The sequence below is a fragment of the Talpa europaea genome (assembly GCF_964194135.1).
Source record: "Talpa europaea genome assembly, chromosome: 3".
NCBI lineage: Eukaryota > Metazoa > Chordata > Mammalia > Eulipotyphla > Talpidae > Talpa > Talpa europaea.
Window position 1 is genome coordinate 98,360,244 of NC_140069.1, and position 144,179 is coordinate 98,504,422.

Genomic DNA, 144,179 nt, shown 5'->3' on the forward strand with positions numbered 1-144,179 from the left:
TCCTATCCTTTGGAAAATTAGTGTTAAAGCTTCTTTTTTTAACTCACACATTAACATTCAACTTTCATTTTTATTAAATAGTTTACATATATAAAAAGAAACATCAAGATGTTCTACATTCATATAAACAAGTGTGATAACAACTTAAATTGTAAAGAAATCTACTGAAGACTATAGTTAAATACTGACAACATTCAGCTAAGCACAATTTATCATTCTAAAGACTCTCTTTTAAATGTATAGACAAGTTCGTGACTTCAGAAAGCAAATGCAGAAATACAAGGATGGATCATTCTTCTTTCCTTTTCACCACAAGACAGGATGGTCCAGTTTAGAAAAACCAAGATCTTTCCTAAGTTCCAAATAAGTCCCATTGCTCACCCAAGAGTCATCAATGGATTTCCTGTGAAAGATGAAAGAACTTGTTGAAGGCTTTTGAAAATATTCCCCCACCCTCTTTCTCTCCTGCCCTCCTCCATCTCTCCCCCAGTCTATCATTCTCACATGCACGCAATGTTCCTGATAGGCCAGTAGTGGCACTAGAAGGGACTGGAAGCCTGACAGCCATTTAATTACTTCTAGTTTTGTACCCTCACATGTAGAGGCTGTGACAAAGAGTGAGGGAAGAGTCTGTCTTATATAAAACAAACTCTGGGCTGGACTGTTAGTGTACGACTATGCAAATGCTACAAATCAACCATGGTGTTCATATAAAGTGACAACTTTTTAAAAATAGGAGTTAAAAGCCCTAACAATCTGAAAAGAATAGCCTTGGTTCACTGTGCTTTAAATAATGAATATATTACATAGATTAAAATTCAAGAGGTACAGAAGGGCCGATAGTGGGTAGAGCTACTCCCTACTTCTCTCTCCTAGCCTCTCAGTTCTTTTTTTAAATGCCTACAAGAACTGGGGTACAGGCCAGAGGAGGGTGGGGTGAGAGGATTCACCACAGAGTGGGGAGCAGAATAAGCAGATCAACTGAAATACACTGCTGAGGGGTGCAGTGGGTGAGAAAGGAGAGGTCTACTGTGCCTTGTGGGTAGCTCCCTGGCCAGGGATCAAACTCGTGCTACAGTGGCTGTGGATAGCTTCATACTGCTGAGACTTAACCCCTTGTGCCAACAGGGATTAGCCTCTCAGTTCTTTATCAGCTTCATTCTTTCAGAGAATATCCATGCATGTGTGAGTGTACACACACACACACACACACACACACACACACTCTATCCCTCCAATTCTTTACACAGTGGTAGTTTTACATAGTGTTCTATCCCTGAGCTTTTGACACAATACTAATAATACATATACACACGTATACATATGTAGAGGTGATCACTTCCCATTAGCACAATAAGGTCAGCAAACTATAGCTCAAGGGCCAAATCCAACCTTCTGTCAATCTTCATAATCCTATTTTATTGGACAAAACCCCGCCTATTCATTTGAGTACTTTTATGTAGCTGCTTTCATGTTGCACACGGGAGTTGAGTAATCACCACTGAGGCCTTATGGCTGACAATGTTAATAATATTTACCATTCATTGCCCTTTACTGATATCCCTTTGTATGGACCACAATGTATCTAACAGTCACCTACTAGTAGACATACAGGAGGCTGTTTTCAGTCTCTAGCTGTTATGAACCAAGCATATGTTATTTTGTATGTGCATGAGTATAGTATCATTTAAAAATCCCTGTAAATTGAACTACTGAGTTGAAGAGTATGTGTATTTATACTTTGGACTCACACTATTGTAGGTTTTAGAAACAAAAGTAGAGAGCTTGTTTTTCCACACTCTCAGGAACACAGATTTGGATCATATTTGTTTCTCTTTTTCTGATACAGGGATGTATCTAAAATGAGCTAATTTGCATGCCAGATACTTTACTATGAAACAAACAGGTCTGATTCTGCCCAAGCTGTAGTTTTCAGTTGGAATTCCTGGTGCTGTTTTCCTTATTCCTTGGTGAGTTTTAATGAAAATATCCAAGAGGCCACATTCCTCTCTGTTTTCTCTTTGCCAGGACCCCTATAGCTGAACAACTGTCATCTTCTCTTCACTTTTTTATTTGCCACATTAAATACTTTGAAAATTTTACAATTAAAAGAAAAAAAAGCTGGGTTTCCCCAGCTGCAGGTGCCTTCAGCCCTTTCTATTCCCATCATAATTTTTTTTTTCCATTCAGTTATTTTTTATTTTTTTTTTTTATAAATTTTATTGTTATATTCCCCATACAATTGCAGCCCCCCATTCTGGCCCCAATCCCTCCCCTCCCGCCCCCGCCCCCCTAAAAGTGTCTCTGGTTCATAGTTTTTTGTTGATTTTGATTTTCACTTTCTTATAGTTATTCATTTTCCTGGTCCCTTATTTAAGTTCTCTAGATTCCTGCTATGAGTGAGACCATCCGGTATTTTTCTTTTTCTTTTTGGCTTATTTCGCTGAGCATGATCCCTTCCAGCGCCATCCATGTTGCAGCAAATTGCATGTGTTTATCTTTTTTGAATGCTGAGTAATATTCCATGGTATATATGTACCACATCTTCTTGATCCAGTCATCTATTTTTGGGCATTTGGGTTGTTTCCAAAGCTTAGCTATTGTAAACAGTGCTGCTATAAACATAGGGGTGCAGGTGTTCTTTGGAATTTCCCATCATAATTCTTAATGATTGCAGTGACAGCCTAGATGACACTGTATATTTTGCATTTAAATTTTAATTCATTTCCCATAGAGCTCCACCGACTTTTTGACATCACTTTTGATGCTTTCAAGTGTAGATTTTTTTTTTCTGCAGGAACTTCTCAATTTTTTTAAAGTTTTTTTTTAAAGATTTATTTATTTTTATACAAGAGCTGGGGTACAGGCCAGAGGGAGGTGTGGGAGGCTGAGAGGATTCACCAGAGATAGAGCAGGGAGCAGAACAGGCAGAATGACCAAAATACACTGCTGACGGGAGCAGCAGGCGAGACAGGAGAGGTCTGCCATGCCATGTGGGAATGTCCCTGGCAGGCTGGGATCAAACCCGCACTGCAGAGGCTGCGGACAGTTTAACAGCGCGGTGCTGAACCTGCTGTGCCACCAGGGAGGCCCTCAAATGTAGATTTTTATAAGTATAGATTTTCCTTGTTTAAAAATAAACCAGGTGATTTATGGAAAAAAAAACCAACCTACTTAAGATTATATTTTGTATCTATGAATTGATCAGTAAATCAACTGATTAATCTGTTAATCTATCCATTTATCTATCCCTGTCCTTCAGCAAAAAGTAATTTAAGATGTCTGTTATTTAAAATGCTCAAAAAAACATGAATATTTCAGGATGAAGTTCTGGCCACTTGCTCTTCAAAGGTTTACATCTTGAGTTTGTAAAAATGGTCAGCAGGGATCCGGCAAAATCCACATCAACTCTAGGGGAAAGCGCATTATAACTGGGGGATAAACTATAATTTGTTGCTATTTTGGAATTTATCTTTTATTGCTAGATTAGTAGCTAAATCTTCTTAAAAGCGTTTTCTGTTGCTCATTAAAAAACAATGATAATCAAAAACCACCCCTATAAGAAAAAAAACCAGTGGCCACTCTGAAAGCATGCTGGGTTGGACAGGACAGGCCAGGAGCTTGCCGTTTTCTTACCTGTGCCTGTTTTAATGTTGATTTTTTAAAAAATGCACAAACAAAAACTGAAACTGTATGGCGCTCTGGCCTGAGGTCAAGAGAGTGAAGGGTGGCCACGAGCATTCCACTGGGTCCTTCCGAAGATCACCTATGTTTTCTGGGCCTGAAGTTGTTTTCAATTAAAATAAAAGGAGAGGTGAAGGTTGATGAGCTCTGATGCCACTTCTACATCTTTGTTTATTTTTAGTGATACATTTTTCATTCTTAGCAAGTTATTTTGAAAATAATAGTAGATGTTTCTGATCCAAGCCCAGGTAACACACATTGTGGGGTGTGGTTTTTTTTTTTTTCAAAACCAGCCGCTCCTTCAACAAAAAATTATGACTCACTGAAAGCTCAGGTGAAGGTTAATATTTTCAGCAATAAAGTATTTTTTGACTAGATCAGGCATGTTCAGGGTGGTAGGCCATAGAGAATAAAGTATTTTTCAATAAAGGTATGTGCATTTTTTAATACATAATGCAATTGCATAGTTAGTAGACTACAGTATAGCTTAAAAATAAATGCACTGGGAAATAAAAAAAAATTCACATGACTAGCTTTATGTTGATACTTTATTGTGCTGGTTTGCAACCAAACCTGCCCTATTTCTAAATATTAGAACTTCTGTAATTCAAGAATTAGACTACTTGGACGTCCATTTTGGTAACCAGTGGGCTGATTGTTACTTTTTCCTGTCATTTTATATAAAACATACCTGTGTGGCCAAGGTAAGCAACCTTTGCCATGGAATTATTAAGCTGGTCTGGTACTAGGAGCCTGGTTCATGAGGTCACCCTTGCTTCTCCCGCAAGCACTGACTGAACACCTCCTTAATTTACCAGCGAGGTGCAGAGAGGCAGCTGACAAAGAGTAAAAGATGCAAGAAAGAAGACAACTCGCCTACTCAAGACAGCAGGTGGGGCAGCCTGGAGGAATGTGTCATACAAAGCACAGAGAGCTTTCACCACTCTGAAGCTGGAAAGATAATGAGAATACTCTCGTTTGGGGAGGGGACACCTCGGTTCACTCTCTTTACCCCAGAAGCCAAGGTACCCAGTGACCAAAGACACACACAATCCATGCCATTCACAGACCTGAAAAACCGTGGCTTGTGTTCCACATTATTTTCTTCTAAGATCCGCCGCCTTTCTCTCTGTAGCTCTTCAATCCTCTGTTTCTGTATTTCAGCTTCTTCTAAGTTCCCTTCTTCTAGAAACCTGAAGTATCAAGGGAAAGTAAAGGAATATAAATTCCAAGAAATTATAACAATCATTGCTACAAGACTTGCACATGTTCAAGACTGGATATTTAAAATACTTTTTTATACATTGTCTTTCCTCCAACCCTTAAAACAATATTTTGACCTAGTCAGGAAAATTATTATTTTTTGAATTGGTTATATTTATATGGTTCAAAAAAGTTTAACTTCAAGAAGGAATCTGGAGTAAAGTTTCTCTCTCATCCCTATGTCTAATTCCCCGTTCCTCCCAGCCAGCCCACCCTTACTCTCCCACCACAGGTAACTCCTATTACTAGTTTCTTGTCTAGCCTTCCAGAGATTCGTTATACAATTTTTTTTAAGATTTATTTATTTATGCATACAAGAGCTGGGGTACAGGCCAGAGATGCGGAGGGTGAGAGGATTCACCAGAGACAGAGTGCGGAACAGAACAGGCAGACTGAGTGAAATACACTGCTGAGGGAAGCAGCGGGTGAATCAGGAGAGGTCTGCTGCACCATGTGGGTTGCTCCTGGCTGGCCGGGGATCGAACTTGTGCTGCAGAGGCTGCGGATTGCTTCATAGTGCAGAGCTAAACTCCTTGCTCCACCACGGAGGCCCCGTTATACAATTTTTTTATTTAAGAATTCATTATATAAAGAATATTAATATATATTCTTACCCTCCCTCCCTTTTAAAAACATAAGTGGTAGCATGTTACACAAAGTAGCTACAAGTTGGTTTTGTTTTCTTTTACCTTTTACTTAATAATATATCTTGGAGATCTTTCTTGGTAGTAAACATTCATCTTCAAGTTTTAATAGCTGCATAATATTCAATTGTGTAGATAAACCTTAATTTATTTAAACAATTCTCTATTGACAGACATTTGGGCTGTTCCCTAATTTTTAATGTTATAATCAATTCTGTGACAAATGATTGTGTATATTTATTATGTTGCATATAGGCAAGCAGAAGAAGTTTCTAGAAGTAGAATTGTAGGGCTAAGCTAAAGGGTGGATTTATATTACCAAACTTCCCTTTGTGGTGACTATAGACATTTTCATTCCCTTCAGCAATGTTATGTGAGTGCCTCCATAGCTTCAGAGTGTATCAAACTTTTGAATCTTTGCCAATCAAGGTTAAGAAATAGCAAGTCAAGGTGGTTTTAAAAATTTGCATTTCTTTCATGAGTGAGGATGAGCATCTTTTCATTCAAGAGACACATGCATTTCTATTTTGTAAACTGTTTGTTTTCCTATGTCATTTTTTTTCCCAAATGGGTTGATATATTACTTGGTTTTTAGAACCAATTCATAAAATGAGTCACAAATATAGATGTCTTGGCTTGTCAGTAATCTTTTGACTTTAGGCATACATTTTATTTACCTTGCTATGAAGAGGATTTTTAAAAAATAAAATCAAATGCCTTTTTTTTTTCCTTCTGGGTTTTGAGTCTGAATTAGAAAGGCCTTAAGAGAGAAATTATTATTTCCATTGTACAGAATAGGAAATGAATTTAAGAACTATCATATGTCACACAGCAGCAAACCCAGGATCAGAAGTTTTACTTTACTGCATGAAAATTAGTTATTATTTATCTTTTCCACAACCCCCCTATGCTCCCTGAACCTCTTCTCCATTCTCCCCCCCCTCCCTCTTAACCTCAGAAGCCTCACTTCCTTTATTAGTATCCGCTCGTTTTGATAAGTATTTTGCTTTGTTGAATCATCTGTTTTATAAATACCCAGTATTTTTCTTTGACATTCTGATTTGTTTTACTACATATAATTCATTTGAACTCTTCTATTTTGCTGTGATGGCAGCATTTCATCTTTCCTTATAGCTCAATAATATTCCATTATTAAGATTAATATCCATTAAGAAGATACACCACATCTTCTTAATCCAGTTCTCTATCTGTGGGCAGTTAGGTTGTTTCCATAGCCTAGCAATTGTAAATAATGCTTTATTGTAAAGGATATAATTTTCTGAGTTGGTGGTTTCATGTTCTTTGGATAGATGCTCAAGAGCGAGACTGCTGGGTCACACAGTATTTCCATTTTTAGTTTTTGAAGATAAATCCAGATCATTTTCCAAACAGTGGAAAGTGATCCCACCAACAGTGTCAGGAAGGGAAGGGGAGTCTTCTTTTTCTGCATCCTCTCCAGCACTTTTTGTTGGGGATCTTTTTTAAAATGTCATTCTCACGTTTATTAAATGAGATTGCATTGTGGTTTTAACCTTCAATGTCCATGATTAAAAGTGATGATAAACATTTTTCCATGTTTATCCATTTTTCCATTTTTCCATGTCCATGTTGGACTTCTGGATATCCTCTTTGGTAAACTGTTCAGAACTACTGCCCATTAACTAACTGGGTTGTCTGGAGTTTTTTTGTTGTTGTTGCTAAATAGAATAAATTTTTGTATGTTTTGGTTGTTAACCCCTTATTGGTTGTGTAATGTATAAATATTTTCTCCCATTAAGTAGATATCTTTTCAATCTACTACTATTTTCTTTTGGTATGCAAAAACTTTTAATTTGAGGCAATCTAAGCTGTTTACTTTTGCTTTATTTTTCTTTCAAGTGGGGTGTTGAGTCTCCAAAAACATCTTTATCACCGATGTCATGATATTTATCACCCATGTTTTCTTCACCAAGATAATTTCAATTTGAGGAATGGGGGAATTGGATGCTTTTTACTCTTTCAAAACCTTGATGTATACATTACTGTATACAGTAAGGCTATTAAAAAATAAATGCTTTGGGCCTCCCCTGGTGGCGCAGCAGTTGAGCGCTGGGTTGCAAAGCTGCCTGCAGCCTCTGCAGCGCCGGTTCGATCCCTGGCCGCCAGGCGAGGGTCCCACATGGCGCACAGACCTCTCCTGCGGCCCGCTGCTCCCCTCAGCAGTGTACTTCATCAGTCTGCCTATTCTGCTCCCTGCTCTGGCTCTGGTGAATTCTCTCACCCTCCCATGCTTCCGACTGTACCCAGTGCTTGTATAAATAAATAAAATAAATCTTTAAAAAAAAATGCTTTTTGGGGGGTATTGCAAATGAAACAGGGCTCTACTCATGAACAAGCTCATTCCACACAGAGATCTGTGCTGGGCTCTGTCTTCTCCATGACATGATTCCCAAACCCCTGAAACTTCTCTACTCTTAGTGACATTATCTCACTAAGTTCCACTATTTACCTGGGATTTATTAATAAGATTTTTATGAGAGTTTTATATCTTTGGAGAGAAAGATCTTAAAACAATCCTCACCTTTGGTCTGGCCGAAATCGAGTGTCAGTAGGTGGTAATAAAGATTTTGACAGCGGATCCATTTCATTTAGTTCAAGTGCAAACTGTGTGAAGCCATAATATTGTTCACAGCCTTTTGGCATGGGGTCTGAAAGAAAAATCATTCATCACTTACATGTCATTTATGTTGCATTTTAACTCTTTTACCACTCTCATTTCAATTCTTTCACCTCTCTCATTTCAGAATAGCCTGCAATTTTTCTCTATCAGTTCTAAACATTTCCAATTCTATTAAAATATTTGGCTAACAAATAGATGCTGAATATATGACTCTATGAATTTTCTCCTTAATAAATTTTCTTCTACCTACAAGGATAAGGCCTTCCTTGTGTACAGCAAATTTATACAATGTTGTGTAGTTGCTATATTGTTTAAGCTAGAAAATTAATCTATTACACAAATAAACATGTTTTAAAAATTCTGGGTCCATGTTTCCTGGCTAAAAATATTCTCACTTTGGAGAATTCATTTTTCATTTAAGAGCTGGATGCTCCTGAAACTGTGTTGTGCCCAGAATAGTGTTGAACCCAAAGCATGTGAACAATTAATGTTATTCTCTTTGCTCTTTCATCAACTCTTGCCCCTGCCTCCCCCCAAGTTTAACCTATTTAAATTTAAAACAAGCATAGCAAAAGCTAGGACAGATGTGGAGTGTATCAGCAGAAATATGTCAGCTGGAATTTTAAAGGGGATGGATAGTAGGGGGCAGAATAAAGAAAAAACTGTGGGACTATTGGTGTTTTACAGGGTGAGGCCACACAAGTTATCCAGCAACAAACAAGTGCCATATCCTTCAAGAAAAGGGAAGGAAGCCTGAAGGTGATTCTGAGATCATCAGGCTGCCACTCCCATCACAGGCCCAGACTACACAGGCCCGGAGGACAGGACTGCCTCCACCTCTCACAGGGTGGTGCCACTTCTCTGGTTTCAACTTGCCAGGCTGTCACCACCCAGAACCTTGGGGCTGTGGGGTCAGGGTCACTGCCCCAGTGGGTTCAGAAGGCAGGGCATTAAGTGAAAGGATTATCTGCTGCCTTAAGAGGTCATGGCATTTGCCTTGCTAACTTTGGGACTTGTTTGGGAGCTGTCACCCCTACTTTTTTCTCCCTTTTAAAATGGGAATATCTATCCTATCTCTACCCCATAATTATTTTTTGGAAGCACATTTTGGTTTTATAGGCTCATAGCTGGAGAGATGAATCACACTTTGAGTTTTACCCATACCTGATTTAGATGGTATTTAGATGCAACTTTCGACTTTGCAGATGATGCTGGGATGAGTTAAAACTTGTGGGGATGTTGAGGTGGTGTGAATGTATTCTGCATGTGAAAAGGACATGATCTGGGTATGTGGGGGATCCAGTGCAGAAGGTTAGGGACTAAATGTTTGTGTCCTCCCAAAATTGACAAGCTGCAGTCTTACCCCCAGTATGGTTATATTTGGAGATGGGCGAGTCCTCAGAGAAAGAACTTAGGTGAAACGAGATCGGAAGGGTTGGCCGCTGTCTGCAAGCCGGGAAGTGGGCCTTCACAGGAACCTGAATTTGCCAGCATCTTGATCTTTCATTTCCTAGCCTCCAGAACTGCAGCAAAATTAATTTCTGTTGCTTACAGCCATCCAGGCTGTGGTATTTTGTTTTAGCAACCATGGAAGACTAATGCAAGTGTATTGCCCAGACTTGAATTCCAGCTAAAAACCAAGCTAAAAATACTCAACTTTGCATATTGGCTGGATCAAATGCAGACTAACAAAATCCACTCATAGTCATAACTCTAGGGGTTCAGATACATACATACAAATACTTTCCATGAACTTTTCTGCACACCCATTGGATGAAACTTCAGAAGTCCACTTTGTCTAACTCTACTTCTAATTACCTAAAATTAGAAGCATGAAAACAGTAGCAAAGCTTCCTATTATGTCTTAAAAATCCTCCCCAGTTTCCCAACCACCAGAGTGAAGACAGGGATTCTTGAATATGGGCCAAGGATGCTCACGGCCAAGGTGGCACCATAATGTCCATGATAACTGCAGGCAACTTCCTGTGTTCTTTCATCAGGGTATTGGTTCAACATCCAGAGAAATGGCCATTCTCCTTCATGATATGCACTCAATGTGCCTCAAGCTCTGCCGCAAGGAAGGAGACCACTGGTGCCAATTCACTCTAGCTTCATGGTGACCTCTGCATCAGGGGGATATGGCTGCTCCCCGTGGAAAGAGTCATTGCTGCTGCCTCTGTGCAGTCACCCTCTGTTCTTTCTTCCTGTTGGGAAACTGACCTGCTCAGGTGGCATGTGCCTTCCCTAGGGGGTGACCCTATGCCCATGTGAATCTCTCCTGCCCACGATTGTGGAATCCCCCAGGTACCTCTTGTTCAGTAAGTCTGTTTGCTCTGTCCTCCACTAGAATGACTTCTTCCTTCCCTCCTACTGCTATTCCAGTACAGGCACAGGAACGAAGTGTGTTGCCTCTGAGAGCAACCAGGGAGTAGTAAAAGCTTTGTTCTAGGATGAGAATCCAGAAGCCCGCAGCCCAGCCCAGATACTGTTCATAAGAATGGGGATGAGGCTGAGATAAGATATGGAGAATCAGAGAAGGCCCAGTACGTGCATTATAGCTGAAAGCTGAGAGGGGGAGAGACATGGACTGGACACTGAGCTCAGCCCGCCCTCCCCACCCCTCCCTGACGATGAACCCCGCGTACTCGCTCTCCAGACGCAAGCGGAGGACGAGGAGCCGCCGCAGTAGATGCTTTCATGCCATTTCCCGAAGAGCCGGTGCACGGCTTTCCCGCTCTTGTCAAACACCGTGCCTTCAATCTCACGGGCGTTAGTGCTCCAGTATTTTGCCTAGGAGTCAAGTGACAGTTGTCTGTTTAGTGTTTTGGGGTCCCTTATTACAGATATTTAGGGGAAAGAAAAAGGAAAGCAAAAAAGAACCACGAGTGATTCTATAGGGAGAAGAGTTTGCCAGTTCTGAGTGCCGGGTTTTCCTTTTTGTAATGAGAATTTTAATTACTTAATAAAAATTGATTGTTAACCTTCTATTTATAGTTTGTAACCCAACAACTTTGTGGAAGACATTCTCCCCCACTTTTGCTATATGCAATGTAGGAGGGAAAGGCTCAGGTCTCACACTTGGGCCATTTAGTGTGGTTGCCCATAAGCCCCATCCTCTGGACCAGTTTTTCCCCAGCTGTCACTGTGGCTTTGACTATTGCAATTTAAAAGAAATGTAACTCAGATCATTTTTTCCCCTTTAAGGAACTAGAGTCCTTTGTAAAGCAACCAAGGAAGTTGTTTTGTAAACCGATCAACTTTCAGTGTCTTTTTTTTTTTTTTTTTGACTGGCTGATTTAGTTTTTTTACGTTTTACTAATTTTATTTTTCACATCATTGTTCATTTTTAAACAATATTTGCTCCCCCCCACCCCCTCAGGTGTAGTCCCCATAGAGTTTCCTTCCCCAATGCACCCGTGCACCATCACCTCAGTCCCCTGTGCTCCTCCCTCCCTCCCTCTGATCCCTCTCCCTCCTCCTCCCCTGCAGGATGTCTCTGATTTATAATTGTCTGTTTTTGCTTTTGTGTTTTGTACTGTTATTATTTTTTTACACTGATGTCTTATTCGGTTCCCCTATAGTCCAACCACTATGGAAGGCTGTCTGGAGGTTCCTCAGTCAATTTTCAGTGTCTTTTATATATTTTTTTCACAAACCAGATCTGCTCATTTAACCCACAGGAACCTTATGCAGCCCATGCTCACACCACAGAAGGGCCTGCTCTGAGGCCCCTCATTCCCTGAGCCTTGTGGGTTTTATACAATACTACGCTTCAGCCAGCAGAGGGCACGCCAATCCCCTAGAGTTAACTTGATTCAAATCTCCCAATTACCTGGTTGCCCTAAAAAAATCTCTGTGAAAGAACAGAAGGCATTACCCGATAAATCAAAAAGTCTAGTACTATTTTCAGTGGGAAAAGAATGCATATATGGAAACCAATAAAGATGAGTGGCATTTTCAGGCCATATTCTGGTGGTTTAATGTCCCTATTCCAAGTCTGTGGTAAAAATGAGAGGAAGGGTAGAGTGCACCTCAGGGCTGAGCAAGAAATTTAACACTGAGTCAGCTAGTCGTGCACAAAATGGGAAAAGGAAAAGCACTGCCGAGACTCTTAACTTTATTCTGAAGCAGAAGTCTGGTTTTCTCTTTGCCAACAAATCCAGCGTGGTAACATGATAGGCAGCCAGAGGGAAGGCCGTGCTCCACAGACAACAGCTGTGTCTGCTTTCAGATTCTCTCTCTACCCTGGAGGCACGTCCCGACTTCTACCTCTTTTTTCATGTCATAGCTCCAAAGATCTATACTCTGGCTTTAACTGAGTGAGGATGGTGGGTGTTAGAAATGGGAGTTGAGCACAATTCATTGAGACCTACGTAGCTCTCCCCTGGATCAGGGTAGGTATTTCCCTGCTCCAGGCTGCCATCTGCTGCTCTTTGTATAGAGCTTAGACAAAGCTTTCAAGGTAAGGTCATTTTTATTTTACCCGAATCACTACTAGCATTATGTCTGCCTATAGCCTCGCTTGGCTGACAGAATAGAATGAAGACCTCAGTCCACATCTTCATGAGTGTCCCCCCACCCCAGCTATAACCGGAGAGACACACACATGCCTCATCTCTCAGCTTACAATTTTGTTCTTCATTAAATGCAAATATTCCTCGAGAAGGGTAACGCTTGAAGCCCATTTTAAGCACATGAGGTTTTTCAGGGCAAGAGGTAATGGAATCTAAGAAGGAAGAGAAGAGCTCAAACCAAAAAGGTGAGAAGCTAGCCCACGCTTTTTACATCAGTTCAGTGTGTTCACGTGTCCTGTGATGCTCGTGAGGTTCTCTGTGCTGGTGCCACTTCCAGGGATGAGGCCACAGCAGTGAGTGGATCAGACCAGGTCTTTACTTTCCTGGAGTCAGAGGTGGCCAGGAGAGTGTGGTCTTCAGAAAATGAGCATATCAGCCAGTAGCAAGCAGGCTAATCACAGATGGGAATAAAAACCCTGAAGGAAATGGGTCATGACAGAAAGTGGCCTACAGGAAGAGAATGGTGAGAGGGAGATGGAAAGAGAGGGGCCAAGCAGAACAAAAAGTAAAAGGAGGGAGAGGACAGGCTTGGGAAAGGAAGGAGGCCAGTGCGGTGAGAGTGGGCAGCGAGGAAGGAAGGAAACAAGCAAGACTGGAAGAATGGAGAGAGACAGACTCAGGGATGGGGGTGTGGACTTCAGACTGTGAAGGACTTTCTGGGTTGTTGGGAAGCTGTAGGCTTTACCTCTGGGGAAGATGGAAGTTGTTGGAATATTTTTGTCAAATATGGTTTATTTATTTATTTATTTATTTATTTATTTATTTATACAAGAACCGGGGTACAGGCCAAATGTGTGGGAGGATTCACCAGAGACAGAGTGGGGAGCAGAACAGGCAGACTGACTGAAATACACTGCTGAGAGGAGCAGCGGGCGAGACAGGAGAGGTCTGCTGTGCCATGTGGGTTTCTCGCCGGCCGTCCAGGATTGAACCCGTGCTATAGAGCCTGTGGACAGCTTCACAGTGCAGCGCTCAACCACCTGCACCACCAGGGAGGCCCTATTTTTGTCAAATATGGGATGACTTTTTAAATTGTGGTAAATACACATAGTTTTTTACTACTTTAAATAGACATAGTTTTTTTGTTTTTTTTTTTTACTACTTTTACTACTACTTTCATGTGGATGATTCACTGGCATCAAGCACAGGCACCATGTGTGCAGCCATCATTTCATATACTTCCAAAACTTTCTCATCTCCCCAAAATGAAATTCTTTACCCATTAAACAATTAGTCCCCATCCCCCTCCCCCAGCCCCTTGCAGCCACCACTCTACTTTCTGTCACCATGAATTTGCCTACTCTGGGTACCTCATATAATGCAGTCACACAATATTAGTCCTTTTGTGTCTGCTTATTTCACTTAGCATGATGTCGCCAAGGTTCATCTGTGTTACAACATAATGGTTTCTGCTTTAAAAGGGTTCCTCAGCTGCTGCCCTGAGGAAAGACCATGGGGAGTGAGGGTAGGAGGGGCGCAGGAGGGGCCATGGCCCTAGTCAGGAGAGTGGGGCTGTCTACTCACCCTAAGGCACAAAATTCCTCCAGACACCCTTTGCCCAGAGGCCCCAGCTCTGCCTTTCCAGGGTCAGTGCACAGGGTCACCAGTTACCTTGATAAAATTCACTTTGCAGTGGCAGGAATCATCACTCAGGTTCTTGATGACAATCTCTCCGTAGTGCTCAATCCACCTCTGTCCGCTTAAGATGTTATGGATGCAAGAGGTCACTTTGTTCCACTCAAAATGATCTCCAAAACTGAAAAGCAGGAAAAAGCAAAGTAGTGACTCTCAAAAGATCCAGGAACACATGCACGTGAGCACGGCCTTTTTAGAGTTATAAAATGAGTTTATTAAGCAATGTTTTTAGGAGGGTAACAGTGTTTGCTCTGTCACAGAAGAGATTTTTTTCTCCATGTCGTATAATAAAGGTAAGTTAGAACCTATAGAGCTACAGAGTTTGAAATTTCTTCCAACAGGAACTTTTTGATAGCATAGCCCAGAGAAGTCATTTCTGAATGCTAAAATACATTTTAAAAAGTCTGTTCTATGTTCTCCCCAAAATGAGGGGTAATCACAGAAGGCAGCATAAACAGCTATGGTTTCGTTTCGTTCTGTAGCATCAGAGCCACTATTTTACCCTCACAGGCAACCATACCCACTTTAACAAGTTCTACTGCCTCTCTGAATTCAACTTCTTCCAATACAAAGTCCACACGTTGCTGCAGAAGCTGTACATTTTTATTTTTTTTTAAGATTTATTTATTTATGTATATAAGCACTGGGTACAGTCAGAAGCGCGGGAGGGTGAGAGAATTCACCAGTCAGAGGTCAGAGTGGAGAGCAGAGCAGGCACACTGATGAAGTACACTGCTGAGGGGAGCAGCGGGAGGCAGGAGAGGTTTGTAGAGCCATATGGCGCTGCAGAGGCTGTGGGCAGCTTCGCTACCCAGCCCTCAACTGCTGCTCCACTGGGGAGGCCCTGCACATTTTTAAAGGGCCTCTGCGCTTGATGCGGTTCCTCACCCTCTGAGCCAATGTTGAATTTAGTCTTATCGAACAAGTTGAACTTGAAGGGTAAGGTGAGGGGTGATGTGCTGAGATTGTCAGAGCTCATTGAGGCTCTTCTGAAGACTGTTTCCCAAAGTGGTATTTCTGTAGGACTGATACACCATGACTTAGGGAGAAGAAAATGTTTTTCTTATTCAGACTTGCACTCATGCCTGCAAAAAGGTACTTCTCTCCACAGTTTCCAGAAGCCCCTGGTGGCCAGAAGTCTGGCAGGAGGTGCCCGCTTCCCCTCCACGAGCACTGCTATTTTAAACCTAAGTCATGTGTGCAACACATTACTCCCTTCTCCACTTACAGAGTTGACTGAGTGTGTAAGCCCTGCTGGGTCTTCCATAAGCTTTCCCCTTCCAGGAGCCAGGCCACCACAAAGGGCGAGAGCGGTATTTTGGAAGCTGTTGGAGGCTTCACTAGAAGCTGGGATCTCCTGGAGCACCACACTCCTCCTTTGACAGAGGAGAAAACTGAGAGCCAGGTGACTTGTCTGAGTCACCAAACTAAGAAAGGGAAGTGGCAATGGGGAAGGTATGGGTTTACTTTCACAATTTGCTCTCCTGTGCACATGGATCCTTGTGTACACACACGTCTGTATACATACATGTGCACATATACATCATATATCTTATTGTAAATATTAGGATTCATATATCTTAAGTCTTTTATAATGAGAATGTATTCTGGAATTATAGAATTAAATAATAACTTTATAGTCATAAGATCAAACACATGGTACAATACCATGTGCCATGTACTATTTTAAGTTTTTACATATTATATCTGCTTAACATTTACAACAGCACTATGAACGAGGTTTATTATCCCTGTTTTATAGATGAGAGAACTGGTGATTAGAAAGCTTATGTAATCCGCTCAAAAATTTGCAATTAGTAAGTGGTAGAGTAAGCACACGGGTCCTGACAGCCCAGTTCCAGAGGCCACTCTCATAAATGCTTTGCTTTATAAATAAGTATTGATACTCCTTGAAAGATCTTTCTTTAAAAGGAGCTTTGACAGTGAGAAAAGGCAATGCTTAAGTAAAACTAGCATTCTTAACTTTGTTAGGAACTGAAAATGAGGTTTAAAAAAGCTTCTATTCAGGGAACTTTGGTGTCCAGGAAGCATTTTCATTTGAGCAAAAGAAAATGTGAGGTTGTCAAAATGAGGGACATTTAACCCACTGTCAAACAGAATAAAAGAAAAAAATGTATATTCACAGCCACATGGGAGTGAGCAGCCTGTTCCTAGATTCTGCCTTGGCCCTAAATTCTACAAAATTACACCAGAGAAGAGACACTTACGCTGGCAGAGTCACGTGGGTTGTGCCAATGGGAACAATTTCCATGGATTTGCCCCAGAACTTGTTTTTCCATCTCACATCTGAAATGAAATAGCAAATGTTACATATTTAGCACGAGAGCTAGGTAGATCAAAGAGTTTGTAGGCTGTAGGAATGATCAATCACTACATAGAACAATTTCTTAATGGTAAAATTCATTATTGTATAGGATAATGTTTCATTTAATACAAGTACAGATTGAGTACCTGGAAGTGAATCTTGGAAACTATAAAGTCATAATTATATAAAATTTTAAAGTAAAATAAATCCTCTCTCTTGGGGAAGCTCACAGTACGAAAAGCAGACAGAAGTGAAAACAAGTAATGCCACACAAGGAGGCATGGGTGACAACTAGCTATGTTACAGGGTGAAGTGAAACCAGGGAAGGTATGAATGACCGACATGTTTGAGGATGGCAATAGAATCAGAGGCAGCTTGTTGCTCTGAAGAATTAGGAGTTCCCCAGGTGGAGAAAGGCAATTTAAAGCAGAACACATAGTTTGTTTAAGGGGCACAAGTATAAGAGAACATGGTGTGGTCTGTCCTTTAGGTATCAGGCTGTCCAGAGAAAAGAGAAGAAAGACAGATTGAGTACAAAAATCAGTATACAGTGAGCTCTCCAAGTCTGGCTAAGAAGTCTGGCTTGAGTGCACTGGGGGGAAATAAGATGTTTGTTTAGACAGAGAACTGATGTGATTAGAGATAGACCTTGCAGAGATGATTGGGCACAAGATGGAGAACAGTGCAGGAGCAGGAAAAATGAGAAGCAATGCAACAAATGGTTAAATGCTTTGACCAGCAATGAACCAACTGTAGCTGGTCAAAAGAGAAATAAGCATAAAATGAATCAAGATAGCAGTAGAGGGATTATGTGGAAGAGAATGGTCCCAGAGGCACTAAAGAAGTAAAAACAGAACTAGATGAAAATGTAGACAGGATTGTGAAGGACAGGGAGAATTTGTGCGTGGTTTCAGATTTTTCCAATTTGCATGAATGGTGGTACCAACACACAAGATAGGGGATAGAAAAAGGATGGAGATGACCCCTCTGGCTGCTGCAGAGACAATACACAGACCACAGGAGTAAAGGTAAAAGCAAGGAGCCCAGTAAGGACCATGGCTCTGCTCCAGGAGAGAGGTAGAGCCAGGACTGGGGAGACCCTGGCCATATCCCATATAATTCCATTTATATGAAACATCCAGAATGGGCAAATCTACAGGAAGAGAAAGTAGATTAATAGTTGCCTAAGGACAGAAGAGGTTAAGGGAAATTGCAGGGAGAGGGAAGAGAGAATAGCTAAAGGAGTTTCCTTTGGGGTGATAAAAATGTTTTAAAATTGATTGTAAGGATGATTGCTCAACTTAGCGACTACATTAAACCATGGAATTACCTTTTAATTACGTGATGTGTATGGTACATAAATTACATATCGATCATGTTGCTAACAAAAAAGATAATTGGCTACTTTCAGAAAAAAATAGTAACAATATACTTAGCTTAGGGTTTATAACATATAAGGTAAAATGTATGCTCCCCAAAGCATAAAGATTGGGAGAAAGAAATGGAAGTTTACTTTTGTAAGTTTCTCACCAAAAAACAAAAAGTGCCACAATATTACTTGAAGATAGACAGTAATACCTTAAAGATATATAATATAAATCCTAAAGTAACAATTAATGAATGAAACGAAGTACAGCCAATGAAGCCAAGAAGTAGGTGAAACGGAATCACGGGAACTATCTTCCAAAAGAAGGCAGAAAAAGCGGAAAAGGAGAACAACAAACAGAAAACAAGTAACAAGAGACCAGATTTAAATACTACATCAACAATCACAATAAATGTAAATGATGTAAACAATCTAATTAAAAGGCAGAGAAATGTCAGGTTGGATTTAAAAAGCAAGATTTGGGAGTCATGAGTCTATGGGAATAGGTGAGATTGCCCAGAAAAAGGCTGATGAAGAAAAAGCAAAGAGAGCTAAGGAGAAATCTCTGAGCAAAGTAAGGGACATGTAGGAACTATTTTGAGAAAACCCTTCCCATAATACATAATTTAAAAAATGTAATAAATAAAAAATGTAATAAATGTAATAAAATGTCATTACAGGGTTAATGACACTTAGCAATTAAAAAGTTAGAAACTTCATGAGAATTATTTCCAGAAGGTTTCAGTGAAAATTAAAGATATTTCTAATTAAGCCATAATTTTAAATTTTAGTTGGAACGATTCAGAAAGAAAACGACAGTAGTTGTAAATTTAAATTAGTAATATTGATGGCTTTCAAAAGAGGAACTGGGTAAGAGAAGGAGATTTTTTTATGATATATTCTTTCATGTCTTTCAAATTTTGCATGTGTGCTTTTTAAAGACAATAGAGTAAATCAGGTGATATCACTGTTAGAGAAAATTTAAAAGTGACATGTGCTAACTATTTGAAATCTTAAGATGCTCAAATTTTCATTTTATTGTGCACTTAGCTTTTGAATAAAATAAGTTAGCAAAGTTAATCAATTTAGGAAATATTTATAGCCTTATTTAGTTCTTCAGAACAATGCATCTCTTGCCAAATTCAATGAATTTAGGAACAACAAACTGAAAAAAAGTCACAAGACAAAATGTGATTTCAGAAATGAAATTTAAGTTTTGTTTTTTTTCCAAAAGAAACCTCCCCTTTGCTGTCCAGATTCTGATAAATAACTTTAAATATTTGGTGATTCTTGGAAATACAGGAGACATTCCAAGTGGCTGTGGAATAAAATAGAGAAAAGGTTACAGGATAAAATGGTGTTCCATATGAAGAATGAGGTTTTTTTTTAAGGGGAACAATTAAATTATCTTCCTGAATTCCTCATTATGAAGTAGAAATATACCAGTTATTGTTCAGGGATGAAAGGCAAGAGCACCAAATGGTGCAGATTCTTCCAACAAGGCCCAAGTGCAGGGCCAGCTTTTGAATTTAATAAGCATTTAAAATAGTTCATTTATAAAATAAATCTATAACATTATTAAAAATGATGGGCACCAAATATATTAGCACATTACCTTGCCAGAACACAAAATTTCCAGACTCAGCATGACATGCAGAGATAGGTGGGTGGTGGCTGACCTGATGGAAACAAAGGCCAAAAATACAAAAAGCTAATTAACTTTTCTGTCTCAAGAAATCCATCCCTTCTACCTTGCAAGAGATACAGACATAATGCAATGTCTAATTGAAAGAAATTGTCTTTAATGTCCTTCAACAAGTCTTTCCTCTAGAGGGTGCTCCTGACATAGCCAGCTCTGATATGTTCAAGCTTATCAGGGGTGAGAAGAAATTGGGTGGATGGAAGCCTCTGGAAGCCTGGGGGATTTGGCCAAGTGGGGAGTTATGAGGATACAGTCTCTTTTGACAGATGTGAAAATACAACAGGGCTGTCTACTTATAAACCAGACAATCTGACACAATCTGACACAGGCTACCAGAATGTCAAACTTTATTAGCAGTTCTGACAGTACCTGCCAATGTTTTAATTAGGATGTCGAACAGAAAATATTTTTAAATGCTACTTTTTGGTTCAGCAGATTTGACTCTTCTGAAAACTCTGTGTCATATAGTCCAGCTTTTCAAATCACCTATAGGAAGGCCAATCCGAGCTAATTTTTAAAAAGAGTGATGTTTCTATTAAAAAGAACTAGCAAACAATTATTGAAGAAATATTAGTGAACTGAAAAAAAAATCATTTTTTTTTTCAGGATAAAAATATCTTGAGTAAACATACAAACTGTGTTCTAGAAAAGTGATCTCCGGTAACAGGGGGCTTTCTTTTGCCTTTGGACACTGGGTTTTATTCACTGATGAGGAAGCTAAAAAGAAAATGGCTCCTTAGATTCCCTCATTATCTCAGTGAGCAGTATGTTTTGTTATTATAATTCAGTAGTAGTGAAACCAGAGTAATGCTGGTGGTGGTGTTTCCAGAAATTTCTCTGACTTAGCTGGTTCCTAGCAAAGGTAACTTATATTTAGAGCACCTAGCCCAAAACTTAACGTATTACAAATGAGGAGAGTGAAACCAGAAAGATTAAGTAACATTTACCAAACACACTGAAAGTGAAGATTTAGAGGTAGCTTTTGGTTTACATCAATGGTTTTCAAAGTTCAGAAATTTGTTTGAGGCAGCTGCACCCTGTTTTCAGATATATATTACCAAGAACTCAATATAGAGCACTGCATGAGGTGAACAAGCATGTTGGGAGGGGAGCAGTGGGAGACAAATCCTCAACCACTTGTCTTGCCTGGACCCTCTGCCTTAGTGGGGAACATGTATTGAAAACAGCCTGGGTGTGTCTCCTCTAGACTCAAGCTACATACACATTTAACCCATGGGGTTTCAACTGTACCACCCTGGTAGTAGAGACAAAGATTTAAATAGTGAGAGTAGCTCTCAGCTCTCAAAGAGCATAAACCCCAATCCATTATGAGGTGTGAAAGGTAAATTTGCATCCCTTGGGTATGTGCCTCTTAAGGATATAGCCTCTCCCAGTGTCTAAGGGATTTTTCAAGGGAAATTTGCACCTCAAGCACTGATTTAGAAACTGAACTTTTAAAAATGCAATTCTGCTTTCTTTTTAAAATCCAACCCCTTGAAGATGGTTTATATCACAAAATGCTACATTTTCTACACATCCACTTAAACTCCACCAGCTCACAATGAGAACCCAGGAGTTGACTTTCAAACCTTTGGGTCATATACCACTAAGCCAAATCAAGAGGGTATCACCTGCCCCACCCTGCCAGTCCCACAGAAGACTGGGGAGGGGAGCTCCGGGGTGGCCCATCCCCACAATGTTGGTATATTTTAAAGTGGATTATTGGAAATTAGATCTTATCCATCTGCAACCAAACAAAGTAGGAATCATAGGTTTGAATTAATTTAGCATTTTTTATAGGCGTGGCCAACTGTAAACGTCAAAACAAAATATGGTATTATAGAACTACAAACCTCTTCTGTAATAATTTTAAGTTCCATAAACAGGATAAATATGCTGCCCATATGATCACAAGAGAAGCCCTATTATGCCATAAAATATATCTCCTATAAAAATGCTGCTTTGACTTTTTAAGACTATTGTGTCAGATTAATGAATCATTGCTTAGCAGAGTGCCTTAGATGGACTCAAAGGATGTTTTGTGAACGAATAAATCTCAACACTCAAATATTAATGATTTTGCTTTTTTTCTGACTTAAAGAGGCTTTTGGGAATGATTCATTTGGTCCATGTTGCTTTTAAATTTATAAAGCTTCCCAGGGAAATTATATTGATGCCTTATAAATAAAAGTTGATGACTGGTTTTCCTTACAATGTTGTTTTCCTTTCACGAAACATTTCTAAAGGTGCTAATGTGTTTTTCAAGTGTCACAGAATAATGGAGAGCTTTTGGAATCCCACAGATCTAGGCCCTTACCTTGCAATGTCAACTACTGGCTTTATGATCTTGAGCAAGTTGTTTAAGTGTGAAATGAATTTTAATAGGATAATATGCACAGAGAGAGAGAGAGAGAAAAGATGAAGGAATAATAGTTTCCCAATAAAAAAAAAAAATCACCTGAGTTACCATCCCCTTATGGGTAAATATCCAGCCAAACAGGGTTGACCCGAAGCCGCTGAGGCCCAAAAGCTTGCCACAGGTCTAAGGTACCTTCGGTGGGGAACCATGGGACTGGGGTAGCGGGGGCCAGGTAAGTCTGGGATGAAATGCACAAATTCAAAGTACAAATCAAGATAATGGTCACCCTTGGCAGCCTCTGCAAGGTCTCTCACCCATGTCTGTCTACATGTCTCTCCTCCACTTGATTCCTCCAATCTCCCAAATCCCTGGTGCAAATCTAAAGCCAAGAAGCAAGTAAGCCTTTCTGCTCCATGTGTTTCCCCCTTTAGCAAGTCTTTAAACCCTCTGGACTTCTGTTATTTCATCTTTAGAGTAAGATTAAGACCACTAATTTGCAAACTAAAACAAAGATGATACATGTACAGTGAGAGGAATCATATGCTAGCATGAAGTAAGTAGGCCAGGGCTAAAGTTTAGCTTTTTTCATGAGTGGTATTTCTGCCCAGTTCTCATGGTAACCATGTGTCTTCATAGTCCTTATTTTATATATTAGGTAATGGTTTCTATCCCGCAAAGAACCTGTTCAATACTACGAAGTTAATTAGTGACAGGGCAGTATTTAAACACAAGGTTTTCTGATTTTGAATCCTATGCTCTTTTCTACATTTCCCTGCAGCCTCTCTGTGGCTACTCTAGAATTGGGTTCTTCTCCCTCCCTAAAGCTTGACTCATCATTAAGGTCCCATCTGCTGGATATTTAGAGAAGGAATCTTTGAGTTTGGCTTTTCTACCTCTCTGGTTCTGATTTATTTCTTTGTAAAATGAGGTCGAAGATCCGTCTGGCTTTGAAATGCTCTCATTCTAACATCTGTTCTCGAAGTTTTTAAATCTCAGCATCAGAGGTGGCAGTGGACATCAGCTTACTAGAAACAATTATTCTAAGACTTTGATGAATTCCAATGCCTGTGGAAAGGGGTAATTCATGTTAATCATATAATATATGTTGATGCCATCTCTTTAAAATCTACCAGAATTTTTAATACAAAGCACAATCTTAGAGGATAGCGAGCAGATAGGGGTCCTGTTCAAAGCAATCACTCTGGTTCCTGGGTGAGGAACTGGCTATGGAAATGAGGTGGATTAAGGCATCTTTGTCAGTGTGGGATTTCCCTAAGTTTCTCATTGTGCTACATCCTACCCCAAACAGAAAAAAGACATTTTGAGTTTCAGCTTTACCTGACCCCTTTTTTATATTTTGTAAGTTTTTGTTTGGATTTAGAAAACAGTCCTTTGATATATCACTTGTGCAGCGGTCCAGAAACATCACCTTATAGTCCCCCTAGTTCCTGATTTGCCTCCAACCTTGTCAGGCAGCTTGTGAAAAAGAAACGGGTACCAAGTGAAAAATCACTCAGGGAGGGGCCCACATGGCCATTCTTGCCATGGCATTTATTAAACAATTACTGATTGCCTATGATGTGTCCTAGTCACTGGGTATGCAGTAAGAAACAAAAGAAACAAAACTCTTTACCCTCATGGAGCTTATATTTTAGTGCTGAAGTGGGTGACACAGACAATGGACAAGTATGTAATTCAGCAGCAGTAACACATATTAAGGAAAATAAAGCAAGGAGTGAGGACGAGGGAATGGTGAGTTGTAGTGTTATTCCAGACAGGACAGGAGGGGCTTGATTCTATAATGGAAACTTCTGAGTTTGAGAGAAATAAGCCAGCTTAACCATGCAGGTATCTGGGCCACATATATCCCAGGCAGATAATACAGTCATTTCCCAGGGCTGGCAAATGCTCAGTATGTTTTAGGAGAAATAAAATCAGTAGTTTCTTGGAAGGCCTTGTGCACCATGACCAGGATTTAGGATTTTATTTCAAGTCCCATGAGGCATCTTAGAGGGTAGAGAGCAGATAGGGGTCCTGTTCAAAGCAATCACTCTGGTTCCTGGGTGAAGAATTAGCTATGGAAATGGGATGGATTAAGGAGTCTGTTGCAACAATCCCAGTCAATGATTTTGTGGCTTGGGTTTGGTGGCCAGCAACAATCAGGGAGATAGTGAAAACAGAGAGCTTTGGAAGGAAGGCTTCTGAAGGCAGATCCCAAAATTTGCTGATGGACAGGATGTAGAGAGAAAGAACTATTCAGGAGGATGCCAAGGATACTGGCCTGATTTTGGGGAGAAGACAACTGTAAATTAACTTCTTTCCCCCATGTTCGGACTTATACTGATTTGATAAATACATGGCTTCTTGCAAAAAAAAAAAATTACAACTAAAACACATTAAATGATGACTTAACCTAGAAATGGAGAAGCAATGGCTTCTACTGATTTAGTTGAACAGCTTGGATTTTCCCCTCTGATAATGTCTTTAAATAAGATGCCACTCTAACCAGTAGTAAACAAGTCTGTCTACTAGCAGATAAAAGAACTATTCAGAGAGGTGACATGAGTATGCAAACAGAGAAGTGATATGATAGGTGTGGTATTTACAAGTCTGCTCAGGAATGCATGTTCAGAGTTCTCCAGATGAGTAACAGAACAGCAAGAAGGGTAAGTCAGTAAAGTAAAGGAAAATGGCATCATCTGCATCGTGTACATTTTAGTGACTTCAATAACTCCATTCAGGCTTTCTGATACAAACTCAACAGAATGAGGCTGGGCAGGTAAATGTTAAAATGACTAGAACAGTGTTCTGATCACGGACATTTCAGGTAATAATGAAAAGCCATTTTTAAGTAATAGCTTAATTGCATTTTAGACAGCAAATCTTTAGACACCAAGTCTTTCCCAGAGGAAAGGGAAAGCAAATCTAACTGAAATGAATCTTCTGACCCATGTGGTCCCTGATGAAGCTCCACCCCAGCGGTCAGTGATGTGCTGTGCAGCAGGAGGAGTTGAAAAGAAAGAGCCTGCCAGCAGGATACTCAGTCCCTCAGGAGAGAGAGGAAGTCCTTTCTTTCTGAATTCCCCCCTTTCTGGGCTTATGTGGAAAGCCAAGACTGAATCAGATTTCTTGGCATAAAGGAAACTCCTCCCCTGAGGAGGTGGCACAAACAGGGGACTGGAACACATGACAGCAGCATGGCAGGAATGTTTATGATTTGCTCCTGAAGGCTCCTCGTTCACAAAGGCCACTCCGCAGCCCACAGCAGGTGTTCAGAACAAAGTCCTACACACATGTGCAGGATGAAAGGTTTAGGTGACAACAGGCAAAGTCCCATCGACACATCACATGGGCAGTCAAAGGCTCCTGCAGCTCTGAGCACAATCACTAAATCCACACAAGAGACCCCCTAAATAAAGGTGAGGGAGAGGGGCTGCTAGCATGGAAAGAGAGGGTGCTAGATGAGGGGTGCTGGAAACCCCAATGCACTAGGTCTCAGTTTCCTCCCCAGTAATTGATCCTCACCTCCCCTGCCACACAAGGGGGCATTTTAAAGCTCAAATATGAACCTGCACAATTTTGAAAGCAAAAACCTAACACTTGATTGTTATGAGGAAAATTTGAACAGCAAATGCTCTCTCTGGGTTCTGACCTCTAGTTTGATAATGAATTTTGTGGTCTTTTCAATGAGACACACTATGAAGAGGTAAGTTGGGAGGTAGCTAACTCTGTGGTGTAGCAACTACCTTAACCTTCTGTGCTGCTCACCACCTTGAACTTGTACATACCCATCAATCCAACAGCAACAAAACCCAGGGGCTTGGAGGAAAGGGACAGACTGCTTTTAAAATCATTCAATTTCTGCTGTCTAGAAAACCCAGCAGAAAAGCCAAGTGACCCTTGTTTCTTTTCAGGAGCTTTTGCTTAGAGATAGGATTTCCACCAATGCCCTCCTTAGAATAAATTTCCACCCCAAAAATGTTCATTGGAGGGCACAGCGTGTGAAGGAGCCACTGAAGTCTGAAAGCTAAAGTACATCACCTACACATAATGGACAAAGAGTCATACTGTTTTTATAAAGGCAGACAGTCGCCCTGTACCACCCACTCCTGGCCAAAACAGAAAGAGCAGTACCAGCAGGTACCAGCAGGAAATGGAACAAATGCTCTGGCACTCCCTTCAAATGTGCTAGATTAGAAGGATTTGGTGCACAATAAGTCAGCTGGTCACATAAACAAAGGCCACAGAGCATGGGGGAGGCTGATTTAATATGTCGCTTGCTAGCTAGCAAAAAGGGACCTGGCCAAAACCCTTTCTATTCCTGCATCAGGGCGCAGCCTGACACAGCTAATTAAGCAGTCACCTCTCCTTCTCATTCTAGACTCACCTGATGATTATAATTTGGCTTTCCAAGTAATTGTCTATGGGGAAGCACGCCCGGTCCTGCTGTCCAATTTCCTGCAGCAGGTCTCCTTTTCACAGTAAATGCATGATTGCTTTCTAGTTTGCACATCGATCTCTTATAAGCTTAGCTAGTGTGAATCTATCCCAGAGTGTCACCTATTCTGGAGTATCTTAAAAGAACAAACTGAGGTCATAACACTAAATTCCAGAGAGATAGATGAAGCAGCTCCATCATGATTAGGACTGCTGATATTATCAAGGTAAAGCCAGTTATGAGGAATCCTGATTGACTGACAACTGACTTTTCTATTACTAGCTGATTGCCCCTGCAAAACATTTGAATGAGTAGTGTAGAGAGCGTCTATCTTATTTGCACACTCCTCTTACTTTTTGTAACTGTCGATATTAAAAAACATTTTAAAAGTTGCCTCTAAATGTAACAGCAAAAACTATGCGCTGAAATTTTACTATGCTTGGTACAGATATTTTATATATCAGTGTATTAGCTCACTTAAACCTTACTATAATCTAGAAGCTAAGTATCATCATACCTATTTTACAGATAAAGAATCAATGGGGCTTAGAAAGCCTAAATAGTTTATATAAGGCCACACAAAGATGAGATGGGTTAGGATTTGAAAGCAGGCCTACATTACACCCAGCATACTGTGCTACAAACAATGACCATACCCCTTTCTTGCTTCTTTCCTTGGGATTCATTTCATGGAACTAAAGACTAAGTTATGTAATGTTCTTTCCATCTCTGTGCGCACGTGCCCAGGAGCTCTGTTTTCTCTTTTTCCTATAACTATAGAAGAGACACAACAGATCTTGAATTTGGTCCTGCCCACAGAGGCTCATGGGATCAAAATTTAGCTTTACACGAGCTCACCTTACTACTCTTTTCTTGTCCAGATTCATTCTGTCCCAATTGTCTGCTGTAGTTTGGGGCTATTTTGGGCCTTAATCTTTTCACATGAGTGCATATAATACCATGGTAACCAAATTATATTTTCATTTATTCTCTATCCATTTTAGGTTTATGGTTTAAATAATCCAGTTGACTTTGAATCAGATTACCTTATTCCTTTTGGGTTTAAAGGCTCCCCCCTACCTTCTCCCATATTAGTGTTTAATTTTCATTTTCAGTTTCTAATTGAAAAGCTACTGGAAATGGGCTTTGGGATTATTGTGTATTCATTTTCCTTTGAATTTCAGAGAACACTTGTAATTTACAGTTAAGATAAGCACCACCTTCATAAATCTTAGCCACACCCTTCCTTTCTGGCCTCCACACAAATCCATTGATAATGAAGGAAGCAAGGTAACAGGAAGGAAAATACTATATTAGCAACTCATTCCTCTTTCCCTCGGTCTTCTAACAATTGAGAGGAGAGGAAAGCTTGGAAGCAATCACGTATAAAGTTCCCAGGCTGACATTTAGGGAGATGCAGATACGTAGAGGAGAGATATGTTCAGTCACTGCCTTAACCAGGTAGGGGAGGACTGGTTTTTTATGTTCAGTATTTATACACCTTACTCAATTAAATAATTCCTTATTGACAGATATTTTGGATGTAACCAACATTCCACCATTGCAAACTATGCTGCCATATGCTGATAGTGACAGTAAACACTCATGTAACACTTCACACCACATCATAGACACTGCTCTGCGCTCTGTAGCCCCTATTTTATTTAATTGTCACAAAGCCACCTAAGGTCTGTACCTTATCATTTCTGATTTAAAGAGGGAAATGAAGCCCAGAAGGGTTAAGTAACTTGCTTCCAAATCTACTGAGGGTTAAGAGCTGAGACACGAAGCTAGGCTCTCTGGCTCCAGAGACTGTTCTCAACTATTATTCTCTGCTCATTCTTAGGTGGGAAGATTGTCACAGAAGCTCAGGGAATGCAGGTTGCATGAGGACAAGGTATGTGGGTTCATTAGGTGAGGACAGGCTTTCCTGTCTGCCCAGAACCCCCACCACACTGCAGCACCCATGCACCTGGAACAATGTCAGGCACCTGGCACATGCTAGGGAAATATTTATGGATTGAATGAACAAATACATGAATGGACAATTCATTAAATCAAAATGAAAAATAATGCATTGATTTTGTGCTGCACATTCTGATGGGGGTCATGTGAGCAAGTATGATTATGTCAACAAGCCCGGGTTCACACTGTAAACCCCTAAATCGCAGTCTGGGAAGCTGCTTCATGCTTTGAAAATTCCTCTCCTTCTGACTTTAAAGAGAATTCTGTCAACACATATAGCTTCGCTGGAGCTCAGTTCATACCTTTTTACCCATGGGGGTGGTGGCTAAGTTTCAGAGGGAATGGATCCCTCTCCCTTCATGTGTAAAAGCACTGTAATTTATCTCAGTTGCTTTGAAGCCCAAGAAAGGTGGAAAATAAATATTTCAGAAGCACTTTTAATGAGAGGCATTAGCAATCTCTCCCAACAAACAAAAAGAATTATATCCACCTGTTCTGAAAAATACCGGAAGCCCTTGTCCTCACGGATACACTCATATGTTTCTCCAAGAACCGGATTGAAGGGTTTGCTCCCTGCTCGGAAGTAGCTAGAAGCATATGCAGACACGGCAAAGGCTGCCACATACACCTAGGAGAGGGAGGAAAGAAATTGTTATTCTCTGTCACCAACACATTTATTTTTACAAACAAAGACATGAACAAAACAAAGCCTGACGTCTCTCTTTTTGGTTTATTTCTGAGAGCCAAAGATGTGTCTCTGGGCTTAAAAACAACCAAACCAACTTCAGTTTAAAGTTGCAGCTTTAAATAAAGTTCACTTTGGCCTAGAGACAAAGGAACCAGACATTTTCAAACTGTCTACTTGTTTTGCTGCCCTAGCTGGTAGAGGCTTTCAAGATGGTGAGCTAAACTGTTTCAGAGCTGGAGTCTGAGTTTGGGATCTTGAAACTAGACAGTATCTGAGAATCCTGATGTCATGCTAAGGCTTTTGATAAAAGGCGAAAGATTTATATAACCTGAAAAGAAACCAGAGAATGCTAAGACTTTTGGGAAAGAGGAGGAGGAAGAACATTAAAAATATGAAACTTCCCACAAGATTCAGGAACAAGCATATGTAGTTTAACCATCCACAATTTCCTCCTGTACCAACCTAAAAACTCATTTTGAACAAAGAAAAATCTGAGTCATTTCCTGAGCCACAGGACAGAATGCAGTGCCTTTAAAAAAGTTCTGCTTTTCTGGAGAAGAATGAAAAATCAAAAAGACAAAGGAAGGAAAACTATATGGGAACATGAAATATTCCCTTCACTGTGAGGCTCTCTGCATTTTTATCACTTCCCCTTTGGGGAACCCAAAAGACCCCTTATTATTTTTACCTTTTTATTTGGTGGGCAGGGGGGCAAAAATTAAACCTAAGTATGATAACAAATTTTTCTTCTAATGCCGAGTAGTAGTCTGAATGGTTTTTCTTCCTAACACATATTGTGACATTTCTTATATAGAAAAAAAAGTTGAGGGCTTTTTCACAAATGTTCACAAGTCACCTTTCTTAGCAAAAGAAAGTCACCTGCCTTCTCACACTTGAGTATACTGGAGAGCAGTAGATAGCTTATAAGAATCAATTTGCCCTGCTCAGCCCAGTCTTTGTTCTTGAAACCTGAGGGCAGCTGTTCCTTCAACAGCAAGGTCACACCACCCAGACACAATGTTGAATAAACTCTAAATAGCCTTCACATTTAAAATATAATGAAATTTGGGGCCTCCCTGGTGGTGCAAAGGGGTTAAGCACAGCACTATGAAGCTATCCACAGCCTCTGCAGCACGAGTTCGATCCCCGGCCAGCTGGGGAGAGACCCACATGGTGATGCAGACCTCTCCTGTCTCGCCCGCTGCTCCCCTCAGCAGTGTGTTTCAGTCAGTCTGCCTCTGGTGAATCTTCTCACCACCCCAAGGCTCTGGGCTGTGCCCCAGTTCTTGTATGCATAAATAAATAAATCTTTTTTAAAAATTAAATTTATAGAAGGAACTGGTGTCATTCAAAATGCTGGGAAGAAGAGGGGGAAGGGCATGGGAAAATGAAGCATCTCCTTTTGGGTTGGCAACAGATAGAAGAGCCAGGCAGGTGCATAAGCAGAACCACAGGAGCCGTGAACACAACCCACAGGACTAGGCTCCCTCCATTCTCCCTGCACTTTCTCTCCCTGAGGTATTGTGCTGGGCTGCGAAACCTTTCCTCAAACTTCATCTCAAGGTCAATTATACCAATCAATCAGCTGACATCCTAGGGGTCTCTAAATTGCCCTAAGAATGAAATACCTTTAAGTATACTTTCAACCTCAAAGTCAGTTGTTCCCCTTAAAGAAAAGAGTAGTCCAAAAATGTAGACTTCACACTTGCCTTAGAAGCTATAATATTTGTTTCCTTTCATTCAGCAGAAATTCTCTAGGGAAAAGTAACAAAGAAGATTAAAAAAATGGCTTGATTTTCTCTGCTACTCTTATCACCATTAGTTTCAAGACAGTCTCTTCGGTGGGAAAAGTCTCTGGAGATGGTGAGGAATGACTATGGATGTCTCTTTCAGTCACTATTAAGCTTTTCCTTTAAGCTTCACATCTCTAAAGTAATGAAGTTTTAATGAGGCTAAAATGCAGACTGCTTAGGATTTGGAAACACTTGAGTCCTCCATCAGTCACAGGATAACATGGTTAGGTCCATAATGCTGAAGGGCCATGACAACTCCAATTCAATCAGTCAGCAAAGGCCCAGGATCGAGACTGCATTTGGGGAAGGTCACTGCTGTCTCAGGACCCCATAAAAACATGCACCTCCTTGTTGAGCAGGTAATATAATGAGGAAACAAAAAGAGGAAGAGACACTCTATTTTGAAGAACAAAGTCAGCTGTGACCTCAGACAGGGCTGTCTGGTCACAGTCTGTCCAGGTTATCCCCTATCCCCAGCCCTGAAAGACAATGGAAGCTTTGTCACCGGATTAGACATGATACTGAGTAGAGAACAGAGGCGAATTTTTCTAGCATGAGTTTGTGGAAAAGGATTTTTGTGATGTAGTCTATAAAATAAGGGAGGGCAAGAAGAAAATTACTGATACGGAAATCTCTTCTGTGAATGATATTTGCTGAAAATCTAGGAGTTTATGGGACAATTCCAAAAATAAACAAAACATTCTCAAGGGAAATTTACCCTGGATGAGAAAAACAGCTAGCTTGAGAAATTAAATTCTGCCTATCCGGGGTAGTAAAAATAAAAATGCAGACAACCCTCAAGATATGTTTCCCAGTCAGGCATATCAGAATAATTCCATGGAGATTCTGAAGAAAGAGGAACCACAAAACCCAGAGCAGAACTACTCCCAGCCACCAGTTGCCACAGAGGACTACCCCCGCCTCCACTCTCTAACTCCTCAAAAATCCAACAGGCTACTGAAAACAGCCAAAAGGGAACCAGACATCATTGTAAAATGATGCTGTCTAAAAAATGATTGACATGCAACCACTGGGTCGGGCCTCCCTGGTAGTGCAACGAGTTAAGACGGAATCTATGAAGTTATTAGCAGCCACTCAAGTTTGATCCCCAGCCAGGGAGCTACCCACATGGCACAGCAGACTTCTCCTGACTCGCCCGCTGCTCTGCTCAGCAGTGTATTTCAGTCAGTCTGCCTGTTCTGTTCCCCACTCTGTCTCTCTGGTGAATCCTCTCACCCCCCCATACCTCTCGCCTGTACCCCAGTTCTTTTTCTTTTTTTTTTATAGAGGCATGTTTTATTTATTTATTTGTTTGTTTGTTTTGTTTATACATGCACTGGGTACAGTCAGAAGCACGGGAGGGTGAGAGAATTCACCAGAGCCAGAGCGGGGAGCAGAGCAGGCAGAAGGACCGAAGGACACTGCTGAGGGGAGCAGCGGGCGGCAGGAGAGGTCTGTGCGCCATGTGGGACCCTCCTCCGGTGGCCTGGGAGCAGCCGGGGATCGAACCGGCGCCGCAGAGGCCGCGGGCAGCTTCGCAACCCAGTGCTCAACCGCTGCGCCACCAGGGAGGCCCTGTACCCCAGTTCTTGTATGCATAAATAAATAAATCTTAAAAAAAAAAAGATTTAAGAAATACAACCACTGGGGACAAGACAAGAGCTCCAGCTCCGCAGATCTCAGCTCTGCCACCCCAATGGCCTGGCAGCTCAGGGGTACCACAGCAGGGTGGCTGATCCTCACCATCCTTTCCAGGGCGTCGGGAATCTGTGCGGCCTTGTCCAGAAGCTCACTGTACTCCAGCTCCTCACAGAGTCTCTGCAGCGTGTTCAGGGGTTCATTCAGCTCCACAGGCATGGCCACCTTAGACAGGTCCTTCCCGATGTTATTTCTTAGGATGTTCCAGAGGCTGATGTTGCTGGTGTTGGGGCCCGGGGCCGGCAAGCAGGTTCTCCTTCTGGATTTGGACTCCACGCCACTTTCAAGAATGGGCCCTAAGAGGGAAATAAGTCCAATGTCTGGAGGGTTTTTTAATTTTATTATTTAAAAAAAATCCACGAACAAAAACTTCCTAGCAAGTGCTCAATTTGGCTTTTAAACTCAGTTATCTAAAATATGGGAGGAGGGGAGCCTCCCTGGTGGCGCAAGGGGTTAAACACAGCACTGTGAAGCTATCGCAGCCTCTGCAGCCCAAGTTCGATCCCTGGCCAGGCAGGGAACAACCCACATGGCACAGCAGACCTCTCCTCTCTCACCCCCTGCTCCCCTCAGCAGTATATTTCAGTCAGTCTGCCTGTTCTGTTCCCCACTCTGTCTCTGGTGAATCCTCTCACCCTCCACATCTCTGGCCTGTACTCTAGTTCTTGTATACATAAATAAATAAATCTTTAAAAAAATAAATAAAACATGAGGGGAAGCAGAAGAAAACAAATGAACTCTAAACAGCTAAATTAACTACCAGAAATTACATGCATTAACTCTCATGGACTTTATTCATAGGGACTCCTTAAGTTTCCTACTCAAAAGCTAATGCATGTAAGACAAAACCAGAAATTAGATGTCTATGTATATAGCAGGTTTATACTTTCAAACTCTTTTTAAGTAAGCACTTTAAATTCTGTTAAAAACTCTTAAATTCTTTTTAAAAATCACTTCAAATTCTGATAAAGCCAATTGTGTTTATTACAGGGAATTTATAAGGAAATAGAAGTCATCTATTATCTCACTACCCAGAAATAGCAGTCATTTATATTTTGGAGAGCTTTCAGTTAGTGTTTTCTCCAACTATATCCAGTTCATACTGCATGCATTGTTTTATGTTCTGCTTATTTAGTTAACATTAAATATTTTCTATGCTATTAAAAATTCTACTGAAACATCATTTTAATGAATAAGAAAGTCTATGCTCTGGATATGCTATAATTTGCTTACTTATTTATCTACTGTTGGCTTAGAAGTTTTAAAAAACTTCCTAGAAAGTACTCAATTTTATTTTTAAAGTCAATTATCTAACATTTGAGGGAAAGTAGGCAGAATTTTTAGATTTGTTCACTGTCTTGCTGTGTAACAAAAACAGGGAATATTCGTATTCTTAGATATTTGACTACTCTATATAACCTTATTTTAGGTTATATAGAGGTGGGATTTCTAAGTCTTCTTGGCTTTTGATTCATAGAATCAGATGTTTCTTCAAAAAGGCTGTATCAGATTCCCACTTCTCAGCAGCATACATGAGTGTTCATCTCTGAGGTGTTTCCTCATTTTGAATTTCTGGTAAATTAGGTAGACAGTTCTATCTTCTTGTTCTGACTTACATTAAAAAAAATCCTACTGTAGTCTGGAATGCTTTCAGGGACATTTCTTCTTTTCCATATTGTCTGCTTTCTTACTTGTATATTAAGACTATACTCTTCTGATTTTATTTTTGTTTCACAGTTTAATCATTATTTGGCATTTACCTTTAAATGTGTTGTATGAGGTTTTGTGATGAATGAAACATCTATATTTATGGAGTTTAACCCTATCAATTTTTCCTTTGTGACCATTTCCATTCCTCATGCTCTGAAATTCCTTTCCCATCCTTACTAAGTCTATTTTTCAAATTAAATCTTTGTACTACACCAACATGGGAGTAAGTGGTGTTTTGTTTGGCTATATTTATTAAATTTAAATACTTAACATTTACTCTGAATAAAGAGATCATACTTTGTAGTCTCATATTAATCTAGCAGCCAATTAATTTTTGAATTTCTTAATTTTACTCAATATGGAAAGTATATGACTTACACAAGTAAATAGCTACAAATGATAGTAGGTTTTAAAAACAATGTTTTATGTAGTCACAAAGTATTTTTATTACACTAATCTAAATCTTGAAAAAAATTACTACTACTACTACTAATGGTTCATATATAACCAACTTTTACTCTATGGCAGACAGTTTCCTAAGCCTTTTATTTATAATATCTTACCTATTCTTCATAACAACCTCTTGAGATAAACAGTATTACTAGAAGAAATTCATAGGAACCACTCTAAATACCTGGTATTTACTAGGATCTCAGAGAAATTCCAGTGTAATCATTTGTCAAAACCTGACTCAACCCTATTTCCTTCTGTAGGCAAAACTGTGTCATAAGATACAAAGGTTATTTTTACATCTATTCAGCAGAGTAGTAATGTTTAGAAATCTAATCTTCCATAAAGACAGTTAAAGGCAAGACACATGTTTTTGCTTTCAAATACTGCCAAAGAAGAAAACTGTGGGTGGGGCCCACAGTTTGTTCAAGCTAAAGCAATGTTGGTCAACATTCTAATATAAATGGCTATGGAATAAGAGAGAAGCAGTTTTAATCTCATATGCTTTTTCTGGTTGGTGTTACATTCTGGGACAAGTTATCTGCTTCCATCTTAACCTTTGACCCCTTTACTCCTGAGTGCCCTGGACTTCCTCCCTAAGAAGGAGGATTTGCATGTTTGTGAGTCTTCCTCACCTACAGTGGGAGTTTTTATAGTGTGCACTGTTTGCCAAGGAAATAAGTGGTATTTCTTCAAATTTTCTTCCAATTTACCTCCTTGTTTTTCTAGAAAAGCAGGTAGCACATAGACTTACTCCTGCATCATTGGTCTTCTCTTTTGAACTATTAGTTCTCAGACTTTACCACCAAAAAATTCATGTCTCCAGAATCATTTCAAATAAGATATGGGACACAACGAGCTGCTGACTTCCAGCAGGGGTGATGCTACAAGGATGTTCTTGCAGAGGGCAGTAAAATTACCTGCCCTGTGGTAAGTAAAATTGTGTGGTCCCCAAAGTCGGCTGGCAGCATTCAGATAACAACCCATCATATTTTACATATGCTTACTGAGCTGAGAAGCACAGAAATACCTAAAAGAACTGTCATGGTGCTTGGCCTCTGTGTAGACAGGAAAACAGGTGGTGCTCTGGGATCTGATGCATGGTACAGACAAACCAGAGAACCCAAGGCTCTAAATTCCAGGGCTGGGGGTACTTCATGCTCCAGAACCCATGCAGAGAAAATGGGTAGAATTTTCTAAAGAGCACCTACCCAGACAGACTTCAGGCTGCCCAACTAAATCAGAGCTATCTGGGGATAGCCAGAAACTCCAGGCACCCCATGGTTCACACGAACACTTCCTGGGTATCATTTTTACTCCTGGGATCAACCATCAATAAAGGGACATCTTAGGCTACTTTAAGCCCCACCCCTCCCTTGATAGAAGCTAGCAGTGTGCTGATTTCCAATGTGTTCTCTTGAAGAACCTGAAGTTAAATTACCACTTAAAGCAAATCTTTTATTAGAGATAAGCCCTAAAGAATTTCTAAATGAAAGCCACTAATTACTTAAAGGCAAAAAGCTATATTCTAATACTTTTGCAGAATATTTGCCCATTTAAGGAATATTTGTTTCATTAATTGTTGACTTTTATATGATAATTGGTATACCTTCATTTTATAAAAATAGAAATTTGTACCAGCAGAAAAATCTATTGCAATGACGACAGTTTTCACACGTGTGTTCTCTCTCCTCTCCTAGATTACAAATCATTGAGGCTAGGAACCATGACTTAATTTTCTTATAAGTACTTGTTACAGTCTCTGTATTCTCTGTATAGATGCATATTTGTAATCTGTGATGATCTAAACATTCAGAGATCCAGTAACTTAAATCTTACCCAAAGTCTGTCTCTCATTATCTAAATCATTACTAAGGTTGTCTAAGGAAAGGTTATCACTTATGTCGCTGACATATGAATCGTCTTCTGAAATCTATAGGAAAGAAGAAAAAAGAGTTACAAGAATAAATAAGTCAGATTTTCCCAAAATCTTTACTCCAAACGATCAAACATTTTGAATCTCACATTACAAAATATGGACATAATTTTGGATGCTGTTTTTATAGCAGTGCACACACCATTCTGCCTAGGTGTTCACAGCAAACACCTGTTAGTGAAGTTCTTATACTTTCTTGACTTGTTCTCACAAGGAAAACAAAGTAAACTCAAGATTGTAGTTCTCACAAAAATCCATAATAACACAGACTGCCTTTTCAGAATTTGTGAGTGCTTTCATAGAATATGCTAAAATTTGTCTTTTAGCTAATTGTGAAAAAAGAACCTTCTATAGAAATTACTAGACAAACAGGATTATCAGTAAGAGTACTTCTGTATCAAAAGGGTCAAATCATGAACACACAAACAGCAATGCCAACTATGATACTTGCTTATTAAGGAAAGCATGATTTTTATGCATCTATTTAAAATATTACTACAATATGTTATAAATTAATTTTTGTAATACCGGTCATATTTCAATAGTTATATGTTGTAAATTTACACAGGCCAAATGCAATGACTAAACAAATACACAAGATGCTAATTCCTAGTCCTGTAGTAGAAATATTTCATTAACGTCAAAATTATTAACCTGTAATTGAAAAAGGTAGAACAAATCAAGTTAGCAGGAAAAAAGGAAACAGCACTTTCTACTTTTGCAGCCCTTTCCCCAATGAAATCATGCATCCTTTCTTCTTCTGGGGGTATGAATCATAGGAAGATCCTCACAATGTAGTGGTAGAAAGGAGTCATTGAGTTTCGTCTTTCTAAATATAGGTATTTACAAAATGGGTAAAGCAACAAAAGATATTTTGGGGCATCTAACTGAAAACAGTGTTCAGACCTCATTTTCTGAAGAGCTTGGCGATAACAGAACTTCCTGTGCATCAAAGAACTCCGACAGGGAATCAGTAATGGACAGTCTACTTTCATTGGAAAGCTGATGGACCAGAGCTCGATTGTCCTCTCCGGAGTTTTCCTATTTGAAACACAAAAGCAAAAAATGCATATAATTAGAAACAATCTCAAAAGAAGCAAAATAAACAACTGATTTCATTGCACGATGCATAAGGTCACAAGCCCATGCAAACAAGCAGCTTAAAGCAGCAGTCAGCTCCAAAGTTGATGAGAAGCAAGGCTCACACAAAACACAATGAAAAATGTAGGTATCCCCCGTGCAGGCACCTCACTTACAGGCACTACCATTGCTTAATAAGCACATCAACAAATCTCAAAGGAAAAAACGCTGTTCGGGTCAGTCTTGGTTCCATTAAGAGGGGATAATCCAACACTCTGAATTCTATGCTCATCCTCTGCTGCAGGATGATTCTTTCATCCTAAAATTTCCTTTGCATTTTACTAAATGCATAACCTTGCTGGTTCAAAGAAACATAGCTTTCATTTGCACTTATGCTCACAAAGTCCAGTAGATTGCTTTTGATGCATCTTTGAAAAATGCCTAAACAGTGTACTTTGGTTCAGAAGTGCCCCTGGTGGCAGATTATTCATTACTCATGGATGAATGAGATAAACCAGCTCTTTGCCCATCTCTCTTCTCTCACAGTGACTCTGTTGAGGGAAGGAAATCCCCCAATCCCTTTTATAAGCCTCTATACAAATAACATAATAGAATATCATGATTTTCTCATTTGGAATGGCCGCTATTTCCCACTTCAACAGGTCTCAAGTTTTCCTCTGGGAAGGACCTAAATACCTGGGAATGTGCTTTCTATTCAATTTGCAAGTGAAAATTCAAGTCAACTCAACAAATTAAGCAACTGCTTCATGTTGGTGTTGGAGGGATATAACAATGAACAAGTAAGGTTTCTGGCCTGAATAAGTGGTGCGGGGAATGCACCCAACACACGAGACCGAGAGCATGTAAGTGATGGAATGCTCTAGAAGCAGAGAGGAAGGAGAGATTGATTCTGTTAGGGGGGTCTGGCTTAGGAGGTCTTCACAGAAGAGGTGACATCTGAACTTGGGGAATGATGACGGAATAAGAATAGCCCCCATTTCTCAGGGGGCTGATAAGAGAGCTACTCCTAGATGTCATTTTCCCAGGCTGTGGAAAGTTCTTTACAGTAAATGAGTCCCAGAATAATTTGGGGAAACCAAAGTGAAAGCAGATTATGTCTCTTCTAGAAGTTTTACAAGTATAACACAGAACTCCTCAGTCTCATAAACAAATTATACCATGGTGGGGGTGCTATACAGGAAGGCCACAGTGGATTTCCATAGTTAGTAAAGGGCAAGCAGTCCCTTTATGAAATGTTTCCTTCAGGAACATATTTAAATGTGTATCCCTTCCTCTTGGGTTCTTCCCAAGTAAGACAGGGGACCACAGCATTCAGTGAAAGATCCTGCCCATTTTGATATTCAAGCAGCCTTCAGAAAAGCAGCCTTCCTCTCCACTTTAGAATCTATAAAAAAATTATCTTAGCTGTCTCCTTCAAGGGAAGAGTATCTCTCCTCCAAAGTGGAGATGGTGTCATAAATAACCAAGCTCCTTTAGTCCTCACTGGAACAATGGACTGGTCCTGTGTCTTAGGAGCACCAGCCACTGTGACTCTAATGATTTATTTACTTGTTCTAATCATTAATTTATTACCAGTCACTCCTGCTCGCTATCTTCTCGTACTACACTGATGGATTAGAAGGACTTCTTGGCTGATCAGCACTGAAAATAATACCTGTCCCCCTGCTTTTTCTGGGGTTTCACTCCCTCAGTTACTTCCAGTTAGTACCTGCTGAAACTCAGCAGGGCTTCAGGGACCCAAGCAGAGTGTGTGCACGATATAGGATGCATGTACTGGACACACTAACCTGCCCAGTTCAAATCGATGATTCCCCTCAAGTTAGTAAGGCATGAGAAGTTGGTAGTTTACTTTTTGCATTACAAAAAAGATAAATAAACATAGAAAAGGGAGAGTAAGGAATACTCAAAATCCTATTACACTATCACAACCACTCTAAGCATTTTGATACATTTCTCTCCAATCCTTTTTATGCATATAGCTCTGTTTTGTTTGAAATAACTGTATAAATGACTATATATAACATATAAAATTTCATGACTTCCCCCAAACAACATTGCACCGTTACCATTTTTTTTCAAAATTAACATTTGTTCTGATGATAAAAGGAATGTGTTCAAAATAGAAAATATAAAAACATGTAAATAAAAAATATCACTTAGTCTCATTACTCAGATATGACCTTTATTAACCCATTAGTATATACTTTTCATATGAAAATATTTGTGTGTGTGTGTGTGTGTGTGTGTATATATTTGATAAATTTGAAAAGCTGGGATCACACTGTACTTAGTTTATATCTAGTCTGCTACAATCACTTAACATTATCTTGTGAACATTTCCCCAGACTGTTAAAAGTTCTTTGAGACAAATAATTTTGTGTCACAGAGTAACCATCACAGCTATTATTGCAAATTAAGAGTGTTTCCAAATTCATGATGTTGGTAAACAAGTTTGCAAACATTTTTTTGCTTTATATCATTATTTCTTAGAATCAGTTCTTAGAAGTAGAATTATTAAAAATATTTAAGGAAAAATATCTCTTAATTACAAGGAAAAGAATCTGTTTTCTTGTATCCTTAATGGCACTGCATACTATAATTTAGAAATTTTTGCACTAATCTAATTGTTTCAATTTGCATTTTTAAGGTAGGAGTTAGGTTGAAGAATTTTTCCTGTTAAGAAAACTAGGTGTAGAGAAATTAATATTAGGAAGCAAGATAAAAGGACATGGGTTCTCCCTCTGCATTTCTTTGTGAATTTTTAATTATTACAAATAAAAGTTAAAAAATCTGATTTGGGGTTTTTTAATGATTTTTTTTGTATTTATTTGTTGAAATAAGTTTCTTGATATTACTTATGATTTATGTATATATTAAAGACATTATCATTATCCTCATCTGCCACCTGCATTGCAAATATTTTTCCTAGTCTAATATCTGCCTTCTTATTTTACACACACACCATTTTTTTCCTAAAAAAAAATGAATAGTCACATCTAGTAAAAATTTCTTTTGTAATTTTTTCTCTTGCGTCCAAATTTAGGACATCCTCCTGACTCAGTTGTTCAGTAACTATTTAAATCAACATGTTTCAATTTGAATTTTTAAATTGAATTCACTAACAATCCATGTTAATGTGCAATAACTGCTTTCCAAATTGCTTTTGAGGTGTGCTACCCTAATTTATTGATTAATCCATTTTTCCCTATTCAGTTTTGGGCCTCTATTATTATTTATCTACTTCTTTTATATATAAAATTGCACTTATGCCTGATACAGTTATTCTGTACCATTTTTACACAACCATCACTGTATTTTCATTACTGGAGTTATACCATGGGTTTTATTTTCTGGCCAGACATATCTCCCCTCACTCTATAGCAGTGTGATTTTGTTGAGAAAATAACTGCTTTGGATTCATTAGATGTGGACGTAAATCTCAGGTCTACCTCTTACTAGCTGTGTGGCCTGAGGGAAGTTATTTAACCCCCTGGGCTTTGGTTTCCTTGTCTATAAAATGAAACTGCTATCACCTATCTTAATAGTAGTGTTTAGGATTTGTGAGACAATGCATTCAAATGCATATGGAATATTGCAAACAGGTAGGCAATTAAAAGAATCTTTAAGTTTCCTTCTCCTTCAGACTTTTCTTTAGAAGATTTCACCCATTTGGTCTTTTCAATGGACTTTAGATTCAGTAGGATGTTATCCCCAAAGTCATTAGCCTTTCATTTGGAACCTAAAATAATGTCAAATAATCGAAGAATTTATAACCTGATAATATTAAATGCTCACATTCAGGCATATAAAAGGAGGATAGGATGTGGGAGTGATTTCTCATAGGAGAGGCGGGACTTTGGAATCTAAGTCATTGGGTGCAGTTCCAATCTGTGTGGCAGAACATGAACCACATGAGAAGTCCCAAGACAGAACCCCTGGGCTGGCCCCACTGTGGGCATGCCTCTGCTGACAGTGAGGTGCCTGTGCGCTACCTAAAATACACTGGAGTAGAGTTTTCAGGCTCTGGGTCAGCCATTTCCACTTATTCTCTTATTTCCTGAATGCAACAATAGCTTTCCCCAATCTGTCAAAGTTAGCTCGAGTCACTCAGGGACATGACATGTGGGTTAAAGACAAAGAAAACGCTGAATGGGGAAATAGATAAATAAGACAATGGCTCCATCAATTCAAGACTCCAAAGACTGTTTTGGAAGGTGTGAGCTTGAGGGATGTCATCACTCCTGCTCAAGGACAATTTATAGCGCCTAAGCAGCCAGGTATACAGTTTGTGAGATCAATTTAAAAACATGGTTTTTGAAAGACTTGTGATTTTGGTTTCTTTTTCAAAACTCAAACAGTATCAAGTAATCACACTAAGCATAAATTCATAAATGCATAAATGAAGAGTCAACCATTCATTTCTCTATTTACCAACGAAATTGTTAAATAGATGTAGTTAGGAGAAAATACTATTTGAAAGGCAAGTATTGTCTAGAAATAGACACGATACCCCATACAATGCCGGGGCATTTGGCAGCAAACAACCCTCAGGCCTGTCACAGTGACTGGGCCCTGCTTTAACAACTGTGCAAATTCAACACAGAGCTGGAAGCCTGCCAGAGAGCACATTTCTGGGCCCTAGGCAAAAATGAAGGCATCACAAAGTTTAGGTGTTTAATCCTTAGGTGACCAGTTTAAAGTCTGGGATAAACTGACTAACAAACTCTCCTTGGGATGGTGAACGTGTAGAGGAATATTATCATCAACCTCTGACATATTTCTCAGATGTAATAAGAAATCCAGGAGCCTCTACAGAGCAGGGATAATGCCCCATCCAAAGAGAGGGTTCCTGCAGCATTGGCATGGACTGCGCATCAAATGGAGGTAATGCCAGGCCTCAAGGTGTGTGTGCTGACTGGAGACCGAGGCAGACAAGACAGCTTCCTGGGAGTGAAGCTACTGTGTGAGGGTTTTGTTTCTTTGAGAACAGGAAAAGGAGGAAGATGGATTAAGATTACACTTTAGAAACCCCTTTAAAAAATTTACACCCCCACACACATATCTTGTATATCACCGTGGTTATTTTTTATCTTACATGAACTCAACACAATATAGTCATTAATGAAGGTTTCGGCATGTCTGAGGCAAAGAATTAAATATAAGAGGTAGCTAAAAACCATTTTTAACCATTATGCTTTTCATCTATTTTTTTAAGTAGTCACTTGCATGCTGCTAAAATTTCTCACAGAATATTTTGGATAAACCTCCTAAGTCTTGGCTAAAAAAACATTTTAATTCACCTAGATACTTCAATTGTAATAAATTTTCTATGTCCATAAAACATCGGTGTTGCAAACCAACGTTACCTCAATGAAAGCAATACAATTAAAAAAATAAAATAATGATTTAAAAAAAGAATTAGGGCCAAAAAAATTTGCATCCTGGGGTGGGGAGCAGAGGGAGGAGGTGGCACAATGGACTGTGGTGTCTTGATGGTGGGTGTGGAATGGCAGCATACATCTCCACCTCTATATCACATACAGAGGTGTAAACCAATGTTACCTCAATAAAAATAATATAATTTAAAACAAACCAAAGAAAAAATCATAGGAAAAGAGAAAGGAGCAGCTCTGGTTGGGGGTGGTGGGGAATGGGGTAGTGGTTCGATAAAGTTACGGGAGAAAATGTGTTTCTCTCCACAGTTCCTATTTCATAAAACCTAATGAAAAGGGGGATACTTAGGAGAGTAATAGGGGCAAAGAACTACAAAGGGAAGAGTTTTGGGGGAGTATAAAGGGGAAAGCAGTTTAAAATGCAATTAGCAGCACATGCTCAAGAAAGCCTGGGGAACCAGGATGCCTGTGCCTGCAGCAGCCCTGGGAGGCAGGTGGAGAGGTGAGCACCACTCATGAGGGGGAGGTGGGAGACAGAGAGCATCACGCAGGGGTGGCGGTCGCAGAGACATTACCAGACAAGAAGCCTTACCCACCTCTGCCAGACTGTCACCCGAATTGGCAGCAGCGGGGGGGTCGAGGAGCAGAGACTCAGCATGGATTCTGCGTAAGCGTTCTTTAAGATCTGTGTTTTGTGCTAAGGCCTGGAACATGTTAAAAATAGTGGGGCTACGTTAATAAAAGGATGTTTCAGAAAAGCACAGCAGAGGGCCCAAGGTGATAGAGTCCAGATGGGGCACTTCCTGGACCTTTTCCTTGAATGCTATCCAGGAGGCCAGCTCTGAGATGTCTGGGAGATAAAAAATATTAAACCTAGAAACAGTGACCTTTCTCTAATCTCATTTCCAGAGATGGAAGGAGGGGTTGGTAGGGCTTTCCTTTTGGTGGAGGAGGAAATCACAAGCACCTTCAGTTCTTATAATGACTATGTTTCAGGGCATCTTCCTGCCCAGCTGTCTTAGTCTCTTCGGCCAGCCAGCCCCCTAAGCTCCCCCCAGCTTCTCTCATATTTAAAAAAGAGGCTGCTCCTGCCCCTCATGATTGGACATATTTTATTGTCATTTAATTACCACTCCAGTTGCACTGGATCTTGGGAAGTGTGCTGGGAAGTAGGATTTTGTGAAAAATGTTTTATTATTTTCCAATATGGTGTTGATTTTTTTTTCATTCTTTATTCATTTATTCTTCTCCATTCAATGAGATATCATTAAAAACAATCTCACTTACCTGGAAAAGGGCTAAGGACCATGGCCCTGGGAATGGGTGAGATGGGAGCATGTGTGAACCCATCCCTGACCTCCTTCATGTCTCCGTAGGGAAGTCTGATTCCCTATGCCAGTTGCCCCACCAGGAGGGAACTAGCTCGAGGCTAAAGGAAGTTCCTTCCTTTAGGCTGACATCCAGTGAGCTTCCTGACCTGTCTTTGGAAAGTGACAAGTTCATCTGATTGTGCTCCCCCCACCTCCCCGCCACTCACCCACAATCAGCTCCCCAGATGCTTGCACATACATCTGTCTGTCTGTCTTCCCGACTCCCTTCCAAGAAGCTCAGAACCTTTCCCATCCACCAGGCCCACAGGGTCTACCTATGAGAGCACAGAAGGGTACTCGCACTGTATGACCACTGCCTCAAAACAAAACAAGGATTTTGGCTTTATTCTTCACTACTTGTGGATGGATTCAATTATCTGGAAATTATTGTGGATCATATATGAAACAGAAAAGTAGTGTTTTTTTCATACAGCTGCATTTAACAATCTCTATGGGTACTTTATTCTAGCCAATATGTCGCTGGCCTTTCATCTAAGTGGGTGGGATCTTAGTATGGTCTAAAATATGTGTCACTTTGATAGCTTCTCTTTTAAGCCACAACAGAAGAAAGAAAAATACCAAGATTGCACACAGACCACAAAAATATCCAATCTCATTGCTCAGAGATGACTCTAACATTTCATTGAAGAAAAAAAAAAAAAAACAAGTCTTGAATCTAATCAAGAATGCAAGCCATAAAGGAACATTCAGTTTCATCTTAAGTTCCCAAAATCCTGAACAATATTAGCTCCTGAAGGGGAACAACTTCAGGTGCCACAACAAAATAGGTCTCATTGGTCTCCAGGAAAGAGATTGGTAAGTAGAGACCACACCCATGGGAGGCAGCTAGAGGAAAGAAAAACCATAGTTACAGGGACTTGGGCAGCCTATCAGAGGCTCCTTCTAAATGCACTAAAAGTCAACCTGTTGGGAACAATAAGCAAGCTTTACATCACTAAAAAATAAACTTAAAAAAAAAAAAACACCTTGGGTCTCTTAAACCATAGTAGCAGCACCCATCCAGGTGACAGCTATTCATGAGGGTCCCAAAGGGAGAGCTAATATCTCTAAAAGAGCAAGAAGCTAAGAGCTCTGCCCAGAGCTCCTCCAGGAAGATGACATTAAAACCTTTATACATGGAAAAAGTAGACATTATTTTCTTCTTTCAAAGACAGCATCCTGGAATGCTCAACTGAGAGAATGTTCTTCAAGAAATTTACAACAATGATATGTGCTACCGGTAATGTATTTACCATAAATATTACACAAAGAACATTACTTTGCTTCTCTCAGTCAATGACAATGAATGGAAAATATGAATGTATTTTCTTGATTTCTCAATGCCTGCCTTGGCTTCTGAAAACATGTTCCTAAAATTCTTCTCCTTTCCTGACCCTGAACAGAAAGTTCAGTATTGATTCAGATGATAATTTAAAAAGGGAACACATTCCCTCTCTCTTTTGTACAGTAGGAATTTCAAAGTAAAGCAGTACACTTATACACAGTAGGGACAAATAAGCATATTCAGTGTTCATTACCCACAAGCTCCACATCCACAGATTCAAACAACCATGCACGGAAAATGCATACCATGTACCTTGACCTACAATATTTGCTTGAGTCTATCTGAAACATGCACAGATTTTTTCCTTGTAATTATTCCCTGAACAATACCATATAATAATATTTACATATCATTTACATTATATGAGGCATGATTAATCTAAAGATGATTTAATGTACACAGGAGGATATGCAAAGTTACATGCAAATATTTTGTCATTTTATAGAAGACACTAGAGCATCCATGGATTTCGGAATCCCTGCTGATGGTAGTGGCGGGGGGTGGGGGGTTTAAACTAGTTAGTCCCCTTCAGATTCCAAAGGGTGACAGTAAGTTACTTCAAATATTCTCTGGCTTTCCAATAGGTAACATGGTGAAAAACTGACAATGTCAGTTCAAAGTAGAGTTCTATGACAATGCACTTCAACAAAGTACAAGTCTTCTGAGGAATAAATTGGAATTAATGAAAAAGAGGATCGAAAGCAACTGACAGGATGGCTTACTGGGTAACATCTGACACTAAGAAGTGATTCTTCTGTTGTTATGAAGGCACAATGATTACCTGACATTCTGTATGATATCTCTTTGTGTTCATGGAGGAGGAAGAAAGCTAAATGGTTTTTGTACTATCAAATCAAATCAAATAACATTCTTGTTGTTGAGAGTGGTAAATAGGACTGGTATTGTACAGAGAAGAGAAGAGTATGATTTAGAAATTTTACTCTACTACCTGCCATTTGAAAAGTCAATCTAAGCTTGAAGAGTCTCAGGAACAGAAATCTCCTAACTGTCATATTTTGTAAGCATTAACAAATAAATGCAAGACACACAAACACACAACAAAAGCTTTACAGAAATGGAAAAATCAAGATAAGTAGTAGAAAACCAAACTTAAAGTAACACTTAATAAAGTCCTAGCTACTAAGATTTGGAGCAGGCTTGGTATTGGAGTTGACATTAAGTAGATGTGATGAAAGGTTACAATATAATTTGGATAATGTGTTTGGTTTTCTCATGCATTTTCAATACAACCATAAGAATCATGAATTTTCAACACAACCAGGAAGGTGGAAAATATAAAAAATGTATGAACCTGGACACACTGCCGGGTATTTCAGTGACACAGACATGTTAACTTACAGATGACAGGGCATGCTTCAGACCGATGACCTGGGCAGAAGGGGAGGAGGAGACATCCTGTTCCATCAGCTGCTTCAGTTTTTCTCTCTCCGTTGATATGGTATTAAAAGCTGACCTTAAAGTTAAGTAAACTATAAAGATATAATCATTACAAAAAAAGGAATAAAGAAAGAGTCATAATTAAAAAGATACAGAGAGATTTTCTGATACAAGAACTTAGAAAATTAACAGTCTTGAATATTTTGAGTATAGCAAATATAGACTCCAAAATAGCTTTCAAAGCACATGTAAGTGAACAACACCAAGAGTAAACTTTGATGGAAACTCTGGATTCTGGGTGACAATGTGTTGATGGAGGGTCACTGATAACAGATATCCCACTCTAGTGGGATGCTGATAGTGGGGGGTGCTGAGTGTGTGTATTTGGGTGGGGAGGGAGGTAAATGGTAACTGTATTTTTTCTATTCAGTTTTGCTATGAAGCTAAAACTGTTCTAAAATACAGTCTATTAAAAATTTTAAAAATCACATTCATCTGACAATGCTAAGGTCCTTATCAAGCACTATAAAATCCCATGATTTTATGTCTTATTAAAAAGATACGTTGACACTTGAAAAAACTGCACTTCTGGATTCTCAAGGATCAACATTTAGACTTTTTAAATCAGGCTCTTAAATATAATGTTCATTGATACAAAAATTTAACAATGGTACTCAATTTCTATGTAAGGAATTTTGGAATATCTATCTCAAATAAAACGCCATATATTCTTTGACCCACCAATTATACTTCTAGAAAATTACTCTACAGAACAACTTAAGCATATGTACTATGAAACATGTGTATGAAAATATTCAGAGAACCCTGTAATGGCAAAAGATTAGAACTATATAAATATCTGTGAGCACATTAGAAGAATTCTAAGGCCCACCAAGAGGAGAGATAAGCAACACACACACACACACACACACATACACACACACACTCATCCATGCTAGTCATGGAGCATCTCTAGAAAAAGCAGCAATAAATTGGCCTTTGGAGAAGGTAACTGTATGGCTGAGAAATGGGAATATGATGGAGACTTAATGCTTTTTTTTCACTGAATGCTCCTTTAGGATCTTTTGAGTTTTGTGTTATGTGCAACTATTACCTTTCAAAAATTACTTAATTGAAACATTTTTGTATTGAAACATTGTCAGCATTTCAAAGGGATTTTGAGCACATAAATCAAGGTCTATTTGGCAGTTATTGTCTATTGAGATTATTCATCTATAAAGAAGGAAGAAAAGAAAGGCTGGCACAGAAAAAAATGGAACAAATAGCACTAAATATCACTATTTGGCTTTGTTCATATCCCCAAAGACTGGCACTGTTTGAAATCAAAGCACACTGGTTGACAGGAGACATGGTAATGATGCAGCAGAGACTGGACAGCACTTCAACCAGGTGACAAAATGAATCACCTGTGAGAGACAGGGCTGTGTGTGCCTCTGGGTGGAACACCCTGAAAAGCACACACCTTTGTTTCCCCAGGAAACATCAGACAAACCCAAATGAGGAACATTCTCTCTTCATAAACTGGCTTATATCCTTCAAAAGTATCAATTTCATCAGAGAAAATCTGAAGAACAGTTCCCAGTGAAAGAAAACTAAGGCGGCATGACAATTAAATGCATGAATTAGATCCCATATTGCATTAAAGGACATTTGGATATGGAAGGTAGATTAGACAAAAGTGCTGCTTCAAAACTAAATTTCCTAAATTTCTTCACTAAACTATGGCGAAGCAATAGAACATCCCTATTGTTAGGACATAAGCGCTACAGTGTAGAAAAAGACGTGGTGTTTGAGTCCTCTCTTAATTGGGTCAGAAAAATAAATACACATGCATGTGTGTAGAAAGAAAGAAAAATAAATGCCACAAAAAAGGATAAAATTTGGTAAAGATATATAGGGCTTCTTTGTATTATTCTTGCAACTCATCTGTAAGTTTGAAATTATTTCAAAATAAGGCGTTACCCATGCCTCTGCCTAAAGCAGAATTTCCTGCCTGTGACCTTGGCATTCAATCCCATTGTTCCCTGTAGTAAGCAGTCAGGTACAATGAGTGCTTCACACCCTCAGGCACGAAAACATATGACCTGAAGTTTTAAAAACCACTAACACAAATGGCAAAAAAATTATCTGGTTTTGATCACATAATGTACAAGGTAACTCCTAGGGATGAGGAAACTGTCATCTAGATTATTGGCTGGATTTGCTAATCCTAAGGGGCCTGTTTGGCCACCATTTTTGTTACCTATGGTTCTGTATTCCTATACAAGGTCAAAACTACCCAGTCAATCAGTTATAGGAGCCCACCCCTGCAAGGTGCCTTTCAAATCAATCAAGAGCAGAAAGCTTGTTCATCCTGGGAAGGGTCTGCATCGTGAAGTATGGCCGGAAACACCTGAGGGGCCACTGACTGATGTATGACATGGGACCCCAGAAGCTCATCGGTGGAACACCTTGTTGATAAGATTGAAACCATGTGGAGGGGGGATCTAGGGCTTGATTTCAATTACAATAACGATTCATCAAGCAGATGAGAAGTGCCTGGGGGCAGACTCACAACCCCTGTATAGATGACAGAGCACATTTTCTAATTTCATCCCTCCCTTTTCTCTTTGTCCTCCTGCCCCTTACAACTGATGCTAGATAATTCTATGAATAAATAAGGCCAGGATCTTGCTCATCAAGCAGCATCCAGCATTATACAGCTTGCGCCACAACTCCCTTTTGTCAGTGCATTGTTGTCAATGCAACAATTGACCATGGATATCACATCTGGATATTATCTTTCCAATCTCTTTTATTATATTTTGTTTTAGAAGCACAGGAAGAAGGAAGAGACTGAGGTATACTTTTCAAATTCCATGGGATTATAATTTAGAGGTATGTTTATTCAAGAGCGGCCAATTTATTATCACAGAAACGAAATCCGAATTACTGACTTCCCTCATTTCACAGCTATGAGGATAACTGAACCTCTCTAGATGTTGTCACTTTACCTGTCTGAGGTTTTGTGTTTAGAGACAGACTTAGAGTATCTTCACAGACATGGTACAAAAAAAAAATTTGTTTATAGACTCACACATAAATTATGGTGCATCTGTCAATAGAAGACAGGGGTTATGGGCCAACAGGTATTAAAATTTCTAATAATGTTTATGGGACATGCTTAATGCTTCACTTTAAACATTCAGCTGAGCAATATAATTAGTCACAGAGTTACCAATAATTTGGGCTCCAACAGAGCCTGGATTCTTCTCAGCTCCATCATTCATTCACTACATGACCTCCGACAAATATATGATGTGCCTCAACTCCAGTGTCCTCATTTGTAAAAAGGGGTAATAATAAAAGTTGCTTTATAAGATCATTGTGGAGATTAAATAAGATAATGCAGGTAAAGCACTTCATCTAATGCATAGCATAGAATAAATAATAAATGTTTCTGCTATTATATAGTGGTGGTGATAAAAGATGCTTTAGTCTCTTGCCAGAACAATGCTTGCAAAGAACTGCATGCAGGGTAGAGGTTCTATGAACCAGGGATAGACCGGAATCTATTGAGCAGCAGGACAGCAGCCTCAGCTGGAGAGCAACAGCCAAGAAATTAATTCACGGCATCTTATGTCTGATGAGATGCCCCTCAGCAGCACAGGACACTCAGCCACTGAGTGGGTCCCAGGGGAAACAGCGCTTCGCTGTCATGTTTTTGCTTGAAATTAAATAAATGTGGCACTCAGCTGGCTGCCACTTTACTAAATCAATGCCTCTGGCTTTCAGATGGCTTGCAGTAAAGTAAGGCATTCAGAAACCAAACTAGATAACTTCTATTACAAATTTTAAAATCAGCAGAATAGACAGTACTTGATTCAAAATGTATAGCTGACAAGAGGCATTAAAAAAAGGCAGAAAGAAACTCAAAACAGTCACTCTCTCATTTTAAGGTGTCAAGAGCTTTCTAAGTCACCCAACAAAGGGGCTCAGAAGAACAGATCTCTAGACACTAAATTTTTTTAAGTGAGTGCTGAGGCTCACTGAGTGGACATTAAAGAGTTCACAGCCACATAATGATTCAGCACATGCAGATCAATGATTAGAGGCTACCAATGGGAGACCATATATATATATATTAATCATTAAAGACACAAGATCCCAAAGGTCAGGAATATTCTCTGTGACAGGAATTCTTTCTTACTAATGTCTCACATGATTCTATAGAAAAATAAAAAAAATTCAGAGAAACAGAAAGAGCCAAATTAATGTATCACAGCAATAGAAATCTGATAATAAACAAAATCACATGGAAAGTCTTAGATGCTCATGTAACAGGGTAGTCCCCAGGAAAAGGGGAGCTTCCAGGTTCCCTGCCCTACCCAAGGGAGGGTGGATCTGAGCAGGGAGAAGTAGCTGGAGAGGAGACTGGAGAAGGAAGGAAGCAGGATGGAGAGCAAGAAAGAGACCTGGAGGAGACACTAGGAGGAGAGAGACTATATGAAGAAGCAGCTCTTGCTTTTTGTCCTGGACTTGTTGGAACAGATGTGGGTGAGAGACCCGTGGGGCAGTAAACATGGCAGCTTTTATCTTGACTTTGATTTTTCTCTTTTCCTCCCAGACTCATCTGACTGTTTTTGATTCTCTTCCATGGGTTCCCGCCATAAGGTGCTTTAGACTTGAGACAGGCTTTAGGGACTTGCTTTGTGCCAATCCTTTTGGCTGGACATTTACCCATGAGGGGATGGGTAAATGTGGGTGCTTGATTTGGAAACTATATTCTCTGTCTTTTCTGTATTCTTTGTCTTTTCTGTATTGCACACTAATTGTATTAAAGTTCCTTCCATTGAAAGTCTTAGATGTTTTGTCTTGAAGAGGCAGATGGTAGAACCTATTCAGAGCGGACAGGTTTGGGGGTCCTGGGGTGCCCCTCTCCCTGCCCTGTAACACTCAGAGCATCCAGAGAGACCAAGTCCTCTCCATCTCCAACTTCCCTGCCAAGTGGTCCTTGGGCCCGTGCTTCTCTGAACAGTCACTGTTTCCTAAAGCAGTCCACTGTCTTTAAGTCTTCTAGGGGTCCTTCCTGTTCCTAAGTCAACATTTGTCTCTGTGTCTCCTCATCACCAAACAGGACTACTTCTCCTGCCATGGAGTGTTCAAATATTAGAAGGTATTTATGGCATTGTTGATTACTCATCTCTTTCCCAGACTGTCTTTGACCATTTTTTAGACCTCCTATTTAGAGAGTGACACACAGGTTGAAATGCCCTAAGCATCATACAGTTGACTTTTTAAAACTGAAGGGACACTGCATTGTTACATTATTTAAGTTTCAGGTGTGCATCATCTAAACTCAAGATCCTACAGTTGACCCTTGGCAATCCCTACCTTTGCCGTTTCTAAAGGTGTCCACGCCACTCCTTCACTGAGTTAGGTGGTGACAGCACAGCTAGCATGTTTAGAGGGTGAAAGCTGGCCCTGAAGGATGCCTATGCTTTTAATTTACCTGGGCTCTGCTTTTTAATATGTGCCTTCTCTAGCAGTTTTTTAGCATCAGAAAGAATACAATCTTGAGGAAGATAATAATGAATATCGGAGACACAGGCTCTACAGAAGCAACGTGGTAGAAGGGAAAGAACTTTTGTTTTAAAGCAATGTGAGCCAATATCCTACCTTTAGCACTTAAAGCTGCCATTTAGATCTTGGACAAATTCTTAGTTTCCACATCTGCATGTGTGAATAATGCCCATATCTCAAGAGTGCTTTAAGGAAACAGTGAGAAAACATGCTATTGAATAGCACCTAACCCACAGCAGGATTTCTTTTTCTTTTTCTCTTTTTAGTGAAAACCACATTTTGTGAATTTTCTTTAAAATGTTAACATACTTAAAATATCTAGGATGATCTGATCCTCTGTAATTTGCTTTCTCTAATTTTCAAAACTCACAGGATGAAGTTCTAAAATACTTCCAACCCATCGTCTATCCAAATGTCTCTTTTATTTAGTTACATTAGATAATTTGTACTAGGTAATTCACTTAAATTGTTCTACTGATGTATTGATAATCTGCGTAAGTACAATGGCTCAGCAGATATTATGCTGAATTCTAAATTATGTTTGAGAAATAATGTTCTGGCTTTTCAAAAGTCATATATACCATTTAGCTTTTAAGTGATGTCATCGTGACATACTTTGCTTTTTATTCAGTGCTGCCATCAGCTCAAAACAGTTCAGAACATGACCACTCAACAATTAAAGCCCAACACAGGAAAAGAATTCAGGAACAAAAGAATACTAAATAATGAAATATTGTTAAATGTTGTTTTACTCCTAACTTTCACATTTCTAAATGTGAATTTCTCTCGCCAAAAATACCTTCTGGAGATCAGGAGAAGTATCCATAAAACCTCATTTATTTCCATCCATGTTAGAACATAAATATCCATTTCCATTTAGAGACCCTGATTTTGATCCTGTGCTGTCAAAGCACATCAAAGCTCCCCACCATATTCAGTCATTTTTATATCTGCTACCAACAGAACATCCTCTCATAGGGCCTTCTTTTAACAATCTCAACAATGTAAATTATTCTTTCAGTCCAATATAAATTATTTCTTTCATGAGAGAACTACATCTTTCATGAAAGATAATTACAGAATTTGTGGGCGAAGGGAGTCAGAACTACTTTAGGAAACTTCACAGATGAGGCAACTGAGCCCAAAGAGGTTAGCCATGAGATCACAACTCCACAGTCAGTAACGGGTGCCTAGAACTTCTGGCTTGGCTTCTGCTAAGTCTTCTGCTGTCAATGTTTTCTAAAGTATATTTTTCAAGAACTTTAATTCCAGGGTGTTAACAGCTGTTAGAGAAGAAGGGGGAGCAAGTTTCCCAAACAGCATGAACATCAAGGAGTTAAACAAACCTAACGATTCCTGGCTGCAGGACTTTTTAGGGCCTTTGATATTTACTGTTTTTTCCCACGTAAATCCAAAGAGGGCCACAGTAAGCAGCGTTTCCGAACATTTTTTATCATGAAATTATTTTCATTTTTTAAAGCATTTTATGAGTAGTGTGTTCCATGATATACATTTTGGGAAATGTAAAAGCTAATATATACAATGAAAATTACTTACAACTTTCATGTTTCAGTACATTTCTTTTTAGCTTATATGTGTGTCAATATACAAACAAGTTCAGACACATAAACAAGTTTGAGAATGAGTCCAATAATACATCAAAAAGTGAACTTTACAGTCTATAGTCAAATGCTCTACCCCTGAGCTATACCCCCTTACAGTCTATAATATATAACAAGGACGTTAAATTTAGGACAGGTATTTATTGGTTGCCTGCCATTTGATCTAAGTTCTATAAAACAGAAAGCATTGAGATGCATTTAACAAGTTGAAGAAAAAGTAGGTAGTATAGACTAAGTTACAGCATCAGTGGAATTCTGCCTATGGTCAGTTGCTCTGGAATCACAGTCACTAGATTAGTGAGTAATGCTGTGAAGAAAGTACACTGGCAACTGCAGGTGACTGAATCAGGCTTACACAGGAAGAAATGTCAAGATTCTGAATGATCTTGACCTTGAAGTAAGGAAGCACGCAAAGTCACACGACCTAGGGCAAACGTGAGAACTCTCTCTTCTATGAGGCGTTTGAATTACAGCCCATGTACAGGGGCTCCTTTCAACAGGAAGAGGGATATGTTTCCGTCTCTGCAAGTGTATTTTAAAAGCACAGGACTGAAACGCAGCTTGTTAAGAATCGTGGTGAATTTGCCATCTACAAGCTGCAGGGCACAGGCTGGTGCATCTGGACGTTTCTTGCAGCACAAACCTTAACATAATCTAGGTAAGGTGGCAGCTCTACAGCCAGCTGTTTTTCACAAAGCCCAAAATATAGATCAGCTGGCTGAGGCCCATTATAGATTTTTTGACAAGGCTAAGCCCTGTGCGGGACGACTGAATCGACTGGATCGACTCAATATGGCAAATTCTGTCCAGTTTCTCCAATACAGGCAAAATTCAGGATGCTCCCCTTCCACAGGGAGATACTACCTCCTCCTTTTAGAAAAGACTGTTCATCTTATTAAAAAGTTAAGATGTTCCATAGGAATTTCATTCTACAAAACCTAAAATGCAATGCCCTAGTTACAATTGACTTTGCAATGCTAGAGAACACACAAGGAGGTGTTTGAAGAGCTTTTTAGGAGCAGGGCAGGTAATTTCTCCCATTTTACAGATGGGTCATACAACAGCATTGTGAAACTCTGATAAAGTCTTAATGGTAGCCAGGACAAGAGTTTGAGGTGAAAATTTAAAAAGCATGAAATTGTTTCCTCAAAACTAACCTCATAATCAACATGTCTAAGATTTGTAGGATAAGGGAAATGAGAGCTCAAGGAATCAACTAAGAGAAGGGGGAAAATTAACCCATTTTCTCCTTCAAAAAAGATAAACATATAACATTTAAAAATAGCAGAAAGAAGAGAATAAGTATTTATAACTCCAGCCTCCATCACTAGATTGCTGGAGTGTATCCTTCCTGACTTTTCAGTATGCTTACATATGCCCGACAGACAAATAATATCTTTTTCCAAAAAACAGATTCATACTTGTATGCAATTTTGTGGCCTGATATCTGTATTCACTGATATGTTGTCACCATCTTTCTAAAATATCTCTGGTCACCCCATCTGCAAGGGCAGAGAGACACCAGGTGAGAAGCACAGACTCCAGGGTTAGACAGGTGAGGACTCAAGTCTCAGGTTGGTCACTTTCTACCACATGACCCTCAGGGAACTCTTCTGCTTCTCTATGTCTCAGGTTTCTTATCTGTTCAATGGAGATAACAATAACAACTACTCTGTGGGCTGCTGCTAGAATTAAATGAAACAATGCATGGAAGTACTTAGCAAATACCTGATGTGACAGCTATGTGCTTACATAAGGTGACCATTATTATTACTGTGGCTTCTGAGTATTCTATATGTGGGTATTTCAAAAAAATACCCAAACCTCTATTGTTGGGCATTTAGGTTATTTCTAATTTTTAAAGCCCTTTTTTTCTGAAATTGTTAGAGATGCACAGGAAGTTGCAAAAATAGTACAGAAAAGTCCTGGGTACCTATATCCAGTTTCCTGCAGTATAACATCATTCTTAACTATGGAACAATATCAAAACCATGAAAATGATGCTGGTATAATCTCCAGTTCTCATTCAGACTTCACCAGTTTTGCATGCTCTCACTTGAGTATATAAGTAAATCAGTGCAATTTTATCACTTGTGTTTCCTGATCCTATCACTTGTGTAAACTCAAGGAACTGCCACCAGGATCAGCAAACAGAACTTTTCATCACTACCAAGATCACTCTTGCTATCCCCCTATAATGATACCATACTTTTTCTCTTTCCTTCTTGCCTGTCCCTAACTCCTGACAACTATTATTAATGTCTATCATTTTATCTCTTTGAAAGTGCTACTTAAGTGGAACCATGTACCAGACAGTCTCCTAAGATTGCCTGTTTGTACTCAACATAATGTCCTTGAGACCCATCATGTTGTTGTGATTGCAAACAGACTGTTTCTTTTTATTGTTGAGTAGTATTCTATTTTTGGATGACCCACAGTGTTTAACTATTCATCTGTGAAGGTCACTGGGGTTGTTCCAGTCTTTAGCTAATACAAAAACAAAATATGCTCTCAAGATTTTGTGTACACTCTTTCATGTGCACTTAAGTTTTTATTTCTCTGTAATGAATATCCAGGAATGTGAATGCTGAGTTGTATGGTAAGTACCTATTTAGTTTTATATGAAACTGCCAGGCTATTTTCCAGAATGGCTAAATTATCTGGCATTGCCATCCACAGTGTATGAGAGAGTCAGTTTCTCCATATCCTCAACAGTATTTGGTATTATCTATTTTTTGGGCTATTTTAATAGGTGCATAGTAATATTTCATTGTGGCTTCAATTTGCATTTTCTTTTTTTGAAGATTTATTTATGCATACAAGAACTGGGGTACAGACCAGAGATGCAAGGGGTGAGAGGATTCACCAGAGACAGAGTGGGAAACAGAACAGGCAGACTGACTGAAATACACTGCTGAGGGAAGCAGTCAGCAAGACAGGAGAGGTCTGCTGCGCCATGTGGGTAGCTCCCTGGCCGGGGATCGAACTTGTGCGGCAGAGGCTGTGGATAGCTTCATAGTGCTGTGCTTAACCCCTTGCACCACCATGGAGGCCCACAATTTACATTTTCTTAATGGTGAATGATGCCTGAACATATATTTCTAATTTTTGGTATGAGAATGCTATAATGGATATCTTCATTTGGATACAATGTAAAGTAATGCCTACAAATTCCTCAAATTAGAATTGCTGGATAAGGAGATTTAAAATATAGTTGAAACATAATACTATTTACCCTTGAAAAATACCAATTTACACCCCCATCAGCAGCATATGAGCCACTCAGCTTTTAAAGTATGCCTAATGCTCTCACTCTCTTCCCCAAGGGCTTAAAGGGAACTTCTTGCCAACACACTCCTTACTATCAGGGCCATAAAACAAAAAATTATGTTGTCCAAAATCTTAATAAAGCAGAAAATGAACTAAGATTCCTTATCCAAGAACATTCTATACTCAGACATGCATTTCATAATTTCACCAAACACATTAGGAAGAAAGAAAACTCATTTACCTTTATGGGCAATAAGACACAGATCTTCTTGCATTTTAGAAAACTCTGATGAGGTTTCAGAACCATCAGAATAATTTTTCTCTTCTCCAAAATCAAGTGTTGACAAATTAGGATTGGAGGAATGCAGTCTTACGGGGCCAGAAAAAGGCTTAGGGACCTGAAGTGACATTAAAAGAAGATATTCCTCTTCAGGTACAAATTGTGTATCATTCTTTACTTGGTTCTAAGTTTAAAAAGTAGTAAGAGAAAAACATTTTATAGGTAAGTCTTCTCATTGAGCAATAACTTAAGACAAAAATATAGTGAAAATTCAGGAAAACACTTTCCAAAGCAACTTACATTGGCTTCTTGCAAAATAAAAATGGGTGAGAAATCACAAGTTCTTGCAGAAATGATAGAAGCGTTCAAGCTATAGGTTGAACATGACAATGAATGCTGCCAGATTTTTCCTCCTTTATACCCAATTCCTACTTCCTGGCAATAATCATTCAGTCTATAGGTTGTTAATAGTGGACAGGTTTAAAAAAATCTTCTTTTTTTTTAAAAGATTTATTTATTTACACATACAAGAACTGGGGTACAGGACAGAGGTGCGAGGGGTGAAAGGATTCACCAGAGACAGAGTGGGGAACAGAACAGACAGACTGACAGAAATACACTGCTGAGGGGAGCAGCGGGCAAGCCAGGAGAGGTCTGCAGCACCATGTGGGTACCTCCCTGGCTGGCTGGGGGTTCAAACTTGTGCTGCAGTGGCTGTAGACAGCTTCTTAGGTTGCTCTTAACCCCTTGCGCCACCAGGGAGGCCCTAAAAATATTTTCGTTATTTGTACCTGGTGCTTCTTCAAAGCAGACTCCTCGCATGTACGAACACAAATCACTATTTTGAAAGTATTTAAGTTCAACTCATAAAATGTTTTGAACCAAAGAGGACAGCAGATGATTTATCTGTAAGTTTCTGATTTATTTGACTCAAATGTCATCACAATTTAATATACAATGATCCAGCTGCCTATTCTGACCCCTGGCTCAGCTGTGCACTGAGGAAGTCAGCGGCAGGGGGACACAGTGAGTGACTCCCTGATGGGGACCGGGAGGTTGGAGAGAGGAGACAGAGGAGTGTTGCATGATGACCTAACCTCAGAGCCTCTGACCAGTGGGCTCTGAGAGATGATGGATCCACCGAACCCCAGCAGAAGAGGTGAGTCAGAACACACAACAACCACAGCCACAAAACAAGGCACACACCCCAGCAGGGAAGAGGCAGGCAGCAGGCTAAGCACTACAGAAGGGGAAATCAACATTCTAGAAATGGCTGCAGTCATTTTCCCCTCCCCAGTATCTGTTACATGCTTATTCTACTACCCAAAATATCTAAGTGATAGCCTCTCTGTACCTGAGGGTAAGAGAATAACTACAGAATATTTGTCTATTCTCTTATTTGAATCCAACGAGCACCCGCATTTGATGTGCAGAGCAGGGCCAATGAAGAAACCAACCCGTTGGGGAAAGCAACGGTTACCTGCAGGGTTCCTTTAGCATCTTTGCCAATAGCTCTGGACCGCCACCTCCTGTGTGATCTTTTTTCCTTTTTGGGACTCTCAAAAGCTCCACCCTTTGTTTCAAAATAGGAAAGAGAGCACAGACAGTAAGGTCCACCAAACCAGTAGGGATAAATGCACAGCGAAGTGACCACCTCCATCCCTTGCAAATGGCTCAAGCAACCAACTAGATAACATCCTAGTGTTAGTAAAAGGCTGGGGAAAAGAAAGGAGAGCAGAAGAGTGACAGAATGTAAGCAGAAGAAGGACCTGGCTAACCTGAATGGCATTGATAGCTGGAGCTGAGTATGTCCGATGCAGGACATCCATACTTTGGAGGAGCTGGCTCATTTCCACCAGGTAGGCATGACAGTGGGCCAGGTCTGCAGAAGAAAATCAAAGGATTCATAAGCATTTATCTTGCATTCAAGCTTCCTATGCAAGAACCAACTATTTTCCTTTTCTATCTATTTGATTTCACCTGTAAGGAAAGGAAGTTTTACTTTCTTTTTTTTATAGGAAATTCAGACGTAGACTGTCATGGATCTGGAGAACCAGGCTGCCTCTGATCAAATGCACTTAACGTACTAGGGTAAATTACAGAGCTTGACTGTGCCTCAGTTTCCTCCTCTGGAAATGGGCATAATCACATACCTAACTTACAGGATAGTCACAAGTTAAATGGGTTGGTATATGCAGAGTGCTTCTGGAATGCCAATCACACCATCAGCGCTAAATAAATCAGTTATCATCATCATTACCATTTCTAATCTTGCAATAATGGGCTGTCACTATCTACTATAAGAATCCAGTGCAATTTAAATGAATAGGACTAAAATGGAGGTTACACTAGTTTCTAAGGATAACTTTATTGGTCATGGACCTGCATGAAGGCCACAATGATCCTCTGCAGTGCCCTGAGGGAACCTAAAAGAACTGTCAGACCAGTTCCTAACTCAAAAGATAGCCCTCATTTGCTGTTTACTGCTGACAGTGGCAGTTTCTGCCTTAGAATCAAGACCTAAATGCCTCAAGATAAAGTAGTTTTCAAGCTTTGGTAACATCACCTAGAGAACTTGCTACAAACCACAGATTACTGGAACCCACCCTTTCTTATTCAGACCATCTGGGTTGAAACTGAAAATTTACATTTCCAGTAAGTACCCAGGCTGGGCGCACGCTGCCAGTGCAGAGACAACACTTCAAGGATTACTGTCTCAAAATGTTACTCAGGAAATTTATGAATGAAATTTATCAGGAAGGCAAAAGCTATATAAACCCAGGGGTATAAAATCTGCAATCAACAGAAGAAAATCTTCAAAGGTACCAACCTGGCATCTTCTACCAATAGTGGCTATAGTACAGTCATGGCTATGCTTTCAAATCAAGTGGGGGAATTTAAAAAATTATGTATGTCCCTATCCCATCCCAGAAAATTAAATCAGAACAGCCCCAGTCCCACTAGTGATTTCTTTTGCTTTCAGTTCTCTGGGTGATCTTAGGTAGTTAAGGTTGAGAATGCTGAGTTTCCTTATGGCAAAATTTCTCAATCCTGGCTCACTATCAGAATCCCCTGGGGAACTCCATAAATTTATTTATGTCAGGGATCCACTCCAGACCAATTTAAAAAATATTTTTGGGACAGGGGCCAGCATGGGTATTCTTGCATTTTAAAAGCTCTCTTGGTGATTCTAATGCATAGCCAAGGTAAAGAACATCTATTTTGTGGGGATCTCCATTTGCTTCACCCACTCACCTCTAGAGCAGTAGTTCTGAATCTTGGGTGTACATCAGAATCACTTTTGATACTTAAAAAAATTGAGAGTTAAAAAAAAAATTGAATTGTTGAGCAGACCCCACCCCGGGAGATTGTGATTTAGCAGCCCTATGTGGAAATCAGGCATCAGAACTTCAACAACAAAAAAGCAAACATGTCTGCCTGAACATCCAGGTGAAGGTGTGAAGGTTTGCAAGGAGTATCTTTGTTAATCACAAGTGCAAACTTAATAAACAAGAATGAACAGGAGTGTGTACCAGTGAAGGAGAAAGGTGCAAATTCATCTGAGGTATAAACACCAAACCAGTGTAATTTATGAGCCGTGACAGAAAGAAGCAGAGATTTCAAGTCACTCTACCTTTTGAGCATTTTTCCATGTCCTCTGAAGACTGTAACCATAATGGAATTCGAGACTCACCACCACAAGAAAATGACAAATTGCTTCCAGTTTGAAACGAATTCTGCTTTGATATGCTGCTGCGCTGTTTCACAGATGACAAAAGTACATTATAAACGCAAACAGAGCCCAGTAGGAACACTTTAGGGTAAAGGGTAACAAAATGGGCTAGTGGCTAATGGAAGCCATCTGCCTATAATGAGGAAGAAGTTTCTAGCAAAGCATTTCCACTGGAGACCCCAAGGCCTCTGGCTGTCACTGCAGCTTACCTGTACCATGCTGTGAGGCCTGGTACTGCAGCCCTTAATTTCTATTTACGTCAAATGATAATAATGGCAGAATAACAATATAAATGTTGGGAAATATTTTGCAATCATGCATTGCTATAAACATACCTACTACATTTTACACCCACATAAGAAAACCAAGTCTTACTGGCCAAGAGAAAGCTGGAATTGTCAGGAATATTACATTCCACCTTACACGCTATTCTTCCAGTTACAGTCCAATGTTAATACATGCTCCTCTGGCCCTGGTTCTGACTGACTGGGCAAAGACACTAAATAGCAACTAAAACTTACCTTGTTCCTTTCCATAAGCCTTCCCTTTCTCAGACACAGCCTCCCAGGAGGCCTCCCACAACACAAAGCCATCACTTTCTTTTAGGTTCATTATTGACAAATTGTTACCTTCCTACTTGAAATGGAGTCCAGGACCCCAGATGCACCATCTGTGACTGTGGTTCCTGGGAAAAAGTGATTAACTTCATGTGGAAACATGGCGATTTCATTCTGACGGTACATTCTGTGGTGGCGGAGTCTGGATACCCATTCATCAAAGACGTCTTCTGACTTGACCTGAGTTGTGTTAAATTGAAAGAAGGAAACAAGAGCATCATTCACTGAAAGGAATAATTATTCATTAAATTTTGGTTATCCCTGACAGCCCCCTCGCTTCACACTGGCATATGTAGAAATATTTTATTGGCTTAATTTACATACATGTGGTCTCTAGGAACAAGTTTGAGGAGGAGGTGGAGAGTAAAAATTGTCTTCATAAGCTATTATTTAGGTTTCTATGAAAGCAAGGGTCCAACTGCTATGCTGTTTCTAAGGAAGCCAACAACAAACTAAAATTTATATTTATCTGTCTCTTAAAGCATTTCAAACTTTCTCTTGTCCCCATTTCTTCTATCTTTTTAAAAATACTGGCACAATTTTCTTTTTAAACTCTTTCATAATTCAGATTCTTCAGCTCAATATTCTCTGAACTGGAATGAATTAGTAAATTCTTCCTAAAATATTTAACCTTGTTAATCTTCTCGACAAAGATTACATATAGCTGAGGAATATATGTTAATGAATGTTAAGGTTATTTAAAAGAATATTTCTGATAAAATATTATTGGTGATTTCCAGGAATTTTAAACACACACACACACACACACACAGAGAGAGAGAGAGAACCATTCTCTCCATCAATGAATGACTACAAAGCTCTGATTTCCATGAATAATAATGTTTAACTAGTAACTTTTATTATAAAATATTGCAAATGTTCATAAAAGTACTAAAAAGTATATAAAACACTGTAGATATTTCTTAATACTCAATATTTGTGTGTGTATGAGGGCATATGAATATTTTCTAAATGAAAGATGTAGATACTTGTATTTTAGAACTTAGAGACTCATAAAGTAGCTATTTAAAATAACCCAAAAGGACACGTGGCTGGTAAACTTCCAAGAAAAAAAATCCAGGTCAATCCTGTTAAAACCTTTACTAATGCCAAAGCTGAGAGCAAGGATGTAGAAATAAATGTCAGCTGCATCATTCATTTAGGAATTGTTAGGTTGGCTCTTAACGTTTCTCGTATTGATTAGAAGTTCACAGAAGACTTATAACACTTCCTGGTGCTACTGAATGTGTCATTTACAGGAAGAGGCAACACAAACAGACTCACATCTATTTGTCTTCCCTAAATTATGTTCTGAAATGTATTTCATTTCCCAGATGTGGCTGGTGGGAATTTTACAGGAATCTTGTATCATCCTTTGCACTGATCTCCTCTCTGAGGCCCTTAAGAATCAGTGCCCAAAGCATTCATCTTAACTTTTTTTTTTAAATTGAGTTAAACAAGGTAGGAGAATAAAAGCATTTTATTAAATAACTGACCAGGCTTCTGCTCCAGTCCCTAAAGTGGTTATAGGGCTACACTGGCCTGTCACTTAACCTCTCTGCTGCTGATATTCCACATTATAATAATAAGAGTACGACTGGATGGTCGATATTGAAAAACAGCCTGACGCTGAAGCTATCTGCCAGGACCCTCATATGACTGCATGAAACTACACTGACAGCCATAACTGATATTCAAATCAATGAACAAAAACACAAACAGAACTTGAAATGGATCAACACAGAGAAATACTAAATTGTGTTTATCACTATATTCATATTCAGTGTATTTTAAGGCTTTCAAGTTGTTTAAAAATTAGAAATAATAAATTACTTTTATTATGTAAAGTAGAATAATGGAGAAATAAGAACCTATTATTATTTCCTGACTATGTCAAAAACACAGATTGAGTCATTGGAAGAAGTAACCTAAATTATTCTAGAGAATGGCCATGGAGGGAGGGAGGGGTCTTTCTTAAATCTTTTTCTTTTCTTTTTTTTTTAAATATAGGCTTCTCTCTCCTTTATTTCACAGTAGTTGCTCAACCAGAGGTGATTATTATATACTCTTGTAGGAAACATGTGGCATTGTCTGGAGACATTTTAAGGTTTGTTTTTGTTTTCTATATTCCACGTGTGAATGACATTATCTGGTATTTGTCTTTCTCCTTTTGACAGGAAGGGTTGTTACTGGCATCTAGTGGGTTGAGGCTAAGTACAAAGTCGAACATCCTGTAGTACACAGAACAGGCCCCCACAGCCAAGAATTCTCCTGCCCCACATCAGTATTGCAGAGGGCAAGAAACCCTGCTTTGCAAAATTAACTGCAGTCACAGGTACAGGGGCTTAACCTAGGAAATAGCACGAATTTGACAGTCTTACCCAGCCAACCAACCACATGTATCTGCCCAAGCACCACATAAGCTAAGGAACATCTTAAGACATGGAGCTTATAGATACTACCTCATTCCTGTGAGAATGGTCTATATCAAAAAATAGCAGAAACAACAAGTGTTGGCTAGGGTGTGGAGAAAAAGGAACCTTCATCCACTGTGGTAGGAATGTAGAATGGGTACAGTCCCTATGGAAAAAAGCATAGCTGTTTCTCAAAATATATCTACCATATGACCCAACAATTCTATTCCTATCTATTTACTCACAGATGCAAAAATAACTAATTTGAAGGCATATATGCACACATATATATATGCACTCCTGTGTTCACTGCAGCACTATTTACAATAGCCAAGTTAGGGAACAATCTAAGTTCCCAACAACAGAGGAGTGGATTTAGAAGATGTGGTATATATACACAGTGGAATACTACTCAGCTATCAAAAATAAGAAATCTTGCCATGTGTGACAACATGGATATACTGGAGGAGATTTTGCTAAATGAAATATGTCAGAAGAAGAAAGACAAACACTGAATGATTTCACTCACATTTAGAATATAGAGAAATAAAACAAAGAAACTGACAAAACAAAATAAAAACAAACTCTAGGAATATGACAGTAGAATTGAGGCTACTAGAGAAGGAGGGAGACAGAGTGTGGGACAAAAGCAGGGAGGAGACCCAGTGGTCTAGAGTAAAGGATTGTGGGTGCTTTGATAGCAAGGTGTGGTGACATACATCAGAAGAGGTATAAACCTATACTCCTGAATCATATACGGTCTTGTAGACCAATGCTATCTCAATTAAAAAAAAAACAAAACACATGTAGCCCATATATCTTGCTTTTTTACCCCAACCCTCAGCTCCCACTCCCAAAACCCCAAGTTATTTGCCTAACATTTGGATACAACCTAATTATTATATACAATAGCTGCATTTATGAGCTTACTGTGGGCTGGGCATTATGCCAAGTTTTCTACAGCAGCCAGGCAAGATGAGCAATATAACGACTCCCATTGGGGAGTGGAGGGCAGTGAGAAAACTAAGAGTTTCAGGGATTAAATAATTTGCTAAAGGGCACCTGACCCAGCCAGGTGAAGATGTGAACAAGAGCTGGTCTCAAAGCGCTTTCATAGAGCACCTTTATGTCGCTTGTAGGAGAGGGCAGAAGAGAATAGTTATGCAGTTGTGAGAGGTTCTATTTGGAGGTCATATTTTAGGGGAAAAAAATCCCGGACATTCACTGTAATGGGGGAATTTAAAATGAATCCTATAAAATTAGTGAAACTTTAAGACTGACTAAATATGGTATCCTATTTCAGGCAACATATTTTAACCCGTGGTAAAAGTTTCTTCAGTAAAGATGGCACTGCACGAGTCACCCTTGATTACTGTCACAGTCACAGGGAGGGGCATTTGGGGGGAAAAGCAGGGACAAGGATGCTAAGTTTCAGAGGAGTCCTGCAAGGTGAAGAACTGTCTCATCCAAATATCAACGGTGTCCATTAGAAGTACTTTCCTAGTGAAAAGCTCTGTCTTAGCTGGATGTTTTTAAATACTCAAAAGCGCCACCAACAGTACAACAGAAAGGAGCTGTGCCGTGGGAGCCAGGCCCGGGAAGCTGTCTCACCTTCAGGTGGTAGATGTGCTCCTCGGTATCCAGGTCGATGCATTTTGACGACTTTTTCACAGACATCACCGAGAGCCCGACATCAATGCAGCCATGCAGCTTCTCTCTCTCTATCTGCAGGGACACACGAGGGCTGCTTGAGAACCGGGGTTTAAAAATAGCGGTAGCATCCTTGACACTCCTTTCCTCGGCCTCACCTTCCACCAACAGCAAACACAGAACTATGACTGACTGAGCGCTTAGCATGAGCCAGCACTGACTGATGGGCAGCACATGCATTATCTTAACTAACCTCTGAGGCAGGAGCACTTTCTCCATTTTACAGGTGAAGAGACTGAGGTACAGAGTCACATAACCAGCAGTTTACACCACACTAAGGAAGCCAGAAATAAGTCCCACAGACAAACTCCCACAGCAGTGAATCCACGTTAACACCACACTGCCTCCCACTGAATTTGCTTCTCGTGTCTCCATTCACTTAGAAGTGATTTAAAAAGAGGAGTGGGGCGGAAGTGAAGGCAGGTTACTGAAGGTCAGGCACGATGCCAAGTTTTCCACCTGCTGCCTTACTAGATGTGTATTATGAGAGGCAAGGAGAGAGAGGAAGGAGGAGAATAGCGCCAGGTGAGAAAAGGACCCCATGAAAGCGGCAGGGCTAGTACTCAGAGCCCTCACGACTGTCAGCCTAGTGTTAATGCAAAGGGGAACGTCACCTCACCTCCTCCAAGGGCTTCTCCATCGAGCCCCCCCAGTCACTGTGGAGAGACACTTGCCTTATGTATTGTTCCAGTGATCTCATTGCAAAGATGTTGTCTTCTCCCACCTAGAGAACCCCTCAGCACAACCCTAAGAGAATAGACTCCTGGATACCCAGAGGATACTGAGAGGTGCCTCGCTTCCCCACCTCTACTTGGGAGTAAACTGAGCCACTTACTACCCAGAACTGGGACAGAGAGGAGCAGGCTCTGCTGTCCAATGTGCAGACACTATAACCCCTCTGAGGTCTCCAGTTCAGAGAAAGGTCATTCCCCAATGTGCACTATCACACCCGAAAGCTGATAGCAATTAGCCCTTCAGGACTCTCCAGCAGTATGTGGAAATAGGAAGACTTACATCAGTTTGGCTCTTGGCGTATTTCAAGATTCCTTTGTCCAGATAGAAGAATCTCTGTGGGGGAGAAAGTATTCATTCCTTAAGATAGTTCATTTAAGAATCCTTCCAGAGGTCTCAATTTTCAACTTCAAATTAAATGTAAGCACCCAGAGTCAAGCACCAAGTGGGGTGGAGTGGGGGCACAGAAGAGGCCGAGGCCAATGTCTTACCTTGTGCCAGCCTTTCAAGGGCCATTTCCTCTTTTTCAGCAAAAATCCTTTCTGAACTGGCGGCTCCTGGGTGTAATTCATCTCTCCTCTCAGTCCTTCCACCACTTCCCAGCTGTCCTGTTGCAAGGAAAGAGTACATTCTAAATGGCTGTCTTTAAAGAAACAAACAAACATAATGTTAAGAAGCACTTTATCCCATTAGTGAACCCATCCGTGATGGTGAGCCTGGCTGGATTTGCTGGGAAGATATTCCCATTTAATTTCTGGATGGCTCCTGGACTTTAGAGATGCAATGTTATAATTTAGTACAACAAATTTGATTTTCTTTTTAAAGCTGTCTCTTAGAGGGGAATGTTGCAATTTTTGGTGCTTGAGCATTGACAACCAGAGCTAAAGGTAAAGATTTTTCTGTAGGTTCTATTTTGGTTCCCTTTGACAACATCACAGCTACTTCTTATTTACCACTAGATTTCAGCCTGAATTTTATCCAAAGCTACAGGTACCAGGATGGAAGCTGGAGGCAGGAGCTGGGATATTAGCTTAAGCATTGGCTGAAAAGTATGAGACTGGATACATGTTGATAAGCATGACAATTTGGTCAAAATAAAGAATGAGCTGCAAATTAATATATTCAAATACAGGCATTCAAATGTTAGAAATTTTGAAGCATCAAAAAGCACCAATATTTGGCAACAAATACTTTCATACTCTTTTTCCAGAAATTTTGCCGGGTCCCCCCCCTCAACCCCCAATCCTTTCTGTTGTTACAAAAACTTCTTGGGGGGACTAATTATTGCTCTATAGAGATGTTTGCAATTTTGAAGAAGTGCAAATCGTTGTTACAATTAATGTGACAATTCCATACACCTCCATCCCTTTATTGTGTAGTGATAATAAGTTACTCTCTTGCCAATGTTCAAGTACATAGTATGGCATTGTATCTGTAGCACCCAGCGGTCCATTAGATGTTCAGAACCTATTCTTAGAGTTGGGAGTTTGTACCATTTGACCAATACCTCCCCTGTCTCAACCCACAGCCCCCATCCCTGTAAGTCAACTATTCTTCTCTTTCCCTATGAATTCAGTTTTTTTAGATTCCACATATAAGTGAGAACAAACAGTATTTGTCTTTTTCTATCTCAGTGATTTCACTTCAGTATAATGTCTTCAAGGTCCATTCATGTCACAAAAGGCAGAATTTCTGTCATTTTTATGGTTGATTACTATTACATTGTATTTACATATATTTGTGTATATACATATTTCTTTATCCATTTATGAGCTCCTACAGGCTCTTGGGTTGTTTACATGTTTTGGCTAAAGTGAATTATGCTGCAATGAAAATAGGTGTGCAGAAATGTCTTCAAGAGACAAACATGTTTTCTGGCCAAGATTTTATGTTGACTGATTTGCTACTAGTATGCATTTGATTGACAAACTGATAAACATTTTCCTGGAATAAGGCTGAAAACAGACTTATATTCTTGGAATATCATAAATTGGCATGCATGTGAGGTATACTCAATATCTGTGGGCCAAACGACTACTTACAAATTAATACAGCACATTTATATTTGTGAAAGAAGGGTGTGTGTATACCATCATGTTTAAACGAAAATCTAAGGTTTAAAATCTTCTGGAGGGTACTCTCAGGGAATCAGGCCCTTTGAGTTGTTTGTTTTAAGTCTCCTAAGCAGAAGGCAACATGCAGAGTGCTAATACTAGACAATCAGGCACATCTGCCCAATAAATCCAGTTCTGCAAAATGCAAATACCAAGATGGATTAGACATTATTGCATACTTTACAAAACCGAAAAAAACTGGAATGAGATCAGACCTGTAATTTAAAGGAAACAAGAATTAAGTTTCAAAAATGTTTCAAGGATTGGCGCGGCAGACCTCTCCTGTCTCACCCGCTGCTCGCCTCAGCAGTGTTTTCAGTCCGTCTGCCTGTTCTGCTCCCTGCTCTGTCTCTGGTGAATCCTCTCACCCCTCACACCCTGTACCCCAGTTCTTGTGTAAATAAAAAAATCTTTAGAAAGAAATGTTTCAAGGATTCATGTTAGAACTAGATTTCTCTTAAAATCTTGAGACAAAATAATTCCTACCTATGATCCATTAGAGAGGGCAGGGAATTAGAGTGGACTGGTTGGTTCTTAGTCAAAAAAGGTTTATATTTATCCCTAAAAAAAAATAAAAGCATCTTTTTTCCCTCAGTCTGTCTTCTACCTGGGCTCAAAACTTGAAACTGTCACCAGGAAGGAAAAGCCAAATTTGAAGTATATAAGAAATTAAAGGCTCTCCCAGAGTGAAGAAGAAAACACTGCAGCCAACACTTTTCTGGGCTGACACATCCAGAGCCTCCCCCTGCCAGCTTTCCAGTCTGTCACCACCATTGAGTCACGTGGCTGACACCTAAGAACCAACATCCAGCGGTTCTCAGGATGGAAGGTGCTGCTCAAGTGGAGGCTGTGGATAGTGTAGGCACTCTTGGTTGTCACAGTGATGGGGATATTACTTTTGGCATCTAATGACTGGGGGACAGAGATAAAAGATGTCCAGCATTGCCTCAATCCTGCACAATGAAAAAGCGATCCCACATCCTGCAAGACTTTCCAAAGTGCTAATGGACATCTTAGTTGTGACACCTATTTATATTTTCTTGAGCACAGAACTTAACGCTGTATCAATTACATAGCAAAGTAGTTTTGCATGGTTTTTATATACTCAGTTGTGAGTTCTCTTGGGAAAGCAATTACTGAATAACTTAGGGAAATTGGTACTTCATTCTGTCTGGGACTTTACCAAGTGTCACCCACCATTTTGGAGAATCACATCTGAAGGGTATGTCACCTGTGCTCTGTGAGTTACTAACACAACACACCATTATGGGTCTGGATTACTGCCTGCATATCTGACTACTCCTTTACATCTCTGCTGTGGTCATGTCTGCGTTTTTATATATTGATATATTTAACATTAACTCCCTTCTTTGAAATTTCCTTTAATTACAATAAAGCATTATGTTGATATTTTCAAAATCATCTATGCAAATATATTGAAATTGTAATGAATTTCATTTGAGGAGAGCAGAGGGATCACTAAAATATTGGCCATCATAAGAATATTGGTATGACAGAGTAAAGAACTGTGGCTGAACCTGGCACAGATTCTTTGACAAGGAACACCAGCAGGAGACAGGGTTGAGAAATCACTTTGAAACTGTAAAGGCTTGATTATTTTCCTGTAAGTAAATCCTGTTGGTTTCTTCTTCAAAATGTGTATCTTTCTCATCAAACCTATTCTCCTGAGACTCCCATTTCTATAAGCATTTATGGGGTCCTCTTATGTCCTATTGTTGCAACATAAAGTGAATACAGTGTAATGTTTATCTTCATTTTCACTTCCATATATTGTTCCAAGCTTCCAGAAATTTCTCTTAATCTTCTCCAGCCATGCAAATCTTTCAAGATTTTAGTTCAGTTTCTCCTTCCATGTATGAAATTCCTAAATTGTCAAAACCTTATCAATCATAAAAGCCTGTAAACTAGAGTAGAATCACTGTCAATTACCAGATTAAAATTTAGTTTTTAATTAAATCATTAATTTCTTTTCACTTTTATCCCAAAATCTTTGGTCTTTTCTCTACAAATATTAGTTGACCACCTTTTCAACTTGCTTAGAGCCCTGGCAAAGAGCTAAGCATATAGTTGGAAACAAATGAGTTCTCCTGGGTAAATTGATTGTTGAGGTCTCAAACCAAGAAAATAAAGTTCTCAAACCAAGTAAATGGTCCTGTATAGTGGGTTAACAGAAAGGTGAAAAGCTGTATCATTGCTTCCATAGCCTATCATTTAAAACACAAAAGCACAGCACCTCAAGAAATATCCAGTAGAGTCCCCTGAAACAGTATGCAGATAAAACAGTCAAAGCAATAATAAGCTAAAATGATTAGAGGACAATTTCTGCCTCAAAAGCAGGGGCTTTTTCTGTCTTGCTCACTATTTTTTCTGTCTTGCTCACTATTTAATAGTGCATAGGAAATATGAATAAATATTTCCCACAAATTAATAAAGCCATGATAATAGCTAACATCTACTATCAGTCAGGTAGCAGTGAGCACACAATACATATATCGTTGTACTTAGGTTTTGCACAATCTTATGAGGGTAGAGATAATAGTATCTGACTTTTCTTTTATTTGGGATGAAATTTATTTTTATTTATTTATTTTTTTTGCAAATGATCACAGTATGAATTTATTGTGGAAATCCACATGACAAAAATAAAAGTATACATTTCAGTTGAAACTAAAGTGGGGGAAGGTTACAAGCTTCTTGGCAAACTTCTGAAGACTGGCAACACAGAGCTCAAGGGACCAGTCTGGAGTTTCTGGGGTCTGTATCTCTGTAGAGAACCGAGGGCCACTTCTCAGAGCAAGAGTACTAGATGGCTCACCAAAATCTAGAGTTCAGGACTATGGACATGGAGTCCAAAACACCTCAAATTGCCTCAAATTTGTTGCCTATATTTATACCACTTCTCAGAGGCATGTAATAAGGACCATCTAGTAACTCTCATTCAGCAGGGGCCTCTCAGCAGTCAGGTTTCTATCTGTCCTTGCCTGTCACATGTCTATTTATACCTTCACATACAGGGTTGTTTTTTAATTGCTAATATTAAGTTGCTTTATCTCAATTGCCCTCAAGTCAGGGTCATTACAATGTCAATACATATGATATAGATGATTCTCAACTGGGGGTGGGGAGGGATTTTGCCCCCCACTATCCTTATGTTTTGAATGTGGAAACTTAAAAAGAGAATTAGATACTTCCTCAACACTATAAAGCCACGTGACTGCAGAACCTCCATCTTTAATCATTACGGGACATATTATAGCATATTGTCTATTGCACTGTAATTTCAGTATCTTATGATGAGCCAGGAGTAAATGCCATAGGAAGGGGGTTGGGGAGATAGCAGTGGATAAATCCTGGAAGAGACCAAGACCCTGAAGCAACTGACAGAGGTTATGGATAGTGAGCCAGGGCTGGGATAGGCTCAGAGCTCCAGGTCTCCTATCTTGTAGCCCACTGAACTGGCAGGAAGTCAGCCTGTGCATTTTAATGCTGCCTTGTCTTGTTAATTCATTTTTTTATGTCTGGAATGTCTGCTCCATATACTTCCCAGCATGGTGAATTCTCTTTTAGCCCCAAGCCGCCTCCTCGAGACAGAAATTCTCTCTTCGGCACTTACACAAACTTCACTTGCATCATCTGTTTCCCTAACTAGAATGTGGATTCTGGGGGCCATTTCTTATATTCTCACTACCTGAAATATAGGAGCCCTAAATAAATGTCTATCAAATGAATTCCTCTGAGGAGTGGGGAAGTGGGGATGACATATAAGGGCCCCACAGAGCCCTCGAGGTGAGGACTTTAATCACGCATGTACTGGAATGTAGTGAATTGGTACTTGGACAGAAAAGAATGGACATTCAGATGTCAATTTCCCTTAATTAAAGGCACTGGGTTCGGGGAGTGGCTCCTCTAAGCTTCACACACCTGGTGACCCTGAAATAGGACATGCACCTTGAGGTGAATGTCCTGAGACACAGAGTACAGGGTGCTCTTATGCAAGGAGCACAAGGCGCTGCTGACTTAGCCCCAACACAGCCGGGCTGATGATGCACCCAGTGGGAGGCTTAAAGCTCACCATGAACATCAGCTGGAGAGAAAAACATGACAGGGTGTAGGGGAAGCAGCCTTCTAAAGTTTTCAGTTAACTTTAACTGAAGACAGTCTGGCACTGTCATCCAGCATTAAATTCAGTCTATTTTACTGAATGTCTAAAAAGTGCCAAAAATAGAAAGCTGCTTTGTGGTTGGAAAGGCAGCTAAGCATTTATTCATTCTCATGAGCTGGCAGAGTTCATTTCCATATTGCTGAGTGCAGGAATTGAAAGCATTTCCCTTCAGCACAGCTGTTTCAACTGCACCTTTCAAATGCTGGACTCTCAGTCACTGCTCATGTGGAGATGTCAGAAGTAGAAAACAACCTAAATTTTCATATTTCCAGCAGCTGAGCCGTGTTGTTGAAGGAAGTTGTGTGGCTGCCTCTATCTGGCATGACTCAGAGAGTGGGTTATTTTGATTATTAATTAAGTCTAGTTTTTAAAAACCACAAGGCAGTATACCCCACATTAGAACTGTGGAGCATAACTTAATGTATCTTTAATGATTTTAAAAGGTATTTGTGATCTCCAAGAACCCCCAGATATGTGGAATACATGCCATTAGAATTCCAGTTAGTAACAGATTTCTCTGATGTCAACTAAACTCTGGTGGGATTTTTCAATCACTGAGAGTTGCAATTGTTGCTTCCTGTTAATTGTTTCTTTCTCATCTAAGATTTTCCAAACACCAGCAGTCTGATAGCAATCACGAATAAAAGGACAAATAGTGTGTGAGTGTGTGTGTGTGTGTGTGTGTGTGGTTGTATATGTGATCTAATGTCATGCTTCTCAAAATGTACTTTAATGTGCAAATTAGTCACTGAAAATCTTGTGAACATTGCAGATTTCAGTTTGTTGGGTCTGACACATGACCTGATCTTCTCCCCCTGAAGGTAAGCCTCCTGCCAGTAGAACACCAGCCCTCTTAGAGAAGCCACATCCTAGGAGACCCAGTCCTAGGAGAATTGAGATGTGACTTCTTATTTTGCTCAGGGCACAGAGGTGCTGCAGAGACTATTCCTACACTTGGAAGAGGGTCAGAATAAATGAGCTATGGGATCCCTTATAAACTCATGTCACATTAAATGGGTATAACATTTTAGTTAAGCAAGACGAATCCCTATACAGATCTGTTCACGGTATGGTGCTCGTGGCAGCACAGCACCGGGCAATTAATCATGTGTTAAGATGGTAGATCTTGTTTTAAGTGTCTTCACCACAATAATAAAATAAAGTATTACCTGGTAAAGTCTCCTGAAACACAAGAAAACAAACAAAAAACCCCAGTAGTGTTAGCTTCACTTTAGTAACCTCAGGTATAATCTCCGGCCTTAGGATCTAAGAGAAAGGTTAAAGAAAAAAGGTGGTTGGGGCCTCCCCGGTGGCACAGCGGTTGAGCGCTGGGTTGCGAAGCTTCCCGCAGCCTCTGCAGCGCCAGTTCGATCCCCGGCTGCTCCCAGGCCACCGGAGGAGGGTCCCACATAGCGCACAGTCCTCTCCTGCCGCCCGCTGCTTCCCTCAGCAGTGTACTTCGGTCCTTCTGCCTGTTCTGCTCCCTGGTGAATTCTCTGGTGAATTCTCTGGTGAATTCTCTGGCTCTGGTAAATTCTCTCACCCTCCCACGCTTCTGACTGTACCCAGTGCTTGTATAAATAAATAAATCTTTAAAAAAAAAAAAGTGGTTGAAGATTCTGAAGGACATGCGGAGAGTAGCCATTATGATTTACCAACTACGAGTGTCCCCGCCCTTCACACATAGAGATACAGCTCACAACCCCACAGCAGGGGTGGGGAAGACACAACCCACATGACTCAAAGCCCCAAAACATTTTGAGTCTTAATTACTTGGCTAGTCATAGACCGAAAGCATTGATGCCTTAATTACCCAGGTATTGGGAAAATAGGGACTCAATCTTTGGGGTGAACCCTTGAGAAAGCACGAGAGGTGAGCAAAAGGAAAGGAGAGTCAGTACCAGGAGTTGATTCAGGCAACGGGGAGAAACATGAGTCATCAGCTTTGTTGGTGGCTCACCAGAGCTCATTCCCACCTTGGCTTTCCAAGTAAGAGGAAAATTCTTTCCAATTGTGTTGACCACAGATGGATTTATAATTCAAATAGATTTAGTAAAAACATTTAATGCACACAGAATGATTATTTCTAGTCTGGCAATCACTTGCTCAGCACTTATGGCTGTAATTACACTGGCATCTTTTTACATTCCTTAAATAGATTTATAGGATATCAATATTTGTTAAATACCCCCTAATCCCATGCAAGCCTTTTAAGGGTGTGGACACCATCAGCTATGCATTTTTTCTCTGTAATGCTCTGCACTTAAGAGCCGAAGCTACCATTTAAAAATAGAGACACCCAACTGATAAATGTCATTCTACTCAGGTCATGCAGCGACACTGGAGGCGGCAGTGGGAGAATTTTGTAGCTGTTCTTCTGATATTGATTATAGTAGTAAAAGTAACAACTATTTTTGAATTGAATACCTTCTAAGTGCGTCACGGTGATTCACTAATGAAAATATTATCTTCATTTAAACTTGAAAACTATTAAGTGGTAGATCCCCTTTGTGGCTGATTCTAGAGGCCGCACATAGACCCTTTCTGCTCAGTGTACACAAGATCACCTGCAAGTATATCAGAGTCCGTCCCAGGCCACCTACACCTCTCCCACACAGAGCGAGACTCTCTCACAGCACATTCCAGCGCCTAATATGCTGCACCTTAGCCAAGGTGACAGGATACCTGTGCGCCAAAGGACTCAAGAGTCTCTTCTGGAGTTTTTTTCAAGGTATACTGTAATGATTTTTTTTTTTTTTTGCCCCATAGAGTCAGGGAATATTTCTTTTAAAGCTTAAACTTTGAAAGAAAATGTGGTAATTACATAGCCAGCTCCTCCATTTTAGAGATGATGAATCTAAGCTATATCATTTCCATAGGGTCACAAAAATGAGCACAGGAGCTCCAAAGACCAGGACCCAGACCTTTTGATTCCAACTTAATGGCCTATCCACTGCCCCTTTCTAAGAATGACCCTGTTTCCACAGAGGCAGGGCAGCTCTGTGGAGGAGATCCTGGGTTAACTTGCCACGCACGGGCAACTGCCACATGATGATTGGGAAACTCTCCAATACAGATTCCTGTGTGAGCCTTCACCCAGAAAGGGTGAAGGTGGGGAGACTCTTTGTTTTTCACTTTTAGCTCTTCTAATACAAGTTTCCCTTGTAATCTGCAAGTAGAACATTCCAAGTTGGGATGATTTTGCAGGTTATTTTTTGGGTCTGGGAACATTATTACATTAATTTATACTAAAAAATGTCTAAGCATTCCAAGAATCCCCCCAAAAGCTACCAAATCACAGCAAAGAGAAATGTTCTATTTTTGGATAGCAGAGAAAACCTGTATTTTATCTCCATTATATATGTATTTTTTTTTAAATCACACTTACTTTAGTATATTGTAGAGCTCTGCCTTTTTGTTTCTGGGCTCTGGAGAGATTCACAGACTGTATTCAGACAGAACTTTTTCACACTCCAATTACAGGGCATTCATATCTCCTCAAGAAAACCCAATTTGTTGCTGGATGAAGCTAGCTGATAACAGTGTTATCTCTTACAGTGCACTCAAAACTTTTTTTTCAGAGCTAATTGAAATATGCAATTAAAGTAGAGACACAGTCTGGCAACTTAATGCATGTATGATTTAAATCATAGAACTAAGTGGCAGAAGTTTAGCACAATAAACGTTTTTTCCCTCATCCAAATCATCTAGTGATTTCCTTTTCTGTACAATACTATGCAAGAATAACTGGTTCTCATAGTGAGAACCTAGTGGTAGGTTAGGATCCTAGAGAGCCTTATGAATCAAAGAAGGAATGATTTTCTTGGTAAGTAGGCTATATTCCAGCTCATAATTGAGCTTCTATTTGAATAGAACAGTCCTTACTCAATGGTGTGGATTACCAACAAATACTGGGGACACAGGGATGTGATACCAAGTACTGGCTTCAAGAAGTTAATATTCATTAAAAATACACACATCATAAGTTTGAAAACTTGTAAATGAAGAATGGAATTTCCAGAAAGGCTGGAATAGTGCTGAAATACAATTCCAGCAAGCCTGCTGTGGGCTCCTTTCATAGGCTGGTACAATCACCATGGGCTATATCCACCTTAGAGTAAGGACCTGAGCTGAGGGCACTTGAAGAAAAAATGAGTGTATTAGTTTCTAACTAATACAGAGTGTTATTAGTTTCCTGATGATCCCCTGAAAAATTACCACAAACTTGGTGGCTTTAAACAAAAGAAATTTATCCTTTTACAGTTCTGGAGTCCAAATGTCCAAAATCAAGGTGTTAGCAGTGCCACACACATTCTAGTGGCTCTAGGAGAGAACGTGCTTGTTGTATCTTGAGCTGCTATAACAAAATTCCACAAACTAGGTAGACAATGATGAGGAGCCCAAGGTGCTGATGGACTCCGTTCCTGACAAAAACGTTTTTTAGCCTTAGGACATCTGTGTTTTTGCTGTGTGCTCACATGGCATTTCTTTCATGAGTTTTCATTGAGAGGACTCTGATGTCTTTCCTCCTTTTCTAAGGGCACTATATGGGCACCACCCTCAAGACTTCATCTAAACTTAACTACTTCCCAAGGTTCCATCTCTAAACAGGATCACACTGAGGGATAGGGCTTCAACATATGATTTTGGGGGAACACAGACATTCAATATTTATGAGCATTTCTTACTTCTCCCAGTTTCTGGAGGTTATTGGTATTCCTTGGCCTATACCCATGTTCACTCCAATCTCTGCCTCCATTTTCACACTGTATTCTTCTCTATGTCTGTCTTTTCCTCCATCTATTTTTTAATGGGCAGTGGTCATTGAATTTAGGGTTAACCTGGATAATTAAGGATCACCTCCTCATCTCAAGACCCTTAAATTAATCATATTTGCAAAGACCCTTTTCCCAAGTAAGGTACCATTCCCAGCATTAGGATGTAGATATACATTGGGTGTACCACTGTGCAGGGCAAGAGAGACAACTAGGCCAGAGATGTGACAGAAATGTGACCCACCCTGAGAGGGAACAGAGGGGATTTTGGTTGTGATGCGGTTTATGTAAAGGTGTCAAGGGAGATGCAGCTGAACTTGATGTTAGGGCTGAGGTTTAAAGTTCCACAGAGAGATGTAAGATTATTTTAGGGAAGTTTTCAGGTTTGTCTCTTTCCTAGGTCTTAAACTGTCATTTCTCGGCCTCCATAATAATATCATCATATCACTAAAGTACTTGAATGTACCTTCCCTAGGAAAATTAATTGTTCAGTTCACATTTGTCTCTATAACTTCTAGAGAAAATTCCAGTTTACTGCAGTCAGTAAGTTGTGCTCTCAACAAAAGCATTTGGAACAGGGTTATGCTTTCCTAGATCCTGCACTAGTGTCAATACCAGCCATGAAAAAATAATACATTTATTTTCTTATGGCACCCCATGTAGTTTCCATCAAAGCAGTATTTCTAAAATCCACTGAAATATATTTGTTATTCTGGCATTAAAGAAAGTATAGTTTGTTTTACATCTTCCAGAAGTGGTTTAGCAGTTCAGTTTCTCTTGCTCTTCGGAGTGTGGAATGTAGCTGACAGTTTATCACTTGTGGGCTGGAAAGTAACAAAGAAGCCCTGAAAACTCAAGTATGTCATTTTAACTCAAATTGTAACCTCTTCCCACAGCAAATGTTTGCTTTTTCTTTACAAGCTTACTCAAGGTGGAATTGTGTTGAGAATTGAGTCTCGTGTCTTTGTTCTTCCTCCTTTCAGCATATACTGTCACAACCATTGGGATGACCAAAGGGTGGGAGGTAAGAAATAAAAGGCCCAGAAAATGAGAATCTGGAAAATTCAGGCAAAAACATATTAATTTTCTATATTAGTTGGCTTTCTCCATTGGGTCCACCAGAAAAAAACAACTTCCAATAAAGAGACCTCAAGGATCCTTAAGGCCACTTTGTGCATCCATGTTATTTTTATCCCTCTGTTCATAGTGGAATCAGCATGTAGAGGTTTGTTTAAATAGCAATCTTTTGTTCATAAGGTGCATAGAATTTAATGAACTTCCAAAGAAAGTTTCTAGCATCTCAAGAAACTCAGTATTCTCCATGTAGATGGTTGCCTGGCTCCTGCATGTATTAGCTGAGTTGCTCCAAGCATGTCAGTTAATATCTCAGGACCATATTTCCTTTCTAAAGTATAGAAAACAACATGGCTGACTGGGTTGTCTAGAAACTCCAAAGGATAGCAGGAAAGGACATTATGAGCTAGAAAGATGCTATGGGTAGATTGTTAACTTCTACCTTCCCTTGCTGTCTCTCTGAGTTTAGACAGTAGTCCAGTTGTCCGACTGCCTCATACCACACACCGCAGAGCTGAAAGGGTGGAGCAGGGAAGCAGTCACCTTGTGGTACTGAGGACTCCTGCTTATAGAAGGTGAATGGTTTATGCATCAAACACTTACAGTAGCACTCAAAGTGCACAGACTCTCTTCTAACTAATCAGTACAACCTTATAAGAAACTAAGACACAGAGGGGTTAAATAATTTGTCACAAGTCAAATAGTTTATAAACAGCCCAAGATTTACACTCAGGCCATTTGCGTTATTGCTCCATGCCTCTCCTCTTTGGTGACCATCAGAGAACAGTATGACACAGTCATGACCTTCCCAAGACCTGTCTTCCGAACTAATGGTGTTTATATAACCAATACTTACGAAAGGCAGCTGGTAAATCATAGTGTCTCTAAAGATATGAGGAGTTAAAAGAAATAAATAAAACTGAGTATTTTCAACACCTACCTATCTGGACAGCTGAAATTACAAACAACAGAGCACTATAACTTTAATTCACTTTTCACTTCTTGGCAAAATCTCCTCCATTCAGTTCTAAGGTCTTATGGGGGCTGGCACTGAGCCCAGCCAGCCTGTTCCCTGGAGAGCAGCATAATCTAATAGGCTGCATAAATAAACACTCATCAGGTGACCTTGGGAGAGCTCAAAGGCCACCTTAGTTTAGCCCATGGACAGAAGGGTGACGAGAGCAAACTGCATATTTGTATGGAGACCTACCTAGCAATAGATCTCTCCAGTTACTCTCCTGCGATCATGAGAAAGCAATGGTCAAATGTTTTAGCGGGATTCACTTTTTGATTGCTGACTTATAGAGCATATGCTAGCCACCCACAGGAAAAGAACAGAGGGCATGCTCTCTTTACAACCCACAGGCTTCCCAGAGCTGATTTCTTATTTGTAGTGGTTTGTTCAGCTGCCCCCCACCTTTGTAGCTTCCTATCTCCCTGCCAGGGTCTTTTAATAATGGGTTCTCACTATATATTGGTTGAAGAAGTAGAACTTAGGTCATATAGGACTCTTTCAATAAAGACAAAACCCTATTCATTCATCTTTAGCTCAATTTGGCTTCTGTAATGTGTTACTTTGAAAGTTCTAGGCAGGAAATATATGGGGGCAGTGGGAAAAAGACAAGAAGAAACTGCAATTACTCATATTTTGCAAGTTTTGAAATAGCAATTCTCTCTCCCACTTAGATATCCCTTAATCTACTTAATATATCTACAGAGTTTTGTGCATACTGATATTTCTTGCCTAAACCAGATGCCTGTTCATTCATTTATTTAGTACACTTTTACCAAAAGTATGCCATGAGTTAGCCTAGGTCCTTTCTATTGATTATTTCCTGTAGTTCTCAAAAGTAAGCACACTTACCAGTTTAACAGCTAAAAAAACGAGGTTGTGGAGAAAAAGGAACTCTCCTGCACTGTTGGTGGGTGTGCAAACTGGTCCAACCACTACGGAGAGCTGTGTGGAGATTTCTGGACCTACTAAACATAGAGCTTCCATATGATCCAGCAATTCCACTCCTAGATATTTACCCAAAGGACATAGAAACATCAATTCCAAAGAGCACCTGCACCCCTATGTTTATAGCAGTGTTATAGGACAGGGAGAGGGGCAGCCCAAACCCCGCAAACCTGCCTATTCTAAATGGGTTCTGCCATCCGCCGCATCAACACAAAACATATGACACTTTAATGGGAAGGAACTTTAATAAAAACTAGGAAACAATACAGGTAAGGCAAAGAGTCTAGTTTCTAAATGAAGCACCCAAAGTTACCCATCCCCTCGTGGGTAAAACTCCATCCATATGGGATTGGCCCAGAGCAAGGCCCCAAAGCCTGCCACAAGTCTAAAGCATCTTCCAGTGGGGACCCACAGAAAAGAGTCAGAAACAACCAAACAAGCCCGGAAGGAAAAGAGCAAAATCAACATCAAGATAAAAGCTACCATTGTCACCTCCCCATGGGTCTCACCCACATCTGTGTCACCCCATCCACCACCAAAAGACAAGCGCAGCTTCTTCACGTGTCTCTAGGCTCCATGTGCCTCCTCCAGGTCTCCTGGCTCCATCCTGCTTCCTTCCTCAGTCTCTTCTTCTGCTTCTCCTCTTCCTGCTCAGCTCCACCCTCCCTTGGGTGGGGCAGGGAACCTCCCCCTTTCCTGGGGACCACCCTGTTACAGCAGCACTATTTATAATAGCTAAGCTTTGGAAACAGCCCAAATGCCCAAAAATAGATGACTGGATCAAGAAGATGTGGTACATATATACCATGGAATATTACTCAGCATTCAAAAAAGATAAACACATGCAATTTGCAGCAACATGGATGGCGCTGGAAGGGATCATGCTCAGCGAAATAAGCCAGAAAGAAAAAGAAAAACACCGGATGGTCTCACTCATAGCAGGAATCTAGAAAACTTAAATAAGGGTCCAGGAAAAAGAATAACTATAAGAAAGAAAATATCAAAATCAACAAACAACTATGAACCAGAGACACACTATGGAGGGTGGGGGGCAGGGAAAGGCGGGATTGGGGTCAAAATAAGGGGGTTGCAATTGTATGGGGAATATAAAAATAAAATTTAAATTAAAAAAAAAACCTGAGACCCTGAGGTTTTAAATAGAATGGCACAGCTAGCAAAAGGCAGAGCCAACATGAATACAAGTCAGTTTCATCAAAGCCAGTCTATACTTCTGTTCTATACTTTCCAATTCAGAGACCATAATTATACAAAGCATTTAGGAATTTCATCATTTGCCAAAAGAGACTCAGCAGAGAGACCTTTGTTCATTTTTTAAGATCCTCACAGTAAGTCACTGGAGTGAGGAAACTGAGAAATTTATGGGCTTTTTGTACCCATCCCCCATGCATACTTCTAACTTGCTCTAATGGAGGGATATTTGTTCTGGCCATCAGTAAATTGAATCCAATCATTTGCATCTGCCCAGGGCAAAGGAAACCCTGTGCTAGGTGCTTGGAGAGTTAAAAGGATATGTAAACAGGGTCTAGTACTCAAAGAAGCATACACTCTATCAAGCAATGAATTAATCAAAAGAAAGTTATCCACGTGGGGAGAGAGGCCAGTGTTAAGTACAGCATTAGCCAAGCTCAATGCTCCCAAAATAAAACATTTGTGATGTCTCTCTCAAGTCCTGTCTGGGGACTTAGTGGAACTGGGGTACCCTCTTTCTCTGTTCCTATTCTCTCATGAATAGGCTCTAATCAATGTTTCTCATCCACCACTCCATGAAAACCACTCAGTGTCACCAGTGACATTCACAGCCAAGGATCATCCTCAGGCTTCATTTTATATATCAGCAGCCATTTAAAAGTAAAGTATTGTAATTCACATAGATTGCATGTACCTTGATAATGATCTACAGGGGGCACATGCTATTTCTATAAAGATCTTTTCCAAAGTATTAAAGCAATAAATGAATATCCTCTCTAAGAGAATCACAAAATTCAAAAGGGTAAAATGGTTTCATATGGATCCATCTAATTAAAGGTAGAGCTGCATTAAAGCCTAGGGTGGGGAAGAAACTTGAAGCAAAGATTGACTTAGAATTCCCTTTTGTTGGGAGTTTTCTGCAAGGTGATTTGATTCCTGACAATGTTGAATGAGAACTTAAAGAAAAATGAGTTATGAAGATAAAGTCTTTCAACCAGGATTATAAATTTGTACATTTTGTGTCCCCTCTCCACCACTATCCCCACTTCAGATATAACAAAATACACAAACTATAAACATGCAGCATTTGGGGGGGGGGTTAGTGTGATTTGAAAGTAAGTTTAAATATCTTCATGAATCAGATATAAAACATAAATGCAAAGCCTGCTATTGACAGGTGTGCAGGAGTCCTTCTGTGGCTAATGGGAGTAAAAATATCTCTGGAAAAGCACCAAAATGCACTGGAAGGGAGCTTTGAAAACCTGCTTATTCAGGGAGTGGGCAGGAGGCAGATACAACCTCTCGATCAGAACCTGGGTCATGCTACATGATGGCCTAGTGCTTGATCTTGTATAGTCTCGCATTGTCATGGAATGAAAGCCCCTAGCTACAAATCTAGACCTGTCACCAGGGATCTTCAGAAGTAAGAAGTAGGTAACAGTGAATCCCTACAGGGCAGGGTGATTACATAGAAAGAGTGTGAGGAAAACAAACTTGAGATGAAGCTCTACACTGTAATTCCAAAGCAAGTGAGAAAAACCAGCGCTAAGAAAGATGGCTAATAAAATCAACATCAGATAAAATGAAATGAATAGAACAATCTGAAAATGACTTTAACCTGGAGCTTTAAAAACAAGTCAGTTGTTGCATAGCTTTTTTCATCAGTTATATTTTTGCATTCCTCAAATTAAATTTATTATACAAATCTTAAAATTTTATGTGTTTAACTTGCACTTTCCAATGAAGTCCTTGGAAACACAGGATCGTGACTATATTTAGCAATAAGAACCTGCTGGATAGGGCTATTTTCCCTAAGAGTCATGAGGCTTGATGCCTCAAATTTTTGTTGAATGAATGACTGAATGACCAACCACTCTGTCAGAAAAAGCTGAGGCATCAAGCACATCCCTCTTACTCTTTATGATGTAACTCCAGAGAATGCTCCGTGAAACCAAATCAATCAATTTCAAATAACACATCAAAAAAGTTTCTGTAGTAATCAATACAGATATTCACTGCACTGCTCCAGTTCCTATTGGTATTATAAGCACCTGCTTAAATGAATCTATTCTTTTCTATCCAAGGAGAACATAGCAGTAGACTCTGTAAAAGCATAAGGTATGGGAAAGATAATATATTCAGCTCTAATCCCAACCAGAATTTGGGTTTAGGGAAAGAAATACCCCCATGGAAAGCTGACAAAGAGCATTGGACATAGCTACTCTCATGAAACTAGAACTCCCAGGGAGCCATGCTGCATTAGCCAAGGACTAATTTTATTCATTTATTTTAAGTCCTAGAAAGAAGTGAAGGCAATGCTGAAAAGGTTCTTTTTCCTGACCCCCAGGGAGATCTTGGAGGTCTCCCCAAATGTCAGACCTGTAGCAAAAAGTAATTTGTCTGGAGTTGTAGATTCAAATGAGATAAAGAGGCATTGTGGGGTGGCAAGCTCCCTGTCCCAGGAACAGAGCCCTGTGACTGTGTGTCCCAAGTGTGTGGACATGCCTGAGGTGGGAGGTGACTGATTGTTGCTCCCAAATCTGGAACGAAGGACTCTGGGCCAATTCTTAGGCCAGTGCTTCCCATGGCTATGCCAACTCAGACAACAGTTCCAGAAAAGGCTCAGAGATCACTTTGGTTGTAAACCCATCTGCCCACTCTCTCTCTACTCAACTGAAAGTGGATGAATTATAATGATTAATGTGCATTCACTGCCATTGATCTAAAACCAGCAAATTCTGCCAACAGAGATTTATTAGAAAGGAAACCAAGAAACAACATATAATTAGCTGAAAACTATTTAGGAATTAATTACTTGGTCCTTTGTTTCAGTTCTTTCTTCTTCCTACTTAATTCCTTTTGACCAATCTGTGTTGATTCAGTTCCCTCATCCATTAGAAAAGGAAATCAGGTGACACTCAAAGTCACAAACAGGGAACTCTGTGGTTAGAAGCTGCCATAAAAGGTTTAATAAAGAGAAGGAAGAGGAGGCAGAAGAATATTATAAATACTGGAAATGTGATTGTTTTTTGTTTTGTTTCGGTTTTGGTTAGTCAGGTATAAGGCAAAATGTGGGTTCCTGAGTCAGACTCAACTTTGGTTTCTTGCTCTGTGACTTACTGGTTGTGTATCCCTGGGCACGTAACTCAATTGGTCTGACTCAGCTTCCTTACAGAGAAAATAGGGATATTAATATTTGTGTTGGAAGACAGTGGCAAGAATTGAATAAAATAATGCAAAGAGCCAAATACAGTTTTTCCCATCTGGCAGGCACTAACAACACTGAAATTATCTAAAATTTACTCTTTTCATATAATTAACATGACTAACAATTAAGATAGAACTGAAAACAAATGTTCCTAAAAGAAGGATTTCCCAAGTAAATGTCCACATTTCTTGGTGATTTAAATTTGTATTAGTAAAATGTTACCTGTCGACTTCCTTGCTTGGAGGAGCAGCTACTTGTGCTCCTTGAAGGTGAGACCAACTTTTGGGACACCCCAAGGCTTTTTTCATCACTCATCATTTGCAGTGATAACTTGGCCTCCAACTTGTCAAAATGTCATCAGAAGACAGCAGGGCAGAGAATATGGATGTCCCACTTGGGCAGTGTCTCCGCAATTATCCAGTATGTTTTAAAAGCATTTTGGATGATCCAGAGGAAATCCCTAAAAGAAAAGAAAAAGTAATTAGAGGTTGGAAGCCTCATTTATAATTAGCAATTGACTGTCTGCAAGCAGTTTATCTCCAGCACAGATCACAGGACCATGGTGCTTAGCTATAGCAGGGTCTATGAAAGAAAAGATCCTTTACATTTATCTTTTATTGGAGATTATGTCTATGTGGTTCTTCATATAACTTTACAATAGGACAGCCTTAAAAACATTATTAAGATAATTTGAGTCCAGACACATAAAAAAGTAGTGTTATAAAAATCATCCCTTGGACCTAGAGGACATTATGTTTAGTGAAATAAGTTGGCTGGACAAAGACAAATACCATATGAGTAAACTCAAGCAAATAAATGAATTAAGTAAAAACAAAAATAAACTTAAAAAGAATCCATCTCAAACCACAAGATAGCACTTCACATCTACTATGCTAGTTATAAACAAACAAATAAACAACCAAAACAGACAATAAGTGTTGGACAGAATTTAAATCCTCAGGCATTGCTGGTAGGAATGTAAAATGGTGCAGCCATAGAGGAAGAGAGTTTAGTAGTTTCTCAAAAAGACTCATTATATGATCTAACAGCTCTACTCTTAGGTATATATCCCAAAGAACTGAAAGCAGGTATTCAAACAAAAACTGATACAAGAATGTTCACAGCAATGCTATTCACAAGGGCCAAAGGAAGGCTCAATCCAAATGTGGATCATCTGATGAATGGATAAACTAAATGTGGTATATACTGTGGTCTGAAAGCACGTGTTCTCCTAAATTCTTATGCTGAAATCCTAATACCCAGTGTGCTAGTAATAGGAGGAGGGACATCCTGAGAGGTGCTCAGTTCCTAAGGCAAGAGCCCTCATGAATGGGATCAAAGCTGTTATACAAGAAACCTCCCAAACATCTTCCATCAATTAAAGACACAAAGAGAAGTCTGAAACCATAAGAGGGCCCTCACTAAACAATGCTGACACCCTGATCTTGGATTTCCAGCCTCTAGAACTGTGAAAAATAAATTTCTTATAAGCCATAGGAAGGAATGTTATTTGGGAATTAAAAAAGAATGCATTACAGATACATACTATAACATGGATCAACCTTGAAAATATCACACTTAATGAAAGAAGCCAGACACAAAAGGTCTCATTTTGTATGTTTCTATTTATAGGAAATATCTACAGTGGGCAAAGACATAGGTTCCCAGGGTTGGGGTACTTGGGGAGTAAGTTACACTGCTTAATGGCTATGGGGTTTCCTTTTAGGGTGATTAAAATGTTCTGGAAATAGATCATGGTGATAGTCACACAAGATCATGAATGCACAAAATGTCACTGAATTATGTACTTGCAAATGGCTTAAAAGATGAGTTTTATGTTTATGTGTTTTACTGCAACTTAAAAATCCCCCTTTTCGGAGGGTAGAGAGATGGGATGGGAGAATAGCTCTACCAAAGGGTTTTTGAGACAGTTTCTTAAAAAAAAGTTATTTCAAAGTGTGGCAAAAACCATGGGGAAAGCAGGCTTTCCATATCATCTACTATTATATTATAATTAAAACAATGGTCATTGTTGAGTCCATACTCTTTATTGCCAAAGAGAGACATTATCATTTTATTAAATGACATACATTAAATTAACATACATCTCATTTAATTAAAGTTTAATGGGAGAGTACTATCTCTATGGTACAGAGGGGGGAAATGAGCTTCTGAGAAGTTAGGTAGTTTGCCCAAGCACACAGCTGGCAAGGGACTGGTCTGGCTTGAGCCCAGGCCTTGAACCTTGCTGTTGGAAACTGGCACGCATTACGGCCAGGCCTGGCGTAACACCTACTGCCCCATCTCTGGGACCTGAGAGAAGGGGGGAGTTAGACTGGAAAGACTTTGGAGGCACATCACAAGCCAACTCTGAAGAGGTTACACCCCATTCCTTTCCGCAGCCATAGCAGTCACTAACATTGCAGTGTTTGTGTTGTGAGCAAGGGATGAACCAGGGCAGGGAAAGGAATGCCCTTCACAAGTAGCTAGCTGGGGGCCACAGATCAACCTGACCACTGCCTTCCTCCACAGCCCTGAGTTAAGGGTGACTGACATGTATGGATTTGGTTTCAGAAGGCCAGACTTTTATTTGACACACTAAGTTCAAATAAATCCTACAACTTTTCCAAGCATCTTAACAATGAAAAAAATTCATATCTAATCTAGTTGGTTATTAGTGTTCACATGGTCTAATTTTGAAAGAAGGATATTACGTAATTGTCCAGATTAGTTAGTTAAATATTATACCAAACAGTTGGTTAATAATTAAGTACTCAAATCTCCTAGGCCTTTCACTCATACCTAGTTCTTAAAAAATGAGTGTGCTAAAACCATCAGGTAAAACAAAGACAATGATGAGAAATGCCAAAAATCTCAGAAAATAAAATTAAGGCATCCCATGTTGTATTCAGAGAAACCCCCCAAATCTCTGTGTGTTCCACATAGTGGATCCACTAATAAGCAAGACTAAAGGCAAATCAATACCATCAGCCTCTTCATAAACATCACCGTATTTATGGGGCCTGACTAATTATACCTGAAGGTGGAAGCAAATACAATTTACTTAAAAACTGCCGAGAGGCTATAAAAATATATTAATAGTTTGTTTAATAGCAGTGTTGGCTGTTGCTGCTTGATGGGAGGGAAACCTGATGGGAACCTCAAATGATAAAATGTGTGTGTGGCAGCCGTTGCTATGACAACTGATTCTTTGGGAGTTTAGGAACACCAACAAAGGGTTTCTGTTTATGTGTGCAAGTATTTTTTTAAGGCTGAGATCTGACAGTGAGAGTATGAGATGTGGTGGTGTACGACATGTGAAGAGGGAGGAAAAAAGAAAAAGAAAATAAGTCACCAGAATTCTGAAACTGCCGGATCAGAAACACCATAAATAACCCTGTCCCACAGGCCACTGACTAAAAGGGTCACCTTTATCTCTCAATCCTGTCAATTTTCACTTCAGAAGCAACAGCTACTAGCTTCCGGGACTAGAGCGCTGACCAGGCCAAATCCCCTCCTCTTTTAAGTTACTTAGAGTCAAGGCCTCTGTGAATACCACCGCCAGGAGTCCCAGGTGCTGCCTCTTTTTCTCCTTTAGGGAAAGGAAGGGTGAGGGCCCACAACTCTGCTTAAACCCATCCCCACGCCTAGGGCGATTGCCTAGGAAAATATCTGTTTCATTCCCTGAAGCTTCTTCCAGCCTAGCCTCATCAAAAATTCAGCTAAAGTCACCAAGAGCAGTTTAATGGCAGAAGAAGTCAAATTCTGGGAAAGAATATGCTTCAAACAGGGCAGAACAAAGAAAGAATGCAGAAATGGCCCAGGCTACTGCTGGGGTAAGGTGGCTGCAGTTACCATGTTCAACCTAGGGGGCCCCACAGGACTGGCCTCAGGGTCACCAGAGGGAAGATCTTGACAGGAGTCCCTAGGCAGAGGTCCTTAATGAAGGGGAATCGCACAAAAGCCTCTTGTCTTCTAAACCAGCTGACTTCACTCTGCTGACCTAAGAAAATGGCAAAGATAATTCCTTAAGGGGAATAGGTACTGGTCAGGGGCCAGGACCCTGCTTCAGGAATGTATGAGATGATGGGGGGGAGTGCACATAAAAGACACATATATGCTTCCAACTCCCATTGATCCATCTGGTCAAAGGGTTTATTGACTTGAACAAAATATAATAGTGTCCCTGTTCACAGGTTGTGAACATTGAGGGACAGTGATTTATTCCCCCACCCCTTATTTTTCACTGAGGCATAACTTAAAGACAAATGAATAAATCTTAACCACAGATATGGTTCTATGATAATTTACATTTGCAATTACTAATATAACCACCACCCAGATCAGCAAACAGTATCTGCAACCTCCTCAGAAGGTTCCAACATCGCTGCCCATTGTTCTGATCAGGAAAGGCTGATCTTCCTCCTGAGGAATGTGCCCAAGCCAACCTCTCCTACTGGGTCTTGTTAACAAGCCCCAAGGACAGAAAACTGGGACCAACTTCCTTAAGCTGACAGTACAGGCTACAGGCCTGCTCTTGGGCTCTCTGCCTCACCCAGTGTTGGAGGTTGACAGAATTAAGTCTGGACCCGCTTTCTTTTCAACAAACTACTGAGTAGGCAAAACAAACAGGGGTGAAAATTATGACTCATTCTGGTGTATTTAAAAATACTGCTGTGCCTCTGAGGTAAGCTGGGTCCTCTCTTAAAATTGCCACTCATCTTGGGAAGATGATGGGTCTGGTCCAGTGAGAACAGTTTTCCAGCTGAAGGTCAATAAGGCATGCAAACACAGGCCTGGCCTAGGGCTTCCACCAGGAAGAAGAAAATTCTGATTTCTACCAAGAATGGACAAGAATGAATAGCCAATGCCATTTATAAGTGAGCAGAGACTTGTTTTGTCAACAAAGGTTGATTATAAGACATATTTTAGAATACTTAGAAGAGAATACACCTTTTGGAGAAGGTGCAGAGGGAGCACCTTCACACCACTTCTGTGCCTCAGAAGGAGGCAGACCTGGGTTTAAACTGGTCCTCCCTGGGCCTCCCCTGGTAGTGCAGGCGGTTGAGTGCAGCGCTGTGAAGCTGTCCACAGTCTCTGCAGCACGGGTTCAATCCCGGCTGGCCAGCAAGGGTCCCACATGGCGCAGCAGACTGCTCCTGTTGTGCCCGCTGCTCCCCTCAGCAGGGTATTTCAGTCAGTCTGCCTGTTCTGTTCCCTGCTGTCTCTGGTGAATCCTCTCACCCTCCCATGCATCTGGCCTGTACCCCGGTTCTTGTATAAATAAATAAATAAATCTTCTTAAAAATAAATAAATAAGTAAATAAACTGGTCTTTCCTTATGGTAAACTCTGTGCATCTTAACAAATGTAAATTCTGATCATCAGATTTTTTTTTTTAATGTGTGAAATGGGGGAATTGTGGGGCTTAAATGAGAAAAAATGAGAAAATGAGGATAAAGTTTCTGCTCTGAATAGGATAGATCTACATCAGAAGTTAGTCCTGTCTCCCTCATTCCAGGCTTCCTGAATGTGGCATGTGCAGCATAAGATAAGACCTTCTACTCCTCTTGGGACCAAAAACAAAGACTCTACATGATTTGGAAACATTTTTTATCTTTCAACATATTAAAATTTACCCAAATCCATAACACAAGTATGAACAGATTTTTTTAGATTCTTTAATTGTCTAAGTAGTGTGCTTACCTTGGAACAAGACAAAAATGCAGAAAGATAAAAACATATTCATCCCTACCTGCAGTCCAAGAAAAGCAAGTTAATACGAACTAGTAGACTTGAAACATATAACACAGCTATTTATTAACCCACTAGGCCTGAGGGTCTGCTCTCACACACTTGGTCATGTATTATTTGACAAACAGGTTTTACTTCCACTCTTGGAAACAACTTGCAATGATGACTACATGGCATATAGTTCCAATTATATGTTTGTAATTTTTCAGTAAAATATGTAAATAAATTATGTCCTGAATAAACACCAAAAACATTATGATGGAATACCCATTTCTAGTCTTCTTCAGTAAGTAAAAAATTTATTCAAATCCTGGATATGTGTAGGTGTCTTTTTAGGAATGACACCTTCTGAAACACCTTGATTTCCCAAATGTTACATGATCAAAAATAATGCTTTAATATAATTTGGATTTAAACACCACATAAGATCAGAGATTTCTGGAAGTGGGATCCAATCATAATGCATTCAGATAGCTAATGCAGCACTTCTGTATGAGTGCTGGATGATCTACCTTAACTGTCAGGACCTCTGATCTGTGTGCTGACATCTGACTGTTCCTGGGGGATAAGTACTGGGGCTTGGAGAGTCAAATAAGTCTCCGCCCACTTAAGGGCAAATCCCTCCACAAAGAAAACGGGAGTCCACACCGCAAGGGTAAAGATTCAAATGCTTATTCTCTCACACTACACAGAATACCCATATCTGCCTTCTCATGATTCATGCAAAATGTGTTTCATGCCCTTCAGAGAATGATTGGTTATTTTTTTTAAAGATTTATTTATTTGTTTGTTTGTTTGTTTGTTTGTTTATACAAGCACTGGGCACAGTCAGAGGCGCAGGAGGGTGAGAGAATTCACCAGAGCCAGAGCGGGGAGCAGAACAGGCAGAAGGATCGAAGTACACTGCTGAGGGGAGCAGCAGGCGGCAGGAGAGGTCTGCGCGCCATGTGGGACCCTCCTCTGGTGGCCGGGGTGCATCGGGGGATCTAACCGGTGCTGCAGAGGCTGCAGGCAGCTTCGCAACCCAGAGCTCAACCGCTGCGCCACCGGGGAGGCCCGAGAATGATTGGTTATTACTGAGCCCAATACATCAACAGAATTGTACATGGACACAGATTTGATTTGCAGTGTGGCAGTTTCCTTGAAAAAGGTTTACCATGGCACCAGGCTGTGAGTTTGTATTTGAAGTATTTTTGTGTAAATAGAACAAAAAGCACAATATGACCCAGTCACTGCACAGAATCTTGGAACCTATAAGCGAATTCAAACCCAACTTCTTTCCCAAAGCAAGAATTCCTCCTACCACACTGTAAGATCTTCATTGCTTGACTACTTTCCATGATAGAAACAGAACATTTCACGTTTTGTTAAAAAAAAAAAAGTCTATTCTAGATGGTTTTCATTTAGAATTGAAATTTGTCTCACTATAATTTCCACACTTTGGTACCAGATCTTTCCCATGTCATTTACAGAGAAAAAAATTAACTACCACCACTCCCGCCTGCCAGCAAATCTTTTCTTCTCCAGACCACACAGTCCCATTTTCATCAGCCGTTTCTTATGTGGCATGGATCCAGAGTCCTTATGACTACAGATGACCAACTTTGATTCCACTTCAATTTGTCCATGCTTCTCTCAAAGTGGTGCCCACATCTGCACACAAGTTTCTGGGGGCGGGGAAGAAAGGGAGCAGCTGCCCCTCTTGCCTTAAACACGATGCAACTGTCAGTCTGCCTAAGTTCATCTTACCTTTGGGAGAACCCACAGTTTTCCAACACTCATTGTACTTACAAATTTTCTAAGATTCTCCACAATCGTGGTGAAACTTCTTTCTGAACAGGACTTTTTACTTCTTTTAACTAAAATTCAGGGCTTGATTCTTCTTTATTATGTTGTTATTAGATTACCTCATATTCATTTTGACCCATGATTCCAGTCTGTTAAGGTACTCCTAAGAGCTGGTTGTCACTGAAAGTATTTGGCCAACTTTTCCTTTGTCACAGCTACCATATTCTCCATAGACATGTGAACTCTGTCCACACCCAAGTAAATTAAAAATAGAGATTTACTAGGACACTGAATCTTCTCCAAAGCTTGATATTAATTTGTTCATTAGTCAGCAATTCTGGGTTCACATCTGCCAACCCACTGTAAATCCCATAGCTGTACAGCCATATCCAATTTCTCAAAATGTTCAGATTCACCTTTTTCAAAGTTTCCTGGATGTCTGTTAAAAAACAAAGATTTTGGAAACTCCATTTGAGATTAATAGAATGAGAATATCTAGGGGAGAGATGGATAATCTGCACATTTACCATATTCCCCAGGTGATTTTTGCACACATTAAAGTTTGAGAAGCCTTAATGCAGCCAGCCTTTTTCAACCTTTCTTATCTTACCCTGAACCAATCCTTCTATTTGTGTATTTTTGATGAGCAGATAGAGTAGGAGGCCAAGCCCTCTTTTATTATCCTAGGCTTGTGGTTTTCAAAAAGTGGTCCTCAGATCAGCAACTTCAGCACCGGCTGAGAGCTTGTTCGAAATGCAGAGACTGCAGGGTCAGGAAGTGAGGATGGGGTCAGGCAGTTTGTTGTTGTTTTTTTAACAAGTTCTCCAGGTGATTTTGACACAGGAGTTTAAGAACCATTGCCCAGGTTAAAATTTTATCCATGGCATAGATTCTTGAGGCACAGGGGTCGAGCCTGAGCTTTTTTCCTAGAAAGATTCTGTCCCGCTGCTTAGCAACTCCTTTATGCCAGGATGGCAGGTACTAGTTCCCGCTCCCATTCTTAACTACTATTGCAAATTTCTTTTTATAATTATATATATATATATATTTTTACATTATTGTTCATTTTTGTACAATGCATGCTTGTATGCTTTCTCCTTTTAGGTGAATATCCTGTGAAATTCCCACCATCAATTCACCGGTGAACCATCACCATAGTTCCTTGTGCTCTTGTCTCTCCTGTTTTGATCCCTATTCCTCCCTCTCCCTTGCAGAATGTCTCTGATTTATGGTTGCTGCTAATTTCATTTTTCAAAATTTATTATTATTGTTATTTTCCCCCTGATCCCTTATTTGGTTCCCCTATATTCCTCCTTAAGTGAAACCATCTGATATTTTTCTTTTTCCTTCTGGCTTATTTCAAGGAGCATGATCCCTTCTAGCTCCATCCATGTTGCTGCGAATGGCATGAGTTTGTCTTTTTTGATTGTTGAATAGTATTCCATTGTGCCTATATGCCACATCTTCTTGATCCACTCATTTATTTTGGGGCATTTGGGTTGTTTCCATATCTTACCTATTATAAATAGTGAGAGCTACCATATGACATACCAATTCCACTCCTAGGAATCTACCCAGAGGACACAAAACATTAATTCAAAAGGTTACCTGCACCCCTATGTTTATACCATTGCAAATTTTCTTAACAGTTCTCGAGGCAGCTGAGAGAGCTGACTAGACAAATCCTATTCTGCTAAGTTTTACGTGAGTGTGGTAGGGTGAGTGAAGTTCCATGCATTCCCGTCTCCTGATTAGGAGCCTGAATTTCACAAGACGTTAACCTCTCTTTGGTCATAAGACTCAACACTTACATTATCTGCCCTTGATCCTCAACACAAAATACTTTCCTCCCAGGCTCTTGCCCAACATTATAACCTTGCAAGTTCCATTGTCCAGACTTTATATAAGCGTGATTTCAACTGTGACTGCACATGAGGAAGTGGGGGAACTTTTAAAAAAAGCTGATGACTAGGCCCTATCCCAGATCTATTGTGTTGGGATCTGTTTGAGGGCCAGGCTTTGGGATTCCTAACCCCACAGATGATTTGGAACCAGAGTGGACAGCCACTAGCACATGATTTAAATAGGTAAGATAATGTGTATATCAAACTCAAGCCAGATCATTCAATGGATGAGTTAAGAAATTTCATTTAGTCTCATCTCTGAAGAACTGCTTTTGTGCACTGTCCGGTGGAGTTATGCCCTTTGCCTACAATGACAGAAATTATATATGGAAAATAAATACCCAGTAGCCAGTCCACCCTATAATATTGGTAAATTTTGTAGAGTAAAATAATAATTAAGACTACAAGCTCAGGCTTCTAACTACTTGGGTTAAAAGCCACCCTTACTTGGTGGCTTTAGGCAAGATTTTAGCCTTTCAAATTCTCAGTATTTCATTTGACAAATAGAAATAATTAAAGGTTCCTCTGGAAGGGGCTGTTGACATGGTTAGATAGGCTAGTCCATATAAAAGCACAGGGCAGTCACCTCTTGATGAGTTATTGGCTAGTGTTGGGTGAGATGGTCCCTGTCAGCACACAGAACCACAAAGGCTACTGTTTTCTCTCTTAATTGGAAAAATGGAGAGGATACATATAAATATCTATATTACAGTCATCCCAAGTTAAAAGTTCTCTGCCTTATTTATACAAACATATGTATTCCACCATTTTGCTAGCATTTAACTTTTTTTCATAGTAAATAGCATCAAAGCATACATTTCTTTCTGCAGGTGGTTTATTTTTATTCAAAATTAATTACACACAAAAGGCACTGTAGTTCATTCATGCAACAAAGTCTTGTGGTGTGACTATTCCTTGTTTAATTTTTCTTCCTTTAACTTTTTTCCAACTTATTCAAAATGTGCTATCAAGTCTCTTCATTGTGAGGCTATGACACACTTTTCTTTTTAACTGAGGTATAACTGACAAATAACACGATACTTGTTTAAGGTTTACAACATATGATTAGATATTTCTACATTTGTGAAACGATCATCACAAATCTAACATTCATCATACAGAGTTATAATTTGTGTGTGTGTGATGAGAACTTTTAAAATCTGCACTCTTAGTAACTTTCAAATATACAATATAGTACTGTTAACTGTAGTTACCTTGCTATATATTACATCTCCAGGACTTATTTATCTATAACTGGAAGTTTGTACCTCTGACCACCTTCACCCATTTCAACCACCAACAGTACCCCACTTCTGGCAACTACCAATCAGTTCTCTGATCAATGAGTTCAGGTGTTTGTTTTTTCCCACCAATAAGTACAGCCATACAGTTTTGTCTCGTCTTTGTCTGAGAGAATTCACTTAGAATAATACTGTTTAGGTCCATGCATGTTGTTATAGATAGCAAAACTTTGTTCTTTTTATGGCTGAATAATATTCCTTATATATTACATTTTCTTTATCCATTGCTTCCTTGATGGACACTAAGATTGTTTCCATGTTTTGACCTTTGTAAATAATGCTATAATAAACATGGGGGTGCAGATATCTTTTTGAGTTAGTGTTTTCATTTCCTTTGGATAATAAACACTCAGATTGGAGTTGCTGGATCATATGTTTTTAATTTTTTGAGGAAACTTCATGCTGTTTTTCATAGTGGTTGTGCCAATTTACTGATGTTCTACAAGAGTCCTCTTTTCTCCACATCCTCGCCAAAATTTATTATTTTGAGCCTTTTTGATTACAGACATTTTCACAGGTGTGAGGTGATACCGCATGGTTTGATTTACATTTCCCTTAGGATGAGTGATGTCAAGTACCTTTATCATGCAGTGACTTTCTACAATAACTGGAATTGCCATATCTTAAGCAGAACTAGCTTTACTTTTATAGCCACTCTAAATTGTTTTTCAAAATGTCCATGCCAATCTCTATAAGGTAACAGTTTCTTTAATGAGAAAATTTTCAAGTCTCAGCATCAGAGTGTCACTCTGGGTTGTCACTGGGTTGTCCCTTGGGTTAACTTAGACACCGAGAATTAGTATGTGAGAATATGTGCCACTTTGCTTGGTGCACTAGGATGAACGGAGTCAGGTTAATGACGTGCTGATGATATCCTCAGTGGGGTGTCATCATGCTCCAGTTCTCTCAACCTACCCACTATTTCCTCACACAGTGTGTGTATTCTTGGAAACCACTTCAAATTCTTTGTGAAATGAGGCAATTATTTAAAGAAGTTAACTTTTTATTTTTAAAGCTAGAATGTTATACAAGCTGCTTTGGGGTTGTTAGTTAGATGTACTGTTGGTGGGTAGTTTTCCACTTAACTTCCTACACTAGTTTGTCTTCTTGGATGATCCCTAGCCTCAGCCTGACAGTTCCAATTGCTCAAAACATCCTTTGAAAAAATGAAACAGGAGGGAAGGTTAGACACACAAATAACAACCCCTAGCTCACAGAATCAGAAAACAACATCTCAAAGATATATGGTGTAAAGAAAGGGGAAAAAAATGATTGGGAAAAACCAGACCTTCAGAAGTTTACAGATGGATGATTCCAAGGGGCAGCATTTCAAAGACAAAGTACTTGCAGGCAGAAATGGGGAAGGCACTAAAGGTAATTTCCATTTAAATGATTATGAAAATTCTACATCACAAAAGTAGACAAATCCTGTCCTTCTCCGGAAGCAAAGCTACTGAATCAATTTAATTTTCTTGTTCACAAGGCTGTCACAAAATAGAAATGTTAACAAAGCCTTCAGACAGACCTTTCAGAAGTCTGGCATCCTCCCTAAAAAGTGAGAAAAGAGTTTGCTCCACGCAAACACTCTTTTGTAGAAATACTGCCTGCCTACCTTGATGCCCAAGGCTTTGCTCCAATGCTCAGCCCTGCTCCTGGTCACATGATTCCAACTTAACACTTACCCCATACCTATAACCACAGACTTCCTTCATGATAGTGATTTTTTGCCACTTCATCAGGCACTGTCTCCTGCACCAGCTACCATATTCTTACCAGACATTTCTTCATAACAAGAGTTTCTCAGTGTTTTAGAACTCAGTACTGTTACATCCCAGCCCTACCCAAGACAAGTTCCTGAGCTAGGGATGCCCTCCCATCCCATCATCTTCAGGTACTGACTAGTATACATTGTGTCTATGATCTAGAGACTTAATGAGAAAGGGAAATGGAAATAGGGAGATTTGGCATGTCTTGTCATAAGTGAACCTAAGTGACTACTTTTCTACGGGAAACAAACTCTTTACTGTTGACTAATAATACACTGAAGACTTTTGCAGTGGATGGATAGAATTCATCAGTATGAAGCTGTGATCTTACTCCTGGGTGCCTGTTAAAGTGTTCCAAGGAGTGATATAATGTCATGATAAAGCTGTAATTATAACTGTTAGGGGTGGGCCCTGGACAGCAGTACTTTTAAAGGATCCACAATAGATTACAGTGTGTAGTCAGGTTGAGACTCAACGATTAAGAGTTTTCATAATCTTCTTTCTCTTTCTAAAAATCTTGATAGCATCTACTCATGTTTAGGTTCCTGACACCCATCTCTATCTCTGTCATCTAGCATAATCTACCTCGGAGGTTCTATGGAGTCTGAACGAATTCTGTCCCTGGTGTGTTCTGGGGCTGCCTGGCACCCACAATGTGCTGAATTCATTTAAGTACACATTTCCTATCCCTTCACCTGTGTTGGGTTCAATTTCCTCTTTTATTTTTTCAATTCTTTTTGGTTAATATTTCTTCTTTACCAAAAAAAAAAAAAAGTAAAACAGCAATTATTTGGACTTCTGGTGTTTTGGGATGAGAAAGTTTTCACATCTAGAAGTTTGTCTTTTATTTGTTTATCTGATTCTGGATATATTTTGCAAAGTTGTTTAGTAGCTTTTAACTTCCTTTTTTTTATAAGATTTATTTATTTATTTATTTATTTATTTATACAAGCACTGGGTACAGTCAGAAGCGTGGGAAGGTGAGAGAATTCACCAGAGCCAGAGCGGGGAGCAGAACAGGCAGAAGGACCGAAGTACACTGCTGAGGGGAGCAGCGGGCGGCAGGAGAGGTCTGCGTGCCATATGGGACCCTCGCTGGTGGCCAGGGATCGAACTGGCACTGCAGAGGCTGCGGACAGCTTTGCAGCCCAGGGCTCAACTGCTGCGCCACCAGGGGAGGCCCCTTTTAACCTCCTTTTGCAGGCCTCAGCTCATTCCTGATATTCGTTCTGTAGACATTATTCTAACATGTTTATGAACTAGTTCCTCTTCATTTGAAAGGGATGCTAACTGGCTCCTCTGCTCCCGTCCCACTTATGGAGGCATTTACCAAAGTGTCATCCTTTATCCACTTCTCTGGCTTTAGTTTAGTTCCTGATAATCCTATCCACATGCACGGTGTAGTAAGGCAGCTGTCTACCCCCTCTGCTCTCTTCATCCATTGCTGCACCTCCCCCTGCAGTGACCTTTAGGGCTAATGGCTTTCACCACGGTCCCTAGGTCCGGCTGGGCAAGGAACCAGCACGCAGGGGAGTACAGCAAAGTTCCCTGAAAACATAGAGAAGACAGATGCTTATCAAAAGATAACGACCACCAGGAACCACTACAAGTGTACTACTACAAAAAACCTTATCTCATCTTTCTAGAACTACAAACTTTATTCCCTTATTGTCTTTCTAAACTTCCTTCTTTCTTCTATAAAGGTCATTGGCTGTTAATTAAAAAAAATCATATGAAATCCTTAAACAAGGCTGACTCAAATGAAACATTACTAAACCCTGTGTAATAATAATAATTAAAATATAGTTTAGGTGAAAAAGTAGTTAGTAAAACAAAAAATGTGATTATATAGTTTAAAAACAAAACTAATAGTCTATCTACTTAGGAATGAGGCTAGGTCCAGATGTAAATCACTGCCCTGTCAGTGATAAGCTAAACCCATGAGCAAGCTGATTTCGTTGATATTCATTGTTCCTATGCTTTTAGAAAACATATATATACTGGTCACAAACTCAAAGAAAATTTTCAGTTTTACACTCTCTCTTGAAGTGTGTCAGTTTTACACTCTCTCTTGAAGTGTGTCTGTTTGTCATTTCTTTCACCAACTCCCTGACCACCCTGCGCGTTTCTCTCAACCCTGAGACGGCCTCATCGTCTACTGCTGTGCTGGTCCGTGGCAACCCATCTCTAGTCCACAGCCTGGTAGATGTTCCTGAATTTATCGCTGGGACATTAAGCCTACTGGTTATTTCAAGAATAAACTCATCACTCCCTCAAACCAATACCTGTGCTAACTTCTCAAAGACACCCACCTTCCTCAGGATTCACTTAGAGTCCTTCTTCCATATCCCCCAATACTTAGATACTAGCTATATCCTGATACCTCATCATCCCCGTACTTGTTTTCTCTCCTTCTATACCCACAACCACCAATCCATTTTTACCTCCACTAGGGGATCTCTACTTTTTCCTCTCCCAACATGTCAATCTACCTTTCACTCTGCTGCCCAATTCATCTTCACAAAAAAGATTCTAGGGTCTCGCCTCTGCTCCTTTCCTAGTCATAGAATTAAGTTAAAAATCCTAAGTTCTTGTGCCTCCCTGGTGGCACAGTGGTTGAGCACTGGGCTGCGAAGCTGTCCGCAGCCTCTGCAGCGCCAGTTCGATCCCTGGCCACCGGCGAGGGTCCCATATGGCGCACAGACCTCTCCTGCCACCCGCTGCTCCCCTCAGCAGTGTTTTCAGCCAGTCTGCCTGTTCTGCTCCCCACTCTGGCTCTGGTGAATTCTCTCACCCTCCCGCGCTTCTGACCGTGCCCAGTGCTTGTATAAATAAATAAATAAATAAATCTTTAAAAAAAAATCCTTAGTTCTTCACAAATGGTAAATATACTAACTTTAGGCTGTGTTCTATCTATCACTTACTGTTAGTAAACTCTCAAATTATTTCCTCAACTGAAAAGAGGAACAAATAATAGTGCTAAGTTTTTGTGAAGATCAATAGAAATGACGGCGTATAAAGTATTCAGCATGGTGGTCAGCTGACATCATTTGATTATATCCTGCCTGTTATCACTCAAACCATCTCTAAAAGCTCACATATACCTGCACTACATTTTATACTCTCCCACAATCATACCACTTTGCCTTGATCTTTGCTGGTCCTTCATAGCAGAGTATTATTTTATTTAAAAAAATACTGAAGTTACATTGGTTTATAACACAATACAGGTTTCAGGCATACAGTGTTACGAGAAGACACACATAGATGATGCATTATGCTCTTCACCAAAAGTCTAGATTTCAAACACCAGCATAAAATTGACCCTCTTTACGGTCTCTTCCATCTGTGGAAAGTACCACTAGCCTGCAAAGTACATTTCAAGCATCACTTTCGCTACAATATCTTTTCTGAAGCTACCTCCACCCCCGGTAGTTTCTCTTTTGAGTCCTGCTTTCTTTTATGCTCTCTGAAAGTATGTCATACATTTCTCCTGTTTTGTCTCACTTTTCATATCCTGACCACTAGATGTGAGGTCCATATCTCGCTCAGGGACTGCATTTTACTCACCTTTACATTCTGTGGGAACATAACTTGAAAAGATTGGTAGCGAGAATTGTTGAGTTAGACTGAATACCCTTCATTAATCTGAGTTAACAGGAAAACTCTCTGAGTGAGCATATTCATTTACTTCCATGGGGACCTCCTTACCTCTTCATTGGACTCACCTGGGACTATATCTAAGTTTCAGAACATTCTAGCTCTCCCTTCCTTTTGAGGTTTCCTTACCATTTGAAGGCTATAGTCACCAGAGATATCATTTCTTTATTTTCTCTTAACTGTTTGAAATGTTTCTAGAGTACACGGTTGTATCCAAAGCATGATTTGGGGACTTGATCTCCTGGTTCCTGTCACTTTATATATAACTGGCTAATCCTTCTTTTTGGGCCAGGAAAGAAAAAAAAAAAAACAGATATATATTCTTTGTATTACCTTTTCCATATTCTTAAAAATTAAGTGATCAGCAAAACAAGTCATGAGTTTATCAGAAGATGGCATAATGAAATTTCTAGTGGTTTTTATTGGCTCATTTAATATGTGTTCCAGAGTTACAGGGGGCAAAGCATCATCTCTAGCCTCTATCTGGTAACCCATAATACTGATCTTACTATATCAACCTTTTTGTGGTTTTCTTCCCCTTTCCCAGTGATTCATCTTTAGGATCTGGATTTCCATAGGGCAGCCTCTTTACAATAAAGCATTCTCTTCTACAATCATATTTTAATTATGACAGCCATCCTAACGTTCTTGGTGAGACAAATCAAATAATCCTGTCTATGTCCACGTTTTACTGATTCAAGTTTACATTGCTTATTCCTCCCTTCGGAGGCTGCACAATGGCAAATAGCCACAGCCATCACAACCACCCAGCTGCCAGGTAAGAGTTCCAGGAGTTCCTAAAGTTTTCTCATCCATTACAGGTCTTCTCTTTGCTATACTAGCCAATCAAGTTTTTTTCTTTTTATTTTTTTAAGATTTGTTTATTTATTTATACAAGCACTGGGTACAGTCAGTAAAACAAGAGGGTGAGAGAATTCACCAGAGCCAGAGCGGGGAGCAGAACAGGCAGAAGGACCGAAGTACACTGCTGAGGGGAGCAGTGGGCGGTAGGAGAGGTCTGCGCGCCATGTGGGACCCTCGCCAGCGGCCGGGAATCGAACCGCTGCTGCAGAGGCTGCAGGCAGCTTTGCAGCCCAGTGCTCAACCGCTGCGCCACCGGGGAGGCCCAGCCAATCAAGTTTTAATGTACATTTTCCCTTTCTGACAAGTTTCAGTAGAACGCTCTTGATCAGGTTAGCAAATCTCTTTCAAAACACACTTATCCTCAGAGATGCCAAGAGCCTGCCCCACAATCAAACCCTGTTTGTCCACTCTCTGTGCTACAGTTATTTGTGTCCTTTCCTCATCCTCTTCCAACTCCCAGTCTAACTGCTTCTGCAAGCAAGGAGCCCCAGCACCCCAAGACCCACAGCTTCTTACCATGACTTCATACAATTGGGGTTTCTTTTGATAGTTTAGTATATTTTTATCCAATGAGCAGGGGTGATAATTGGTAGGTGTGATATTTTAGCAACTTATCATGCATGCCTTGGATTGTTGTTCACCACCAATATCCATTCTCCTTTTCTTAAATAACAGAACTCTCAAGTTTGAGTTGGGTCCAAGCTACAGTTCCAGGATTCTTTGCAGCCTGGTGGGTGACTTGTGACTAAGTTCTGCCAATGAGTGGTGAGTAGGAGTTGTGCTCCTTTCTGGTCATGATCCTAAAAAGAGATGTGCATGTGTTCCCTGCCTTCCCTACTCCTGAGGGCTGAGTGATGGTGACAGCTGGACCCAGAAAGAAGAGTCATTGGTTGACGACAGTAGTGTCACAGTACCAGCCAGGAATAACTGTATCTAGACAGTTACATGAGAAAGAAAGAAATTTTAATCATGCTAAAGCCTTTTAATTTGGGGGGCTCTCAGGTACAGAGATTTAACATAATTAATGTAGGTGCTAAGAAGGTGTTTTAAAATTAGGAATCCTGGGTCACTTCCATACCCCTCAACAGGAAACTGCCAATCACTACTTTCCTCATTGGCTTCCTAGACCAGAAACAAAAACCTGAGACACTGGCAGTGAGAATCCTCAATTTGATAAAGCATAGAAAAGTACTGGTTTCAAGTTCTAGGAGTATATTATCTTCTCCTGAAATGATCCCCTATTTTTCAATAGGATTTACCAGAGAGATGCATTCCTAAAATTGTTTCTACCTTCTTCAGTAGGACAGTCCTGTCTATATGGCATTTGTCATCCACATTGTCCAAAGAGCGACTTTAAAACAGTAGGACTGAATATTCTTATTTAAGTGGGATGAGTCTACAGGTCATATAACAACATCTCTGCTCTCAAAGTGTGTAAAATAAAAAATATGCTAGGTTTTCCACCTCCTTCTGAGTTTAGCAACTCTTACTTGTCCTTCCATGTCCCAAGAGGAAGCAGCAAAAATAAATCTGGGCTAATATAGGAAATTATAGTGAAAAGATAAGAGGTTACAGGAGAATAGATACACTGATGAACATTCCACTCCTTATGTGTTCACGTGAGTGTCCATAGCTCTGCGAACCCCTAAGTGAGAGAACGAAGACAGAAGCTTAACCCAAAATTAAACCACTCGCATTGAGGAGACAAGATATGCAGAGATGAAACATGCCAGAACACAGCTGAGAGTGGGACATCTAGTAGGTGTTGAGGGGGGAGAGTTCTGAGGAACAGGAGTTGTGAGGGAAAGCTTAAAAGAGGTGGCCTGCAGGGAGCTTGAACAATGTGGCCAGGAGTTGACTGGATAGGGAGCAATGCAGCCCGCACCTCACACAATGTTTCTCAAGCCTGGCTGCATGACAGGATCACCCTAGGGCATTCCACACACTCTCAAAGTCTGACCCTACTCCATACCAAGTCACCCAGATGCTCTGTGATGAGGCCAAGGCAAGAGCATTTGGACAAGCTCTCCAGGTGATTCCGATGCACAAGGAGGGTTAAGAGTCACTGCCCTAAATTGTGCATCCAGAAATGATAGAAAGATTTGCCCCACAGGACCTTCTATTGTGGAATTTAATTTCATTTTAGTATCTAATACCAGAACTTCATCTATTGCATCTAATTTATACAAATTAAAATGCAAAGCAGGATGTGACTTAGCGGTTTAAAGGGTAAGAATATGTAGCACCACCCAAGAACTTAAAATAACATTTTGTGGTTTGAATTTTCTCAGTGGGTGTTGTTACCTTTCCTTAACTGACAACTGCTGGCGGAAGTAGAGTAGAGTTTTAACAATCAGCAACCACAGCCAGCATTTCATTACTTATAAAAAGACTATCCATTGAGTCACTGTGAAATGTGAATTTCAAACCTTCTGTATCTCCTATAAAGACCTACTAGTGTTTTCAGAAATGTAAACATTAAGCTAACAGTGAACCGAACATGATCTCGAATAACAAGAAATGAAATACCCTCGTGGTTAATATATCACATGTACACACTTCAAGTTTGTCCACTTCAATAAAAATAATCCTAGGACTGAGAATCTAAGCTTAAAATAAATTCCATAAAACTAATTTCTTAAGATACAGCCTTGGGTGTCCTTCCAAAATTGCAGAGGCCTGAAAAGAGGCCACAAATCACTAATCTGAATGCAAATGGGGAGGAAAAGGGGTACAGGAAATTTTACTCCTAGGGAAAGAATGGCTACAAAACACTGGACTAAGATACTTTTAAACTAGGACTAGCTGAAAAAAAATTATAAGGACAAATAGGAGGGAAAAGGTGGAGCATACAAGTTTTTAAAAGTTTGAGGTAGTTACTGACAGACAAAAGCGAAAAAGGGCAAGAAAAATTAGAAACATCCCTGTTACTAATGCTAACAATGCCATAGTTATTTTTTCCCTCCAGCAGAGCATATAGATCAGAAGTAATTTAAAGACTGTGTCTTACTCTTTTTTTTGTTTTCATTTTTTTTAATTTCTTACCACTGGGCCAAAATCTGGCTTGAGGTAGTTTATGTATCAAATTGATGTCCTGTGTCTCCTCTCCCTTATACTAGTGGCTAGAAAATTTCCATTAAAATTTATTTTCTCTCAGAAGTAGGAGAAGTAATATGTTAAAGTATCCATTTATCAAATTTCAAAAAATTATAAAAATATGAATCCTGATTATTTAGGAGTTTGTATATAATTCAAATGTTACAAGAGTAGTAGGTAATTGAAACTATAAATATGAAAATCTAACTCAAAATGTGAGGTGTAAATAATTTATCAAAACTCTAGCTTAACCCATCAAGTTAATTTCAAAATAATTTTCAGCAACCAATACGCTGATCTTCACTGTGAACTCCCCAACATTGAGCATTCATTGCAGACATAAGTTGGATGAGGGAGCTTAGCATACTGAGGCTATGTTAGTACAACATTCCGTATTTAGACAGCATCTTCATCAAAGAAACCCCAGTGTTATATAAATGGCAACTCTTCTGTCCTCACAACCAAAGGCAGAGCAGCCCTAGCTCAGAGCAAAGCAATCATAGTGCCTGAAAACAAGAAGTGCTGCAGTCTTCAGCCCCAAGTCAGGCTTCAGGGTTGACACGTGACACAGTTGGTGCTGACTCTGACGCATCATCACTTGATATGGGAGACGTGTTTTTCAAAGATGAGGACACCAATATCATCCCTTCACATGCTCTTCTTACAAAGCAACACTGACCCTCCTCCATCAACTGGTGGGATCTGTGCTCCCTTCTTTGAATCAGGGTGAGCTTGTGAGTAAAGCTGAAGCAATGCTGTGAGACTTTCAAGGCAATGCAGCTTCTGCCTGACGTGTGCTCTCTCTCTTCTCTCTCTCTCTTCCTTTCTCTTCTTGCCCTTCAACTTAGACACCACAATATGAGGAAGCCCAAACCAGGAAATGTGAGGAGAGCAGATGGTGGCCATTTCAAAAGAGCTCAAACAGCTGCCCCTGGCCCCCAGCCAGCATCAACCCCCAGACACGTGAGGGAGAGAGGTGTCAAATGCTCAGGCCCCAGGCTTCTGGACATTCCAGATGACAGTGAAAAGAGCAGAAGCCAGCTCCCCCCACTGAGTCCTGCCCAAATGGCAGACCTGAGGACTAAATAAATATTGTCTTAACCCATTAATTTTTGGGGTTGTTTGTTAAAAGGCATTAGCTGCTGCTGAAATACTATGTGGGAACCCTTGCGAGACTACTTGCCTGGCCAAGTAGGAAGCATGAGAACTCGGGGTAAAATGACTCAAAGTACAATGAGCTGTAAAGCCACCTTCTCCTGACCCTGGATCAGCAGTGTCCTCTACCAGAGTACCCCATTCCTGTCATGGAGGTCAGACTTGAAGGAGGGCTCCTTGGTCAGCAAAGCCAGATCTCCATGATTGAGTCACTTACACACGAAGCACACGGTAGAGAGTACGGACCAACTAGCACGTCTGACAGTGACAAACACAAATGGGACGGTGGAAATCCCAATCTGGGCACACATGACAGGACAAACACTCCCCTGAAGAACCCTCTAAATATACCTCTAAACAAAGACCTTAACAATTTTCACTTATCATTTGATATTTATCTTGGTAAGAGATTACGTTGTGACCAGAGGTGAGTTCTCAGCTGGCAACTGAGCCACAGAGAAATTCTTACTAAGGTCACAGGGTCAGTCAGTGTGAGCAAAATTAGGATGGAACCCAGAACTGAACAATCCCATCAAGAACACACATCCGGAAGGAAAAGAGAGAGCCAAAGTAAAAAAGTTCTAAGTGGATACATTTAAGTATTTCTAAAGAATAATTTTATTGTTAAATTAAAATCCCAGGTACCCATTCAATGCTTTGGTAAGAACACTGACTAACCTAACCCTTGGACCTTGGCCAGAGATTTAATTGTGCAGTGTAAAGATCTAGTATTGACGGCAGGAGACTCCTGGAGGGCTAACCGTACCCAGAAACTACAGAAATCGGGGCCTCCCTTGGTGGCACAGCGATTGAGCGCTGGGCTGCAAAGCTGCCCATGGCCTCTGCAGCGGCAGTTCGATCCCCGGTCGCTGGCGAGGGTCCCACATGGCACGCTGACCTCTCCTGCCGCCCGCTGCTCCCCTCAGTAGTGTACTTCGGTCCTTCTGCCTGTTCTGCTCCCCGCTCTGGCTCTGGTGAATTCTCTCACCTTCCCATGCTTCTGACTGTACCCAGTGCTTGTATAAATAAATAAATAAATCTTGAAAGAAAAAAGAAACTACAGAGAACACCAGCAAGGTGACATGGAGAGCAGAGCCTCATCATCTGAGGTAGAGCAGAAGATGACTGAAAGCAGAGGGAGGGAAGGATTAAAGACAGAGGTGATCCCTGGATGACCATGAACAGAAACATCAACATACAAACCCAGTGTGACCCTGCAGGCTAGACAGTGGGGCTGCTGAGCACTTAGAATGTGGTCAGTATAACTAAGAAAGTGAATTTTAAGTTTTATTTAATTTCAGATAATTTAAATTTAAATAGCCACTCATGGCTGGTGTCAACTGTACTGGACACTGCTTGAGATTACACTACCGCTTCGGATCACACTGTTGTAGACCACTTATTCTTTATTTCCTTTACACAGGTGGGAACACCTTGAGACATTCCTGTCTCCTGAATCCTCCAGAGGTGCTTTATAGCACCTCTGGAAAACTTAATGGGTGAAATACAGCTGAGTCAACCATAAGGCAAGGGCAAAAACCTAAATGTATCAAGTCATGTTTTTCCCATTCCCTCCATTGTCTGGAGAAAATGAGTTAAAGGGTGAAACAGGTTATTGGTTTTCCACATGAGGTTAGCAGGGAATTTTAGGAGTAAGCACAACTTATACTTACAGGGACTTCATACCCTGTCAAATCAGCGATAAGCTTCTTTAAAAGGATCAGAACCTCCAACACAGACAGCTTCTATTAAAAACCATTTGGAATGTTACAAAAAGGTGTGTGAAGGTCAGTTAGGAATGGCTTATAACTGCTCAATTTTAAGACAATAAATAGTCTGTGACATGAGAGAAAAGATCATATTCTAGAATAGAAAAAATATTACCAGTTCAAACAATTATCAGATGTCAGGGTTTTTTTTTTTCTGGTAGATAAAAATATTTAGCACATCCCACTATCTTCAGATGGCAACAAGTCTACCCTCAGATCCCATGCCTGTTCACAGTGAGGGAAGAAAGGAAGAAGTCTTTTAAGAGACTTCCTCCACATTTTACAAAGTCCTAGAAACAGCTCTACCAAACTATCCAGTAGCTGTCATTTCTGTAGGAAAGTTATTAATTTGGCATGGGAATGAGAAATTCACAAAGAAAACAGCCAATTTCCCAAGTTTAAGTGTTCCTATATTCTGACACCTGGTTTACCAATGCAAACTTATTTCAGTCCCTGCCCAATATTAATTCCACCATTTCAGGTAAACAGATATCCTTAAAAGTCCCCCACTCAAGATAGGCATTCCTATAAATTGTCAATAGAATATAGACTGATACAATATAGACTTGAAGACAACTTGGCAACAGAAAAATTGTCTGTGAAAAATAAATGCAATAGGTAACAATTCCCAAACATAAAGCTCAGTAATCATGGTGGCCGACAGCCCTTTCTATGGTAATTTAATGATCATGCACGCCACCAAATGATAAATCAGCTTTCATCTCTTTTGAGACAAAAGATGTAATATTTTAAGCATAAAGTATAACTTTCCAAAAAATGGCAATTTCTTTTTCTATTGTGAAATTCACTAGGATAAACAGAATATTTTACTTTTAAAACTATGTGTAGTTTGAGCTCAGTCTTATACAATTATTCCCACCCATTATTCATCTGTCCCCCTATTTACCTCCCGATGAGCCTGAAATAAATGTTAACATTGGATGTTTTCTGGTTCAGATTTTTGGATAGTATTTTCATTTATGCTTTCAACTTTGTTTGATGTTGCTTGATTTTTAAGATAGGAACACATATCACTGAGGTAAAATTGAGACAGTGCTTACTTTTCTGATTGGCTTTCCTAAATTGGTACCCTGACCTATGCTTCTTGTATTTCCCCAACACTTACCAATACTCCCCCAGAGTACTCTCTATTCTCTGTTTGTGTCTCAGTTGTTGGAGAAATGCTATGTTCCAAAATGAGAGAATTTGCCTGCATTACCCTTCCCCACTGTGATCCAGCAGAGTAATACAGAAACTCCCAAGAACATACACAGGGAAAACAGTGGTTCTTGGGTCTTTTAACAAGAGGCCTGAATGGAAACTACAGACACTGGGAATCCCACATGTTGTGGTTGGACCACAACAGTGACACACCGATACACATGAGTTGGATTTATTAGAAGTGAAGGTAGTTAAGCCACTAAGGTCTCGTCCAATCAACCTCTCTTTCTGTCTCTCTCTCTCTTCCTCCACCTCACTCTTTTAAAGAAAGCGAAACATTCCTGATCCAGGGTGTGATGTATGGTAACATACAGCTAAAAAGGTATAAACATATGCCTCTAAACCTTATTTGGTATTGTAAGCCGTTACATCAAAAAATAATAATACAATGTTTTAAAGAATAAAGTTAAATAAACAAATCCTGTTAGATGACTTGGAAGAATGAAAGAAGGGTAGAGTTTTAGGTTGAGAGGGGGAAGAAGGAAGAAATATTATGACTCAATATAGCCTTTACCCACATGTGTAACTGGATTCAGTCTGCTCTACCTCAGACCTCCAAGAATGCAACTATGCATTCCAGTCATAGCAAGCTTATCTGACAACTCAGAACAAGGTAACTGTTCACGTTTTGTTCATTCCATAGCAGAAGTCAGCAGTTTGGTTTCGTATGGGCCATCTTCCTGCAACCTCTTTCTGCCCGCCGTCCTAAGCAGTGTCTATCATAGTAAAAGCAGCATAATACAATTTTACAACTATATCTGATCAGGAATTGTTAGGCACTACTACACTAAGCTATACAAGTAAACATAAACAAAAAACGAACATTTAGATTCTGGAACATAGGGCATTTTATAAGTTATATACACATTGTTCCTCAGCTTCAATTGTGATTCCTAATTAAGTTCTCACTTTTTGACAATTCTCTTACTATGAAAGTGGACACAGTTAGCTTCTAGATAATGACCCTTCCTAGAAATAGCACCTGAAAAAATTAATAAATCAGAATTCATGTCTGAAAAATAAAGGTATTTTTGAATCTGGGTCATAATTATTCAGTATGTACTCTGCTAAATGCCAATTGCACAAGGTTATTATAGAGGCAAAAAATAAGCCCCCACAGACAAGTCACTTAGGGGAATGTTGCTTCTCCATTCCCTCTTGAACACAGTGTATGACTTGAGAGGTTCTGCAGTTAAAACTAACAGCAAAAGTCATATCTATTATCTTTGTTGAACTCATTCCTAACTGATTTGGTCATGGAATCTACTCTTTGTGGTGATATCAACATGCCTTCAGACTGATCATCCTATCCAGCTTTAATATTCAATCATTCTGGGGCCTCCCCATGGTGCCGCGTTTGAGCGCTGGGTTGCGAAGCTGCCCGCAGCCTCTGCAGCACCGATTTGATCCCCGGCCGCCTGGCGAGGGTCCCACATGGTGCGCAGACCTCTCCTGCCGTGACCGCTGCTCCCCTCAGCTGTGTACTTTGTCAGTCTGCCTATTCTGTTCCCCGCTCTGGCTCTGGTGAATTCTCTCACCCTCCCATACTTCTGACTGTACCCAGTGCTTGTATAAATCAATCAATCAATCAATCAATCAATCTTTAAAAAATTCAATTATTTTGAGCCCATGAAATGACCTGAACTCTTACCTTTAAAGGTTGGTTTATTCATTGCAAAGATAATAGCTCAACACGCACAGGCACCACTTCTTGGCTATGAATCAAGCTCACAATGGCTAATAATATTTTGAAACTGTTTGCTTAGAGTTGCATGTCTAGACTTGAGGGGTCTAGTGAGTTGTGAGCAATGTTCAGAGACAGGGATTATTTGACCCAACACTCCCTTACAAGTCCCTTTCTGATCTCTTATCACATAGCTTCCCCCAAGCCCAACTTCCCCCTGGCTTTCTCAAATTTACTACTCAGGCTCAGTCCTTTCTACTTCACACTGAAATTACCCTGCAGAAGAAAGACCTGGTGGGAAATACAATATCACTTGGAGGAAAGAAGTATACTTCAGGGATTAGCACTCTAAAAGAACTTGACAATCTGCTCAAAACAATATGGTGGAAAATATCTCAGAATTTAACTATGCAACTATTGTGTAGGCACACTGAAAAACATATCTCCAAGCAAACTGCACTATATTCTTCCAAGCAAACAAGAAAATGGGATCAACATTTAGTATTCACCTAACAAATGTTTATTGAGCACTTACTATTGGTCAGACACAATTGTAGACACTGGAAATAAAGCAATGAATGAAGGCTGAAACACTAAGCTACCAACAATCCCACAGAACAGACTAGAAATTTGAGTAATATCAAGCCATACAGTGATTTTAAGGAAAACAGTTTCTAAGTGAAAGAATGCTGACTTCAAGGGAAAATTCAGAACCACCTTATAAGGTACAATGAAAGTTTTTGCGACCTTAAGAAAGTTATGGTAAAAGCAACATATTTATTTTGCATCTATCATTTCCCGGACATCATGCTAGATGCTTTTACATACATATATCTGAGAGTTACTTAACTCTCTGAGCTACCTTCTGAGTTCAATTTTAAGCTTCATTCTACAATTAAGAAACTGAGACAAAGCTGGAGGTCAAACTTTTGTAATACTACTGATTTCCAAATTCATACCTTTCACACAATAGTGAGATTAGACTTGAAACTGAATTCAAGGTCACTTCAAACTAACACTTCAAACTGACAATTTAACTTTATTAATGTCAGATAAAAGATGTCTTAAAGCATGTGGGGTAGAAAAATGGGTATCAACATCACATCAAAAGACAATCTTTTCAAATTTAGGATTCTAATAGATTAGAACTGAGAATGCAGAAGTTAAACTCTCATATTTATAGTTAGTTCATTTTTGAGAAAAAGCCAACTCAATGGGGAAAGAATAGTCTCTTCAACAAATGCTGGGGCAAGGGGATGTTCACACGCAAAAGGATGAATTTGGACATAGGATCCTACTGACTACATACAAAAGTTCCCTCAAAATAGATCAGACCTAAATGTAAGACCTAACATTATATAATCTTAAAAGAAAATACAGGGATAGGGCCTCCCTGGTGGCGCAGTGGTTGAGCGCTGGGTTGCGAAGCTGCCCGCAGCCTCTGCAGCGCCGGTTCGATCCCCGGCTACTCCCTGGCCACCGGAGGAGGGTCCCACATGGTGCGCAGACCTCTCCTGGCGCCCGCTGCTCCCCTCAGCAGTGTACTTCGGTCCTTCTGACTGTTCTGCTCCCTGCTCTGGCTCTGGTGAATTCTCTCACCCTCCCGCGCTTCTCACTGTACCCAGTGCTTGTATAAATAAATAAATAAATCTTAAAAAAAATAAAATATAAAAATAAATAATTAAAAAAAGAAAATACAGGGATAAAAATTTTCCTGGACTTGGATTAGGTCATGATTTTTTAGATATGATATGTAAAGCAAAAGCAGTGAAAGAGAAAAATAGTAACTTGGTCTTCATTAAAATTAATAACTTTCATGCTTTGTAGGGTAGTATCAGGAGAATGAAAAGATAATCCAAGAATGGGAGAAAATATTTCCAGATCATCTATCTGATTTGGGTTTTATTATCCAGGATATAACTTATAACTTAACAATGAAAAAATAAAGAGCCCAGTATTTTATGTGGGCAAAGGACCTGAAATTTCTCTGAAGATGACATAAATGGTTGATAAGCCCATAAAAAAATGTGCAACATGAAAGTATCTACAAAAAGACACCATCTCTTACTTCCTAGGATGACTACAATAATAAAAAACAGATAGACAAATACTAGTGTTAATAAGGATATTAACACTTTTCAAATTTAGGATTCTATGCAACTATTTTGGTGGCAATGCATACTTTGAAAACAGTCCGGCAGTTTCTCAAAATATTAAACATAGTTTACCATGTGAGACAATAGTTCTATAGCTTGCTAGGTATTACCCAAGAGACTTGAAAAACATACGAACATACAAAAATTGTACAAGAATGTTCATGGAAGCAGAATTTAGAATTCATAATAGTAAATTTTTTATTTATAATAAAAAAGTAGGGCCTCCCCTGGTGGTGCAGGCAGTTGAGCACAGCACTGTGAAGCTGTCCACAGCCTTGGCAGATCCGGTTCAATCCCGGCTGGCTGGTGAGGGTCCCACATGGCGCAGCAGACCTCTCCTTTCAAGCCCGCTGCTCCCCTCAGCAGTGTATTTCGTCAGTCTGCCTGTTCTGTTCCTCGCTCTGTCTCTGGTGAATCCTCTCACTCTCTCATGCATCTGGCCTATACCCAGGTTCTTGTATAATAAATAAATAAATCTTTAAAAAAAACACTTTGAAAAAAAAAGTAGAAACAAACACCCGAGTAGCTATAAACTGATGAATTCCACTTAGTGGAATATCTATACACTATGGATTGAATATTTGTGTCTTCCCACAATTTATATTGAAGCATAATCCCCAATGTGATGGTACATGGAGAAGAGACCACTGTGAGGTAATTAGGCCATGAGGATGGAGCCCTTATGAATAGGATTAGGGACCTGATAAAAAGAAAGTTTGCTTCCGCTCCCTGCTCTCAGCCACATGAGGATACAATGAGAAAATGGTCGCCTACAAACCAGGATGTGGACACTCACCAGACATAGGATCTGCTGGTACCTGGTCCTTGGACTTCCCAGCTTCCAGAACTGCAAGATATAAGTGTTTGTAGTTTAAACTACTGGAACTATGATAATTTGCTATACTGGTCCATACTAAGACACAATACAATATTATTATTCAGCTATATAAAGGGATGAAATACTGAGTCATGCTACAATGTGGATGAACATTAAAAACATTATGCTAAGTGAATGAAGTCAGACATAATTGTATGATTCTTATTATATAAAATGTGTAGAATAAGAAAATCCAAAGAGACAAAGTTTATCAGCGTTTGCCAAGGCCTGGGGGTAGGAGAACATGAGGAATTATAGGGATTCTTTTTGCAGTGATGGAAATGTTCTGGAATTATATAAGTGGTGGTCATGCAATTCTGTGAATGTACAAAAGAATATTACTGACTTATGCACTCTAAAAGGCTAAATTTTGTGGTGTGTGAATTATTTATCTATAATAAAATCCTCCCCTCCTAAAAACAATCTTTGAATCAAACAAGAATCAGATATGTATTTATCCTCCTTCTGCCACAAAAGCCACTAGCTTTGATGCAAATTGACCTTTGCTGAATGAGACAAGAGACATTAGTTTCTAGTTCTAAGATTTAAGAAAGAACCATTCTGTGATCTGAAAGAAATGAAGAAACTCCAAGAGGAAAGTTTTCAGAACGCCACCATGACTGATTTAAAATAGCATACTCCATTGTAAACAAATATGCAAAATAATTTAACAGGCATGGCTGCCATTTCAGAGCAGTGCATATAAAGCCTTCTGAATCCATAAGCCCTAGTGCACTCCTGAAGAAGAACGAAATAACAAAAGTCAAAGGTCAAAGTCAACTTCAACATGTGGAAAGACTAGTGCAAATTATGACAAGTCTCCACATTAGTCATCTTATAACCCACAAAGATATAGAGGTGCTTCCTCGTTCTCAGGTGGTTGAGACGCTAAACTAGAAATGAACATGGAGTCTTCCAAGATCTCAAAGGCTTTCTTCTATATGTTGGAAGTACCAGTTTAGATCACTGAAGGCCTATTTACAAGCAATCAAGGATCTAATTAAAACCCTTACAGAATGACTAGAAGCCAAATATGGATGTGACGTTTAAATGACCTTCAAGTTCCAAAACAGTTGGCTGATCTTTGATCAATATGCTTGCTTACATTTAGCAATGACTCAGGTCCACATTTTAAAACAAAAAAAAAAAAATGTTATTACAACTCTGACTCTCAAAAATACCACATTGTAGGTTAAAATAGACAAATATGTGTAGATACATATCACATGAGCCAACTCATCAAAAGCCAAAAGAATAATACAAGCTAATAACGAGGCTGGATTCCACTGTCAGCACTCACAAGCAAGATAAATAGGGCAAGCACAGATATGCCAACTTGTGAGAGTTATGTTCCACAAGGCAGTAATAAATAAGTTGTTTGAAACTCAAACCCTACTTTTTAATAGAAATCCATCAGCTGTGATCACCTAGCCAGGAGAACCCAGAAAGACCTATGTAATGCACTTGAAGCACAGTGTTGATGGCACTAAAAGAAGGGAAAAACACCTGTTAAGTTCAAGTCCAGAAGGTAGCTCATAGTGGCAGCATTTTGCTGCAGCATTAGGAAATGGGGTGCACATTCTCTGGTCCCATCTCCCCTGGTATCCTAAATTGGTTGACACAGGCAAAGGTCCACAGCAGGAATCTCAAGCCACTCAAGACATATGAATCCTTCACAAGGGATCTCTAAGTGAGGGGTTCTGGGCATCATATGACTCCCCCAAAGTTCTTTTTTTTTAAAGATTTATTTATTTATACAAGAACCGGGGTACAGGCCAGATGTGCGGGAGGGTGGGGGTGAAAGGATTCACCAGAGACAGAGCAGGGAACAGAACAGGCAGACTGACGAAATACACTGCTGAGGGGAGCAGCGGGCGAGACAGGAGAGGTCTGCTGCACCATGTGGGTTTCTCCCTGGCCAGCTGGTAATTGAACTGGTGCTGCAGAGGCTGCACACAGCTTCACAGAGCTGTGCTCAACTGCCTCTGCCCCCAGGGAGGCCTTCCCAAATTCTAATTTTAGTAAAGTCTGCTTATCTGAAAATGAGAGGAGGCAAAGGGGTTCACATTATAGGATTTTAAAAGAACATTCTGTTCAGGACAACATTCATACAGAAAGTGAAATTGCTGATTTAAAAAATATATATTATACAGAGAAGATATATGAAAAGGAGGGACTTTCAGCAACATGTCAATGTCACTTGTGGTCAGTACAGATTCTGGTTACAATTACCATCATGACAAAACACAACACAGAGACATCTGTAGAATCTCTGCACTTTTAACAGCACTACCATTGTAGCTGTAATTTCTTATTTAAACACCCTAGAATAACTTACCTACGCTGTGATAGGGACAGATGGGATTGGCCCAGCCTCAGAAAAGACATTGTTGGTGAGATACAGAAAACAGATAGTTAGAAAAATAGTAATAACTATCCACAAACACTGCAGTGTCTAGTGCTATGAAGAGACCCAGCACAGCACAATGGGGCCCAGGAACAGCACAAACTGTGTTAGAAAGGCAGCAGCTGCCCTTGCCACAGTATGACGTTGGACAGTTTCTCACTTCAAGCCTTGATTTCCTCAACCAGGGAGCTACTCTTACCCAGGGAACTGGGTGGCTGAGTAACCAGAGTGGCAGGGAAATTAAGTTTTTGGTGGATACCTTGGGGCCTCTGGAACAGGTTTCACAAATACCTATTGCCCATTAAACAATTAAAAATAATATGCTATGTGACTCATCTTTACAATAAAGCACAAAGGAGATCTGGGAAATGTGCAATAATTCAGGTTACCCTCCTGATCCCTTCTACCATTGACCTCACGGGCTCACTTAGCCACTTCCGCTGAGCTGCCCACTTTTCCCCACCACTGTGATATCAGCCTGACCCCTGTCTCTGACTCACAGTCTTGCTGTCAATTCTGCTTTTGGGGCCTAATCCATCAGTTCTGTTTCAGGTTTTCAGGTCAAGGATCTCTGTGCCCCCAAAAACTAACAGTTACCAAGCACACTCTCACTGACCTAGAGCTTCTTGGTAAAAGTGAAGGATGATCTTCCTTATGAAAAAACCACAGGATTAATTCTCAATACAAAGTCAGATTACTAACTTGAGGTCAAGGAAGGAAAGGGGTGGGTGGGAGACAGACTGAGTTTTAGGTTTAAAAGCAGAAAAAAAATGGTAAAAGCAAACATACAAATAAGGTCATCTGATACATTAGCTCCTCTCCCATTCCCCAGACACACAGTATCAAAGAGGAGGCCAATTAAGCAAATTATTCCTCACCCTAGAGGGATCAAAGCTAATCCTTAGAAGATTATTTCTGTCGATTGTGATAGATGATCAAGAAAGGGTTTTCACTACTGCCTCTTTCAGGGCACACTTGCTGAATTGTCTCTGCAGAGTGGGGCTCAGGGTGACTGATGGTCAGGATGAGGTACCGATAAGAGGGGGCCCTCCTCCCTTCCTTCCTTCTTTCTAAGAACTGACCTCTCCATTGACCACTGGGGTGACCCAAACCACTGAACTGTCCAAGCTGAGTCAACCAGATTTTTAGTCCAGAATCCGGAAGGTAAACACAAAGGTGGAGGCAGACAAGTGGGGCTGCTGGGGGAACTATTTTTAACTATGTGCAGGAAAAGCAGAGATGAGAGAATGGACTCATAGGGCAGAAGACAGAGAAAGAGAGAGACAGACAACCAGAAACAGGCAGACCAGAGACACAGAGAAAAGAAAAGTAGAGTGAGACATACAGACAGGAAGCATATACAAGCAATAGACAGAACCAGAGGCAAAGTGACGGACACACAAAGAGAAACAACTCAGACAAAGAATCCAAGGAGGGTGGGCAATCTGGTTCAGGGAAGGAAGACCTTAAAGGATGTCTGTCCTGTTAGAGGCCTGCCAGGTTCCAGCTGGGCTTCCTGTGTCTGCCTCAGGCTCTGGGCTACCCTTGCACTGGCCCACCAAACTCTGCTTTACCTGACTTAGTCTCAGACACTACTTTAAAAAAAAAAAAAGATTTATTTATTTATACATACAAGAATTAGTGTACAGACTAGAGTTGCAGGGGATTCACAACTCACAGAGAGGATTCACCAGAGACAAAATGGGGAACAGAAAAGGTGTATTGACTGAACTCACTGCCTAGGGGAACAGCGGGCAAGTTAGGAGAGGTCTGCTGCGCCATGTGGGTTGCTCCCTGGCTAGGGATCCGAACTCATGCAGCAATGGCTGTGGAGGGCTTCATAGGTTGTGTCTTAACCTCCTGCACCACTAGGGAGGGCCTCAGATACTACTTTTACCCATGAAATTAGAGAAGTTATTTTATTTAATTTTTTTTAAAGATTTATTTTTATTTATTTTTGCATGCAAGAACTGGGGTCTAGACCAGAGGTACAGATAGGGGGGAGTGCGAGAGGATTCACCAGAGACAGAGTGGGGAGAAGAACAGAAAGATCTACTAAAATATACTGTTGAGGGGAGCAGCGGGTGAACAGGAGAGGTCTGCTGTCCCATGTGGGTCACCTCCCTGACTGGGAATCGAACTCAAGCTACAGTGGCTGCTGATAGCTTGATAGTGCTGAGACTTAACCCCTTGTGCCACCAGGGAGACCCTAGAGAAGAAATTTTAAATATCAATATCCAGTGAGAGAAAGTATTGACAAATTTTGACAAATATTGCTGGTAGCCATATAAATTGGTAAAAACAGTTGGGAAACCTGTCAACAGCTCAAAATGTTGTAGGATATTCTTACCCTTTGATTCAATATTTGTAGTAATATTTGTAGTAGGGGAAAAGTGAATACAACCTTAATACCCAACAGTAAAGGAAAAGATAGCAAATTAAGATGAATATATTATTTCAAACAATGAGTAACTTGCCTTTAAACATGCAAATGGTTCATATTTAAAAATGCTAATTATGAAAGAGCATAGAACTATATAAAAATCCATACTGAAGGTAGAGATGACAGTAAATACCCACAGAGATGACCAAGGGCTACATTTGCATGACAAATAAATGGGTTTCCCCCTCTGTTTCTTAATAATTTTCTGAATTTTGGGCATTTTTTATAATAAGAATAAATCTAAGGTGGTATATTTGATCACTTAAAATAAAATGAATGAGATAAAAAGTAGTGAGAGTCTCACTCCACAGCCTTTTGTACCTGTTTTTCTCTGGTGACTTGTCTGTTACAGCTGACCCTTGAACAACATGGCCTTGAACAGGTCCACTTAAACACAAATGTACTTATAAACAATGCCATAAGCTGACTGTATTGATAAATACAGGCAGTACTGTAAGTGTATTTTCTCTTCCTTATGATTTTCTTAATAACACTATCTTTTCTTGAGGCTACTTTATTGTAAGAATCCAGTATATAATACATACAACATATAAGATGTGCTTATCGACTGTTTATCTGGTATTATCCATAAGGCTCCCGGTCAATAACAGACTATTAATAGTATAGATAACTTTTGGGCTATTCAAAAGTTGTACTCAGATTTTCAACTGCACAAGGGGTTTGTGCCCCTAACCCTCACTATGTTTTAGGGACAATCATACTCTGTAACCCAAAATGGCTTCTTGCATAAAATGACCACCTCAAAGAACTGCAGTCACCCAGGTAAGCATCTCCCAATATTGTTATTTATTTACTAAACATTTCTTCCACTGTGCAACAGGCTGGATTTAATCAGTGCTGATACCCAGATGGGCAACTGATTACATTTTTAAGGCAAGAAATTCCATGTTAAATGTTTTGGTATCTCCATGTTAATCAGGTGCTCATCAAGCTGATGGTCTTCAGAGGTAGTTCCATGTTCAACAACATGTTGAACATGTTGTAGGGCTATTTAGATCTCTAGCTGTGCTGCTCAAGATTCTGCCAGGAATCAGACTAGTCCTGGCTCAAGTTGTTTTCCCTTATTTAGTGCTAACACATATCATATATTTGCTTTTGGTGTTCTCTTTTTAATTTCATTTTTAGGTGCATATACATGTATATGCCAGAGGGGCAAGGGAGGAGGCAAAGCAAATTTATCCTCTCTATATATGCCTTTGGGTTTTTATAACATAAGGACACAGCGCAAGTATACATATAATTAACATTTAAATTATCATTAAAGACTACTGAGGAGCATGACCCCAGAATTTGGTGTTTTAAATACTTAATATGTGAACACAGGGTCCAATGAAAATGATACAACAGCTAAATGGAAATTATTCTGGCAGACTCTTCATTAGTTATAGATACTACAATACCAAACTCTCCTCAGTTACCGTTTCAACATAAACCCAAGAAACCTGTGTAGATAAAGGGTGAGGAGGTCAGTATAGAGTATAGTTTGAAGATAGAGTATATACAGTATACAGTTTCCACATCTCTCCTTGCTGGAACTCTCAATTAATAACTACTCTCTTCCTTCCAAGTGGTTAGTAGGCAAGATGCACCGAAAAGTCTCAAATGAGTTCTACAAGCATGACTTTCCTTCAGAGTTAAACTCTTCAGGAAGAAACCTTTCTCTGTCATTTTCCAGCTTCTCAAAGCTAAAAATGTAGTGAGGGGTTCTATTCTGATAGGAACATTCACTGATTTTCTCTATCATTGTTTGTAGCAAATAGCATTAGAGATAACCTATAGAGGATAAAAGCAGGACAGAGGTGGGTTCTACTAAGAGTGTAGTTATACCAGGCTTTCTCCTTTGCACATTAATGTTAGAGGTCAGAGACCTAGCTGGTTTAACATGTCCGACACCACAGCCCTTCTTTTACCCATATTTGTGACACAGAAAAGGTTGAATAAAATAGCTGGTTTGATTTCCATGGATCACTTTTAAGACAGGATGGCACACATGGAGTTAGAAAGATAAAATCTTATTCTGTTTCATTAAAATGATTCTTAAATAGCGCTAGAGAGAAACCTTACCAGCCTTCAGTTTTACAGTGGTATGATGAAGAGGCAGACACAATTACTAAGAGGGATCCTGTAACATGTCTTGGTATGCAGTGATAACCAGAAGCTGTTATTTATATCTGGGACAAGTTCCCTGCAGATGTTCTGAATTGAGGAAGTGATGGTGACCTATTTCCACCTACAGAAGCAGTGTTTACAAGATGGGCAGCAGTTCATATTCAGTTCAATTATGTGAGGTCATATCATGTCCCTGCTCAAATTTCTTCAGTGGATACTCATCACCTACAAATAATAATAAACCTGCTACAAATCAGAATCATCCATAGACATTATGGATGAAAATATTATGGAAGAAAAATATTATGGAAGAAAAATAGACATTATGGAAGAAAAACACCTGCTTAGGTCTTCTTTCTGAAGGTTCCAATTCAATAGCTCTGGAATCCAGATAGAAACACTTTTTAAATATATTTCATATGATCAAAATGCACAGGAACAAAGACTATGGATTCATAAGAGGAGGTCTCAAGTCTTCTTTACTATATATAAGTCCCATTTTCCATAGCTATCTACCTCATATCTTCCAGCAACACCAATCTACTTGCAGTTCCCCAAAGACCATCTCTGAGAGCAGTCACCTCTGATCCCTTTTTCAGCAAGGTAGAGTAGCCACCATCCAAGTTGTAGCTCAAAGGAGGCTTTCTATCCAAACATTCCCTGATACACAAAAGATAAACAGATAGGAATCTAAGCACACCACTATAGAAAATTAGAAAGGTACAAAGGAAGACCTATGCAAGAGAAGAAGAAAAAAACAATGATTAGAAAACAATGAACAAAAGGAAAATAAGTACAAACCTATCAATAATTACTTAAATGTAAATGGAATAAATTTTCCAAGCAAAACACATAGAACAGTTAAATGGATGAAAAACCAAGACCCAGCTATATGCTGCCTATAAGACACTCACTTCAAATGTAAGGCACACAGAGGCTGAAAGTGAAGGGATGTATGAAGATCTTCCATGCAAATAGAAACCCAAAGAAAGTTAGGATAACTATACTTATCTCAGACACAATAGACTTAAGGCTAAGTCATAAGTAATAATATGAAATAAAGAAGATCACAGTGATAAAGGGATCAATAAAACAAGAAGATACATTTGTAAATGTTAATCACCCAAAAGAACACCTAAATGCATAAGGCAAATATTAAAGGGAAAAATCAACAGCAACCAGAAAATAGTTGGGGACTAATACTCCCATTATCATCAATAGATAGATCATCCAGACAGATAATCAATAAGGAAACACTGGCCTTAAATGATACATTAGACCGTACAGACTTAAAATTCTCAGGCTGACACACACCAGACTCCCCTTGTTCATACCTTAGTCTAAAATCTTTTTATTTACGTAAAAGTATTTCTTTGCATGTCTATCTTCTTTCTGAACTGTAAGCTACTGCTGGACAGAAGCTGTTTTTTTTTTTTTTTAATCCTTATATCCTGTAACCTTGTGAAATCTCTGTCATATGATACTAACAAATTTTCTATAAATGAACTAATAAATGCATCATGAGAAAGCAATGTAGCCAAAACTGAAACAAAGAATACTGGAGACCCTATTTTATTTTATTGAAACAAGAGAAAACTGAATAAACATAATCACTAATTTTTATTCCATTAGATTGTCCACAGTGAGACTTGGGTTCCTGAATAGTTCTCAACACAAGAAAAAGCTCTTGGGAATCTTTGACTCAGAAGCAATACTACTTTCATCTTATGTCTAGAACTTATTTCAAGAGAACCCATATGACTTCAATTCTAGTCTTAGACATTGCTCAAAGAAATCACTGGATTAGAAGCTGGCAGGAGAGTTGGCAAGACGAAGATACATTGTGTATGCAGTTCAGAGTTTTCTGAATAGCATTTTGCTAAGCTACAGGCTTACATGATTTAAAATATGACTCAGAACACCAACTGTGATGCCAATGTTTCTATTTTTATATTTTTTAGCAGAGAATGTGGCTATAAATTCAACCTACTCAGTATACAAATCCTCTAAACTTCCTCCTGGAGAACAGAAAAGCACTTGGCATTTCTTTGGGTATTATTTTATTTACATATATAGTTATGCTGGTAAAATTTTGGTAATGAAAGAAGAATTAATAACTGAAAGTCTAAATGATCCCCATGATTACTGCTTAAGTTGGCAAAATATCCTCAAACACAGAAGAAATTTGTTTATGGAAATATGTATGGGTGGATTGTTCAGTTTTTTCACAACAGTACACTTGCTTGTAGTTATATCTGTGTTCTCAAACAAGTTGCAGTGGGACAGTAACAAAAGGACCATAATTTTGAGAGAGAAAATAGTACCAGAGAAACTTCAATGCTATGGTAAAAACGTTTTATATTTTCTATCAATTGTCCTTTGTTCTTCAACACCTTATACTTTCTCATTATACTCTTTTTTTAAATCAATTTTTGAGGTGTAATATATTTATATAAAATGAACCTCTTTAGAGTATAGTTTGATAAAGGCTGGACAAATGTATAAACTTACGCAAACACAACAGTTGAGTATTTTCCTCACCCAAACAGTTCCCTCATGCTTTTATGCATTCAAGTCCCATGCTCACCTCATCTCTCTTATTTCTTCCATTACCAATTAATTCTGTCTGTTTCAGGACTTCAGAGCTGGAATCATACAGAAAATGCTCTTTTTCAAATCTGCTTCTTTCTCTCAACATGTCTTTGATTTCTAATCATGCTGTTGGTTGTATGAGCAGCCCTTTCTTTTTCATTAATGAGTAATACCCCATTATATAAGCATACCACAGTTTTCACCAGCTGGTGAAAATATAAGCTGTTTCCAGTTTTCAGTTATAACAAAGGTGCTAAGAAAATTCCTATGCAGACCTTTCTGTTGAGTAGCAGAACTGTTATGCCACAGGGTAATGTATTTAACATTAGAAATTGCCAAACTGCTCTTTTTATAGTTCCAGCAGCCATACCAGACATCTCCAGATACTCCATATCTTTCCAACATTTGGTATTGTCAGCCTTTTCAATTTTTACCATGCTGGTAGGCAGGTGTAACTCATTGTGGTTTAATTTACAAGGTGTGAAATCTGTTTCCTTCAATAGTCTACTTTTTCCTCTTTCTAATGAATGCAAACAATATGGTATAATGAGAAATGACGGCAGCAGGGTTTGAAGTCTTGAACTTTGTCACCAACTTTGTCATCATACTGCTGCATAATGCTGTAAAGACCATCCCATTGTGACTTCATCTCCCACCCCCACCTATAAAGTGATTAAGTCGGGTTGTACAAAACTTAAATTCCTGTGCTAAACAAAAATGAATGTAAATGAGTTTTGTCACAAAGTAACATGTTCTCACAATAGTTAAGAATTATTTTTCTACAGTGTCATAAAGTTTTCAGAATCTGTCTATGTTTAATGCCAAAGGAATAAATCTCTCTGAAATATCACATATTTAAAAAAAAAAAAAAAAGGAATAAGAACCTATCAAGGAAGGAGATTCCATTTTTTAGCCTGGTGCTTCAAAGCTGGTTTGCCAAACCAGTGAACCTTGATGAATTCCCTTTCATGGTCATCTGAGCTTAATTACAAGTTGCACCTGTTTTTAAAAAAAAATCTTTCTGATTCAAAAAGCATAAATAATCATCTTTGATTCTTTATGTTTTGTTCATTAAGCTTTAAATTGTATGGAGTGACTCAATTAGCAAGTCTTTGAATTTCATTTGCTATTTTCCCTTATGTGCACGTAATATTTCTTTGCTATTATTAATCCTCATACATCTGTGTACAGAAACTAAGCAAATTCCAAAAGCCAGTCCTCATCTCTTTGGGCTCCCAGAGGCAAGATAAGGATAAATTAAAGGTGAAGGCAAAGTTAATGATAAAGGCAGGAAAATAACATGCATTCTTTATGAGGAAACTTAAGGAGTCAAAAGAGAAGGTAAATAGAGATCAAAGGTGAAGGAGAAATGCAGGACAAAACACTAAGGGAAATTTACTTTCAGTTCCAAAAAAAAAAGATGTATGGAAAGAAAAAAATTGCAAATAATACATCTGGTGTTCAGGGGAATATAGGGGGGAAGAAAAAGTACACGCACACCACTTTTTATTTTTAATTCCTGTCTAAACAAACAAATTATATATTGCCTATCCAAGACTCAGATTACACTTAACAAAGGTTTCCCGTATCTTGTTCTAAAGATATCTCATAATATGCCAGCAGAAACAGAATAAACCTTTTCTTGCTGACAGCAAAGACATGGGCTTCAGTGGGAGGTCTTTCAATATGAATGGGGGAAGTTTGAGTTGCAATTAAAAAAGAATCCCATATTAAAAAAATATATGCAGTATACTTTCAAGTGCCTTTTACCTACTGGGGCAATGGAAAATAACCCACAAGCCATCAATTCAGTTGATCATTAACCCTTCCTGGATCACTAACCTCTGAAAAAACTAATGAAAGTCCAGTCTTCAGTAATAATTGGTTCTCTACCATTGTACAATTCCAAGAGGTCCGACTCTCTAATGGTCTTCCATGGAGACTTTAAGGGATTAGGGGCCCTGGCTTTAGATGAATGACCCCGATTGAATGAATTTATCATTTCTGATGACAATGATTCACATATGACCTATAAGCAAAACCACTCCTAATCTAAATCTCAAATACATCCATGGTAGAATTTGAAGATGATTTTTTTTTTAAAGATTTGTTTTTATTTATTTATACAAGCACTGGGTACAGTGAGAAGCGCGGGAGGGTGAGAGAATTCACCAGAGCCAGAGCAGGGAGCAGAACAGGCAGAAGGACCGAAGTACACTGCTGAGGGGAGCAGCGGGCGGCAGGAGAGGTCTGTGCGCCATGTGGGACCCTCCTCCGGTGGCTGGGGAGCAGCCGGGGATCGAACAGGCGCCGCAGAGGCCACGGGCAGCTTCGCAACCCAGCGCTCAACCGCTGCGCCACCGGGGAGGCCCTGAAGATGATTTTTTAATTCCAAAATTATTTAACATTTTCATAACAGGAAGTGCATGGAAAGAATATTTCAAGGCTGAAAGTGAGCTGTGGCAATGGTTCCAAAAATCCATTTCTCAACCTTGCGTCTTCAACATCAGAGTGAGACAAGGAGTATCAACAGTCATAAGAGTGGCTTCCATTTCTAGACCTTCATTTCTAGAACAGATCTATTCTAAAAGGAGAAATTCACTATGGGGTACAGAGTGAGGAGATAAATTGACTAGCAAAAATATATGTGAGTACACTGATAAATCTGATTTGATTTGAAAACATTGAGAGAACTGTAGGTATAAAAAGGATCATTTGGGAATTCTGGATTGTCTGTATGAGAGATAGAATAAATGCTCTCCAGTATCCATATCCTTATCCATGGAGCCAGTGGATGGCTCCAAAGTGACTCTATTGATACGATTAACTTAGTTAGGCCCTGGAGATGGGGAGACTTAGCCAGGACTCTGTAGGTGAGCCCAATGCGAGCAGGAGAAAAAGGCCTTTTCAGAGACAGACAGGTGATTAGAGTAGTAGAAGGTATAATAAGATGTGATGATGGAAGCAGAGGGAAAAAAGATATGATGTGGGGCCATAAATCAAGGAATACAGGTAATCTCTAAAAATCAGAGAAATGAAAGGAAATTCACATCTAGATCCTTCAGAAGAAATACAGTCATGCTGACACCTCCATTTTAGATTTCTGACCTCAAGGACTGTAAGAGAGTAGATTTGTGTTATTTTTAGTCACTAAATTTGTGCAAGGTCCCTTCCAGCTCCATCCATGTTGCTGCATATTGCATGAGTTTATCTTTTTTGATTGCTGAGTAACATTCATTGTGTGTATGCACCACATCTTCTTGATCCAGTCATCTATTTTTGAGCATTTGGGTTGTTTCCATAGCTTAGCTATTGTAAGTAGCGCTGCATAGCAGGAATTTAGAAAACCTAAATAAGAGCCCAGGAAAAAGACTAATTATAATAAAGTAAAAATCAAAATCAACAAGCAACTATAAACCAGAAACACACTATGGAGGTGGGGAGGGGAGGAGGGATTAGGGTCAAAATAAGGGGATGGGAATTGCATGGGGAACATAACCAAGATGAAAATGCATACATTGTGCAAAAAATGAAAAATGATGTAAAAAATATATAAAATAAAAAAAGACTAATAATGAAAAAAATTATGGTAGAAAACAATGTTGATTGTTATAGCAGCAATGGGAAACTAATATACGGTCTTTTATTTTTTAAAGGGCAAGAAATGAAAAGAAGTATGAAACAGTATGTAGAAAAAGTATCTTCTGACCAACAACAAATACCCCATTCCATTGACAAGACAGAACAGTTCAAAGGTGGCATTGAGCCAGCAGCCTATGGAGAAGTTACGTATAATGGTATAATGGAAAAATGTTGGAGTAGGACTTAGGAAGTCTGGGTTCTGATCCCTGCTCTCCCACATACAGTTATGTGTCATCAGGCAAGTCAACGTCTGTGGATCTCAGTGACTGAACTTTAAAGTGAAACATTTAGACCACATATAATGTCTCCTTACAAGGCAAAAGGACTTTCTCCCTGACTAGTTCTACTGGTGCTTGGGTTTCCCATGAGCCAGTACTGACATGTCTTTTGTTAATCCTTATACCACCCTGTGAGATTGGGCACAGTTTCCCAATTTTAAAACTTCGGCAGCTGGGGTTTGACAAGGTTATGTCATTTGCTCACCATAACTGGGATTCAAAAGCAGGCCTGTCTAACTGGAGCTACCTTCTTATCCACTGAACAGTACTGCTTTCCCTGTGGTTCCCTGTTGGCCTATGGATCTGAAGTGGGTCAAAACAAAAAAGCAAGAGAAAACCAGCAACAGGAGCCAGGATCACGAACATGCTAAGGAGAATGAAAAGAAAAGCAAGGGGTAAAGAAAAAGTATAGGGAATGGAGCCCAAATTGCTTTATATTCAAGCATTTTAAATGACCTTTTGGAGGTCACTTTTTAAAACAAAAGGAAAACTTCAGGACACACAGTGGCCTCATGGGCAGACCTCTCCTGTTCTATGGGGTAGAATGCCATGTTACAAACCAGGGAGCCTTCTTTCCTTCAAATTCATATTCAACACCGGGCCTATGCTGCTACAGCAACTCCAGTCGTCACGGTTCATGGGAGGAGAATGGAAAGGCTGCTGCCCAAAATAGTTTAATAAGGCCAGGCCAGCAGTGATTCATGGAGTAATAACAGGCCAAGCAGACAGACGCCTGCAGAACTGGGGCCCAGCTGGGAGGGGGGTTTCACGGCTCAAGGTTAAAATGGAGAACAAAGAGGACATTCTTTGCACGTGTTCATGGAGGGCAGGCCCATTAGTACCACCTGCAAACTCCCAGAAAGGGAGTCAAATATGAGGCATTTCAGCTCAGCAATCTATTAGCACTGACCTAGAATTAAAAAGCAACAGACCCAAGAAGGTAAAAAGCAACCACTGTAAACAAAGCCCCTTGAGAATGTTTTCTCTCTCGATGGACTCTAACTTAGTCCTTAAATTTACTGACTAATTTCATGTATGCAATAGCATCTTAAGTAATGAATAGATAAAAAGAAGCAGAAATGCAAAGAGAACAAAAATATCCAAAAAGCTATATAGACAATCATAGGCCAGTCTAAAAACCCAAACTAGATTAACCCCTATTGCAGAGAACACTTAGGTCATAGTCAATACTTCTGATTATATTTCTACTTTCAAAGAAAACTAATAGTTGAGTAAAATGTTAAGCACGATATGAAAAAAAATTGCTTTTCCGTAATTCAGTTATCTTGAATTGCAGGTGAGACAATATTTGCATATGTTCCCAGTGTATACTCTTATCCAAGCCAGTGATTACATGACTAATTATGAGAAGAGAAAAGTAAACTGATCTGTAATTCATAAAAGTTAATACCCACTTGCTTCTGCTATCAAAATGTGGAAATTCCGTCAAAAAATAGAGTAAAATATACTTACAAAAAGATGTACAGAGAGCTCTCTATGGCATAAATTGAAAGGGTAAAACTATAAATTCTAAGATTTGTTGACATTTCATTGGTTTAGTCTATAAATAGTTCCGTGAATAAAATGAGAAAAGCAAAGTTTAAAAGGAGGTTGGGACAGAATGTGATGGAACTGATGAGAAAGGGCAGACCATATGTGTAATTGCTCTAAAATGGGAATCTGAGAGAAAGTCAATTTTCTCAGCTGGAAGCAAGAGTAAGCATTTGGAAGTGATAGAAAATAAGGTCATGTGAGAACAGTTTTTTATGTGTGAAAAGTTAAATCTCACCACTTCCATACAGGTCTCATTTGAAAATTTGAAAAACAAATTTGTGTTCAAATATGACACATATAAACACAGCATGTTCAACATTGATCTTATTAACAAGTGTAAGTCTTCTTCGCTTGATGTCTAAAAAGCAATAATCCTTTCATAATATTCCTCTCATGTATCTGAGTTAGAAGTTTTAATGATTTGAAATAACTGAGTTCCTTGGATCGAAGACAAAATTGAATGGAAAATTACTGTCAAAAACCAGCAACAACAAAAACTATCATTTATGAATGACTAGAGTATAAGAAATCTGATGGGCCCAAATTTTTAAACTTGTGCTTTCCCTAAAACATATCCACCCTTTACCACCTAACCACAGTGTAGCAGGAAGTACATTATGGTTTCAAGATGTCTGTGTCCAGGCTAGTCTTCTCAAAATCAGATTGGAAATCAGGATGAGTGATACCAGGAAAACGTAGTGTAACTCAGATGGTTTTATTCTTTAAGTAAGAACTGTGAAACCAAGTTTGCCAAGCAGCTTACCTTAGAAAGATGAATCTTTTCTAGAAATATTTCACCCTTGATAAGTATATAATAACCCATATTTGTATTAAGCTGTACTTTCATTTGTATCTTCTATTCTGTGGTGCAGAGTTCAACACCCCTGGGCTTTTGGCAATAGACAGCTGGAAAAGCCAGAAATAATAATTTTGCCGAAATATCTCCCGAAGGGACTTAATTGTCCCTATTGCATAGGTTTGCCTCATTTTATATAATGAATGATCTTGAAATTGCATGTAGTCATTGAAAATGACTTCAAAAACCTGACAGTGTTTTTTTTTAATTAATAGATGACTTCTTTTGAAAATATGTACAAGGTTGCTCAGCAGAAAGTTGTTTGTACTAGAAAAAACTCTAGAAAATAAATGAATTGGCTAAATAATTTATTGTAGATCTATACAATAGCCTAAAAAATAACCTATAAAAAAGGCATGTGAAAGAGATGTTTTTAATTAAAAAATTATTATAGATTCACAAGAAATTGCCAAATAGGGCAGACATGTCAGTTTGCCCTTTACCCAGCTTTCCAAAAATGGTAAGCTCTTATATATTATAACTATAGGATCGGCACTGGCATAATACAACTTAGATTAAAAAGTTTACTTATATTTTACCTTACTTTACATGCACTCATCTTGTGCACATGTATGGTATTTTATATAGTTCTATAAAATTTTATCACATGTATTTATATTCAAGTGACTTCCACCACAACCAAGATACAGAACTGTTCTATTCCCACAAAAGAACTATAAAAAAAGAGACTTTTGCTATAGTAGAGATGCTTTATATCTTGATTTTGATGGCGATGATGCTATACATTTAAGATTTATACAAGTTAGAATATAAATTATACTTTAATTTAAGGATGATAAAACTGTATATAGACATGGACACATACCCATGACAGATTAGATTAAGAAAAAGACAGTATATTGGAGGAAAAAAAAGACACACAGACAAATGGGATAGAATTGAGAGCCCAGAAATAAACTCACACATCTATGGACAGTTAATCTACAGCAAAGGAGCCAAGAGTATACGCTGGAGAAAGAAGAATCTCTTCAACAAAGTGAGTTGGGAAAACTGGAGACTCACATGCAAAAGAATGAAACTAGATCACCATAACACATCTTATACAAAAATTAACTCAAAATGGATTAAAGATCTAGATATGAGACCCCCCCCCCCAAACTATAAAATACGTGGAAGAAAAAATAGGTAAAACACTCCAATAAACCATGTTGATGAACGATAGTAATAAAACTTGGGGAGTGGGGGCGGGGGGGGAATCCTATTCTTCCAAAATACAAACAGCAATGTAAGCCAATAATGACTCAATAAAATAAAATAAAAAAATCACTCCATGACATTGGCTTCACTGATGTCTTTGTGGATGGTCTCCAGGGGCAACAGAAGCAAAAAGCAAATATAAACAAATGGGACCTCATCAATCTAAATAGCTTCCGCATAGGGCCTCCCCGGTGGCACAGCGTTTGAGCACTGGGTTGGGAAGCTGCCCGCAGCCTCTGCAGCGCCGGCTCGATCCTCGGCCACCGGTGAGGGTCCCACATGGTGCGCAGACCTCTTCTCCCACGCCCGCTGCTCCCCTCAGCAGTGTATTTCGGTCCTTCTGCCTGCTCTGCTCCCTGCTCTGGCTCTGGTGAATTCTCTCACCCTCCTGTGCTTCTGACTGTACCCAGTGCTTGTATAAATAAATAAGTAAATAAATCTTTAAAATAAATAAATAAATAAAAAGCTTCTGCATAGCAAAAGAAACTATCAGTTAAAAAAAAGACACTACTGAATGGAGAAAATATTTGCGCCTAACACATCTGACAAAGGGCCAATATCCAAAATACATAAAGAACTCATGGAATTCAACAAAAAGAAAACAAATAACTAAATCAAAAATTGGGCAGAAGAGCTAAATAGATACTTCTCCAAAGAAGACATACAGATGACTAAAAGGCAGATGAAAAAATGCTCATTATCGCTTATCATCAGGGAAATGCATATCTAAACCACAATGAGGGCCTCCCTGGTGGCGCAGGCGGTTGAGCACAGCCCTGTGAAGCTGTCCACAGCCTCTGCAGTGCCGGTTCAATCCCCACTGGCCTCAGAGCAACCCACATGGTGAGCAGACCTCTTGTGCCACGCCCACTGCTCCCCTCAGCAGTGTATTTCATCAGTCTGCCTGTTCTGTTCTGTTCCTGGCTCTGTCTCTGGTGAATCCTCTCATCCTCCCGCGCATCTGACCTGTACCCCAGTTCTTGTATAAATAAAAATAAATCTTTAAGAAGAAAAAAAACACAATGAGATAGCATCTCACACTAATGAGAATGACCCACATCAAAAAGACTAGAAATAATAAGTGTTGGTGAGGACATGGAGAAAAATGATGCCTTGTACACTGTTGGTGGGAATGAAAACTGATCTAGTTGTCCCTATGAAAAACAACATGGAGGTTTCTCAAAATATTGAAAATGGATGTGCCATACGTCCAAGCAATTCCAAGCCTAGGTATCTACTTGAAGAACAGAAAAACACTAATTTGAAGGGATATATTTTTTTCCATGTTCACTGCACTGCTATTTATAATAGCTAAGTTATAGAAATCACCTAAGTGCCCAAAGAACAGAGGATTGTATCAGAAAAATATGGCATAATATATGCAGTACTACTCAACTATGAAAAAGGATGAACGACCATTTGTGGAAACATGGATGGAACTGGAAAGGATAATGCTAAAAGAAATAAGTCAGGAGAAAGACAAACATTGGATGGTCTCACTTATATGTGGAAAATAGAGAAACATAACAAAGAGCTGGTCAAAAGCAAACCAAAAATAAACTTTTAACATTTGACTGCAAAACAGAGGCAATCAGAGGAGGGAGGTGGCAGGGTGAGCATGGAAGAGAACAGGGGCCCAGTGGAACACAGTGAGGAATTGCTGGGGCACTGGTGCTGGGCGTGTCTGAAAGTACATGTTTGTAGAGTTTTGTGCCTATAACCTCCAGGTCAGAAACAAAGACGTATACCAACTTTGCATCAATAAACATAATTTGGGGGGTGGGGGAAGACAGTATTGAAAGTTATAAAATAGTACTTATAAGATGGCCTCCTTTTTTGTATAATTATGTGAAAGCCACAAAACATCAAAATTTAATTTTCTTCTAAAAATTCTGCATGGTTTTCTAACATTTATTTTTGCAAGGAGTTAGCATTACTTTAATAAAGCAAGAGAAAAGACTAAAAAAGGTATGTACATTCTCAACAAAAGATTCTTTGAAAAATAGCCACCTAATTCTTTTTAAGTATTTTCCTGGTTGAAAAGTTAACTTTAGTATCTCCTCCAGAGTACTTTTTATCACTTCCCTGAAACCCAGCCTCCATTAACTTTATATAATGACTTGATATTATAGGTTCCCGTGGAAGATGAACTTGAAAAGACCTTCTCCACTGAACTCAGTGTTCTGTAATATATGTAAATTTTTCAATGGAAGCTGAGACACTGAAAACAGACTGTACTGAGGGCTAACTCTTCCTTTCATACAAGCGATATGGCAACCCTGTGGTGATAAAGAACCCAGCATGCTTCTATTCTGTTTCCATCTTCAAGACCAACGCAGGGACCAAGATGACTTCTGACACTCCAGTCATCATTAAAATTTGAAGACAGAAAAAAGGAAAGCGATATGGGCAAAAAAGGGCATAACCACAGGCACACAGCCTTTTTATTTTTTTAAGCCTTCCTTAAAGCCCCACACAATAATTCTAAATAATACTTACTGGCCAGGTATTAGTCAATTAGCCATACTGAGCTGCAAGGAGGACTGGATAATGAGGTTTCATTGCGGCTGTTATTGCTTTGTTTGCTTTTCTCTTTTGAGATAATGTGCCCTGGGGGAAAAAGTCCATTAGTAAAGAAAAGGTGTCTTTTGTCATAGTAAATGAACTGACAAGATACAGAACACATGAACAGAATAAAGGAAATGGGGCTCAAGAGATAGAGGTCAAGGGGCTTCCCTGGTGGCACAGGTGGTTGAGCTCCAGCTGTGAAGCTGTCCTCAGCCTCTGCAGTGCCGGTTCGAGCAGTGTGTTATAGTCATTCTGCCTATTCTGTTCCCCACTCTGTCTCTGGTGGATCCTCTCACCCTCCCGTGCATCTGGCCTGTACCCCAGTTCTTGTTTAGATAAATAAATCTTAAAAAAGAAAAAGAAAAAGAGATAGAGGTCAGGGCAGAGATAGAGATTTAAGAATTGTCAGCAGAAAGCTGCCAGACAAAGTCATAGCCATGATAAGTAAGTTACAGGAAACACCACTGATCAAGAAGAAGAAGAGCTAATGAGGTGAATATCCCGGGACAACCAAGATTTAAGAGGAAGAGAGAGAGAAAGGTAATAAAGGAAACAAGATGTGGAGAACATTCAGAGATGGAAGAAAATTTATGCTCATAATTCAAGGGTGCAATGTCTTTTCACACTGAGGAGGTGTTTGTCGAAGACACTGGTAATTTCTCCCCACTAGCCATTCTCCCCGTGCTTCTTCATTACTAACAGAATTCAAATTTTGTTCAGTTACTGGAAAGTTATTTGCTTGAGGGCAGCCTGGCTACACACCAACCTAGGTTATAAACCTTGGCAATTCTAAATCTATCAGGTAGTCTCATCCTCTGTCATTCATTGGGTTAGACCCAAGGAGTGATGTGGTTCAGGCCAAAGAGAAACTGGGGCAAGTTTGGAGAGAATATAAAGTTAACTTGCTATGAGTGGCAGGGAAGAAAGACTAAAACAGGGTCCTTGGTGACACCATCGAGCCACTGAATTAAACAACTCGAATTGTCCTACTTCCAAGACTGCTTATATGCAGCCTCCTATTTAAGTGTCTTCTATTTGTGTTTTCTGTCATTTGCAGCCCAAATCATCCCAAGATACACATACAACTTATAAGGCAGACCAGGAGGTATCAAGAGGACTTGGGAAACAGGATTTAGAATAGAATGACACAGTTTGATAACTGAGGTGGGAAAATGTCAAGGACTCTGGGGCTGCATATAAAGTTGGGAGAATTTCTTCCCAGTGATCTCTGATTCTAATAAAATGAGGACAAGTTCAAATGGTGAGAGTAAGTATAAGGAAGAAAGCTAGTTTCTCAAAGAAAATAATAAAAATTTGGAAGAGCTGCTATAGAAAATGGGAAAGGATGTGAAACTTCGGATCAGCACAATGATTTCCAAGTGGCAGCAAGGGTTCTGTTAACCTTAAAATCATAAATATGAAAGGGAGCCAGTAATCGGTTATAGAGCAAGTACGGAGCTAGAAGTAGACTGCAGTGTTGCTTCAGAGTTGGAGAAAGAAATGAGTACTGCAGAAGATCAAAGGGGTTAGGGAATCACTGTGTCTGTGACAGACAATCCAAAGATTGACTCTATTGTCCTGATAAGTCAGAGAAGTAGTGAAGTGAGTGGGGAAAGTAAGAGCAGACAGCCTAAGAAAGTAGGGTGAGGTTCAAAAAAAGAAATTTGCAGAAGGTCTGAAAAGCAGGTTTAGTGAGAGAAAGGAAAGGACCAGTTTGCACTCCCACCAGCAATGTAAGAGAGTTCCTTTTTCATCACATCCTCGCCAACATTTGCTGTTGCTAGTTTTTTTGATATGTGCCATTCTTACTGGTGTAAGGTGGTATGTCAATCTGGTTTTGATCTGCATTTCCCTGATTACAAAGCATGTTGAACATTTGTTCATATGCCTGTTGGCCATTTGCATTTCCTCTTTGGAGAAATGAGACAGACAATCTTTTATAGACTCATTTGTGTGACAGCAGAACCCTGGGGAAATCCCTTTCTCTTATCAGACAACTCCTTCTAATTGGGTCTTCCTTTTTTATGACAAATGCCCTTGAGAAATAAAATGAGAAAACTAGAGACAAATTAATTGTATTTAAGATATTTCATATAGTTTCTCCTCCCAGCATTTCCTGTCTTTCTCTTTCCACACAACCAGCCTAGTTCAGGACCCATTACTGCTTCTTTCCTACATGGCTACTGTAACAGCTCTTACCTAACTTGTCTATTACCGGGCTTGTCCCACGCAAACCACCCCTTACACATTTACCAAACGGAATCTGTGATCACATCACTACTATCTTGTAGTGACTCATCAACATCCAGAGCAGTGGCTTACAAGCTGAGCTCTTACCGTTCCTACATCCCACAAGAAATCAAATAATGCAACTTGTTACTGTATTGCAGAAAGGGGACAAAAGAAATATAGATATTTTCCCTTCATTTTAAGTTTCTGTCCACATTTTTTGTAACTTTTGGTAGCAATTCCCATTTGTTCATACTAGCAGCTAACCGTAAAGATATCTAATCTAACAAAATAATATAATTTGTTATTTAAAGTGGAGCACATGATATAAATTCCAAATCTGAAGTGGTGGCATGTGAGGGCTCCCTTGTACCAAGCTTCCTTTCCAACTTTATTTATCACACCTTGCTCCACTTATCCTACCTAGAAGCACAGCAAGCTGGCTGGCTTCACAGTGATCTGCATGCACACCTATCTAAGAACATGGAGCTGCATCTTGCTCACCATCCTCTATGTAACACATCATACAACAGGAAGAGTAAGACCTATGGCAGCCCACTGCTTATCAGTTCCATGTACTGTGGACATTACTAGAAATGTATGTTGAGTCCACCTGATTTCCATAGCATCCCTGTAACAAAATCTGCAGAGGTTTTCATACCTTGGAACTTTTTACAGAAAATAATGGATTGCCTGAAAAGGACAAATCTTACACAACGTAGAATGAACTATACCAAATTTACTAAGTAGTCAATCTAAGTACAGACATTCTTTTTTTTTTTTTTTTAGGATTGATTTATGTATGCATACAATAACTGGGGTACAGGCTAGAGGTCCAGAGACAGAGCAGGAAACAGAACAAGTGGACTGACTGAAATACACTGCTAAGGGAAGCAGTGGGCGAGACAGGAGATGTCTGTTGCACCATGTGGGTTAGTACCCTGGCCAGGGATCAAACTTGTGCTACAATGGCTGCAGATAGCTTCATAGTGCTGAGATTCAACCTCTTGCGCCACCAGGGAGGCCCCTGGACATTCTTATATATAACTAATGAATGGACTTAGAGTTTTAAATGCAGCAAAGAGCCAGCCATCCTGACTACAGCATTAGATCCTATCCAGACACTGATTCTTCATTTCCTGGATTTATATAGTTCACATGATAACCCACATATTCCATGTTGATAGTCAACAGATAGGAACGCCCTGGTATCAAGTCTCATCTACTTAATAAGAGAGAATTCAGAGTCCCTGAAGTGTGAACTTGGGACAAATGCCAAGGTACAAAAGTTTGTGTTTCTCTGAGGATGGCTATCTTTCCTCCTCTTAAGTGCAAGTTTTTAGTTCCTTTTCTAAAACCTGTGAAATCAGAAATATCTCAAACTGTTGTTTTTCTGTTTTTGATTTTCAAAGGTATTATGGTACTTGTATCATATAGTGAGACGTCCAGCAAGACATGGAGTAGTATCTTATAGTCAAGTACATTAATATTTTTGCAGCAAAATGTATGAACATTCCTACTAACTGAAATAAAGACCACAAATAGCTTCCTGTCAGTTCGGGTCAAACTTTGTCATCAAGTGAATTACCAAAAAAATAAACTGTTGCTATTCAGATTTCACAATTGTAAGAGACCGAACAAATTGCAAATAATTGTGGAATGCTGGAGCCGAAGATAAGATAAGATGCTATGACAATGCCTGTCTGCATAGATTGTCCTCTCTGTGGCTGCAAAGAGAACACTGTCTTGGGCTAGAAGAAACGTCTAGGTAAAATGCAACCTCAGAAAGTTTCCCCCTTTAACTTACCAAATTTCCCCAACGTACTTCAAGTCTATATAAGACTACATCCTTACTGTCTTCTATTCTGGCTGTGGCAATACAACAAGGGTTTTAAGATGTAACCAACTTACTCCATGTCTGCGGCACCACATAAATGCTGTTCATGCCCTAGAATCAGAAGCTCTCGTTCCACAGTGCTGAGTCAGACTGTAGCAAGTCATGACACAGTGACTGAGACTCTCATGCCACAGAAGCAGCTTTACATAGCTGCTTAGAAGTTCAAAGGGCAAAGACAGAAAACATTTCATTCATTCAGTCATTTCATTCCAAAGCAAAAAAAAAAAAAAAAAAAAAAAAAAGATTCTAAACTGGTCCCAAAACATTCTGAGGGAAGACGATATGCCCACTCAAGGTGTTCCTAGGACACAGTTTCTTGGCTATATGGGAAGTGGTATTTACTAATCAGCACATTTATCACCAGGAAACTTATGGGCCAAAAAAAAAAAAAGAAGAGAGCAAAATTTAAATAGAAAAAAATGGGACATAATGCATACCAGAGAAGTAAATAATGGAGTCTGAGGACACATTTGTTGAAATGTTTGACTAAAGAAAACAGACAGGAGGCTGTAAAAATAGTTATCAAGTGTTTATTCAGACTTGTCTCATTATTTATGTATGTCAGCTTGCGTTTCCACAGATTAAGTTCCAGCATAACAAGGCACACACCTGTACCTGGCGTACTTTAGAGGAAACATAGCCTAATACTAAACAAACAAACAAAAATCCTGCTCAATTCCCAGAGCAAGATGTCACAAATTCCTTCCCAAGTATCTTTTATATTTCTCTAAAATTTTTAATCTTTTACAAATGAGGAAGCAGAATTTTTTCTCTTATCAATAAATAGGAAGTGTCAACTATATGTTTACACGCTCTTTCAATGATCATATGAAGTCTTTAAATTACTGAGATTGGGCTTTATAGCCTGTTCCCTCTGGAAAACCTATCTAAAATGCCATTATTTCCCCCAATCCCTACCCCGACCTCCAAAATCACCACTGTAACAAAGTACTACATTCACAACCAGAAATTTATCATCTCAAATCTTATTTCCATAGCTTTTATGGAACATTTTTCCAAGCCCGTCATTGAACTATGTAAGACCAGAGTTATACTCAATGCTTTCTCCAAGGAAACCCACCTCATATTAGAGTCCTGCTAAGAAATATTCAATTTGGAAGGAAATTAGGCAAGTAGAATTTAATAAAATGAAAGTGACCCTAAGAAAAACTTTCATGTTCCCTAGTTGACTGTATCTTCACTATGACCAGCTCAACTGGAATGGACTATTGAAAATGTCACTACCAGAATAAATATTATAAATACATGGGACTTTTTGTCCTTCCTTATTAATTCTTCCTTGATACTTATTGTGCTGCAGGAGAATCAGTTTAATTTAGTTTACGTATTAAACACAAACTAGAAGAGACACTAATGGTTTAAGTAAGAACCCTTTGCTTCATCTGTCTTCCCAGCATGGATAGGAGACTCTAAGTAGCCCATCATTTCCCTTAAAATACAAAGAAAACCAAAGAAGAAATAAAAAATGTATCAATTTAGAGTAAAGAATAATTAAAAAATTAAAAAGTGGCTTTGACCTTGAGGTATGATCAGATTCACAAGGCTGCACCTTTTAAACTTATTATGAAGCTTTGAGCAAGAGCTTCCATTTTCTTATTTGAAATAAATGCACCTGTCTTGATTAAGAGTACAATGTTGATATTCATAAGAAACTCCAGGTGTTAAAAATGTAATAGCAAGCCTTGACAATTAAGTATCTCAATAAACCTGACAGTCTTTCCCATGAGAAGAGAAGGAATGCCAAGAGCTCTTCTATATGTCCTATTTTATACAAAAGTCTGTACCACAAAAAATGTATTTTTATTTTCTCATCTGGCAAGGTCTACAACTACTTCAAGAAACCCTTCTTACTGCCTTCAATAGTGACATTTGAAATTTAGTAAAGGGAGTTACAGCTACATAATAATCAAAATATTCTAGAAATTAAAAAACTTGAAGCAATAATTCTGGCTCCATGAGTCCACATCTGATTTTTTTTTAACCTCATGAACTTCTGATGATTAATTTTTTTCCCCCGATATTTGAGCAAGCAGCATTCTGAAGTCAAAATGATCACTGCCAATTACTTTATAAACGCTACCTACTGCATTATTTGGTAAAAAAAAAGAGCCCCCAAAATCAACTCTCTTTCAAATCTATACCATTTCTCTTTCACGTGAAATCCTACCCTCCTTCAAGCAACTCTTTTCTTTTTCCCAGACTGAACATCTCCATCTCACACATTCTCCCACAACATGGGAGAATCACCCTCCTAAGGACAGAATTCATTCCGAGCACAGGCTCTGACCACTGACCATAGTGTCCAGTGTCTCTTCATTCAACAATGGCTTAGCAAATACCAGGTATTATTCTAGGAGCTGAGAACCCTCAGTGACAAAGTCACTGCTTTCTAGAAGCTTCACATCTCATCCAGCACCTAGAACAATGCTCAACACAAATTAAGTACTCACTAGTTTTTCAGAACATCTCTCAGAAAATGTGGCACTTGTGTTTGAATATAATGATTCTAAAGGTGATTTAACATCTTGAAAGTGACACACTCAAATATTATAAAATGATTACTGGCAACAAGAAATAAGAAAAAGCAGTATGCAGAAGACCTTGAAAAGTAGAGCAACCCAGAATTTCTTTGAAACATACTGTACAGTTTGAAGACCAACTACATTTAATCACATGTCAGATATAAGATGTTCATGGCTCACAAGGGATTCAAATTATGGTTATGTCTGTTCAAAAATGCACATAATCTGATAGTGAGAATGGCGGTAGACCTTTGATTCATATATAATCAATTCAAATTGATTAGTTTAACAAGAGGGTCATGTGAAGCTATACTTAAGAAATTATGTAGTATTTTTAAATCAATAAAATTTCATTTTTAAAATGTGGAGAATACATTTGAGAGTGATATAAGACACTTGATATAAAATATTTTTAGTACTTATTTCTATTACTATTGTTATGTGATAAATTACCCCAAATCTAAGCAGCTTTAAACCACTTTACTTGGCTCATAACTTGGCAGGTCTAGAATTTAGGAAAGGCATGGCTGCCCAGTTCTGGGTCAGGGTCTCTCATGTGCGGACAGTGGGATGCCAGACAGAGCTGGACTCATCTGAAGGCCCAAATAGGTGGGTGTGAGATGATTTCCTCACAAAACTGGTAGCTGATACTGGGTTTGTTGACCAGAGCACCTATGTATGCCTTCTCCAGCATGGCAATCTCAGAACAGACATATTTTTATATGGCAATTGGCTTCTCCACAACTAGTGCCCCAAGGGAACCAGGCAGTTGCTACACTGTCTTTTTATTTATTTATTTATTTTATTTTTTGTGGGCCCTTCGCCGGCGGCCGGGGAACAAACCAACGCTACAGAGGCTGCGGGTAGCCTCACAGCCCAGCGCTCAACTGCTGAGCCACCAGGGGAGGCCTGGTCTTTTTTTTTTTTTTTTTAAGATTTATTTATTTATGCATACAAGAGCTGGGGTACAGGCCAGAAGTGAGGGGAGTGAGAGGATTCACCAGAGACAGAGTGGGGAACAGAACAGGCAGACTGACTGAAATACACTGCTGAGGGGAGCAGCAGGCGAGTCAGGAGAGGTCTGCTGCGCCATGTGGGTTGCTCCCTCGCCGGGGATTGAACTCGTGCTGCAGAGGCTGTGGATTGCTTCATAGTGCGGTGCTTAACCCCTTGCACTACCAGGGAGGCCCTGCATGATCTTTTATGACCTACTGTTGGAGTCAGAGTGACACTCTGCCATGTCCCACTGGATGAAGCCATCACAAACCACTCACATTCAAGTGGTAGGTACACAGATTCCACCTAACAATGTTAGTGAAGAGAATTTCTAGCTATTTTTAAAAAAACTACCACAATACTTAAAAGGGTTAGTTTCAATTATTTAAATAATGTGGTTAGATAGAATACTGCATTCCTGGTATGAGTCACTATGAAGGAAATATTTTTGGTTTTTTTTGTTCAGGCCAAATATCTTTTGTTAAATAACAAAGCTTAACTAATTGATTAGTTTAACAAGAGGGTCATAGAATAGCTTTTGGACTTCTGAACCCTTAAGCAACAACAGGCTACACAAGCACATAATCTGTTCAGGGTTCATTTTTAAAGCGCAGGCTCTGGGTCCACCCCGCCCACTCAAGGTGAGAGCTATTTCTCCCTTTTCTTCTCTGCTCACTTCACTTGTCAGCATATAGTTAGGATTGGTGAGTTTTAGAAGCAGGTCAAGTGGAGGGGTGGTGACAAAGAGAGGGAAAGAAACTGACTACATCTATATCATGAGCTTTCTGAGGATAAGAACTGCCTTAATTCTTTTTCTTTCGCACAGCACCCACCTGACACCCAATAAAGGTTTGCTGTTTGGTCGGTGCTCAAAGTAAAAACGATGAGACTTACTGTCCATTATTCTTCCCCCATTCAGACCTATAAATCACTAAAACAAAGAAAGCCATCTATCATTCCAGGGAGTTTTAGAGCTGCCCAAAACAAAGATGGGAGTTGCTTGATCTTGATACTGTCAAGTCAAGGTGTTCAGAGAGAATTAAAACATCAGATGGAGGGACTCCCCTGGTGGCACACTGGTTGAGCGCTGGGCTGCAAAGCTACCCGCAGCCTCTAAAGCACAGGTTTGATCCCTGGCCACCAGCGAGGGTCCCAAATGGCGCGCAGACCTCTCCTGCCGCCCGCTGCTCCCCTCAGCAGTGTATTTTGTCAGTCTGCCTGTTCTGTTCCCCACTTGGGCTCTGGTGAATTCTCTCACCCTCCCGCGCTTCTGACTATACCCAGTGCTTGTATAAATAAATAAATCTTAAAAAAAAAAATCAGATGGAAATTGGACTCAATAGTTCTACGGTCCCGTCTAAGACTTCTATAATTCTTTAATGGGATTAAAAAAATAAAAACAAAACTGAATTCCTATAAATGTGTAAAATGTTACTATTCACCATCCCCCATCCACTCCTGGTATATCAAAGATGCAAGAGATTTATTCTTAAAGATTAGACTTTAAGAATAGTAAGGATTTTTTTAATCTAAAGTTTACTTCTATTGTAAATCTTTTACTGGAAATAAGAGATGGAAATAAGAAACCTATCAAATACAATACAGCAAACTCACAGACCTGTAAAGAAATTCTTTGGGCTAGTCCTAAGAACAAGGACAGATCACAGAGGATCACAGTCTCCCGTAGCTACCAACGGATGAGAAACAGAAAACTCTCAAGTGGTTTCAAATCTGGAAATGTTAGCCTAAAAAAAAAAGAAGTTTTAGGAGAAGACAAGGTGTTTTCAAGTATTTGAAGTATTGCTGAATCAAAGACATCAGATTTACCTTATCATTTAAAAAATATGCTTT

General features: G+C 39.6%; 1 protein-coding gene across 4 annotated transcripts; it reads right to left on the reverse strand.

Annotated features, from left to right (window-relative positions):
* Window positions 1–306: 306 nt before the first annotated feature.
* On the reverse strand, window positions 307–86,299 carry OSBPL3 (oxysterol binding protein like 3; the record flags this gene model as incomplete). Of its 4 annotated transcripts, XM_084229914.1 has the most annotated exons (22): window positions 307–403; window positions 4,755–4,877; window positions 8,152–8,278; window positions 10,896–11,040; window positions 14,436–14,580; window positions 16,688–16,766; window positions 19,767–19,830; window positions 29,106–29,243; window positions 32,840–33,090; window positions 36,794–36,887; window positions 37,797–37,931; window positions 43,981–44,088; window positions 47,459–47,589; window positions 58,214–58,370; window positions 59,733–59,825; window positions 60,031–60,134; window positions 61,887–62,010; window positions 62,615–62,782; window positions 66,628–66,741; window positions 67,741–67,794; window positions 67,950–68,066; window positions 86,204–86,299. In XM_084229914.1, the coding sequence occupies 22 exons, from the start codon at window positions 86,297–86,299 to the stop codon at window positions 307–309; spliced, it is 2,664 nt and encodes an 887-aa protein (XP_084086040.1). The 4 variants fall into 4 exon arrangements, with proteins under 4 accessions (XP_084086040.1, XP_084086041.1, XP_084086042.1 ...); XM_084229915.1 differs by lacking the exon at window positions 59,733–59,825; XM_084229916.1 differs by lacking the exon at window positions 43,981–44,088.
* Window positions 86,300–144,179: the final 57,880 nt, after the last annotated feature.